At 34.3% G+C, this 118,734-nt stretch overlaps 10 protein-coding genes and 1 long non-coding RNA gene across 12 annotated transcripts; 6 read left to right on the forward strand and 5 right to left on the reverse strand.

Moving 5' to 3' along the window:
• Positions 1-3,618: 3,618 nt before the first annotated feature.
• LOC110694774 (putative disease resistance protein RGA1) lies at positions 3,619-4,684 on the reverse strand. The gene is made up of 2 exons (XM_021871944.1): positions 4,452-4,684; positions 3,619-4,231 (listed from the first exon to the last, which is right to left on the reverse strand). The coding sequence occupies exons 1-2, from the start codon at positions 4,682-4,684 to the stop codon at positions 3,619-3,621; spliced, it is 846 nt and encodes a 281-aa protein (XP_021727636.1).
• A 21-nt stretch (positions 4,685-4,705) lies between these two features.
• On the reverse strand, positions 4,706-6,457 carry LOC110694775 (disease resistance protein RGA2-like). Its single transcript, XM_021871945.1, has 3 exons — positions 5,835-6,457; positions 5,259-5,788; positions 4,706-4,923 (listed from the first exon to the last, which is right to left on the reverse strand). Exons 1-3 carry the CDS (start codon positions 6,455-6,457, stop codon positions 4,706-4,708), a joined length of 1,371 nt encoding a protein of 456 aa, XP_021727637.1.
• Positions 6,458-16,754: 10,297 nt separating this feature from the next.
• LOC110694805 (WEB family protein At2g17940-like) lies at positions 16,755-19,008 on the reverse strand. Its single transcript, XM_021871973.1, has 2 exons — positions 18,758-19,008; positions 16,755-18,061 (listed from the first exon to the last, which is right to left on the reverse strand). The coding sequence occupies exons 1-2, from the start codon at positions 18,899-18,901 to the stop codon at positions 17,525-17,527; spliced, it is 681 nt and encodes a 226-aa protein (XP_021727665.1). The 5' UTR covers positions 18,902-19,008; the 3' UTR covers positions 16,755-17,524.
• A 1,764-nt stretch (positions 19,009-20,772) lies between these two features.
• On the forward strand, positions 20,773-25,187 carry LOC110694692 (AP-2 complex subunit sigma). Its single transcript, XM_021871859.1, has 6 exons — positions 20,773-21,195; positions 21,278-21,376; positions 21,473-21,523; positions 23,596-23,769; positions 24,361-24,420; positions 24,663-25,187. The coding sequence occupies exons 1-6, from the start codon at positions 21,193-21,195 to the stop codon at positions 24,702-24,704; spliced, it is 429 nt and encodes a 142-aa protein (XP_021727551.1). The 5' UTR covers positions 20,773-21,192; the 3' UTR covers positions 24,705-25,187.
• A 14,061-nt stretch (positions 25,188-39,248) lies between these two features.
• On the forward strand, positions 39,249-67,936 carry LOC110694693 (transformation/transcription domain-associated protein-like). 2 transcript variants are annotated; one of them, XM_021871860.1, is made up of 35 exons: positions 39,249-39,692; positions 40,176-40,948; positions 43,047-43,172; positions 43,272-43,357; positions 43,544-43,652; positions 44,797-44,916; positions 45,003-45,065; positions 46,228-46,287; positions 47,653-47,721; positions 48,156-48,237; positions 48,318-48,370; positions 48,459-48,539; positions 48,624-49,853; positions 50,304-51,302; positions 51,370-51,705; positions 53,147-53,405; positions 53,533-53,755; positions 53,842-54,232; positions 54,977-55,126; positions 55,325-55,546; positions 55,692-55,913; positions 56,155-56,808; positions 57,819-58,079; positions 58,181-58,528; positions 58,683-59,092; positions 59,176-59,596; positions 61,004-62,302; positions 62,888-63,148; positions 63,231-63,521; positions 63,627-64,103; positions 64,784-65,215; positions 65,396-65,674; positions 65,887-66,438; positions 66,684-66,890; positions 67,422-67,936. In XM_021871860.1, exons 1-35 carry the CDS (start codon positions 39,635-39,637, stop codon positions 67,539-67,541), a joined length of 11,724 nt encoding a protein of 3,907 aa, XP_021727552.1. In that variant the 5' UTR covers positions 39,249-39,634; the 3' UTR covers positions 67,542-67,936. The 2 variants fall into 2 exon arrangements, with proteins under 2 accessions (XP_021727552.1, XP_021727553.1); XM_021871861.1 differs by having other exon boundaries at positions 44,797-44,892.
• Positions 67,937-74,195: 6,259 nt separating this feature from the next.
• LOC110694776 lies at positions 74,196-75,293 on the reverse strand. The gene has a single exon (XM_021871947.1). The coding sequence runs from the start codon at positions 75,291-75,293 to the stop codon at positions 74,196-74,198; it is 1,098 nt and encodes a 365-aa protein (XP_021727639.1).
• Positions 75,294-76,845: 1,552 nt separating this feature from the next.
• LOC110694694 (pentatricopeptide repeat-containing protein At3g42630-like) lies at positions 76,846-78,613 on the forward strand. Its single transcript, XM_021871862.1, has one exon. The coding sequence runs from the start codon at positions 77,033-77,035 to the stop codon at positions 78,257-78,259; it is 1,227 nt and encodes a 408-aa protein (XP_021727554.1). The 5' UTR covers positions 76,846-77,032; the 3' UTR covers positions 78,260-78,613.
• Positions 78,614-79,036: 423 nt separating this feature from the next.
• Positions 79,037-81,963, reverse strand: LOC110694695. Its single transcript, XM_021871863.1, has 3 exons — positions 80,972-81,963; positions 80,313-80,767; positions 79,037-79,794 (listed from the first exon to the last, which is right to left on the reverse strand). The coding sequence occupies exons 1-3, from the start codon at positions 81,069-81,071 to the stop codon at positions 79,243-79,245; spliced, it is 1,107 nt and encodes a 368-aa protein (XP_021727555.1). The 5' UTR covers positions 81,072-81,963; the 3' UTR covers positions 79,037-79,242.
• Positions 81,964-84,646: 2,683 nt separating this feature from the next.
• On the forward strand, positions 84,647-85,195 carry LOC110694777 (cytosolic sulfotransferase 5-like). The gene has a single exon (XM_021871948.1). It carries the CDS (start codon positions 84,647-84,649, stop codon positions 85,193-85,195), a length of 549 nt encoding a protein of 182 aa, XP_021727640.1.
• A 3,824-nt stretch (positions 85,196-89,019) lies between these two features.
• LOC110694696 lies at positions 89,020-91,789 on the forward strand. The gene is made up of 4 exons (XR_002505925.1): positions 89,020-89,509; positions 90,104-90,154; positions 90,267-90,374; positions 91,662-91,789. It is a non-coding gene; the product is annotated as an uncharacterized LOC110694696 (long non-coding RNA).
• Positions 91,790-94,980: 3,191 nt separating this feature from the next.
• Positions 94,981-99,113, forward strand: LOC110694697 (naringenin,2-oxoglutarate 3-dioxygenase-like). Its single transcript, XM_021871864.1, has 3 exons — positions 94,981-95,691; positions 97,312-97,740; positions 98,603-99,113. The coding sequence occupies exons 1-3, from the start codon at positions 95,317-95,319 to the stop codon at positions 98,909-98,911; spliced, it is 1,113 nt and encodes a 370-aa protein (XP_021727556.1). The 5' UTR covers positions 94,981-95,316; the 3' UTR covers positions 98,912-99,113.
• Positions 99,114-118,734: the final 19,621 nt, after the last annotated feature.

The raw sequence follows: 118,734 nt of genomic DNA on the forward strand, positions 1-118,734 counted from the left end.
AGGTTCATATAAGAATTTGCGCTTCAAGCCTTAAGAAGCACACAAAAGCTTCCACCAACCCAAGAGCTTAGAGAGCGCCACGTGTACGTCACCGAAGTCCCACATTATTTACTACACCAAGGGTATAAATACCCTCATTTCCACCATATCAAGGTATCCACATTTATTGCCTCGAACTAAACTCTTACACAAGCATTTATTACTCTCATTGAAGTAATCTAGTAGTAACTTAGGGCATCGAAGGGGAGATCCTTGGATACCCCCGAGGCCAGATTATGTGCTTTTCTTGTGCAGGAAATCCTTGGTCCAAATCTCGGCCCAAGCTCTATCTTCCACTCGTTACACTAAGGGCCACTCAAGGTCTATACTGTTTTCACCCAAAAAACCATATATTCTTAATTGCACAAAATGAAAGCCAAATATAAAAGTGAAAAACTAGCAAAAACATACAACCATTATATAGTTATACTCTCTATCTCTAAAAGATTGCTTCATGTCCTAAAAATGGATGCCCTTCCATAGTTTTATTGGTAAATTTACTCACTTGTAACTTGACTTGTTCTTTCAACTTCTCTTTTCATCCATACTTGTGCCCCCCCCATATGGAGTACAGTATAAAAAACGTTGTAATTTCTTGCTATGTTTATTTATTTATTTTTATCTTATTATGTGGTAACAACAATTCCTATTAAGAATAAATAAATAAATAAATAAAAATGGAGTAAAGGATTAGGGGTAAAAATGAAAATTAAAAAATAATTGCGAAAGGGGTGTAAAATTAGAAGAGGTATAAAAAACAAAGAGGAGAAAGAATTAAAATAAAAGAAAAAAATAACAAAAAAGTAAAATTGAAATCTCATTGGAAGATAGCTACAACTAGAACAACATTGAGGAAGAAGATAATTATAACTTGTGTTTTGTTTAATATTGTGTGAGTTTTAGGTTGGATCATCTAGAATTTGCGTTTTAGGATGGATTAGGGTTCATATAAGAATTTGCGCTTTAAGCCTTAAGAAGCACACAAAAGCTTCCACTTGCCTAAGAGCTCAGAGAGTGTCATGTGTTACCTGGGCCCACATTATTTACAACACCAAGGGTTTAGATGCCATCATTTCCACCCTAATCAAGGTATCCACATTTAATGCCTCAAGCTAAACTCTTACACAAGCATTTTATTACTCTCTCATTGAAGTAATCTAGTACTAACTTAGGCATGGGATAGGAGATCCTCGGACATCCCCGAGGCCAATTTACGTGCTCTTCTTGTGACCCAAACCCATTCTTCCACTCGTTAGACTAAGGGCCACTTAAGGTCTATATTGTTTTCACAAAAAAAAAAACCATATATTGTTAATTGTACAAATGAAAGCCAAATATAAGAGTGAAAAACTAGTAAAAACATACATCCGTTATATAGTTATACTCTCTATCTCTAAAAGATTGATTCATATCCTAAAAATGGATGCCCTTCCATAGTTTTATTGGTAAATTCCACTTCAACCTCTTTTGTAATACCCGAATATTTTAAGATTTTATCAAATATATTTTATGGATAAAATATGATATTTTAAATTATTTTATGAATTTTTATACTCTATTTTTGTTATCCTATAAAAATTATCTTAAACCCTAATATAGTTATCAAATTGCTTTCATTCACTTTTGCGTAAGATTTCTAAGCCTAATGAGTCTTTATTATGATGTATGATCATCAATTATATTCATGATTTAAACCCATTAATTTCCACCTTCCAATGTGAATTTTGCAAATTACCAAGTTGCTTACGCAAGGAGTTTTGCCCTGCTGGATTTCTTGTGCATACGGTGTTGTAGTTCGATTGAGTAATTTGCTCCGAAAGGTAATCACACGAAATTTATTTTGGAGTTGTTTGTATTATATTACGTATTATTATGTGTGAATTGTTTGATTTATAATTTGTATCTTGTACATATATATGATAAATCATTATGGTATTATATGATTTGGTTGGTTTTGAATAACGTATTATTTTTGTTGTATCGATTGATCGTGTTATTATTATTTCTAGGGTTTTTAATGATGTTGCTATAGGGAGTATTGTTTTATTGAGGTTTTAGGGTTATTAATGCAGAGTATTATTTTTTTGGGTTGTGAGTTAATTATATTTGGGTATTAGTTTTATTGCCCTATAAGAGTTGAGATATATATATGAATTAAATTGTTATGTTATTTTGGGAACCTGTGCCATTGTTGAGATATTATTATTAATCCGTGAATGGTATTTGATCAAGTATGAGATCAAAAGGATTGAGAATTATTATTTTGTTCTTGGTTTGAGGCTCGATGTTAATTACCTTAGTTCTTGGCATGTTGGTAAGGAGATGATAATCATGAGTTAAGAATGAGGTACAATCTTTGTTTATATTTTTCTATGGTACCCTACAGTGGATTTGACCCATATTGGTCATGGTTTAAGGTGTTTTCTGGTTATTGAGAGTATTCAAGTTTTTATACTTGTTGGTTTATTTATTCGAATTACTCATGTCCAAGGCTAAGTATAGAACAAAGAGCATGGCACACTTATGGGATAGATGAGTTTATTGAGTAAAAGATCGTATTATTATTTGAGGCTGAGTTGATAAAGGTTATTTTAAGAGTACAATGTGTAATGTAGTTTTGAACTACATTGTTTAATTGACCTAGTAATGTTGATTATTCTATTATACTATGTATTCTGATATGTGATGATTACTCAGCTTTTTGCTGACGTGTGTGTGTTGTTTTGTTGTGCTACTTGTGTTTGCGGCCATGTCTTTTTCTTATGGTGGCCCTGCGATGATCTATTTTGGAATTTGTTCTTAATGGTGAGCAGTCAAGTTTGTCTAAACAAGTTGATCAAGTGATTGTAGCGAAAGGAGCTCAAGTGTTTCGATTAGTCTGTTATAACAAGTTTGTAAAGTTGTATAAATAGCTCACCTAGTTTATTGGGGTTGTAATTATTGGGATTTTGTAAGCCTTAGCACTTGATAAATTGTTGAGTGTGGCGGTAATACCTTCGATTTAGGTGTATGCTTCCGCAGTTTTTATTCAAAGGTTGTTTATTTTTCTTTTATTTATTATTTATTATTAGCTAGTAAATTGGGGGTGTTACATCTTTTTTCATCCATACTTGTGCCCACCCATGTGGAGTACAGTATAAAAAAATGTTGCAATTGCGTGCTATGTTTATTTATTTATTTTTAATCTTATTAAGTAGTAACAATAACTCCTATTAAGAATAAATAAATAAATGAAAATGGAGTAAAGGAGTAGGGGTAAAAAGAAAATTAAAAAATAATTGAAAGCTTGGGAAAGTAGTACAATTAAACTAGATTATTTCTAGTCTCTCACTGCTAGAATATGAGGAAGTCTCAACATAGATGACTCTAATAGAGCTTGTTGGTATAAAATTGTACTTAGATGATATTGGTTATTATAAACAAAGAGATCTAATGATACCAATAAAAAACGTTTTTGTTTTGTTGGTATTAATGAAAAAGTATCTTAGTATCATGATAATACTATCTAAACACAAGTTAATATCAACAAGGTATTATTAGAGACAGTCATGACTCTAATTATTAGAGGTAGAGAATTCCTCAGTAGAATATTTTTAAACAAGGAATATGTTGAACAAGGTGCCAGTATTCTCCATTTGGACTCTGACACTTCTCCCTAAGTTTGCCGCATGATGAAATACGAAATGTGTTCAAGTTTGGGAGGTTTACTATTTGATGCGGCAGTGATTCCAATCTTGGGCACAGTAGGAAATCAAGTTCTTGTAGGGAGGTGAGACTGTCAATCCATTCTGGTATTTCTTTGATATTTGCAAATCGATGGATTCCCAAGGATTGAAGGGTTGATAGATATCGAATTTCCTCTGGAAAAACCTTTATACTTAGGCGATCAATTACCAGGTGTTGCAGGTTGGGAAAGCAACTACTAAATGGGAGGGTATATGCTTGTTGCTGATGAGACTGCTCACCAATACTTGAACCCCATATATAGAGTTTCTTGAGAGAGGGTATCTGCTGCATGGTAATTGTAATCGCCAACTCCACAATGTCCACACGTAGCTCACCTAATTTGGGGAATGCAGGCTTCCAATTAACGAGATGCTGATGTTGAACCTGGACATGGAGTTGGATATCTTCTTTTGAATCTTGCTCACTACTTGTCATCCCCCACCATCCCTTCAGTTTTGGCATCCCACTGAAATATTAGGCTAGGGAATAAGGGGGCTTGGGACAACTCATTCTCATTATCCGCCACATACTCTACTTCATCTAACCCACTGAGAAATAGATATTCCAGATTAGGGAACCTTCCAAAGGAGCATAGATATTTGCATGATTTACAATTTTTAATAAAAATCATTGTCAAGCAAGGAAAATGATGATTATGTAGATTATCCATCATCCAACCTGGTAACCTCTCCCCTCCATACCCATCTATATTGAGTATCTTTAGATTACAAGGGGGCTGGAGACATTGTAACACCCTCTTATCCTCTTTTGTGCCATTCTTGAATCTTATATCCAGTTCTCGGAGGTTTTCTTTCATCTTCAAGTTTGTTGCACTAATCTCCGATAACGCTATATACTTTGACTCCCTACGCACCTCAATATCCAACTGTCCACTTAGGTTGTTCAGTTGCCTGCCCATAATACTAACCTCTAAATCAAACTAGTTGCCCACTATGAAAGTATCTAATGTTCTTAGATCTGTCAACTTCCCCAATCCCATAGGCATATGCCTCCTCAACTTCTTACTCCCTACCAACTTGAGGTGTCTCAGATTCACCAACTTGCTCATGTCCCTAGGCAACTTCTCAAGGTGATCACAATCATCCAGGTAGAGTGATTGTAAATTCACTAGCCTCGTTATAGAATTTGGGAGTTTCACTATATCAGTATTATGCAAATTTAGTAACCGCAAGCATATTAAATCACCTACGGGTGTTGGCAATTCCTTTATCCCCACCCTATGTAGGTCTAACACCCTTAAACTTTCAAATTTTGATATTAATTTGCCACAAATGGACAAATTCGTTATATTTAGCTTTGTTGTAGACTTCCAAGCTTTGTTTTTTCATATGCGGGCTTAACATATCCCAAAGCAATCCAACGATGGATCATTTCATCCTTTGAAATACAACCTCCCTTTTCGAATAAGGAGAAGTAAGTAACACAAAGCTTTTGTGTTGCATCTAATTGGTCAAAGCTAAATTTGAGCGTACGCATAACGTCACTCCCAAAAGAAGCAAAATTAGCAAGCTGAAATTCATCTCTAAAAGCAAGCCATTCCTGAACCGTACGTTTCCCTGCTAAGAGGCCTCCGATACTTCGTATAACAAGGGGCACTTTTGGACACATTTTAGCGATCTCCAACCCAATTGCTTCCACTCCTGCCTCCTGCCACTGTGTAAAAGCAATCTCCTGAAAGAGAAGACATGAGTCATCTTCTGTTAAATCCCCAAGCATGCAAGAAGCAGTGGAGTCCAATACTCCAGCCACTTTTTGATCACGAGTGGTAATGAGAACCTTACTCCCATTAGCCCCAAACTCTAGCAGCTTTCTCAAGTTTAACCACTTGTCTCTCAAATCATTATTATGATCCCAAATGTTGTCGAGAACAAGCAGAAACTTCTTTCCGCCAATTGCTCGTCTAAAGTGATGATAGAGCTGAGCCACGTTGCTTTGATTGTGAGGCAATTCCCCTTCTCCGCATGCTGCTATCATCAAAATCCTGAGTTGGCGAAACCCAGAACTGAACATCAAAACTGCGCTTCATCCTGTCATCATTATACACATACCAAGCCAACGTTGTTTTTCCCATTCCGCCGATCCAAACAATGGAGGAAACAGAGAGGGTTGTTCCTGAAGCAAGAGAATCCTCAGACAGCATGCTTACAATCTCATCCCTGTCTTTGTCCCTCCCAATAACTAAATTGGTAAGGATGTTAGACGATGATGATTCCGCACTTTGAATGCTCCTTGCCTGCGTTGGCTTGCTGCAAATGCTACTAATCATAGCATGGTTTCTTGCAATGGCGCTCAGTTTCTTCTTAATATCATCAACTTTCCGAGCGTCTTTAAACCGTGCAACAGCTTGATTTGATGCAGAGAAGAAGCACCGAAACTCTTTTTTGAAGTTACCTCCGCTCATAACTTGTTTCTGTAATTCTCTAGAAGCTCTTACATCCGACAAGTCAAGCAACCTATCAAGCAGACAACTCAGCTTCTCCAGCGTGTCTTGTTGAGTGCGGCTGCATTGGTCTGACATGGAATCTCCATCAAGGAGAGCTGCTTCAATCAGAGTCCTTGTATCTTGAAGCTCGGACTGGAGGTCCATTACAGAACTGATTACTCCATAACCTTTGGTAACCAATTTCTTCACAGCTAGATCAGCTAGTGCAGCCTCTATAGGATCTGCCATATTTTTATTTTTTTTTTTGGGTGAGGATTGGATTATTGGAGAAGGTTAAAGGAAACAAAAGTAAATGAATTAAGAAGTTGATTTGTGGTTTATGAATCAAAGCTTGAGGACTGGTTGAAGGATTATAGCAAAAGTTAAGCTGTGAGACTGTTTGGTTCATGTAAAGCTAAGGGAAAGGAAATAAGAAAGGGCAGTGTTTTGAAGTTGATTAGTGGTATGTGAATGGAAGTATGAAGGATTATATAAAGTAGTATGTGTTAGATGCTTCGTCCAAATATACCATGTACCAATCGCAATTGAAATCTGCTACTGTATATTTTCACATCTTTATGAAATAGCTAAGAAACCCTCTACAACTTTTGGCAGATATTTCCACAAGCTATGTTAGAGCGTAGAGTCTATAATTTGCAACCCCACACACCGTGCCTTTGCCGGTTTGCCCCCCACTCCCTCAAATCACTGATTTAATATTTCTTCACTAGGATTTTCAAACTTAGGAAGCTATCTAATCATATCCTAGATTAGTGGCTTAAATCTTGTAACAATATCCTAGATTAGTGCCATAATACTTGTAATAGTATTCTGTATATTGAATGGAAAGCACACACAAAGCTTCTTTCAAAAAACATTAATGAAAAAGTGATAAAAGCATTACTGAAAAAGTGAATAAAGCACTGCATCTGATTGATACACAATTGTACCGAATAACAACTTTTGAGATATTTCCCACATTCCCCTCATGGGCTCATCTGAAAATGTAACGGTTTTTATCAAGTATATAGCCATATAGGCAATGCTAGTGTACTTGTGTACTACATAACTAAATCGCTTAGATGTTAATTGTAGGCATATATTTGTATATTCGTACTATGTATACATTGGACATTACTATTACGTACCGTTAAAATTTTAAAGATAGAAAACTAGAGAGTGATCTTTTTTGTACAATGACATTGTTATTTTGAAATCAGCTGAAAATTCAAATGGAATTGAATGAATGTCTAGTATTGAAAAGCGAAGAAGACATATTGGGATTGCTGAATCACAATTCTTATTGAAAGGCTAAGAAACCCTCTTTAACTATTGGGAAATATTATATGAGATATTTCATTATACTAAGTTATATTTCCACGTTTTATGAAGTAGTATTTTTTTATTTTAGGCAAAAGGGGAACGAGCTTTTATTACAATAGGAAGAAATAAATCTCCCAAAAAACAACCAAGTTCATACAGTTCAGAGTTCAGACTATGAAGCCAACTGTTTCCAAAAAGAGAAATACTATATTACTATGTTATAGTTATTGGCTTATTGCCAGTTAGCTATACTATTATGTGCTTGGGCATGTAAAGCCTACGTCATGTTTTGTTTTCATCGGTTTGATAGACCTTTAAGTGAAAAATTATTATATTTTCAAGAACAAACACACTAGTTTTTCTTTGTTCGGTTTTTTCAAGAGAAGCCGTGGAGAAAAGAAAATGTCAGTAGAAGACTAAGGGTGGAAAAGGAAATAGAAGAACCGGGAAAATGGGCATCCCTTACGAAAATGTTTTATCATGTGAGACTGTTTCTCATTTCATTACAAACCAAATATGGGAAGATGATTGAAAAACTATTTTATCGATAAATAATTCTAACACAAAAAACCTCGAAGTTTTGTACTCCGTAGTCCGTACACACACAAGACATGTTAGAATATAAAAAAAATTATCACAGCAAAACATGTCAAAACATACATACTACCTATTGTCAAGTTTTTATGTATGTATTACTTTTAATGACAATAGTACATACTTCTTAAGTTCTTAGGCTAATTTAAAGTTCATAATAAATAGGTATGGCTTATGATGAGATGAGGGTGTGGTTGGAAGAAATCCCCCCTGCTATAACTGATGTTGTATTGCTTGATTTGTCAAGCTTAAATTAATAATATGTCTAATACTTTTCGTAAAAAAAAAAAAAAAAAAAAAAAAAAAAAAAAAAAAAAAAAAAAAAAAAAAAATCGATTCAGACAAAAGTCTACCATAAGCCAGTTCAGATTCACAACTAATCTACTCAAGTTTTATTTTTTTAATTTAATTTTATATATCAATGTAACTCATTTAAAAATTTTAAATGAGCAAAATTGATCAAATGACTAAAGAAAAAGTAAAAACTACCCTTAGGTGCACCTAAATGTAAGGTAAATGTTCCTAAATTCTTAAACAAATTCAACTTGTTTTTAATCCCTAGTACTATTACATTATAGAATTCACAAATCGCAGTAATACAAGGAAAATTTATCAAAAATAAGTCAATCTTCGCGTGATTAGCTCAAAATAAGTCAAGCTATCGTTAACTCAAAATAAGTCGTTTTTAAGGGAATTTTTTTTTTACCTACTAACCTATTAAACAAGTCATTTTTAAATTAAAATAATTTATTAATTTTTATACAATTAAATAACTATAATAATAATTATATTATTATAAATAATTATATTGATTAAAAAATTAAAAAAAAAATCCCAACCACTGCCAGCCGCCCTCCCCCGCAAACAGTCGGCGACTACCACCCACCTTGGCGCCAGTGACCCTACCCTTTTCCCTTTCCCCACCCTACCCCTCCCCTTTCCCAATTCTCGATTCCCCCACCCCACCCCACCCCACCCCGACACAACCCTCTCCCCTTTTCCTCCTATTGGAAACGGTCCCCCTCCCCTGTCCCCCACCGTAAATCCCCCCTTCCCGCAGATACGCCGCCACCAAACCCTTAAACCCACCCCCCAAAACCCTAAACCCGTTTAGGATGGTGTTAATGGTAGGTTTAAGGGTTTGGGGGCGGCATAGCTGGGTGGAAAAGGGGAAGGGGGGTCGACTCACGGTGGGGAACAAGGGGGGGGCGTTTCTAGTAGGGGGAAAGGGGGAGGGTGGGGGAATCAGGAATGGGGAAAAGGAGGGGTGGGGTGGGGTGGGGTGGGGGAAAGGGAGAGGGTGTGGTCACAATGTTGCCAATTTAAGTACGAATTGGCTTCAAAGTGTTAGGGACAAGAATGAAGAAGGATCTACTATTATTAGATCCATTTTAAATAATTTGTAATGATTCAAAGTAAACTGTGGGTAAAAAATATCTAATCCATTTTAAATAATTTGTAATGATTCAGAGTAAACTGTGGGTAAAAAATATCTTATTATTATAAATAATTTTTTTTTTAAACAGTCACTATAAATAATTTGAAGAGAAGATAGTATTTTGTTTTTGTTTAATGGGAGAGGTTGTAGTTATGTGGAAATTTTGTTAGAAAAAACCTATTATAACCATCGTTTTACGAGAAAAGACTTTTGAAATTTTTTTGGAACCAAAAACTTCCTACTTTAATTTTTTTTTTTTAAAAGAAGAAACCTTACCCATTTCTGATATTTACTAGCGGATCTTAGTGATGAGCTGATGACCTTATGTTTTTTCTTTAGCAACAGTTGATACCTAACCTATCCTTTCCATGTTCAATGCAAACAACTGTTAATCAACGTCGCAAAAGTAAGTGGAGGTCTTTTCTTAAAAAAAATTGGTTTGAGGTTTTTTTATGGGTAACTACAAGTTAATCTCGGTGATAAACATGTGAAGTTTATCACAGGGTATTGTGGTCATTTCGCAGTTAAAATGAGGGGTATTTTTGCCATTTGAAAGAGGAGATCCTCCAAGCAGCTTTAATGGGAGAATGCAAATCTGATGAAATCGAAGAAGCTGACGAGCTCCATCAATGGTGAATACCAATAGAAGGGGGAAATCAAATAAGCAAACGAAAACAGTTTCCCCTTAGGTGTCATTCCCTTAATTTCTACATTTTTACATAGGGTTTTCGTTGGATTTGACGGCGAAGTCGCCGAAAATGGTTTTGAGGTTTCGTATTCACCATTGAAGCATCTTGAAGAAGAAATCGAAGAAGATTAAGGTGTTTGGGGATCAGAGAAGGAGGAAGAAGATGAAGGTGCTAGCAGGGTCGGGAATGTGAAGGAAGGAGGAAAGGAAACCATGGATTTTATTTTATTTTATTAATCATGGAGATGGGTCACGGTGGAGTGAGGAGGAAGATGATGGTGATTTTTTATTTTATTTTATTTTATTCAAAATGTAAAAATATTTACAATTTTACCACCGAGATAAAGATATCCGTTTATCACGGAGATCAACCTGGGCTCCCTCGTTTTTTATTGTCAAAAAACTATAAAAGCTTTTTTCTCCTAAAATTATGCTTTTAAAAGATTTTTATTGACAAATTTGCCTTTTTTAAAAAAAAAAAATGTTCGGCTATTTCACCAAATGCCACTTAGTAATTGCGAAATTCACCAAATGCCATCCAACTTTTCAAAATTCATCAAATGCCACCGAGTTTTAAGAAAATTCACCAAATGCCATTAATGACTAACGGTTGTTAGTTGACCTACCCCCTTGCCACGTGTCACCTTTTGATTGATCCGTTTTGTAAAAAAAAATTAAAAACCAAAAATATTTTTTTTATTTATTTTTTTTTTAATATACTGTTTTTGTTTTTTTTAAAAAAATATTTAATAAAACATGCTGCCACGTTAGCTAGAGGAAGGTCCAGCCAACGCAGCAGCAGGCAGCAACCAAGAACAATCGCAGCAGCAGGTGGCTGAATTTCCAAACAACGCAGCAGCCAACGATCGCAGGAAAAATGCGAGCCAACGCAGCCAGCCGAAACGTCAGTGGGTTCCAACGCAGCAGCCAGGAACAACTTCCAGCCACCAAACGCAACCACGCCACGGTGCCGCGACGAACAAGAACGATGCGACCCAAAATTCGAACAATTTCGAATAAAATCACGATTTTCTTGCGGTTTGATGTTCGATTTTAATCCCAAAACAAGATTTTGGTATCAATTATCAATCTTATTGAATTAATTTGATGATTTTTATTCAAAATCAAATTGGGGAAAAAGTTAGGGTTTTTTTAATTTTGAATCAAACTCTTTGATTATAAAACGAAAATAACAATTATTTACATGATTTTGCAATTGAAATCAAAAGAAAACAAAGCCCTCAATCAATTTCGACACAACTTGTCGAATTGAAGATCAAACTTTCGTTGTTCTTCCCCTTGTATGAACGAAAATATTCCCCTTTCGTTGTTCTGGTCGGATTTTGCTCCGGCAAGTGGTGGCTGGCTAGGGTTTCGTGGGTGGGCTGGTGGCTGCTGGGGTTTGGGGTTTGTGGGTTTTTTTATTTTATTTTTTATTTTTTGTAACTTTTTATAAAAATATTTTTGGTTTTTAATTTTTTATTTTTTTTTTTTTTTTTAAAAAAGGATCAATCAGAAGGTGACACGTGGCAAGGGGGTGGGTCAACTAACGGTCAACTAACAGCCGTTAGTCATTAATGGCATTTGGTAAATTTTCTTAAAATTCGACGGCATTTGGTGAATTTTGAAAAGTTGGATGGCATTTGGTGAATTTCGCAATTACTCAGTGGCATTTGGTGAAATAGCCGAAAAATGTTTGTAAATGGTGTTAGGTGGACAAGTTATTAGCAAACAATAGGTCGAATTAGATTGGATAAAAGAAGACTAGTTCGCAACCGACTCGAGACTGCAAGTAATACAAAGAGAGAGTTTAACTCTCTTAACCATACTAACACAATAACAATACCAGGGAGTGGGGGTACATCACGACCTGCTAAGTAAGACATATATGAGGATTAACAAAATCTATCACAGACACTAGCCATAAGACGCTCATGGGTTGTTCATTTATGCTTCTTGGACCTCAAAAACAATACATGGGATGCATTTTACCTTTCTTCTTCACTCTTTAACATGTACAATCTTCCGTGTCTCCTTGTCGTGACAAAGAACTTGAAGGTGGTAGGTGTTGGAATAAATTGCGTATAATTAGATTCAAGAGTCATGGGGTCGGGTCATCTTCATTAGAACCTACGTATTCCACAAGTGAGATCAGTAGTAGGATAGTCTCTTTTAGGAATTAACCTCCCATCCTCGATGCTATGATTGCATATCAATTGTTTAAGTTGAATTTTTCAACTTACGGATTTTAAGTGCATCTTATGCATAATATTTAGTTTTTCATGGGCAATAATTGGTTTCTAGTTGAGTTTTATCGAGAATGTCATCTCACTAAAAACATTGTATATGAGGGTTTTGAAATTGTAATACGAAGTATTAAAAGATTTAAAACCTACATGACACTTTGGGTAGGAATTCTTGTTGTGGAGTACCATCTTTCCTACTTTTAACGAAGTATAATTTGCCTAATCTTCAAACTCAAACCAGTTTAACGTAGCATAAAGTATTTTTTATTTTTAAAAAAAAAAAATACAGTCTACCACACGTGGAGGAAGTATGAACAAATAAAACTTGCGAATTTTTATACATAAGTAGATGATATAATATGTGGATGTTTCAAATATGGAGTGGAGATATTTTGGAAGGTACTTATTAAGTTAAAGCAAGGTTAGTGAGTAAAGAGAGAAGAAGAAAGAGTGTGTTGTGTATGGAAGAGAGAATCCTTATATGGGGGCTAGAAAGATAGTATGAGATGATAAGAGTTGACATTTTTGACTCATTAAAAATATATATATATATATATATATATATATTTTTTTTTTTATATATATATTTATATATATATATATATATATATATATATATATATTTATATATATATATATATATATATTTATATATATATATATATATTTATATATATATATATATATATATTTATTTATTTCTATGTACTTGTCATTTTCTTAATTGTGGCCTTCTGCTTGAGTAGTAGGTGCACGCATGACATAATTTGTAACCAAAAAATAAATGGTAAGAGTTTTATACTTTTGTGTCATGATTTAGTATGACTTATGGCAGTAAGGAACGCATGACTAAATCTGTATAAAATTTCCTTTTGGAAAATTTAAAAAGTGGTTAGAATATATATCATGATTTAGTATGATTTATTTTTAAAAAAAAATTGATAAAGAGAGTTATAAGGGTTGCGATGTAGAATAGTGAAAGGAATTTGATCTCAGGTCTTGAGTATTACTACCTAAATTTTAATCAATTAAGTTAATTGACATCCACATAAATTATCATGAACCAAATACCATGTAACTATATAAGTTATATAACAGATGAAGTAGTACTTTGTGTATCAAAAAAATGCAACTATAAATTTATTTCAAAAGTGCACAATATATAATGTGATTTTGAAGAGAGGAGGATGATAAATTATGGATAATCTATATAACAACTTAATTTTGTCTTCATAGAAACATCCCTAGATTTTTATTTTAAATTTTTGGTATGCATCGATCTTTAGTTTAGTGAATAGTTTGATTTGGTTTTGTATTGTTAGTGGCCAATAAATCATGCATGCCTATCTATATTTTCTACTTGTAACATAAATATATTAAAGAATTCGTATGTGGAATAATTAGTTTGTCGTGTTAGGTATCTTTCGATTGATTATTTCAATCTCTACATCTCTATATCTTCCAGCCTTTCGCTACGCACTTGATCATAACCCTTACAATGTACCTTTTTAAGAATGAAATAATTCATAGTTAGACTTCCTTTTCAAGAATGATCGATCAACCTTTTCAATTTTAGGATCTCAACATATTGCTTAGAATGATATATATATGAATATTGCTTAGAATGATATATATGAATATATCTCATCTCATCTAATACCAAGTGCGCTTCTAACTTTATGTGAATATTGCAGAAAGTTTGAATGAAACATTTAAAATATAGAGAATATCAATAAAACAATTTTCATTTTTGATATCAGAATATAATTAAGAGAATATTTTATTATCAAATGAAATAAGAGTTGTCCAAAAAATCATATGAAATAAGAATGTGGAAATTGGATTAAATAAAAATAGGTTGATTTCAAGGATTTAAACAAAGCCTGTACGAAAGATTATCATCCCTTGCCTAAGATTGTCAGGGTAGACTTGACCGCTGATTATGCCCTCTTAAGCTTCATGGATGCTGGCTATCATCGTACTTCAATGTTCGAAAAATATCAAGCTCACACCGCATTCAAACAAACCAAGGCGTATATTATTACAACGTGATGCCTTTGGGCTCAAAATTTACTTGAACCAACTAACCAAACCATTACTAAATGTAAATACTGTTAGGAAATACTCCTACTTGTACAAACTCTAGTACAACGAAAATAAGGGAAAATAAGAAAATTACAATATACGTATAAATTCAATTACACATACAATCAAAGCAAAACAAGTCTAGAATGAAAATTACAGATAAAATCAAACTAAACTACAAGTATGAAAGATATACACTTGCCTTACTCCAAGCCAATGAATCCAACAATAACATGAGAATACCAAGGACCACATGAGTCTTCAATACTTGATACTCGTCTAAGGCGTGTAAACACTTTCCTAAAGCGATTATTTCCCCCACAACGGTGCTTGGGTTGAATCGGAAATTCACTTTGAGATACAATAGACGAACACTACGATCTTAGCACTAAGAATGGTAGTAAGATGATCAAATTCTCAAAGAAAACTTAAAATGATAGAGGTTTAGATGAAGAGATTGCAAGTTTCTTCAAATAAAGTGTGGAGAGAGAACTTTTTGGGGAAGAAAGAAAACTGAAAAATATGAGTATCCTATCTCCTTCTTTTGTCCAATTTTCATTAAAAGGAACGAAAGAAATTGCAACTGTCGAAGTGTCGCGGGCGCGGACAGAGGGAGATGTAAAATTTCTTCTTTCTATAGATGGCTGGCCGCGGGCTTGGAGAAGGCTCTCCCTATCCGCCGTGGGCGCGGCTGCCAAGGCCGCGGGCGCGGCTCTCCAACATTCACTCTAAATTTTCTAACAAATACTTCATTTTTGGGTTCAAGATTTTTTTACTTAATCATCAACTAGTGTAAGACCCCTGTGCCATGCACGAATACAATTGAATTATTGTTGTTATTATTATTATTATATTATTATTATTATAATTATTATTATTATTATTATTATTATGGTCGTTATATAAGACCTCTTTGTAATGACTATTGTTAATTTTTTTTTTTACGGAGAATTGGAAATTAAATTAGTAAATGTTTAACCATGCTTATAATTATATACATTAATACATATATTTTATTTATAAGGACAAAATAATTTAGACAATAACGTTTTATAAATGAATAATAATTTGCACGGACCTAAATCTGACCATTTCTTAAATCTTTTACCATTGCTTAAGAATTTTAATTGTTACTTGTCGTATAATACACATATTTAATAGTATTGTGGAGTGCATGCATTATCTTAAAATATTTTTTATTATTATTATTGAGGAGAAAGAGGGGCAGGTCCCTAAAGAGGGATAATAGCACTTAACATAGAAAAAACTAAACAATAGCATCTAATCAATATGGATAAGGAAATGAGTGATGATTCCCAATTAAAAGTAATAACAAACTATAGTATACGAAGAAATACAATTGGTCATTGTATGTTAAATTTTATTTATTTATTTATTTTATAATTAACACAACAATACCTTTTCATCCAATAACACCATCTCAATAGAATAGATATTAGCAGGAATGGAGAACGATTGTGCCCATAAACGGATGACTGTAACTCGCAAGGTTACATTTTCAGTAGTAGAACTTATGTCCTTGATGAATAATAAATTTTTAGCCATAAATGAATGAAAATTATGGTTAAACAGTATAATAATGGTTAAACAATATAATAAAGATTTAAAACCCAAATCAGTCGTGATCAATGATTATATATGGTTTTTATATAGTGTAAATATCTTATATAAATATGGAAAATTAAAATTTTGTTTCCATTGTTAATCATGCATATAAAATTAATATTTAAAGGTAAATGGATATATATAAAAATAAAATACAAATAAAACTATATTTAGATAGTATTATGGAGTATAAAAATTATATTACAATATTTAAGATTTTATTCTGCTTTTTCTCATTATTTCTGTTTTGTGAACGATATGGTTGATATATTTACTATGTATAAATTTTCTTATATTAGTTTATGGGTATATATTTTCTTATGTTAGTTTATGGGTGTATATTTGATTTGATTTGATTGGTATATTAGTTTATGAGTATAATTGGATTAAATACATTGTAAAAATGAAAATAAGTATTATTGTAGGTTATAAAATGGATGTCATTAAAATTTGGCAAAAAAAAAAAAAAAAAAAAAAAAAAAAAAAAAAAAAAAGGAAAGGAAAGAAAACAAAGGCGGGAAAATTTTTAACCAGAAAATAACAAGTGTTATTTCTGGTTTCGCCTTTAGTATAATGTAATTGATTAAGCTTTTACTTCTTTCAAAAAAAAATTAAGATTTTACTTCGTATTTATTACAATTGACTGGTTCTTTAAAATGTAATTTTTCTATTATCCTTTTGAGTTATTTCTTGAAAATTATAGATCGTGTACAATATATATCCGCTTACCTGCTTTTCATATCGTGTCACACCCATATTTGATCAACCCATTTTCGTGCCTTATCTTACAGACCCTCGTGCTAGCCTAGTCATGCCCACCTTTAGTCCCATGGTTACAATTGCAACTTTCTTCTTTTTATTTTCATGCCTATGCTTTTTACAAAAAAAAAATTAAAAAAAAATAATCAACCCATTTAGACCATTTAGCTTTTCTGCTTTGATATACTCCATAATTGATTGAAGGAGAGAGAATATATTTCATCAATATCAAAAAGAAATACTCTTTGGAAATTGTAACATAGAAGTAATGTCCAATCATATTGGCATATGGTGTTGCTCAATTGAAGAAGCACGAAGTAATAAACAAAATTTGGAAAACCTAAATGGATATAACACTCCAAGATATATGGAGTATGCGTTATCGCAATATCCAATACTATTTTTTTTATCCCTCAATCTTGATTGAAATTACAATTATTCACTCCATTGCCAAAATCAACTATTACGTTGATAGTATAATTTTAAATAATAATGCAATTTCTAAATCCAGACCGAGGTAGCTAGCTAGGTAATTTTATTCATTACTAGCTAGCTCTTCAAACTTTAGGAGAACGTTCGAGATTACCTTCATCACTTCTTTTCTTCCTAGAAAAAAGCCATCCCATAATTGCAACACTCGGCTTTTTCTTTCCATCCTTCCTAAAAGAAGAAGATCTTTCCAACTTGCTTGTTCTTTCATCATTTTGCTTGATTTCTCTAGTTAAAGAGGGTGGACTTGCAAATGTTACAAACTTTTTCTTTTGGAATAATTCTTGTTGATGATCATAACTAATACCGCGATTATTATTATCGAATTTATTAGCGTTAGTCTCAACAAATTTGAGCTCTTCAATCTCCGGATTGATTGCTTTCGTGTGATGATGATGATCTTTTACCACATCTTTTGCAGCTTTCAAAGTATGAAGCTCTCTCTTTGTTTCTTCAAGTTGTTGTTTTAGTGATTTTAGACAATTTGCCATGTAATTGCCTTCTTCTCTTGCTTTTTGTAGACTTTGCTTCGTTTCTTCTAATTCACTCGATACGATTTCCACTTTTTTTTCCTCCAAATCTTCCTTCTTGGGCACTTGTTGTATCTACATTTAAGCATATATGTATCAAGTTGGAATTGAAACATGTCAGCATACAATGTTATACTTTTTCTATACATTATAGCTAACTGCACGTCTAAATAGTCGCATATATTATATGTCCTATACTATGATTTAAGATGTTTAATTTGAAAAAAAAAATTGTTACATTTTCTAAAATAGTATAGAGTTTGGGTTTTCTAATAATATCATAATTCAATATAAATGTTGGGTACCAAAAAAAAAAAAGCACACAACTATTATACTCCTAATTTATAGGTTTTTGTATAAATTTGTTACAATATATTCTTAATTATTTTTTGACGGAACAATATATTCTTAATTATACCATACAAGGGCGAAAGAATGTCGTGACCAATAATTCCAATTGGAAGGAATTGATTGCTTATGTAAAATATAAATTATTTTGAAAGATTGTTGAATTACTTTAATTTGTCAATTAATTTATGTATTTTAATTAATTGTGTCATGATAACTTTAACTCATACCAGTGATACCACTATATAAAACGAAACCTGAATATGGACAACATACTTAAACTAACAATACCGTCCTTTCCTTCCTAGCTACATACATAATTTATGCAATATTTTTTTACAAAAATTAATGTACCTAAGCTATCTATTGCATAAATTCGAGCATGCATAATGTATCTCGTAGGAAAGAGTAAGCATGTCTAACCTCTTTGAGTTGCTTGGCATAAATCTCCCCAACTAGCACCCTCTCCCCAAACAACGCGACTGCTTCTTTAACTGACCGGAAAGGTGGCCGTGTATCAATGATCGCCCTTCCCTTGACCACCACGCCCCCATGCTCGCTTTCCATCCTGACCTCGATGTCTCAATTGATGTATAAGTGTACAACTTGTGTTATGTATATATGTATCAATTGGTAGTCAACTAAAACTTTCATTGGAAATTAATGAAGATGAAAACAAATGGAGTCTTTTTATACCAATGATATTGATTGGTAAAAAGACAAAAGAGAAGTTAAGTTGATAATGCCATATTAACTATACTTTGTTAATTGAAATGATTAAAATTGTTATATAGTGGATCATAAAATGGGGATGAGAGTAGTAGTAGTAGTGGCTTCTGCTTCATTTCTTGGCTCCCACTTCACTAGACTTTTGTTATTTGCATTGTGGTTGTAGAGTAGTATCGCAATTAGTTAGAGGAGGTGTCCTTTTTAATTGCTCTTAATCCTTAGCAATTGGGTTCAAAAGTAGACATGGTTTACCTAATTAATCAGATTTAGATTGCTTTTGAGCCCGCTTTTGATTTGGACATTGCTCCTTTCGCAATTGCGTTGTAGTATTTTGTCTCATGTTAGTTTGTGTATAATTTTGACATAATGTGGATGACTGGATGCTACTCCGGTAGATAATTATATTAGTCCCAGCCTTTTCACCAAATTTATAGATGGAAAACATGCAACTATAGATGGCACTGGGCCGACTCAGCTTGAAGCGTGGCACGGTGGAGGCACGACAACCGAATTGTGGGCTACACCTTGAGTCCCATACTGCTTTATTTGAAAGAGTATGGCACAACCCGACAAAGCATGCTAGGATTAGAGAAATTTGGATTAGGCACGCTAGCCAAGCATGACCATTTGAAAATTTCGACATTGCGATGTTGCTCATAGGCCAAGTTTAACTAACCAAAGCACGTAGACTTAACACGAGGCACAACCCATAACCATCTTTACATGCAACCTACAACCCTACCACTATAATGATACAATCATACATAGGTAGATATTGAAGACAACTATTGACTCTTTTACTACCCATCAATTCATTGGCTCTCTGGAGAAGTGATCAATTTGCATCCAATTATAGTTTGGGTGCGACCATGCCAATAATACTTAATATGGTTTGTCGTTAGTGGGATAGTGCAATAAACAAGTTACAAATTTACATGTCGTATCATCAATTCATCATCCTTATAAAAATAAAAATGAAGACCTTAAAATTATTGGAAACTTTAACCGTTATAAACTAAACGATTCTCGACTAATTTTGACCAATGTGGCAAGGCCGATAACATATTTGACTCTACCAATTTAAGTTGTTCGGTAAAAAAGAAAAAAATAAAAAAAAAATAAAAAAAAAGGAAAAATAGAAATTGAAAATCCAACCTTTGCACTTTTTCCCTTAAAAATCCAACCTTTTGATTATCCTATAAAAATGCATCCTTTACCCTCTACTTTCATCTAAATATCCATTTGACCTCGTGTTAAACAGGTTAAAATAATTTTTTTTTTTTTGAGTTGACGGTAAGAGCACTCCCAGCAGTGAGGAGAAAAGCCCTCACGAGTAAAAATAAGGGTGTAAAAAAAAAATCCGAACACTACATCAGTGAGTGAAAAAACACTCACCGATGAGTGAAAATAAAAACCCTCAAGAGTTGAGGGCTTTTGGTGAGGAACAGTAACATGTGGCCCCCACTGCTTTTGTTGTTTTTTTACAACGGTTATATTTTGTATTTGAAATATAACCGTTGTAATTATTTTAAAAAAAAAAAAAAAATTCACCAACGATCATAAAATTTTTTTCTCTATAAATAGACATGCATTTTGATATACTTTCAAAAAAACCCATAAATTAGAGAAATTAACATATTTTCCCAATTTCTTCTTGTTATTATTATTATTATAATTATTTCTTATAAAAAAAATTTCCAGTTAGTATTATTAATATTTTTAAACGTAATTATAAATTTTTATTAAATTATTTTTAAACGTAATTAAAAAATAAATTAAAAAATAGTGGAGGAGAAAGTGATGAGAGGTTTTTTTTCTCCTCATTGCTGTGGTGAAAAAAACATTTGATGAGAGAAATTGTATGGGAGGGGTGAGAAAGTGGGTAGAGAGAGATTGAGAGGTTTTTTTTTTTCCTCACTGCTGAGAATGGTCTAATAATAATTGCACCCCGCACCTCAATTACCCGTTTACCTCTTCACTAATTCTCGTCGCCGGCGCCTTTTTCTTCCTTAATTTCCCGGCATTACACAATTCAAAGTTGAACACATCTAATTTAGAGAGAGAAAATTTCACCTCTTCTCACCTACCATTCACTTCCGATCTCCCAACAACAAACAAGGAAGAAAAAAATGGTAATGAATTTTAACTCTTTAATCAGCTCGATCTCAATTTTCTGAATTTCTGTGCCCTAATTTTTCTGGAAAAAAATGGCAGATCCGATTCATTTTGTTACAGAACAGACAAGGAAAGACGCGTTTGGCAAAGTACTATGTTCCTCTCGAGGATTCCGAGAAGCATAAAGTTGAATACGAGGTTTGCTTCACTTGTCATCTCTACTTGTTTGATTTTTTATTTGATTTGTGGTTGAAATTGATTTTTATTGGATTATTTTTTATGATTTTTGTTCAGGTTCATCGATTGGTTGTAAATAGAGACCCAAAATTCACCAATTTTGTTGAGGTTTGTGTTCTTTGTGTTTCCCCCTTTTCAAGGTTTATTTTTGGAGGATTATTATTTGTGTTTGTAATGCCGTGATTTTAACTTGTATGAGCATTTTCTTGAGATATGATGGGGTTAAACTTTATAAGATTGATAAGAATAGTTATGATTTGTTAGTATTGTTTGTGAAATGCGTAATTGGGTATGATTTTTTGGTTTTTTAGGTTAGTTGTGAGTTTTCTAATGTTTTGAGTGAACCATCAATTATGGATGTAGAATGAGTGAGAATTGTTATGCTTTGAAAAGTATTGTTTGCCTTTGACAGAGTCCAAATTTTGGTGTTTTTTAGGTAAGTTGTGGAAGTTTCATGATCTATTGAGTGAACCATCTATTATAGTTGTGAAAATGTGTCAATGAAAGAAAGAGTAGAAGAGCAAAAAATACTTAAGCTCGTTTGGATACAAATTTAGGAAGAAAGAGGAGGGAAGGGATAGGGAGATGAGGGAAGTGAAGGGAGGAAGAAATTCAACCCCCTTGTTTGGATAAAGGAGAAAAGGAAGGAAGGGGATATAGTCAACACCGCCATAATCGTATGAAATGAAATCGTTCTTCGGTAGCAGAAAACTCAATTAGCTAAATTGAGATGGATCGGAGTAAGATTTGAGAGTTTGATAATCATAAATAGATGAATCAACAACAATGAAGAATCAGATATCAAAAATTCCAGAAATCAAACTTCCGGAAAGCCCACTGTTCCAGAATTCAAAAGTTTGCTATTGTGGGGCGGGGTGGAAGAGAGGGTATGGTTGTGTATTGAGGTCGTATCTTGGACTTGAATACACTAAGACTTTGTAGCCTACTGTTTACTCCCAAGTCATGGATGGCTAGGTGAATTATGGTTTTTTGGTGCTAAATTGTTTAGGAAAGCAAACATGGTCGAATCTCTAGTTCTTGTGAGTTTTGACTACGTCCTTTATTTCTTCTGCAACAGATTTGAGGGTAGTTCTAAAATGAGTTAATCTGTCTTTGTGGGGAGGGAGCAAGATGTTTAGAGTTGATTTTATATCAATATGATGGTTAGAAAAATAGGTAGTGTTTGTTAAACCCATTTTTTCAGTGTATTCACACTACTGGAGTCCTTTTAAAAGGCAATCCCTTAACTTTCTTGCCTGTTGTTTCATAGCAAGAAAAGTGACATACCACTATTAGTCTCTTAAATATTGTTTGATGTTAGATGAGTTGGATCATCATTGCATAGCCTCGGCAATGTGTTATTATGTCTTTGCAAAGTTTAGTGGGGTAAGTGTTTCTAGAGATTATGTATTTTTGACTAATCCAGATAGTATCCACGTGACATGGTCCACCTAGGCTGCGCACAAAGATTGGGACTTGGGCACTACCTTCACAGTTGACAGAACATGAGAAGCGACATTAGTATTGCAATGCAGTATATCAAAACAATGCAAAATTTGTCATTACTGTGTTTGGAAGCCAATTAAAAAACATCAGCCAAGGGGGTGTTACTCAGATGTTCTATCCTTCATTCATGATATAAAGACAACCAACAAGCTTTTTTTTGCTCTCCATCATTTTACGATAAACACAACCCTTCTTTACATCTAGAGAGAAAGAGAGAGATTGGAGTGTAGGGATCACCATCAAAGTGTTATTTTTTGGGGATTTTTAAAAATAGGGGCCAATCACTTCATCAAGAACATCAGTTGTAATTCCTTGGTTTTGTAGATAAGTCATGCATGAGCTTTGTCAACAAGTTTTTTTTTTTTTTTTGTTGTTTAAGGGACTTAAAAGTGTTTTGGTCGTTGGGCATGAAACTTGTCTTACCTTTTTTTTTTTCATTGTAATTGGCACTCCTTTGGTGTCATTATTCTTTGTTGCATAAACAAATTGAAATTGCCTTCCCTTCTACACTCTTGCTAGTTATGCTCTAGAATAATTTGCTTGTGGTATCCCTTCTAACTTTCTAAGTATTACTCACCTTAGTCTACAAATTTTGGTTTCCTCATTCTTCATTTCAATTAAGTTTTCAGGTTAATTCATAAGATTGTTAAATCTTATTGTTACTATTTTCTCAGTTCCGTACCCACAAGGTTATCTACAGGCGTTATGCTGGATTATTTTTCTCCATGTGCGTTGACATCACTGATAATGAGTTAGCATACCTGGAGTGCATTCATCTCTTTGTGGAGATATTGGACCACTTTTTCAGCAATGTTTGTGAGCTGGATTTAGTCTTCAATTTTCACAAGGTCTGTGCTATATTTGACAATTTCTTTTTCTATCATGGTTCAACTCAATTTAAAAAGTTATCTTTTATTCCATCTTTTTCACTTAAGTTTATAAGAAGCCAAATTTCTGCTTTTGCAATTATTCATGCCTTGAATGATTAGGTATCATACCAAACTTGTATGTTTGTGCTCTCCAATATAAGTAATGTTACATGACTTTATATGTTATGATATCCAATTGACTAGAGTAGTTATCTATGTGTAGATTTTGAACCTTATTGCTGCTTACAACTTGTTGAGTTGTTGGCACTAACCAATTTTAGGGGCTTCTGCTTCTTGGCAAGCCTCTGGTCTGTCTCTCTTAGTTCAGAAAAATCGTATTACTAGTATCATCTATCTGAGCAAGTCTTCAGCCTTTTGTGTTTCTTTGAAAAAATGGTCAGTGTACATTAGTAAAGTACCTCCCATAGTCCGATGTAAAGTGAGTATTTCTTAAATTACACAGATCTACAGTCTGATGTAGTTGATGAGCCAGTTCTGTAGGTTTGGTTGTACTTGTGTCTTTTTCAGTGATGTCTGGTTTCTTAATTCCCTCTTTTAATTTATGTATAGGTTTACCTGATACTTGATGAGTTTATCCTTGCTGGAGAGCTTCAGGAAACGAGTAAGAAGGTGAGTGTCCTTACCGTTGCTGCTTCATTTTCTTGTTCATTTTTTTGGCTTCTTAGCTGTGGCCTTTATCTGTTTCCCTTCCATCTAGCACCTTACAATACAGTTTATCACCACAATACAGTTTATCACTTCATGTATTGAGTCTTTTACCTCACGGTTTTACTTTGCCCGAAGCTTGCTGAATGATAATGGTAGCTTGAATCTCTTCTGAAAATTGAAAAATTCAAACTGTTGTATTGCAGGCTATCATTGAAAGGATGGGTGAATTGGAGAAACTCGAGTGATTTGATTTTGCTGTAGATGAATAGCCTGCAAGCTGCTCGTTATGGATTGATGATTGAAATTAAATGAGATTTCACTTGTCCTTGTTAGGGGAACAGATATATACGGCCTGTGTATAATAGATCTTGTGATCACCATCACAATCCATTTTTTTTACAGTTAACTTTATGCTTGGCAATTTTCTGTATTAATAATTGTGTTTTAGTATCTTTGCCTCTATGAATATACAGTATATGGTTTACTCCTCTCTCTTTCTCTCTCCCTCTTTGCGGCAAGTCGATTCTCATCTCTTATCGGAAAGGCGGGGAGTTTAGGATGTGGTAACAGCTACCAAGAGGACTTGTGTGACAGTGTGAGGTTACTAGCTCTCATCTTAAGCAAGACTATGTGTGCATGTAAAATTAGATACAGCAACTGGAGAACATCGGTTGAAGGGAAGTTATTACTCCCTTAGTTTTTTAAGTGTTGCACTTCGTTTTTGCCAACCTACTCTTGTAATTTCAATAATGTTTTGGTTAAAGTGTAACACTTTAAAAAAAAATAGGGTTTTTCTAAGCTATATCCCTAAGGTAGTCGAATTTCTAAGGTGTACCCATGCTTTTTCAAGTTTCTAAGCCGTGCCCTTCAACTGCTTATCAATACTAAAATGTACCCTTATTAGTTGTTTAAAAGTTAATTGACAGTGTGATTTCGTGGCTTCAGTTTTCGTTATTGGGTTGCGGTGGCTAAGATTTCTTTCTCCTATCATTTCCTTACCTTTTTTCATCTTTTTATTAAATTTATAGTTAACTTTAGGTGACGTGGAAATCCAAAAGAGGGTATCATTCATTAATGGTAGTGAGTTGAGGGGCACAACTTAGAAATTTGAAAAAGTATAGGTACACCTTAGAAACTCGACTACCTTAGGGGCATAGCTTAGAAAAACCTAAAAAAATAAAAAATGGAGGGAGTATCCTTTTCTTTTCCTTGTAATTTCAATGATGTTTTGGGAAAAATAAAAGGCAATTCACCACTTTATTTTGAGTTTATTTGAAGAGGTTTTAACTTATTGAGGTCTATTTAAGGTTTGACCATTTGTAAAACTAATTTGGAGGATTGGTAAATAACTTACTAAAAAACATTTTGTGCTCAAAGAAAATATTTTAGAAAAAACTCATCATAGGAGCCTTTTGAAATTAAATTATTGAACACTTAGCTTTTTGGTTATTACACACTCTAATATAGTTAACAATTAACAACTATTTACCAAACATTTTTACACGATCAACTACTAGCTATTCAAATCAATTAATACAACCAATTAATCAAACAAGTATTACAACCCACTATTTCAATCAACTATCAGCTATTACTAAACATGATTGCTAACTTGCTGTGAAAGTATTAAACATTACCATTTACTCACCTATGGTGCCACTAATGGAAGTAAAAATGGAGGGAAAATGCAAAAAAAAAATCTTACGGTTTATTTCCATTGAATCTAATGTTTTTAAAATAAAAATAAATAAAGTTGCTTTTTAATTTAAAGGAAACATTTTCAGGAATAATACCATATTTCACTGGTCTTCCAAAAATAAAATAACCTTTTGATTATTTCGAAATAAAATGACATTTAATATGCATTTGCTCAAATTAGGACGTAACCGGTTGGTAACTTGTTTGGTAGGTAAATTGTGACATGTGTCGCGCTGTAATTCGTCAAGTTTTTTTTTTATACAATTTTCTTTTTAAAAATGATTTTAATTTTGAAAAAAAAAAACACCTTTAACAGCTCCCACCCTGTCAAACCTAGCCATTCTCGTCAACAACCACCACTTCATCCCTCACCAACAACGAATCCCCTAGCCGTCGCCGGAGACCCCAATAGTAGCCCCGACGAAACCTCAGCCCGCCTTCACCCTATCCTCCACAATACAACTCCGACATACCCCCACCCTAGCCCCTAGTAGCCTGACCGAAACCACCACTCCATTCCTTCCACAGAGCCCAAAACCCTCTACCCCTCCACAATATAACCAGCTCACCTTAGCCTCCAATTCCAAGAGCCCTGAAACCCCACCCCATCAATGGACGAGCCCCATAACATTAAACCCACCCTCCACCATGGTTGAACCACTCAAAACAAAGTCAGGGTCGAGGTATGGTCTCATGTTCTGGTGGTTTGGAGATAAGAAAGGGTCGGGTTAGAGTTGGGGTGGGGGAAACGCTGAGGTAGGAGGTCGGGGAGGGAGAGGGGGAACGCTGCTAAACTGGAATGGGGAGGGGATTTTTTTATTTTTTTTTTAATTCATTATTATTATTATTAAAAGAAAATTTTTAAAATAAAAAAAAATTCTTGAACAATGACATCGCGACAAGTGTCCGCTTTAACCCATGAGATAGGTTAACGGTTTTTTATCCTATTTATTTATAGCAGATGTATGTCAAAGTTCGTTTTATTACAGAATAATTAGAAGGTCGTTTTATTTTTAGAAGACTGTTGAAAGGTCGTATTATTCTTGACAATTTTTCCTAATTTAAAAAAGCAACTCTAAAGAGAATTCTAATGAATTAATGATTGTAGTATGAATTGATTAGGGATGAATAAGAAAAGCATTTAGATGCTCTTGCATTGGAATCAATTTTGTGTTTGTTTTACTACAAATAAATATAAATAATCATGTTTAAGGCAATTGAGAAAAAATAAGTAGCTTTACACTTCGTGCAAAAGTACCTTTTATCTAAAGTATTACAAAGTACAATGTTTAATTTAGAGGAAGCAAAAATTGAGATGGGTCTCTCACATTGCAATTTCACAACTACATGTTTTTTGTTTATTTGAAGAAGATACGAATCAGGTTACCATTGAAGTAAAACATTGGGCTAACCTTGAATTTTTTTGGGTAATGGGTGGACCTTGGCTCAAGTATCCGCTCATGATAATAGTAATGTTCGTTCTGAAAATTTACTTTGTACAACAATTTTCAATTAGTTGTTGTAATCATGTATATAAACCATAAACATGTAATTCTATAAAATTAAGTTAAGAAAAAATAAATTTAATTTGGTAAAAATAAATTCAATTTAGTAAAAATAATTTGTTATGAGATGTGAATACTCAATGTGAATGCCCAAGCCATGATTCACAGTAGAACTATAAGACATTTAATGCATAGAAATGTTTTTCATAAGGCTAGTAATCTATAAGTTGAAATATATGACTTGTGTAAGGCTATTATTAGAAGTGTGCTTTCACTATAAATACTCGGTGAAATACAATTGCAAAACACAAATTCTTGAAAAAGGCCGGCTTACACTAACTTAGTGTAAAACCAGCCCACTTCTCTCTTCTGGACTGGACTGGACTCACATGTGCCAGTCCAGCGGTTATATTTTTTTCGTTTTTTTTTTTTTCATTTTAGCGCGTATACTCTTCTACTCTATTCTCCAATTTATTTCTCTGCTACTGCTCTGCAATTTCTCTCTCCTCTGTTCATATTTCTCTGAAATTTCTCTTCATCTTTCCTTTGTTTTGTTGATTTTCTTTAGTTGACGAATTGAATTTTGGATTCTCATCGGTTTTTGAGGTTAGTTTTTAAATTATTTTTGGTTTTAATCGCATAATTTTTGTTCATTAGTTGTTGTAATTGTTGATTTGTTATGGTTTTTCATTTTGCATGTGTATTCTCTACTTTATTTCAATTTTTAAGTAGAATTCTTTGTTTTTGTTGTAATTTGTTGTATTCGTAAGTATATAGTTTGATTTTTGGTTTTTTTGTTTTTGATCGTAATTTTGTTCATATTTTATGGTTTCCTGGTTCATTGTGTTCATATTAGATTGAATGTTTTAGGTGTTACTAGTTTTTTTTCCAGTTTTTTCATGCATTTTCATTCAATTTGTTGTTGATGTTAGTATTTGATTAATTAATCGTTCTTATTTTGAATTTTAGGGTTTAATTTCTTGAATTTGTGATGGTGAAGTTTAGTGGTGGTCTTTTGAATTTTCGAAGGAGACGTGGTTTGCGAAGCTCTGTGGGTGGATCTGATGATGCTCAAGGTTTTACCAATTTCTCTATTAACAGTTACAATTTCTTGATTTTTGTACATTTGTTAAAGTTACAAAATTAGTTGTTATAGTTATATAAATGTTTGCTTAAGTTATGCTTTATGTTTTATTATATGTCATATTGTTTTATAAAAGTTATTTTTATTATAGTTATACTATTTTTAGTTAAAGTTATGTTAATCATAAAGTTCAGCATTGTCAGCTTGTTATAGTTATATAAATGTTTGCTTAAGTTATGCTTTATGTTTTATTATATGTTTGATTGTTTTATAAAAGTTATGTTAATTATAGTTGTAGTTATACCTTTTTTTAGTTAAAGTTATGATTTACAGTTTAATACTATTATTTTCTACAGGTGCTAATGATGTAAGTAATGAAGTTAATGTTAATGTGGAAAGGGGTTGAAAGAAGGGAGGCAGTGTAGAGGAGGCTGCAATAAAAAAGGGTGTTGTGAAGGAAGCTGCAGTGAAGGAGGGTGTAGTAAAGGAGGTTGTAGTAAAGAAGAGTGTAGTGAAGGAGGTTGTAGTAAAGAAGGGTGTAGTGAAGGAGGCTGCAGTAAAGAAGGGTGCCGTGAAGGAGGATAAAAGTGAGGATGAGGGTTCTGATGGAGGGATGAGGATGAGGGTTCCAAGCAGAATGAAGGTGATGAGGATGAGGGTTCTGAAGAGGATGGAGGTGATGAGGAGGAGGGTTTATAAGAGGATGAAGGTGATGATGAGGAGGGTTCAGAAGAGGATAAGGGTGATGATGAGGAGGGAAGTGAGGAGGATTCTGAACAAGAAGTAAGTGAGGAAGAATATGTTGAGAGTAATAAGAAATAAAGAAAATTGAGTGTGAAAGCAAAGAAGCCGGTAAAGGATGATCGCCGTCCAGCTAAGAAAAATCCAGCAAAGGATTATCGTCGTCCTGAGAAAAAGCTAGCTAAGGCATCCAATAATGCTCCTGTTGAAAAAAACACCAAAAAAAAATTATCGTCGTTTGGCCGAGAAGAAGCGGAAAATGGTGAAGGACAATGTATGTCCTGCTGAGAAGGAGCTAATAAGGATGATCGTTGTCCGGCTGAGAAGAAGCGGAGAGTGGTTGACAAGGCTGTCAAAATTGAAAATAGAAACAGACTGGATTCTGATGCTGAAGAAGATGAAGCTGTTGAAAGTATATTAGAGAGAGATGATTTTGATTCTGATGTTGAAACGTAAGTACCCTTTTCTGAAGTTATTGTTATTATTTTTAAAGTTATGGATTATGCTCTTAAAGTTATGGATAATGCCCTTAAAGTTATGGACATTGTGTTAGTAAGATAGATGTGATAATTAACTTATATGCTGATACAATATTTATGATAATTTTATGTAAAGTTATGGATAATGATATTAAAGCTATATTTTAGTACTTATTTATAGTTATAATTTTGTGTTTGCTAACGTTGCATTTATGATTGCTAAAGTTGTATTTCTTCTCTTTAAAGTTATAGTTGTTCATTATATTTTTCCTTTCTTCTTTTTTTGATTCAGATTGGATAGGTTTTTCATCAGTACCCATTGCAGACCGCACACATTAGTAGATCTCATGAAATATTTTTCTGATGAGCAAGTTAAATCTGTTGTTGAAATAGGATTTGGTGGTTTGTTGGATTTAAAGTTGACTAGAATTGTTACAACTTTACTTCCTTGGTTCGTTGATCATTTTGATCCTGTTAGTTGGATGTTTTCTATAAAAAGGGGAAGGATTTTGTTAATTTCTCCCTGTGATGTTTATGATGTATTTGAGTTACCTTTGAATAATGGGATGGATGTTGTAGAGAGTACTAGAAGTACTGATCTTCAATTGAAACAAGAATGGAGAAGTATGTTTGATGTTCCTGGTAGTGCAGGCATACCTTTGCATAAATTAGAGGCTAAGATTGTTCAGTTAAAGGATGGTGGGGAGTTGTTTAAGAGACTATTTGTGATGGTTGCTTTTGCTACCTTTTTAGCACCTGTTGCAAATAGAACTGTTGATTTGAGTTTTGTTAAAGCTCTTGAAAATGTTGATGAAATTAAGAATTTCAATTGGTGTAAATATGTTCATGAAAGGTTGTGTAGGGATATTTTGAAGTATAAGAAAAGTAAGAGTCAAGACAATGTTGGTGGTTGTATTTTGTTGTTGGAGGTTGTGTTTTTTCAACGTCTGAAGTTCAGGAATGAGGCACAAGATTGTAGTTTGCCTCTTATCAAACACTGGACTGATAAGAAAATCAGTGATAGGTGAAAAAAGAAGTTGAGGCTAAGTCCTTTGGTTGTGGTATTTTGGACACTACTAAATACCCTATATCTCAGAATTTTTTGTTCGGAGAGTAGCTGCCTCTTCGAATTGCACCTGAAGAAGCTAAGCAAAATGAAGTTTCTCAAGTTGACAATGCTGATGATGCATCACTAGGAAGAAGGATCATTAAGTTTGATGTTCCTAATAGTATGACATCTGATGAAGAAATTCACTCTGTTGCTACTGATATAAGTTAAAAGATGCACTTATTAATGCTAAAGTTATACTTTTTATGTTAAAAGTTATACTTATTGTAGCTAAAGTTATCTTTCTACTTATTCACTTATTAATGCTAAACTTATACTTTTTATGTTAAAAGTTATACTTATTGTAGCTAAAGTTATCTTTCTAATTATTCACTTATTATTTTTCAGACTATTCATGAGCAATTTTTGTTGATGAAGAGGAATATGAAAGTTGTTACAAACTATCATTTGAAGAAGGTTGAAAGTTTAAAGAAGCATGATGTGGCTCGTGCTTCTAGTAGTTCATCTCCTGTCTTACAAAGTCAGGATTATGATCCAAGAATGTTTGAGATTGTTGATGAAATTGTTGATATTATGTTATTAGTGAAGAAATTGCCAGGAGTTATTTCAAATATTGCTTGTGATGTGAATGTCGGGGGTGGGGAGAATGGTGGAAAAGTGGAAAATGTTCCGGGGGTGATTTTGTTAATAATATTGTTCAGACTGTGATGGAAAAGATTAACCTAGAGTATGGTGAAAGTTCTTTCTCATCTATAATCATGAATGTTTTGGGTAATGGTAAGGCAAAAATATATGTTGGATGTGGGCCATGTGATGAAAAGCAATAAGAAATCTTTGAAAAAACTACCAAAGTTGTATCAGGAAATTGTTGATATTGCTTCTTAGATGATATTCAAGTGGTGAATCAGTAAGTTATTTATATTTTGGTTAAAGTTATATTTTTTTTGCTTAAAGTTATGTTTTTATTTCTTAAAGTTATTGGTTTTTTTTTCCTTTTTTTTTTAACTGGTTTTTGTTTATTTAGGGAGTGTTTGGTGTGGTTTGATCTTACTCATAGTGTTCCAAGAGAAAATATGGTGTCTTTAGCTGCTAATTTGGAGATTTTCCAACCTGTTATTGAGTGTTGGGCAATGATGCTGAATGAGAATGAAAGAATGCGCGACGGAGGTCCTAAAAAATTTTGTTTTGGTGTTGAATGCAGTGTAACTTTTATGTAAAGCTATATATATTTTTCTTTTAATTGATGTTTGTATAGTTAATTCTTATGGATTTCTTTTTGTCTTATTGTTATTTAGGTTAACTTGGTAAAGCTTTGCGATGATGAAAATGATATTGATGTTATGGATCAACTTCAAGTTTGTTGGAAGGAATGGATTCAAGTCACAAACAACAATTTTGATATCAGTGTTGTTGATTTGCTAATAATTATTTCTACAGTTGTGTATTTTAATTCACATCTGTCATCATTTTTTTTTATCTCTAATTTTTTGTATTTTAAATTACAAATGATAGGTTTTTGTTCCTATTTATGCGTATCACCAATTCTGGGTTTTTGCTTTGAATATGAAGAAAAAAACCATGCAATTATTGGACAATTTGGTTTATGAAAAAGCTATTATGGAAACAATTAAGCATTTGTCTGTAATATTGGTAATTGTTTAAATTTTTGTTAAAGTAATACTTGTTTTTGTAAAAGTTACACTTATTTTGGTTAAAGTTACATTTTTTATTATATGCTGTTTAATTATTGTACTTTGTTCTTCCTTTTGTAGTGTGATCATTTGAGCACATTATTCAATAGTCTTGGTCATCCTGAATTTAGTGAAGTTGGAGATTATGCAATGGAGGAGGTGATGTTTAGTTGGAAGAATAATAAAGAATATGATTAAGATTGTGGAATATATTTTCTATGATGTGTATGTTGTTGTTTGAAGGTGTTGCTTTTAGTTGTGATGCGTTGATGCGGGTTAGTTGCAATTTTTTTAGTTAATTTGTTTTTTTTTGTTTTTTTTTACTATGATTACATGATACTAATATATATAGTTCTTAAATACAGGCAAGTTCAAGAGTTGTACTTCGAGCATAGATATGTGCAACACTGGTACTGTCTGATATGAATGATGGCAGACAATTGGTGTTGAATTCTTTATGCAATTTTAATCCGCGTCGATTGGAGCTAGCACCTGAATTTGCTAAAAGGAGAAAGCTGATGATGCAACAAAAAAGGAAAGAGGAAAATGCGGCAAAAAAATTGAGTAAAGAAGTCAAAAAGAAAGATGCCAATAAGAAAGAAAAATCTACCAAGGGGAAGTAAATATTGTATTAGAAACAGTAGGATTTGTTAAGGAGAAGCTAATGTAGTTAGAACTTACAGTAATTTCATGCTTTTGTAGGTATATACTGATGCTTTTTTTATGTCTATTTTCTAATTGAAAGTCTTGGTTTGGTTAATACCATGCTTTTGTAACTACATACTTAATATTTTGTCTATGAAATGGATGGATATTATGGCAATTATGTTAAAGTTAATGTAATTCCATTAAAAGTTATGGCTAATTCCCTTAAAGTTTTAGAAATTATTTTTATAAACAGGAAGGAATCAAAATTATTATAACAGTTATGGTATTTTTATTAAAAGTTATGGATAATGCAAATTAAAGTTAAGGATACTATTATAATAGTTATATACTAAAAGTTATAGTTTTTTATAGCAAAGGTCATCATTACTTATACAGTAAAAAAAAAATCAATATATTGTATTTAAAAGTTCAAGAATAATGCAATAGTCTCAAATAGTCTAAGATCAATGAATATAGTTCAAAATTAAAGAACAATGTATCTAAGATCAATCAAAATAGTCTCAAATTAGGGGTTATAGCTCCAAACTCAAGTGGTGGTACTGCAATCTTCTTTATTTTCTTCTCCAGTGGTCCTCGTGGCCTTTTGTTCCTTCCTTTTGTTGTTGTACGTTCAGGATCTAATTAATATAAAAGGTGCCTCAGTTGTTGTACTTGATGATGTAGCTTGGTTAGTCTCTGGTTTAGTATCTTGGTTGGTCTGTGCTTCAGTAGCTTGGTTAGTCTTTGCTTTAGTAGCTTGGTTAGTCTCTGCTTCAATAGCTTGGTTAGGTCTCTGCTTCAGTATCTTGGTTGGTCTTTGCTTCAGTAGCTTATTTAGTCTCTGCTTTAGTAGCTTGGTTAGTCTCTACTTCAGTATCTTGGTTGGTCTTTACTTCAGTAGCTTGGTTAGTCTCTGCTTCAGTAGTGTCGTTGATGGTTGTTAGTAGTTCTTTAACAAGAGAAAGGCTAGCAGCATAACTGTCCTTGATAAGGGTTCTCGCCTCTTCATTCAATTGACTTTTCAATATTAGATTATAGAATTTTCTAGCCATGGTTTGACGCCAAGGTGTGTATTGATGTTGTTCAGGTTCTTCATTGTCACGTCTTTCCCAAATTGATGATTTTGCAAACTTTGCCCATCTCTTCTTTATATACTGATCTAGTATCTCATCACCGAATGTAAGTGTAATATTCTGATGCAGTGGTAGCATAACCATCCAGAAGCTTCAAAGTTCTTGCAAGTGCATTTAACTTGGTTGCTGTCAGATTCAAAAGTGACTTTTTGTTGCGACCAAGGTTCACTTTCAATTGCCACTAAATAGAACAAGGTACTACCATTTTTCCAAAGCAATTTTGTGGTAGTTGCAATGGAATACCTAAATTCTTCTTCAAAATCTGTGAATAAAGACAAAGTGTAGATTTCTGATGCATGTTTCAGCAGACCAGATAATGGTATTGTTGATGATGCAGTTGATTTACTACACGAGAACTCATCATGTTTTTCCGTGCTTCTCCAACGTTGTATACAAGCTTTGAAAATGCTGTAGAATTCAATCAAGCTTGTTGATCTATTTGCTCTAAACCCAATTGCATGATTGGTACTTTCACTTCGTTGGGAAGAGAGGATACCAGCTGAGAAGATGTCTTTGCTTAGAGCTGGACACCACTTTTCTTTTAGATCATAAATTCTTTGGAACCAAGTATTTCTTGTAAATTATACTTCTCAATCATTGAGTTCCATACAGTTTCAAACTCAACTTCAGTTACACATCGTTTTAAACAGTAGGAGAATGTTCTCTTAAAATCCTTGTCTCGTTTCAATGATCCAAATCTTGTAATAGCATTTTGTTCCAAATGCCATATACATAATCTATGTCTAACCTCTGGAAAGACTTGAATTATAATCGGATATATTTTTAGAAAAAAAAAGGTAACTACACAATAGAAACAAGGTAACTTTAACACCTTTATGTATAACTTTAAATGTTACCTTTTGTATTGCAGAGCACATTACTTGATCTTGGTCTGTGAAGATTGAGATTGGGCATTTCCCTCCCATTGACTTTTTGAATGTCTAAAGAAGCCATACAGTGATTTAATTTTCTCATCTCCAATAAAAGCACACCCAAACATGCAATTTTTCCAATGGTTATTAATTCCAATAATAGGAGCACATATCAAATTGTATCTATTTGTCCTATTTGTAGTGTCAAACACTACAACATCTCCATAAATACTATATATAATCTTCTCTCATCATCGAGTCTCTCCAAAATAGTGCTCTCAACTTGCCTTCTTTATTTAATCTAAATGTAAAGAAAAATTCAGGATCATTAGCAAGTTCCTAGTACATTATTTCATAGACTGCTTGTGCATCACCACCTTTAATATTTTTTATTTTCAGCCTTGTCCAATAATTCAGATGGTCTTTCTTTGTGTGTCCCAAGTTTTCTTCACCTCCAGCTTCATTTCATATAGCTCGATATGAGTCCATAGCTGAAAGTCCTGACTTTTGCAAGTTTTCTATTACTTGTCCCTTTTCTTCTGTCATCTCTCTTTCAAATCGATGAAGATAGTGCCATTGTTTTCTTGTGAGTTCATGATTATGTACCAAAACATGTTGTACTACTTCAAACAATCCATCCTCATTCATCTTGACTCTTATACAAGCTTTACAATCTGTTCTTGTGATAGGAACTTGCCTTGGTTTTCTTTTCTTTTTCTTTTCTGCATCCTCCACAATCGCTTCTTATTTTTCTTTTTTCTTTCCCCAGTGTTTGTTTTACCTTGTGCAAAACAAACATAGTATTTCTCCACAATAAATTTTCCAGTTTTATCCCTATTCTTACTTGTATGTTTCCTTACTGAAAATCCTACAATTGATGCATGTTTTTTGTAAATATCATGCATTTCTTCTAAGGTTTTTGTTCAGATGCCTTATAGTGTTCTCCCAACATCAGTATTGGTTTCAATGACTGCAATTCAAACAGTATAGTAGATTTAATTAGTTTTATGAAAAAAGTGTAACTATAATTCAGTTATATAGTAACTTTTAAACCATATCAGGTAACTTTGACAGTGTTATCACTAACTTCACTATTTTATTAAATTATATAATATAACTTCTAAGCCATATTATGTAACTTTAACAATAATAAGGAAAATTTGACTTTTGCTACCACCAAAACACATGCATTTCGCTTTTGCTACCCCTTAAAAATTTTATTTTATTTTACTACCACCTAAAATCACATTTGTTAAAATTTGCTACCAGTTGACGGAAGCTGTTAATTTTGCTGTTTGTGGGCCCCACTTCAACCCTGCCTCTCTCTCTCTTTTCCTTCCCTAGCCACCAATCCCCTTCCCCTGCCACTCTCCCTCCACCACCAGCCACCTAGCCCGCATCTCCCCTTCCCCTGCCGCTCCCTAAAATCGATGCAAACCTACCCCATAACTCCAACTCTGGCGACGGTGAGAGTTTCGAGGGTGGGGTTGTTGGGGTTTCGAGGGGGCCGCTGGAGATTGAAAAGGTTTAGGGTTAGGGTGGCCGAAAAGGGTAGGGGAAGGGGAGGGGAGTCGATTTCGGTGGGGGAATGGGGAGGGGGGTCGATTCCAGTTGGGCGAATGGGGAGGGGGGTGGTTTCCGGTTCGGGGTGGGGGTTGGGGCAGCAAGAAGGGGAAAAAGGGAGGGGGGTGGCTACGTAGGTGGGGGAAAGGGATTGGGATGGGGTCGCCGGCGTTGGCCTAAGCTTTGGCTGTCGGCCGCCGGCAGGGGGGAGAGGGGAGGGTGGCTGACGGGAAGGGGGCAGTTGAGGGTGGCTGTTTTTTTTTTTTTTTTTTTTTTGAATAAACTTAACGGAATTCGTTTCGGATTCCGTTAAGTGGTAGAAAATTTTAACAAAGGTATTTTTGTGTGGTAGCAAAATAAAAATAAAAAATTGGAGGGGTGGCAAATGTCAGATGCATGTGTTTTGGTGGTAGCAAAAGTCAAATTAGCCTATAATAACTATAACTTTTAAGCCATAAACAAAACAACACTTATATTTCTTAAAGTTACACTTATGTTTCTTAAAGTTACACTTATATTTCTTAAAGTTACACTATAAATTAAACAAGTATGCAATTTCAATTTTACTTGTACTTTTCAATATTAAACAGAAACTTCAATTTAAACAATTCTGCAACTGTTCAAAAGCTTAATGTTACCTTTAGAAGTTGAATCTTCATCTGCTGAGATTTGCTCTTCATCCGCCGAGATTTGCACTTCATCAGCTGAGATTTGTCCTTCATCGAGATGAACTCTACTCTCATATGAATCCACATTGATCGTAATTCATTCAATCACCAGTTTACCTATTTTTGGTAAATTTGTACAAATTCATATACAAAGTTAATTACGTACCTGAATTGAGGTTTTGATATATTGCATTGTCATCGATTTCGCAATTTAGGTCAATATTATTGCTACATTGCCTGCAATTTAGGATTTGTTGCATAGAATCGTTGTTTAAATCAACATCAATTGCAGAATCAATTTCAATTTCTTCTGAAGTTTGCAAATCGTTTAAAATTGGAGCTTGAATTTGTTTTTGAGATTGTAATAATTTGTGAATTAGGGAATCCATCGATGTTTTGCAGAGAATTTGCAGAGAGAATTCGAAGAAGACGATGCTTTGCGTATTGGTCTGATTTAGCGCTATTTATACTCTAATTGGCACATGTGAATCAAGCCTTACATTAAGGTTAGTGTAAGCCGGTTGTACGCAAGAATTTTTGATTGCAAAATTATCATTCTTCATTCATTTGTACTTGCAACTATATTACAAATAGTAAAAACCTTCTTTACTCTCATAGAGCATTAAAAAAAATCAGCTTTAATGTGTAAAAGTAAGATAAATAAATTTAAAATAATTACTCATTCATAATAAAATTCAATAAAAATGAAGGACTATAATAATGTATGGTTGGTGCACCCGGGTGCACCATGCGCATGGTGCACCCGGAAAGAACATTAGGTATATTTAAAAGAATATGGGCGAAAAAAAGAACATTATAGATATTTATAAAGAACGTGAGCATAATTTGTTCTTTAAATTTGATTAATATGTTCTTTGAGTTTGAACTATATGTTCTTTATATTATACAATATGTTCTTTAATGTATGTACATTAAAAAAAAAAAAAAACAATCACCCAAGTAACTAGAAAAAAGAACATGTTCTTTGCTGTATTATCATGTTCTTTTTGTAAAGACTTTATGTTATTTGGTTAGAGGTGATCAAAGTTAGACCGACTCGGCTTGATTTTGGACGGGTTTGGGGCAAAAAAATTTCACCCCCAAATTCGGTCGGATCCGGCCCGTAAATTTAAATTTTTGGGCGGGTTTGGGATTGCGTTATTATGCATTTTAGTTGATTTTTTATACTCAACACGAAAAGCCCGCACGGCCGGACCATTTTGGGCAGGTTTGGGCACAAAAACTTCAGCCCAAAACTTGGCCCAACTCGAGAAGTGAGCTGATTTTTTAACCTTGGCCCGGTCCGCCCAATGATCACCTATATATTTGTCAAACACGAACATGTTCTTTTTTGTCAAATATAATGTTCTTTTTCAAACACGTTTAACCACCCAAATAACCATGAAAAATAACATGTTCTTTTTGTAAAGACTTTATGTTCTTTGTAATGTCATGTTCTTGTCAAACACAAACATGTTCTTTTGTCAAACACAGATATGTTCTTTTTCAAAGACTAGCATGTTATTTTTTTTTTGCCCATGTTCTTTAAAATATGTCTAATGTTCTTTCCGGGTGCACCATGCGGGTGCACTATACTATTTTCAGACTATAAAAGAAATCGAACTCTCAGTCCCTGAAAAGCTCTTCTTCAACTCTCAACTCCCGAGTTTGGGACATCAAAACCTCGTTTCAGAAAAACAAACACAAAATATACGAGGAGAGAGAAACTGAGGGTAAATTTCAACAACCAAAAACTCCTTAATTTTAACAAATTATTTGTTTATCAATCTTCCTGATCTAATTTTTCCCTCAAATTCAGCACAAAAATTCATCTTGAAAGCAGAGAAATTTTTCCCAAAAATCAAAATTCACAAATTCGGCATTTCGAGCGCAGTCTTATTTGTGCTGGGTTAAACCCAGGGTCACTCTGAAGTCAAATTGATTCAGAGTGTTAAACCCTAGAAATATTTCATCAGATTTTTCGGAGAATTTTTTAGGGTTTTTCCCTAAATTATTTTCCCGCCATGAGTCCAATTCAGAATTTTGAGCAGCATTCTAATCTTCTCATCGACCATGACCTTCGTAATCTCTCTAATCTTCTCATTTAGTTTTTGATTGCTTATGATTTTGGTATAATTTGCTTGTTTAGTTGATTTTGTTTTTGTGTTTTGAAGTTCATTTTTATATATATATATTTACCATAATGTCAGTTGAAGCTATTGGAGTATTTGATTGAATTATGTACTCGTTTTTCTTATATACCATTTCTGTTTGGGGTGTTTCGTGTGCCTGGGTAGCGGTATGAGATCGAACTGATTAAACGAGCTGTATATCACTGTACTTCTAGAGCCCATTTTTGCTATGATATTGATTTGGTTATAACTTGTTCTAAGTATTACCTTGTGCATTGTCCCCGCCCCTCAAATATAGGGCTGTGGTATTGAATTGATAGGAGTCTATATATTTATTGTACGTTTACATTTTGTTTGTGCTATGATACATTTTTATGTTATTCAAAAGAGACCAACCTGATTTTTTCTCCTTTTGATTTTGGAATCATGATAGCAATACAAACAAGACTACAGATGGCGATGGAGGTACGGGATAGTCTAGAGATAGCACACACGGCTGAGTACTTGAATTTCTTAAAATATTACTTCCGGGCATTCTCGGTGATTCTTCTTCAGATAACAAAGCCACAGTTCACTGATAACCCCGAACATAAGCTCCGTAACATTGTGGTTGAGATTTTAAACCGTTTGCCACATAGTGAAGTTCTTCGACCCTTTGTTCAGGACTTGTTAAAGGTTGCAATGCAAGTGCTCACTACTGACAATGAAGAAAATGGATTGATCTGTATTCGAATTATTTTTGACTTGCTTAGGAATTTCCGGCCTACACTCGAGGCGGAAGTACAGCCGTTTCTTGACTTTGTGTGTAAAATATACCATAATTTTAGTTTGACAGTGAGCCATTTCTTTGATAACGGGGGTGCAATGGTAGCTGTTCCCCCTATTGGCACACCTGGAGGTGGAGATGATATTAAGCCAATGGATACGTCTGATCAGTTGACTCCTTCCAGCAGCAGCGGGCTTAGTGGTGCTGTTACTGGCTATCATGGATCTGGCCAGCTAAATCCCAGCACAAGGTCATTTAAAATTGTTACTGAGAGTCCGTTGGTGGTCATGTTTTTGTTCCAATTATATAGTCGGCTTGTTCAGACTAATATCCCTAATTTGTTGCCACTTATGGTGGGGGCTATCTCTGTTCCTGGTCCCGAGAAGGTGCCTCCCCATTTAAAGACTCAATTTATCGAATTAAAGGGCGCACAAGTTAAGGTAAGCTATCCATATTTGATGCCCTTGAAAAGCTTGATGGTAGTGTTTTCCTTGCCACTCTCTGCTGTTTTGACATTTGATTGTTGATCCCCTTTTTAACTCGGGGTGAAGTTGATTTTTAAGATGCAGTAAATGGAATATTATTGATGGTGATAGATAGTTTATTTTCACGCAATTGCTTGTTTTTTTTAGAACTAGGGTTATGGTACTTCGGAGCCATGATATTTCTGTGCGAACAATCACATTTTGAAAGCAGTTTAACAGAATTAATAGTTCGTGTAACTTACTCATTAAAGTAGTATTTCGTAACATTAATTATTAGTTAGTGGTAATTACACTAGATGAGGCATTAATAACTGCACGTATTGTCAAATTGGGCTGTATTTCTGCTAAAATTTACTCTATTAAATTTCATATTAATTTTCACTTTTGTTTTGTGTAAAATTTTGTGATGTAAACAATAGAATTAGAAGAGAACAATTTGCTTAGGAAGTTCTTTTCAGGGTTATGAAATGTGTAATTAGAAAAGCATGTAGTGCAAAAGGCTACTAGATAGTGTTGATGACTAATAAGGAATACTCTGAAAAAGATATCCCTTACGGAAAAAGGCAGAGTAAAATGATCAAGCCCACAGGAAGACAGAACACCTTATCAATGAGAGCTATAAATCAAAACAAAAACCTTAAGCTAAATAATCATTTATGATCTTATTATTTACATCATCCAGAAAAAGGAGAACTTAATACTATGAAGTGACAAAGCTGTTTTCTCAAGAAACAGTCAATTCCCTTACAGTCTTACATCCTCATTGACCATTTCTTAAATTCTTAAATTTTTTTAGTCTTACAGTCAAAGCTGACTTGTAAATCTGCGTTTCATTTCTTAAATTCTTTAAAGCCTAGATCATTTTTTAGCGAGAGATGTTTAAAAATTAGAACCTCTCATTTCACCATGAATACAAGATATGCTAGAAGTAATGTCTCTCCTACAACTCAAGAAGTACTTAATTATACAAGTGATCCCTTGAATAGGAATAAAATTTTGAACTTTACATTTCATGCAAATCGATGAAATGAGTTGTCCCTTAATATGACACTTTTGACAAATCCCTAAAACATTATCAAGACAGCAATTGTGATTGCAATCTGTATCCCTAAATGGATATTAGACTGCAACTATTTTCTATCAAGGGCCATCTCTTCAATATTAGCTAGACCAATATGTACTAATCAACATTCTTTCTTGAATATGTCTTCATTTCCGGTAATCTATTGTAGAGATCTTCTCTCATTGTCTTACAAGAGCATGGATGCTGCAATGTACATAGAAATATTTCTGACTACGCGTATCTTCTCATAACAGCCTTTAACTATCACTGGTAGATTTTCAGCTAATTTTTGAAAATAATGTAAAACTATTTTTTGCTATTGAAATAAGTAATTTATGTAACATGGTTCATATCCATATAAAATTATTTTAATAAATATTAAAAAAAATGTATAATACTGTTAGTATTGGGATTGTTTTGAGAAGATACCTCCAATGTTGGAATTTTATTTGCTACTTCAAAGTTGGGATTATGTTTCTAAGACTAGCAAAAGTTAGGTTAATTCCTTTGTACTCCCTCTGTTCTTTTTTGTTCTACTCACTTTCCATTATAGTCCTTTTTTTATTTTTTTATTTTAATGTTCTTCTCACTTTGCTTTATTCTATTTATGTCATTTTTCTTTTACCATCCTACTCCTTCAACCCCACAATAATTACACCTTTCCATATTCTCTCTCTCTCTTACTTAATTCACTTTTTTCTTACACAAACCCACCTTTTTACATTTTCTCTCTTACTTTATCTTACACCCACTCATAGTGAGTAGACATAAAAAAACGGAGGTATTATATCTTTTCAAAAAATGATGGAAAATAAATAAGGATATTTCTAGAAGTAAGCTCTATCTGTTAGCAAGAAATGAATTCATGAAGCATTGTGTGAGTGGATAATTTGTAAATGTTGCCCCTATTTAATTATTGGCAAATATTAAATTGCATTATATGGTATGGGTTATTCAGATAGATGGTAATGTCTTTTTCCATGGCTGCAGACTGTTTCTTTTTTGACATACCTCCTGAAGAGTTTTGCTGACTATATCAGGCAGTATGAGGAGAGCATTTGTAAAAGTATTGTTAACTTGCTCGTTACCTGTTCTGACTCTGTCTCCATTCGGAAGGTGTGTGCTCTAAACTTTATATTGTCATTTGTAATTCGATGCTTTGTTTCCCTTGTTTAATCTTTGCAAGCTGAATGTAATTGTGCATTGCTAACGCAGGAATTACTGGTAGCCCTGAAACATGTTCTTGGAACAGATTTTAAGAGGGGTCTGTTTCCTTTGATTGACACATTGTTGGAGGAGAGGTATTATTTGAACCGAGTATTTTACGGCTTTACTTTCTAATACGGTCGGTTATTTCATTGACATCATTTTATGTAAAATTTGTACTTAAAAAAATAAAGAAGGTGTTGTGCACCCTCATAAGAGCATTGCTTATCTATGTTTTCCTATTTATATAATTAGTCTGTCTTCTGTTTGTGCTTTCTTAGGGTTCTTGTTGGGACTGGACGGGCCTGCTATGAAACATTGAGGCCACTGGCTTATAGCTTACTAGCAGAGATAGTACATCACGTTCGAGGAGATCTCTCCCTGCCACAGGTCTCTGTTTTCGAGTTGAATTGATGCCATATTTGTCTTTTTGTTGAGTTGAGTTGATAAATGTTTATTGTTTATGCGTTTATTTCTGGGTTTGACTATTATTGAAGTTGCTGCTCTTTCCTGCTGGAAGGGAAGTTTCTTACTGCAGTATTTAGTTGGATTCTTTGCATGTTTTGCAGTCCTGCACTTGTAGTTGCTGTCGTTATGTCTGTTGGCGGTTTTTCGGTTGATGCAACTTTAGTTGCTATAAGTGATACTTTTCCATGTCATCCTTACATCAATGTCCTTTTTATAACTGAATTGATAGTAAAGCCAGGGGAATACACACTGTGCCCTAGCTAATAGAGGGGGATTAAAAAGTAACTGGTTAACAGTGTTAAATCTGCTAATTATTCATTTCTTCTCTGCGGGATTTTCTTAAATCGGACATTCTAGATGTTTTAAAACCAGTAATAGATGGGTTTTTTTTTTTAAAAAATCAAATGCAATTTCTCCTAATGGAGCTGACCGCAGAAGGAAAAACTTTGCAACAGCAGGATCTACTTCACAAAGCCATGGACACTACCTTTGCAAGGGTGCTGCCCTTGATTGCTCCCCTTTCCTTTTAACCTTTTAGGCTATTTCCAAGAGGATTGCGAGTGAGGCTTGTAAAAAGTTAGTGTTATTAAGTTACTACAATATATTATAAAATGACTCGATTCCAAGAGTTGCCCTCACCAGTTGACACCAAGAGTAAGAAGTTGCTAGTGATTTGGAGAGAATAGAAGCATGGGACTTTGGGCCCTTCGTTGACGGAGGTTTATTGTAAATTGGTGATACTTGTTTATGCTCATCGCCTCATCCACATAAACATCTCCCAATGCCTCTAAAGAGCCACTCTCCATATCAGGTTAAACTAAGTAATCTATGCTCAGTATGCTGCAATGTCTAAGTTAGAGGTGACTGCAATGTGTTTACTTTTGTTAGCTTCATTTTGTTCATATTTCTGTATGTTTATTAAATTTCATGAAGTCAGCATGTTTACACTTTCCTCCCTCACGCACATGCATGCACACAAAATGAAGAGAAAATTAAGTTGAAGGTAGTATGATATTTATATCTTCCGCAAATTTTGGTTGTTGACGTTAGTGTGGTTTCCATGCAGCTTTCACGTATCATATACTTATTCTCTAGCAACATGCATGATGCCTCGCTAACGTTGAGTATTCACACCACATGTGCTCGCCTGATGCTGAATCTGGTGTGTGTGATGTCTCAATTTAAGGTTAATTGGGCTAGCTGTTGGATGATTTGTGTATTTCTTTTGTAGACATGTAGTTTATCGCGTATTTTCATTCTTGTGGATTATAGGTTGAACCAATTTATGAAAAAGGGGTTGATCAAATGTCAATGGATGAAGCACGGATTTTGCTGGTTTGTATTTGTAATTTTGGATTAATTTATTGGTTTGCTTTACATAATTTAATTTGAACGCTTTATTTGATTCTTTGCCATGTTGTCGGCTCTTCCTCCTTTTGTTCATTAGATTGGTATCTATTAGTGGAGTATCTAGGAATTCAGAAGTGTGGGTTCGAAATCATTATGAAATAAGATATAGGTCCTCCGTTCGTTTTAATTGCAACGTTGGTGATTTCACGGTTGCCAATGCACATTTTATAAGCTAAATATCTTAAGTTATATCAATTTTGTAAGAATTATAAATAGTTGGTATCATAAAAATATTTTTCGAGACGAATCTACCAAGATCTCACTTGACTATATATATTTTTTTTTCCAATGTATGAATCACAAAAAGATCAACGGAGGGTATATATGTGTAATTATTGTAAAATTACAAACGTTGCAATTAAAAAATAGCATAGGAAGTATAAATTGAATTTTAATAGATACTTTTGAATTCCGGATTACAATGGATAACATATAACTTAATACAACGGAATACAATTAGAAAAAGGGATTTGCAAAAGCGTTCGGATTTTCATATGTTTTGGAGAAGAAAGTTAGGGAGAAAAGATAGTTAGGGTAAATGGGTTTGATGTTTTGAGTCTTTGAATGAGTTTTTTGGGATATTGGGAGTTTAGAGAAGTAATTAAACCAAAAGGGAAAAAAAAAACATTCGGAGTTTTATATACTTTGGAGAAGAAAGTTAGAGCGAAAAAATAGTTAGGGTAAAGGGGTCTGATATTTAAAAGGCTATAATAAAAGATAAATGTTCCTGGGAATCAATCCCACAACCTTGAAGCCCAAGTGCAAAAGTATTAACTCCATCCTACCACTGGGCTATGCTATTTTTCCTATTCTACTTATGCAGACAAATTGTTTTTATCCGTTTTTTTTGCATTTTTTTTTTTTTAAAAAAAATTTCAAAAAAATCAGTGGGTTCAATAAACCCATCTATCAGCAACTAGTGAATTCCTTGTGTCTTGGTGGTTCAATTTCGTAGCATTATTACTTATCAGGGTCATCTTGTTGCTGTATATGGTGTGAATTATCTTGGAATTTTATGTTAAATTTGTCTTATACATTTCACAAGTTCACACCAGCTTTCGGGGAATGTGTTATATGGTCTTTTCAGGTCCGGATATTGGATTCTTTTGTTGGGAAGTTTAGTACTTTCAAGCACACAATTCCACAGGTAAATATTGCTGTTAACCATCTTTATTATTATAATTTGTAAATACAGTTGTGGCTTGTTGTTTGTTTTGGTACCTTTATGTGCCTGCCTGCTGTAACACATTGTACTTTAGATGATCTTCGTAAAATAGAATTTGTTAAATATTGTATATAGGTAGTGGACTTTAAAGGCATCCCTTTCGTTCTGTCTTGTTGGCTAATAACAGAGTGCTGAAATGAAATAATACTTCCTGGATTTTGTTTTTGTTTTTTTCTTTTTTTTGAAAGAGGTGGGGTGTTGGACGAGGATGTTTAGGAATTAGTGAATGCTGGTTTACTCTAATTTCTTTTCTCTGGAGTGTGCAGTGGATGAAATTAGTTCTGTTTTTCCTCATTTTATGCTTAGTTGAGTAGCCACCTTTGGGAGTTGGGAAATATGAGTTAAATTGGTTGGTAAAGTGTTTGCTATTATTGAACACCATGTCTTCCCTTCTAGGACACGTTATCTCATGCCACATTGTGCAATGGACTAAATAAATTTGCACTTCTACTCTGGTAGTGGTTGATGTTGCTAAACTTTCGCTTGAGATTTTTGGCTCAAAGCTATATTCTAAATTCCTTTACATTGAGTATTGAGGCAATTGCACTAGGTTTAAGTTTCTTTGTTGGCCTTTGTATCCTATATTATTTTTTCTCTTTTTTGCGGGGAAAGGGTCGTGCGGCAATATATTGTGATGATGTACTTGATTATTTGAGGAATTTTGTTAACCATTAAACCTTGAAGTATCAAGAGATGTTATACATTATCCATGCCTCCAGTTAGTTTGGTACTCCCATCAGATGTTGCTGGGGGTCTGGTGATGTATGCATGCTTACTTGTAATTAGCAAAGGTTACTAGAGAAAGTGTACTGAAGGGTGTTATTATAATTGCTCTGTTGGCTAAGTTCTGGTGGTAAGGTTGGGCCAGAGTTAAAGTATGTAGATTATGTATACGTTGTATTTATAGGTCTATTATGGATAGTTTGATTCATAACAAAAAAATAATGTTTGTCAAACTTTGTGGTGTCAGAAATCCGTTTTCTGAGATTTCAACAGACTTTATGATTATTGAGATGAGCAGAATTTCTAAACTAAATCATTTGGAGTTCCTGCTATAAGTGTGACATCTGTTGTAAGATCTAGCAATCAACTGATTGCCAACTGGGAAGTGGAGACTATATTTGTGATGAATTCGTGATCAACCTCCTCTTAGATTATAAATCTTCTGCCCTTGTTAAATTTTTATTTGTATATTTGGTAAATCTAAATATTTTTAATGCCTTTCTTTATTTATTATTATTATTTTTTTTTTAACTTTATTGGTTCTTTGATATTCATGGGTTATAGCTGCTCGAGGAGGGTGAGGAAGGAAAAGATCGAGCTTCATTGAGGTCAAGGTTGGAGCTTCCAGTTCAGGTTATTTCTGACATAAATAATTTTTAGTTTGATTAAGGTTGATTGACTTATCTATTAAAATGAAATGATTTTTGTACTGTTAACTCTTATATAAATCATTTGGTACTCACTGGAACCTGTGTTATCTATTACACCTAAAAAACTTGGGTACTTCAGGAAATTAAATTGTGTTAGGTTGGTCATTTTTACTCTATTCACAAAATCATCTTTTCAGCTACTAATGAGATAAAAGTCTGAGCTAACCTCCTTTAGGTTGTTGATCACCGCACAATGCTGCTAGTCCTGCTCTTACATCAGCTCATGGGGTCCAAAATTTTGTCTCAACTCAAAACATTTTTAGGATTAGTTTATTAGCTGAGTTGTTATCTTTACCAAGTTGTTGAAAGGGTGTTGGTTCTTCTTCTGACTAGTCCTAGCATTTAATCTGGTTGCAGGCTGTATTAAACTTGCAAGTGCCGACTGAACACGCCAAGGAAGTCAATGATTGTCGACATCTGGTCAAGACCTTAATCATGGGTACTCTGTCATTTCAATGTTGTCTGTTATATTATTGATTCCCCAGTTGCTCTAAGAAGAGCTCATTTCTGTGCGTGCAGGAATGAAGACTATTTTTTGGACAATAACTCATGTTCATACTCCTCATATGCAGGTTTTCTGATTTCTTGAAAACAATGTAAAGTCGTGTAATGTCTCCACCTGCATCTGATGGATTGTTGTTTTCTGATATTAATTTTCAGGCTTCAGCTGTTCATGGGGCGCATCAACAAATGTTGCCAACTAATGGTTTGCCTGCATTCAAAGGCTTGAGGGAAGATGAGGTATTAATATGAAATTTTGAGTTACTGTATTGATTGAGATCAACTTGGTTTGATGTTTTGTTTTTTCTTCCTTTCTTTTGGTAGGTATGGAAAGCCTGTGGTGTTCTAAAAAGTGGTGTGCATTGCCTGGTAATTTTTAAGGATACTGATGATGAAAAGGAAATGCTTGGGCACTTTTCCCAAACTTTAGCTATTTTGGAACCTCGAGATCTGATGGATATGTTCTCACTTTGCTTACCTGAGCTTTTTGAATGCATGACCTCGAACAATCAGCTAGTTCATATATTTTCTACGTTGCTGCAAACACCCAAGGTTTTCCGTCCATTTTCAGATGTTCTGATCAATTTTCTCGTTAGCAGTAAGCTTGATGTTCTGAAACAACCAGATTCCCCCGCTGCAAAATTAGTCTTGCACCTCTTTCATTTATTGTTTGCAGCTGTTGCAAAATATCCTTCAGAATCAGAACGTATACTATTGCCTCATGTTCCTGTTATTATTGAAGTGTGCATGAAAAACACCACTGAAGTTGAGAGGCCTATTGGCTATCTACAGCTGCTTCGAACAATGTTTCGTGCACTTGCTGGTGGAAAATTTGAACTTATATTGCGAGACTTGATTCCTTTACTACAACCTTGTCTGAATATGTTACTTGCCATGCTTGAGGGACCTGCTGGAGAGGACATGAGGGAACTTCTATTGGAATTGTGCTTAACTTTGCCTGCACGTTTAAGTTCTTTGTTGCCATTCCTTCCCCGTCTTATGAAGCCATTGGTTTTATGCTTAAAAGCAAGCGATGAACTTGTTAGTTTGGGGTTGAGGACTCTAGAATTCTGGATAGACAGCTTAAATCCTGACTTTCTTGAGCCCAGTATGGCAAATGTTATGTCGGAAGTAATCTTGGCGTTGTGGTCTCATTTAAGACCTGCGCCATACCCTTGGGGTGGAAAGTGTTTGCAACTTCTTGGGAAGTTAGGTGGACGTAATAGACGTTTTCTGAAAGAGCCATTGGCACTGGAATGCAAGGAAAATCCAGAGCATGGGATTCGTGTGATTCTTACCTTTGAGCCAGGAACCCCATTCTTGGTGCCTTTAGATCGCTGCATAAACCTTGCTATAGCTACTGTCATGCAAAAAAATGGACAAGTAGAATCGTTCTATAGAAAGCAGGCCTTAAAGTTTCTTCACGTGTGCCTTTCTGCTCAGCTGAATTTGCCTGGAAACATTTCTGATGAGGGTCTTACCCTGGACAAGCTGTCAAAAATGTTATCGTCCGGAGATTTATCCTGGCGAAGATGTGAAACTTCAGATGTCAAGGTTAGTTTTCTTTGTTAACGCTCATATTGCTTACAATCATCATTTATTTGCAAAACCAGCTCAGTGTCAGAATTTAGGATTTTATTTTCTAATTCCACTTTTTATTTCACAATAGATGTTTACTTGTCTCTGCATTCCCCTCGGCATTCTGAGATATTTTTGTTTAAAATACCCCCCCTCTCAAAGACCTTATCTTAAATTCTTAATACTCTCATCTGTTTTTTAAAGGCATGCTTTTGCAAGTGTTGAATGTGCAAATTCTGTGTACCTCAATCTCATTGACTGTATGAAGTCCTTTGAACAGTTTTATTTCATTAAGTTGTATAGTTAGGGGGGTGGGGATGGGGGTGAGAGAGTTGGTAGTTGCTACCCTTAGTCTATCTTCTTTGGGTAGGATATCAATTTTTTTTTTTTTAATTATTATTATTATTAAATGAATTTTCATTTCAGGCAGAGTATGGTGTAAAGACAAAGACTCAGCTTATGGCTGAGAAGTCTGTTTTCAAGAGTCTTCTAATGACTGTCATCTCATCTAGTGCTGAACCAGATCTTCTTGACTCAGAGGATGATTTTGTAGTTAATATCTGTCGTCATTTTGCTCTGATGTTTCACGTTGATTATTCCTCTACCAACACTTCTACAACATCTACAGTTGGGGGTCCTACGCTTTCGTCAAATACAAATATAAGTTCTAGGCCTAGAGGAAGTACAGGATCGAACCTTAGAGAGCTGGATCCCTTAATATTTTTAGATGCTTTGGTTGATGTTTTAGCAGATGAAAACAGGCTGCAAGCAAAGGCTGCTCTGAACGCATTAAACATATTTTCTGAATCCCTTCTGTTCCTGGCTCGTTCAAGGCACAATGATGTGCTAATGTCAAGAGGAGGTCCTGCAACACCTATGATTGTCTCTAGCCCATCAATGAATCCTGTATACTCTCCACCACCTAGTGTTCGTGTCCCTATTTTTGAGCAACTTTTGCCCCGTCTATTGCATTTATGTTATGGAGTTACATGGCAAGCTCAAATGGGAGGTGTTGCAGGACTGGGGGCCTTGGTGGGGAAGGTCACTGTTGAGACTCTTTGTCACTTTCAAGTTAAAATCGTTCGAGGTTTGATATATGTCCTGAAAAGGCTTCCTATATATGCAAATAAGGAGCAGGAAGAAACAAGCCAGGTTTTAATGCAGGTGCTGCGTGTGGTGAACAATGTTGATGAAGCAAACAGTGAATCCCGGAGGCAGAGTTTCCATGGTGTTGTTGAATATCTTGCGTCAGAGCTTTTTAATGCAAATGCATCAATAAATGTGAGGAAAACTGTGCAGTCATGTTTAGCCTTGCTTGCTAGTCGGACGGGTAGTGAGGTGTCTGAATTGCTTGAGCCTCTGTATCAACCTTTACTTCAGCCCCTTATCATGCGTCCTCTTCGTTCAAAGACGGTTGATCAACAGGTAAACTTGGCTTGTCTATTTTATCCTTGAAGTGGTTTTATTGATAATCCCTTCTTGTTGCATGCAGGTGGGAACAGTTACTGCATTAAATTTCTGTTTGGCCTTAAGGCCGCCTCTCCTGAAGTTGACCCCAGAATTAGTTAGTTTCCTGCAAGAAGCTTTGCATATTGCTGAGGCTGATGAGACTGTGTGGGTTGTGAAGTTTATGAATCCCAAAGTTGCTACATCTTTGAATAAGCTTCGCACAGCTTGCATTGAGTTACTTTGCACTGCAATGGCCTGGGCAGATTTCAAGACAGCAAATCATGCTGAATTGCGTTCAAAGATCATATCCATGTTCTTCAAGTCCCTGACATGTCGTACACCAGAAATTGTTGCTGTTGCCAAGGAAGGCCTGAGACAGGTACTTATGCTCTTTCCTAGTCCGATCATGATACTGTGATGTCTGGTTTGATACTGTGATGAGTGATCGAGTTACATTGGATTAGGTGGACTTACGTTTCTAACATTGATTTAGATTACTAGAATATAGGTTTTTTCTATATTCTGTGTATGCCAGACATTGTGACTGCCACATGGTGATATTTCTGTCTCTGACTTTTTTTTTTTTTTTTCTCTGTTCTGAGTCACGAAACATGTGTGGATTTGTGTTTTTGTTATACATGACCCATAATTGTTCTATATTAAAATTGTTAATTTGGTTGTGCGCACTTAAAAATTTTGTGAAGCTTTCTCTCTGTAACCGTTGAAAATACTGAAATTTGGTCAATGTGAATATTAATGTTACTCTTCTGCTAATTTCATTTCCAAGAAATTGTGTTTGTTTGCATAACCTGACTGTCAAGAAAACATGCCCCTAATAGAACCAGTCAAAAGTAAAGACACGTTTGCCCGCATATATAGGAGCGCTGGACATGTAATAACAAGTTGTATCTTGATTTATTGTTGGAAACGGTTAATATTCTGTATAATTAATTAATGCTACTGTAGAAAGCATGAAAACATTTTGAGACTTCTTAGAAGAATAATGGAAAACATTACACCTCTATTTTTACGAATTAGAAGGAATGTCACCTCTATTTTTACGAATAAGAAGGAATTTTTTCATTTTTGTTTATTAATAAAGGCTAATACCAAATTTTGTATCGAAGAAAGGCTTTTAATTCAATGATTTAGTTATAAATTAATCTTCATTAATATAACATCATTGTATATAGTCTACTCTATTTTTATTTGCAAGGGTTACTGTAAAGAGAGTTTTTGATTGTTCATCGATTTAAGCTGGTTCTCCAATTTAAATGGTAGCACCCGAGTATTCATAGAATTACATCTGTAGTCTGTACTATTTGCCTTATGAGGGTCATTGTAGGATGACATCATTATTTCTAAAATAGCCAAGACTAAATTTTCATTTCATATAAGAGCTAATGCTTTCACACCATTCATCTTTGGTTAGCTATTTATAGTTAGGTTTCCTCTTTAAGTGAGATAATTTGTGTGAATCAGTGTTAAAATTTAGATTCACCTGAATCAAGTCAGCATTTTCTTTTGGTTATATGACACAATAACTGAGTTGAATTTTGTGTCTTGATTTTTTATTTTTTATTTTTTCAGAGCAATGTTTTCATTTGTGACAGTGTTCATTGTATTTATGATCAAAAGTAGAATAAGATTAAAGTCTCCGTTGAAAGGGGTTAGGCTTTATACGTTCAACAACTTTACCCTACCTTATCGGATGCTGACCATGATGGGGGTCTCTTTAGATGCTTAGGTGTAATATCACATTGTTCGTTAATTTTGCCTCTTCCTCATTTCCTTTTTCTTTTTTGATTTTCATTATTTAGGTTATTCAGCAACAGAGGATGCCCAAAGAACTTCTCCAGACCAGCCTCAGACCCATCTTAGTCAACTTGGCATATACCAAAAATCTCAGTATGCCTTTGTTGCAAGGTCTTGCCCGCCTGCTTGAACTTTTATCTACCTGGTTTAATGTTACCCTTGGTGGTAAACTGTTGGAGCATCTTAAGAAATGGCTAGAGCCTGAAAAACTTGCACAGAGCCAGAAATCATGGAAGGCTGGTGAAGAACCAAAGATTGCTGCAGGTAAATGAAAGATTGTCTAATTCAAAGTATAATTTTCCTTATTATTCACCTTTTTTTTTTTTTTTTTTTTTTTTTTTTTTTTTTTTTTTTTAAAAAAAATATGATCAAATATCTCTGTTTATTTCAGCTATTATCGAGCTGTTTCACCTTCTCCCCAGCGCTGCAGGAAAGTTCCTTGATGAACTTGTTACTCTAACTATTGACTTGGAAGGGGCTCTCCCACCTGGACAATTCTACAGTGAGATTAATAGTCCGTACCGTCTTCCACTTACAAAGTTTTTAAATCGCTATCCAACAGCTGCTGTTGAATACTTCCTCGCTCGATTGAGTCAGCCACAATATTTTAGACGGTAAATTTATTATTCTCACTTTGCTTGCTGATCTGTTGCTGGCTTTTTATCTTGAATGATGAATCATTGCTGGTTTTTGTATTTAGGTTTATGTATATAATAAGGTCTGATGCTGGACAACCCCTAAGAGAGGAACTTGCAAAGTCACCTCAGAAAATAATAGCAAGTGCATTTCCCGAGTTTCTGCCAAAATCAGAGCAACCAACTGTTTCAGGATCTACTGCTACACCTTCCACTCAGCCGGGTGATGAAGCCCATGCTGCTCCTCCTTCTGAAAGCTCTAGTGTACCTTCAGCTAGCACTGGTGGCTCACCAGATGCATTCTTTCAAGGACTTGCTTTGATCAAAACTCTGGTCAAATTGATGCCCACTTGGCTGCAGAACAACCGAAATTTGTTTGATGCTCTTGTATTAGTTTGGAAGTCACCTGCGAGAGTTGCGCGTTTGAATAAAGAGCAGGAGTTGAACCTGGTTCAAGTAAGGGTTTTTTTTTTTTTTTTTTTTTTTTCCCTCTTTTCTCTTTTCCTTTTTTTTTGGGGGTGGGGGGGGGGGGTAATGTGTAGGACTGTAGGTGAGGGGTTTTTTGGTGTATTTGTAGTGTTATTATGTTGAAGTCTTTTTAATTTTCATGCCTCTATCTTTAACGATGTGTGGATGAAAAAAGAATAGGCTTTAAATTTTGGTGGCAGCTGCTTTCTTCATGGAGCTGCTTACACCAATGCTACTTCATTCATCTTATCTATGCAAGTTTTGTGGGGTGTGGTAGCATTTAATACTCTTTATGTTTGGCTGAGCTTCTCTTCTTCTCAATTTGCATGGTTAGGAGTTTAGGCCATGGGAGCATCTGTCTCATTTTGTCATTATTCCGATAACTTGATGTTGCTTGCATAAGTTTTCTAAGTTTACGGGATCATTATTCTCAGGGCTGGATACAGCTAGTGCGCTTAGCAGAGTTACTGGTTTTCTAGTGCAGTTGTTGCTGACGGTGGAATTTGTGGTTTCTACTTTCTAGGATACATTTATGCTGATGATAGTTTTCTCTGAGTGTATGTGTCTGGAGTTTGATGATTGTTTTCTTCAGTATTCTTTGTTTAGTTGTTGTAGTCCTTTAGGTATCCGTACGGAAAGTATTCTGGGACAATAACAGCTGTTTATATTCTTTTGGTCGCTGAATTGCTTTAGAGTTATTTTGTAACAAGGCGTTCTGGAATTCATGTGCAGGTCAAAGAAAGCAAATGGCTTGTGAAATGCTTTTTGAATTATTTGCGGCATGACAAGACTGAAGTGAATGTGCTATTTGATATTCTTTCCATATTTTTATATCACTCACGCATTGATTATACTTTCTTGAAGGAATTTTATATCATTGAGGTAAGTTTGCTCCGATAAAGGGTGTCTTATTTTTATGAAGTATTGCATCCTCTTTTTTTTATCCTGGAAAGTGAACGAAATTTTAGTCTATTAGATGCTCCTACTTCTCTTTTCAGCTGTTTTATACTGTCTAAAGAAATTGATATCTTATTCTCTATTATCTTTTCATCCTATGTTAATTTTTAAGCTCTTGTCCAGGTTGCAGAGGGATATTCACCCGACTTGAAGAAAACACTTCTGTTGCACTTTTTGGACATTTTCCAGTCAAAACAACTGAGTCATGAACACGTGGTGGTGATAATGCAAATGCTTATTTTGCCGATGTTAGCTCATGCCTTCCAGAATGGTCAAAGTTGGGAGGTTGTTGATCCAAGCATTATTAAAACAATCGTTGATAAACTTCTTGATCCTCCTGAAGAGGTGATAGTCTGTTCCTGGCTGGTGCCTAATGATGAATGTTGTATTGATTATACTGTTGCATTGTTATGTATGCGGTATGCGGTATTGTGTAACAATTAAGAAGTTAATTTCTTTAATGAATAGTCTATGTTGGGATCTTGTACAGGTTTCTGCTGAATATGATGAACCATTACGCATAGAGCTTTTGCAGCTTGCCACACTGCTTCTGAAATATCTTCAAGGCGACCTTGTTCAGCATAGAAAAGAGCTTATTAAGTTTGGTTGGAATCATCTTAAACGTGAAGACAGTGCTAGTAAACAGTGGGCATTTGTCAATGTTTGTCACTTCTTAGAAGCTTATCAGGCCCCAGAGAAAATCATACTCCAGGTACACTAAAGTGATAATACTCTTGCTATAGCTTTTAATAGTAGTGCAGTATTATTTTATTCTTTGCCAGAATTCTTTCTTATTACAACTTCATGCATGATTGGGGGATTTTCTTTGGAGGATCTTTTATTTATCTAGTGGATACCCGAGTACAGTAGGTCTTGGCTGAAAATCTAATCCCCAATTTATCTATATTTCCGTAGCTCTTTAAATGCCATTTTTTTCCTGTGCTTTAAATCAGGTGTTTGTTGCGCTTCTGAGAACTTGCCAACCAGAGCATAAGATGTTGGTGAAGCAAGCATTGGATATATTGATGCCAGCATTACCACGAAGATTACCTCCTGGAGATAATCGTATGCCAATTTGGATACGATATACTAAGAAAATCCTTGTTGAAGAAGGCCACTCAATTCCTAATTTGATTCACATTTTCCAGCTCATTGTCCGTCATTCAGATCTTTTTTATGCCTGCAGAGCACAGTTTGTACCTCAAATGGTAAATTCTCTTAGTCGACTAGGTTTGCCTTACACAACGACTGCAGAGAATCGGCGTCTTGCTATTGAATTGGCTGGGTTAGTTGTGAATTGGGAGAGACAGAGACAAAGTGAAATGAAGGCTGTGGCTGGGACCGATACTTCAACCCAAAATTCTGATGTTTTAAGTTCCGGTATGGCTGGTGTCGACTCCAAACGTTCCACAGAGGGATCAACAGTTCCTGAGGATCCGAGTAAGCGTGTAAAGATTGAACCTGGAATCCAATCCTTTTCTGTTACATCTCCGCCAGGGGCTGCTTCCATTCCTAACATTGGAACCCCGGGTTCTGCTACGCAGGCAGATGAGGAGTTCAAGCCAAATGCTGCAATGGAAGAAATGATAATTAATTTTTTGATTAGGGTAAACCTTCTGTGACATGGCCTTTCTGATGATTCCATGCATTATCTGATTCTTGTCACTCTATCTATGATTTGACTTCTTTGGGTGCCTCATCGTGCTTGCTTCTCCTGTCCTATTTTATTTGTCATGATTACTCTTTTATACCATGCTTTGACTTTTTTATTGGTTCTTATAATGCTAATATTAGCGATAATTGCTGATAGGTTACACTTTCAATCGGTTATAATTTATAATGATTTAGTAAAAACTTGTAAGTTATTCTTGTACGAAACTATTTGAACGGAGGCAAAAGTAACTATTAGAAAAAAATGGAAGTGTAAGAATATTTTTGCTCATATTTGGAATGCCATTCAATTTCCCCACTTTGATAAGGAACGACCAATTAGGATGGAAAGTTTTTTTGTTTTCTTGATCGGGTGCTGGGATTAGCAAATCTAATATGGAATGCAGTAGTGTTTTTCAATTTTTTTTTTTTTGGTGATCTAGGAAGCTTGAATGCAGATAATTGAAGTATATGGTAAATTCATGTCATCTTCTCCTATAAATTTATCATTGTTGGTGCCTTTTGGTGGGATGTTCTTCATACAGCTTTCTTTCTTTTTGGAATTTGTATTATATGTAAAGTATGTTGTAGAATCGTTTTTCCTAATGTGAACTTGGTTGGAGCTTTCACATTGATTCTTGACTGTGTTTGCTGACCATGAATCTATGTTTCTGGCCCTAGTGATGTGGCATTAAGGTATCATATTTGAGAAAAGTACCAATTCAATGGATATGTATTTGTGTGTTAGTTAACTTTCTCGAACTACCTTCTCCAGGAAGCACCTTACTCAAAAGGAAAGCTGCGAATTTTCTATTCAGTTTATTACGCTAGTTCTACTGTCTATCGTAATACTACATTCGTCAATCTCATGATTATACAATGTTTTGGATCACAAAAGTTAGGGTTTTATTCTTCTCACATGTTATCCTCAGTTGTCATACCATTGTCTTGCTATTTTATGAACCAGGTGGCCCTGGTGATAGAGCCCAAAGACAGGGAAGCAAGTTTAATGTACAAACAGGCTCTAGATCTACTCTCACAAGCTTTGGAAGTGTGGCCACATGCTAATGTGAAATTTAATTATCTTGAGAAGTTGCTCAGCAGTATTCAGCCATCTCAATCAAAAGATCCTTCCACTGCTCTTGCTCAGGGCTTGGATGTTATGAACAAAGTTTTGGAAAAGCAGGCACAATTATTCATAAAAAATAACATTAGCCAGATATCCCAAGTAATATAGTTGTTACACCCTTTTTCTCTTTATTGGTTCGTTGTAATTATCACTTTGTAACTTTATTCTTTTTGTTGATATATTACTTCAATTTGCTGCAGATTCTTGAACCATGTTTTAAATACAAGATGTTAGATGCCGGGAGGTCATTGTGCTCGTTGCTGAAGATTGTTTTTCTCACATTTCCCATGGATTCAACCAGCACTCCGTCTGAAGTGAAGATATTGTACCAGAAAGTTCAAGAATTGATAGAGAAACAAATTGCAGCTGTCACTGCTCCTCAGACATCTGGAGATGATACAGTGGCCAGTTCTATCAGCTTTGTGCTTTTGGTCATTAAGACTTTGATGGAGGTGCAAAAGAACTTAGTTGATCCTTCCTTGTTGGTCCGAATACTTCAGCGCCTGGCACGTGATTTGGGATCACTTGCAGGTACTCAAGCTAGACAGGTATCTGTTTTTTCCTTTAACCTCCTCCCCTCTGAACCTATCTTTTATCTCTCGCTCATTTGTGCAGTACTTTTGATGTCCTATTGACTATTGATTACTTGGCCATACTCCATATATTAGCATTCATGCTGGTGATATGTTTTTTTCAATATAGGGTCAAAGACTGGATCCAGATTCAGTGACCTCATCTCGTCATGGTGCTGATGTAGGAGCTGTCATCTCTAATATAAAATTGGTCTTGAAACTTATTGGTGAACGAGTCATGCTTGTGCCAGATTTTAAAAGATCTATTACACAAATTCTGAATGCTCTTCTCTCAGAGAAGGTTACTGATGCAAGTGTTCTACTTTGTATATTGGATGTGATAAAAGGGTGGATCGAGGATGACTTCAGTAAACCAACTGCATCTGGCACGATGACTAGTTTTCTTAATCCGAAAGATACGGTTTCTTTTCTTCAAAAGCTTTCCCAAGTTGACAAACAGAATTTTTCCCCAAGTCAACTTGAAGAATGGGACCAGAAGTACCTGGAACTTCTTTATGGAATCTGTGCCGATTCAAACAGGTATGTATTTACCATCAGTTTTCGCTTTTCAGCAGGTAGCCAGGTAATTGCAACATATCTATTAACGATGTCATCCTTTGCAGATATCCTCTTCCCTTGCGGCAAGAAGTATTTCAGAAAGTAGAAAGGCAGTACATGCTTGGTTTGAGGGCAAAGGATCCTGAAACTAGAAAGAAGTATTTTTTGCTTTATCATGAATCTCTTGGAAAAACGTTATTTGCTAGGTTGCATTACATCATTCAAATTCAGGACTGGGATGCTTTAAGTGATGTCTTTTGGCTTAAACAAGGCCTTGATCTTCTTCTTGCCCTGTTGGTGGAGGATCAGTCCATTACACTTGCTCCTAACACTGCGAGATTGCAGCCTCTTGTTACGTCAAATAATAGTCCTGAAGGCTCTGCAATGCAGCACCAGGTTGCTGAAGTTCCAGATCCTGTTCCACTGACATTTGAAGGGCTTGTTAACAAGCATGCTCATTTTCTGAATAAGATGAGCAGACTACAGGTCGGTTGCCCCCTCTCCTACCAACTCTGCAGTATGTTTGCTGGAAGCTTATTTTTCTATAAAACTCGACATCCTTTAGCTTATATAATTACAGGTGGGACCCTGATATTGGAACTTGGGTTATTGTTTCGCTATTTTCTGTTTAGCTCTATGCCTACAAATTAGTTTTGTTTTTACAGTTTATTGTGGCTATTAATCTAGATGGTTATCTGATGGGTTTATGTGACTCTGCCTGTGGCTTTTAATTTTCACTAGGTTACTCATTGGCATATATTCATTCACCTCTTTTGTCCTTTTTTACGTTTAAGCCTTGAACTGGCTATATGGGAAGCCTTAGCCCCTTTTTCTGGCACCACTGAAGTCACTCAAGTCATGCTTTTCTTCTTCATTGCAATATCTTCTCCCATCTTGTTAGCCTTCCACTGAAGGATTGAGGCCTTACCTGTCACCTGGGCTGGAAAGCCCTCCGATCACTAAACAATTTAAGTGCTGGCCTACCAGCTGACATCCCTTTTTTCATTTCTTGTTCTTTCTCGCCAGTTTTCTTAGCTTTTTTTTCTCTCTTTGATTCTGATTCTGCTGCCTCAAGTAGCACTTCATGTGATTTTCCATTATTACTCTTGTTTCCTTTCCTTTGGTACGTCTATTAATATAATGTGAAAATATAAGACAAAAGCTAAGCTTGATTTCCACCAAATTTGGTCTAGTGAGGTCTTGAGAGGCATACTATTATTCCTAATTAGTCAAAGACTGTTTGGAAATAGGTCTCTGACAGATTCTACATTTTTTATTTCCAAAATTTGAAAATTAATCAATAGAAGAAACATCAAAGTGGCAAAAAATATACAGTATCATTGTGTATATAAATTGCCAAGAAAAATTAGCAAATACTACCTCCATTCCCCTAATATCGCAACAATAACCATTTTAGGAAGTTTACAAATATTGTAACATTACCATATTTGCACATGCTCTCTCTCTCTCTCTTCACATGGGTCCCTATCTTTATTTTTTACTATATCTCTCATCTTTTATTCCGTGTCTTCCTATCTTGTTGCAATATTAGGGGAACGTAGGAAGTATAACAATAGCCAAAATTACAGTAATGACAATAATAGTTAGCGGCAGCAGCAATAGTATCAGCAGAATCATAAGGGGGGAAAAAAAAAACTGCTGAGATACAGCCATTTAGGATAATAATGGAAAAGGTAGCAATGTAAGTTACAAGAGCAAAATCCATGTTGATCTGTGCATGCACCCTGCTTGGTCCTTTTCTGTGTACCTTTACTCAAGATTTACAAGAAAATCTGTCTATGAAACTGAGTTTGCTACTGCTTCATAAACCAGAATATGGTAGTTATTTATGCTATTAGAGCAAAGTTAATTCAAATCTATCTTTTCTTGCAGGTGGCTGATCTTCTTGTGCCACTGAAAGAACTTGCTCACACAGATGCAAATGTTGCATATCATTTGTGGGTGTTGGTATTTCCTATAGTCTGGGTGAGCTTAAACAAAGACGAACAGGTTGCTCTAGCTAAGCCTATGATTGCTCTCTTATCAAAGGATTGTCACAAGAAACAACAAACACATAGGCCAAATGTTGTGCAAGCTCTCTTGGAAGGACTTCAGCTTAGCCATCCACAACCTCGGATGCCTAGTGAACTTATTAAATATATTGGAAAGACGTACAATGCTTGGCATATTGCATTGGCCCTGCTAGAAAGTCATGTCATGCTGTTCATGAATGATACCAAGTGTTCTGAATGTCTTGCTGAGCTATATCGTCTGCTTAACGAAGAGGACATGAGGTGTGGGTTATGGAAGAAGCGGTCTGTTACAGCTGAAACTAGAGCTGGGCTCTCACTTGTGCAACATGGATACTGGCAGCGTGCTCAAAGCCTGTTTTATCAGGCTATGGTTAAGGCAACTCAAGGGACCTATAATAACACTGTTCCCAAGGCTGAGATGTGCCTATGGGAGGAGCAATGGCTTTATTGTGCTGGCCAGCTTAGTCAATGGGAGGCCCTGGCAGATTTTGGGAAGTCCATTGAAAATTATGACATCTTACTCGATAGTCTATGGAAAGTTCCTGATTGGGCTTATATGAAAGATCATGTTATCCCTAATGCTCAAGTAGAAGAAACACCGAAGCTCAGAGTGATTCAGGCCTACTTTGCACTCCATGACAAAAATGTTAACGGTGTCGGAGATGCGGAAAATATTGTTGGGAAAGGTGTTGACCTTGCTTTAGAACAGTGGTGGCAATTGCCGGAAATGTCTGTGCATGCTAGGATACCCCTTCTGCAGCAATTTCAGCAGCTAGTTGAGGTTCAGGAATCTGCTAGAATTCTTGTAGATATTGCAAATGGAAACAAACATGCTGGGAACTCTTCTGGTGGTGGACATGGGGGAATTTATGCAGATCTAAAAGATATTCTTGAGACTTGGAGATTGAGGACACCGAATGAATGGGATAACATGACAGTTTGGTATGATTTGTTGCAATGGAGAAATGAAATATACAATGCTGTCATAGATGCTTTTAAAGATTTTGGCTCAACCAATCCTCAACTTCATCACCTTGGCTATCGTGACAAAGCATGGAATGTCAATAAGCTTGCTTATATTTCTCGTAAACAGGGGCTTTATGATGTGTGTGTCACCATACTTGAAAAAATGTATGGCCACTCTACTATGGAGGTGCAGGTATGTGAAGTTATAATCGCTTTTGATGGCTTTGTGACTATTATTGATGGTGACCTTAATCTTTGAAGTCACCCCCCCCCCCCCACCTCTCTTCCCTTCTTGCTTTCTCTTTTCGCCACCTCATTTTGGTCAAATATTCTGACCGTGTCATCATTTTGCCTATTACTGATTTACTGGTAAGGTAACCCTAATGAAGGATCTTTACTGTACAAAATATGTTGGTCACTATATTTATATTGAGTAAAAAACTCACGACTCCACTCATTGAGTATATTGAAGTTCTCATGATTTTGAGTCAGGAAGCATTGCCCAGGGATGATACTTGGCCTAAATATATCAAACTCATTTAATGACCTTCTTAAGTAGTCTTTCATTTGGGTTTTTGGGGATCATGGGAGGAGAGACTGAGAGAGCCCCCATGACTCCTCCACGTATAATCAATGTAGATGATCTTGAAGGCATTGTGACTGTTGTAATTCCTGTGTATTAAAGTTTATCCTCGATATGGATCTGTACATTGCAATATTAGATAGGAGGGATGCTGTCATCTTACTGACTTGCTTTTTTTTTTATGTATTCCTACAGGAGGCCTTTGTTAAAATCAGAGAACAAGCAAAAGCTTATCTTGAAATGAAGGGAGAAGTAACCAGTGGGTTGAATTTGATCAATAGCACCAATCTTGAATATTTTCCTGTCAAGCACAAAGCAGAAATTTTTCGTCTGAAGGGAGACTTCTTATTAAAGCTAAATGACTGTGAAACTGCTAATCGAGAGTATTCTAATGCCATCAGTCTTTTCAAAAACCTGCCAAAAGGATGGATTAGTTGGGGAAATTATTGTGACATGGTATGATATTTATTTTTGGCTTGTAATATGTATATTTTATACATTGTTGCTTATTGTGTACAATTTTCTGCTCTTTATTTAGGCATATAAAGAAACACATGATGAAATTTGGCTGGAGTATGCTGTTAGTTGTTTTCTTCAAGGTATCAAATTTGGTATTCCCAACTCAAGAAGCTATCTAGCTCGTGTTCTTTACCTTCTCAGCTTTGATACCCCTAATGAACCTGCTGGAAGAGCATTTGACAAATATCTGGATCAAATACCTCATTGGGTATGGCTTTCCTGGATTCCTCAATTGCTGCTTTCATTGCAGCGGACAGAAGCCCCCCACTGCAAGCTTGTCCTCCTGAAAATTGCCACAGTATATCCACAGGCAAGTTTCTGCGACCCTTTTAGATATTAAAGAAACATAAATAATAAAGATGAAACGGTCAAAAAGTTCTCCATGGTCGTGTAACTATTTTTCTTTGAATTTCAGGCTTTGTACTATTGGCTGCGCACATATCTACTTGAGCGCCGTGATGCTGCTAATAAATCCGAAATTGGGAGATTAGCTATGGCTCAGAACAGAATGCAGCAGAACCCTTCTGCTGGTGGTCCTAATTCACTTAGTTTGAATGATGGGGCTACAAGAATGCAAAACCACGGTGTTATATCATCAGAGAATCAGGTTCATCAGGTGTCTCAATCTGGTAGTGGTATCAACTCTCATGATGGTGGAATTATAAGCGGGCAAGAGTCAGAGAGATCTGCTGCTGGGGAAGGAGGCACTGCATCCGGTAGTGAATCACATCTGCCACACAATTCGTCAAATATCAATGATGGTGGTCAGAATGCACTAAGGCGTAGTGGTGCTATGAGTTTGATGGCTTCTGCTGCCAGTGCTTTTGATGCTGCAAAGGATATAATGGAGGCTCTCAGGAGCAAGCATACTAATCTTGCCAGCGAGCTTGAGGTGCATAATTTTATGCTTTTATTATGTTTCTGTAGACACTAATCATTTATCTGACATAATATGTGCTGCACTCAAATTACCTCTCTATTTAAGGTTGTTAGCTTGCAACTGTTTTCTGATTACTTTTCATTGTTTTCAGTACTCGTGCTGTAATACTCTCTATTATTACTTTTAAAGAGTTATATTTATTAGTCATCACCTTTATTTTAACTCGTCAACACTCATAGATAAACTTTATGTCATTGTGTGATGTTTTGCCCATAATTCATGTCAATGGACTCTACTTATGATACAAAATTATCTCATGTGATGCTGTACACCATCCGATTGTATATTTCATGCCATTATTCATGTGCTGTGAAAATAGTAGAGAGAGGGATGAGATATTTTCATTTCATGAGTGATGATGCTCATAGGGTGCATATGGGTGAGGACAAAATTTGCTGATCTTGTGTTGGTCTATGAACACAGTTGTTGGTCCTAGATGCACATTTTGTGACAATTGGCTCTACCCCAATTAAGGATTGGGGTGTTACACTGTCCCTGCCTGCATCATGGTTTATGTAATGATGTGTTTCTCTTGCTTCCAAGCTCCTTTTTAATGTGCTCCTGGCGTTTGACATATAAGTTTTTCAAGGTTTCTAATTTTGTTTTTGTTTAATATACAATACATTTGGCAGATTTTGCTCACAGAGATTGGATCTAGGTTTGTCACTTTGCCAGAGGAGAGACTTCTAGCAGTAGTTAATGCTCTGCTTCATCGGTGTTATAAATATCCTACTGCAACTACTGCAGAGGTTCCTCAGTCTCTTAGGAAGGAGCTTTCTGGTGTCTGTAGGGCTTGCTTCTCAGCTGATGCTGTGAACAAGCATGTTGAATTTGTGCGAGAGTACAAGCAAGATTTTGAACGTGATCTTGATCCAGATAACGCTACTACCTTCCCAGGAACACTTTCTGAACTCACTGAGAGATTGAAGCATTGGAAAAATGTTCTGCAAAGCAACGTTGAAGACAGATTTCCTGCTGTGCTGAAGCTTGAAGAGGAAAGCAGGGTTTTACGTGATTTCCATGTTGTTGATGTTGAGGTTCCTGGGCAGTATTTTACTGATCAGGTATGGACAATACTCATAAGAAATACACGGCATGACCTAGCCGAGAATCAACTTTTTTCTATATCAATTTCACTGTGCCAGTAATTTTTTTGTCATAGTTTCCTCCATTGCCTCCCCCTAATTGTGCGTTGCTGTTTTTTTCTCCTTAATTTGTCAACTGATTCCTTTCCATAATCGTAGGAAATTGCACCTGATCATACAGTAAAGTTAGATCGGGTTGGCCCCGATATTCCAATTGTACGAAGGCATGGTAGTAGTTTCCGTCGCTTGACGCTAATTGGATCAGATGGTTCACAGCGTCATTTTATTGTCCAAACATCCCTTACTCCAAATGCTAGGAGTGATGAACGCATGCTTCAACTGTTCCGTGTGATGAATCGCATGTTTGATAAGCACAAGGAGTCTAGAAGGCGGCATATCTGCATCCATACCCCAATCATAATACCTGTTTGGTCTCAGGTGATTTTATCTTCACCAGTTTATTTTTTCTTATCTTATACGGAGTAGAGGTACTAATAAGTTGCTTGTGATTAAATCCTTAAGATACATTCTCTTGAAAGCTGCAAATGGCTGGCCCCTTAATTTATAGCATTGGCTTGTTAGGGATTTGTTCCTGAAATTTGTTGCTTCTATCATCCACCCTAACTTTTGTATTGTTTGCTTTGGATCAGGTTCGCATGGTAGAAGATGATTTGATGTACAGTACATTACTTGAGGTTTATGAGAACCATTGTGCAAGAAATGACCGTGAAGCAGATCTTCCCATTACCATTTTTAAGGAGCAGCTTAACCCGGCTATGGCTGGTCAAATATCACCAGAAGCTATTGTTGATCTCCGCCTCCATGCTTATAATGAAGTAACAAGGAGTCGTGTGCCTGATAACATATTGTCACAATTCATATACAAGACTTTGCTAAATGGAAACCATATGTGGGCTTTTAAAAAACAATTTGCGACCCAGTTGGCTCTCTCGTGTTTCATTTCATACATGCTGCAAATTGGGGGGCGTTCCCCTAACAAAATTCTATTTGCTAAGAACACGGGCAAGATTTTTCAGACAGATTTCCACCCAGCATATGATGCTAATGGGATGGTTGAATTCAATGAGCCTGTGCCATTCCGTCTCACTAGAAATATGCAGGCTTTCTTTTCTCATTTTGGTGTGGAGGGACTCATCATCTCTGCAATGTGTGCTGCATCTCAAGCTGTTATAACCCCAAAGGTAAGAAATCTACTCATCTGTTTATATTATCACCAGGGAACTATGAAAGAATATGCAGTACATTTGTTTCACTTTCTTGTTTGTGTTTATTACTTGTAATAATGAAGTGATGTTGTATATTAAACAAAAAAGTGATTTAAATAATGAAGTTTAGAAATTAGCAGGATGACATGGGAGATATTGTGTGCAATTATTATGCTATGGTAGATTTGATGCCTTTACTCAAAATTATGTGTAATATGCAGCAAAACCAGCATATGTGGCATCACTTGGCTATGTTTTTCCGTGATGAGCTGCTGTCATGGTCTTGGAGAAGACCACTTGGAATGCCTTTGGCTCCTGTTCCTGGTGGTGGTCTAAGTCCAGCAGATTTCAAGCACAAGGTGACAACAAATGTCGAGCATGTTATTGGTCGTATCAATGTAATAGCACCCCAAAGTTTGACTGATGAGGTAATGGGACAGGTTTTCATCCCTTTTTTAGAAGATTTTTCAGCATATACAAGAAGATACTGGACTGATAAAGTTGAATGATAGATTATTTGCATGAGCATTTGATCTTTGTTAATATGTTGGATCGGTAGTGAATATAAAGATGAGTTTGAAGCTAGGTAACATTACTAGGAGAGTAGGTGTGTAACATGTCATACTTTCAGACATATGTTTTGCATATATATGCTCCATCCATCTCATAAGTTTGCTAATGTTTTCCAATGTAGAAAGAAAAAAGAGACGAAAGAGCTCATTGCATATGCAAAAGCTTTCAGATTGAGGATATTAAGATAGAATGTATTCCCTTTTCTTTTATACTAGTATATTCTTGGATGTGAGCTTGTTCTCCTTACAACTTCCCTTACTGTACTTGTGTTCATGGCTGAATCTTTTAACCTGGAGTCTCCATTACGTGTATCTCCTTGTGCTTGTTGGGAAATCCCTCATTCCTTTGGTTAAGTTACTAAATTGTTCTTTTGTGTTGGATTGCAGGATGAGAATGCCATGGACCCCCCGCAGTCGGTTCAAAGGGGTGTGGCAGAGCTCGTAGAAGCTGCATTGAGCCCTCGAAATTTGTGCATGATGGACCCAACTTGGCATCCATGGTTTTAATCTTTGCACAATGTACAGTTTTGCTAAAATCTTCATCATGTTTGATATAGGCTCATGCCAATTGTATATATAATGTACATATGTAGTTCTGTAGTTGAAATAGGTGATGGGGAAGGCGAGTACTTGCAGAATTGCATGTTTAATTTATCCATCCGTCTGTTGTAGTTCCCAACTTAAAATCCCGATCCGGATCTTATGATCCTACGATTCTACGATCCAAAATTGCGTGATCGGTCCGGATCTTTGGTAGGATCTTAAAGTTTGTAGGATCTTACGATCCTACTCCGATATTAATTATGAGTGGTAGGATCTCAACACGATCCTACGATTTTAATACGATCCTACGATCCGATCCAATATTTTACTATAATATGAGACTTTGATTTATTTTGACATATTTTTTATTACTCATTAGGTTATATGCACCTAAATTTAATGTATTCAATAATTATCGCTAATAAATTAGCAAATTCGAGACATTAATATGATATTATCAATTGACAACTTGCAATTGTCATAGTTAAGGTCTTATTCTTGACAAATTTGCACATAATTTATTAATTTAAACTTGTGTTATTAATTTTCTAACTACCATATAGACAAAGCTAAATGAAGATCGACCTTTCTTTAGCAAATCAATGTCTGCATTGAAATCCCTTATAAGAAATATTTTTAAGTTAATTTATAGCATTATATATAATATTATTCATTATTAAGTAGGATCTTACGATCCTACGATCCGTTTCTATCGATTCGATCCCACCCCTCCTCATCAATCCAAGGTAGGATCCCGATCCTAACAACCTTGGATTTATGAACAATGAAATTGATAATTACCTATTTTGAGCTTAATCTATCTACCTTATGGTGCTCGTTCATGTAAAAAGAATCTTAATTAATGGCCAGTACAAATATGGTAAAGCTAGAACTCTCTTCAAATCTCGTATTCATTTTGTTGATTTATTTGCTCACTTCATATGTTGAAATATCAATAGGCCATTATCTGAAGAATGCCAAGCATGTTTATTTTTTTGATAGTAAATTCAATTCATTAAAAACTATGCATACATCTACGAAAGAAATTGAATTTACAAGTTTTTCAAAAAACAAAAAAAAAAAGAAAAAGAAATTGAATTTACAAATACATACAAGTAACCAATTGAATCAAATAAACGGAGGATTGATTTGAAAATACGGCATATCAAATATTGTAGGATATCTTACATATATTATAGGAATATACATCTTTTTGAAAATACGATATAAATTTGTTGTTGCCATAAGGACGATTTTTGTTTAATTCGTCTGAATATTTGATTGAAATTGAACAATTGATAACCTGAGTCCTGAGTAGAGTCTCAATCAAGACTCAAGCGTTAATGTGGTACAAGATTCATGTGAGTCTTGGAGTGAGTTTGTAAAATTAAAACTCTTCTCCAGACTTGCATGTGACCAAAATTGCTACAACATTTTTGAGATTAGCCAACCAATTCTTGCCATCTCATCACCTAACATGCAATTCAATCCAAACTTCACAAGAATAAACGGCTACTTGCATGAGTAATTTGTATATATATTCCGACGGCTACTTGTATGTGCACCAACTGATATATTGCAACTACAAAAAATTTCCTCCCATAAAAAAAAAATCATGGATCCTCCACAAAATTTCGACTTGAATTCTCTTTTATCTCTATTACAAAATAATCCTCAATTATATTCCATTATGAATTCATCTCAACAAAATCATTCTCATAATTCATCGAACTCACATATGGGTTATGGAAAAGTGCAAAATTTGACCAATTTCTCCAATCTCAAAATTATCAGTCTACTCCTACAAATAATATTGAGCAACCTTGTATGACATCCATTAGTAGTGAATCAACATCCGACATTTCATTTCAATCGGATAATGTTGATGTTACGACTACCACTCGTAGACCGGCACGCCGCAAATCAACTCAAAAGGGGGATAAAAAAGGGTTGAGTTTGTCGATCGAAGTTGAAACACTCCTTGCCATTTCTTGGTTAAATACTACCAAAGATAATGTCAATGGTAAAGCACAAAAATCAGAGCAATATTGGGAGAAGATTGCAGTTTTTTACAACGAAAATAAAAAAAAGAAAATCAAGTAATGAGGGAGGCAAATTCTGGCAAACAACATTGGTGGGGAATTAATAGTGCACTTGGTAAATTTGTAGGTTGTTACGCTAAATACAAAAATAAAAGTGGATACAATGAAGCATTGAAGCTATCGGAATCATGTGCATTGTACCATACACTGTACGCTTCAAAATTTCAATATAATAGTGTGTGGAGTGTTGTGTGTAATACACCCAAATTTCAAAATGTGACAGAGTCTGAAGTCTGGGTCTAAGTTTGGGGATAAACTCGCCCTAAACCCAAAATACTTGACTAATCCCATCATCTAATCACAGGGGAAATCACTACACAAATATAATGTTATTAACGAAAAAAAAAGTTGAAAATTTCCGAATTGTTAAAAGATGATTTTCTAATTATAGGATGATATTGTATGTTTATGATGATGGTGATAGAAATGATCAAAAGAACAAAAGGAAGAGTCGGTGTTATTTTCTTCTTCTTACTACATCCATAGTTCACAAGATGGTGAACTTATTTATAGGCAAATATTTCCATTAAAATATTATACATGATTGTACTTTTAGACAAAGTATTGTCCATAATAAATGCATGTGGTGAGCTACAAGTTACCATGCTACAATTATGTGAACTTCATTTTGGCGCTTTCTCAACACGACCCCTTGAAGTTCGCATGAAATGGGGTATGAGTTGCCTTAAAGAAAAACATTATATGCTTTGATATACTGCCTCATTAAAAACCTTGTCAGGAAAAACCCAGTGGGATAAAAACCTGATCGAAGGGAAAAAGAGTGCAGTGTATATAATACTCCCCCTGATTTCAACATAGTTCACGAAGATGACACATTCCAATTTTGTGAACTAATTGCTCAAATTTTTTAGAAGGAAGTGATTTGGTGAACAGGTCGGCAAGGTTGTCACAAGACTGAATTTGCTGGATATCTATTTCCTCATCCTTTTGCAGATCATGTGTGAAGAATAGTTTTGGGGATATATGTTTTGTTCTATCTCCCTTAATATATCCCTCAGTTACTTGAGCAATGCATGTTGTATTGTCTTCAAAGCTGGTGGTTGGGTTTTCTGTTATTGCTTTCATTCCACACTCTTTTTGGATATTACTAATCATCGACCTCAGCCATACACATTCTCGTCCTGCTTCATAAAGGGCTATCAACTCTGCATGATTTGAGGATGTAGCGATCAATGTCTGTTTTGTTGATTTCCATGATATTGTCGTGCCGCCATAAGTGAACAAATATCCATTTTGTGACTTGGCATTTTGAGGATCTGATAAGTATCCAGCGTTTGCATATCCAATGAGAGCAGCATCTTGTTTCGGTTCATAATATAAACCAAGGTCTTGTGTCCCTCGTAGGTATCGGAGTAAGTGTCGGACTCCTTTCCAATGTCTGTATGTCGGTGCATTGCTGTACCTGGCTAGCAAGTTCACAAAGAAAGCTATGTCGGGTCTAGTGTTGTTAGTTAAGTACATTAAGGCTCCAATTGCACTTAAGTATGGTACTTCTGGACCCAGAATTTCTTCATTTTCTTCTCGGGGTCTGAATGGATCGTTTTTCATATTCAAAGAACGAACAACCATTGGGAAGTTGATTAGAGTTGCTTTGTCCATGAAAAATCTTTTCAAAACTCTTTCTGTATAGTTTGATTGATGAACAAAAATACCATGACTCAAATGCTCAATTTGCAATCCAAGGCAAAATTTAATTTTTCCAAGGTCTTTCATCTCAAACTCTTTCATCAAGTATTTTGCAGTTTTCTCAAGTTCATTTGGGGTTCCGATGATATTCAAATCATCAACATAAACTGCAATAATAGCAAATCCTGATTGTGATCGCTTTATGAAAACACAAGGACTAATTTGATTGTTCTTGAACCCTTCTCTCATAAGGTATTCACTAAGACGATTATACCACATCCTTCCAGATTGTTTCAATCCATAAAGTGCCCTTTTTAGTTTTATGGAAAGTAATTGTCTAGGTTTGTGGTTTTCTGGTAGTTTTAGTCCTTCGGGGACTTTCATGTAAATGTCTGTATCGAGTGACCCATACAAATATGCAGTCACTACATCCATTAATCGCATTTGCAGCCCTTTTGTGACTGTCAAACTTACCAGAAATCTCAATGTAGTTCCATCAACTACTGGAGAATATGTTTCTTCATAATCGATCCCTGGAATTTGAGAAAATACTTGGGCTACAAGTCTTGCCTTGTATCTAACTATCTCATTTTTCTCATTACGTTTTCTCACAAATACCCATTTGTATCCAACGGGTTTTACACCCGCTGGTGTAAGAGTTATTTTTCCAAAAACTTCTCGTTTTTCAAGTGACTTCAACTCAGCCAGCATTGCCTCCTCCCACTTTGGCCAATCAATCCTGTGTCGACATTCTTCCACTGTTCTTGGTTCAACATCATTTTCATCAGACACAATGTCGATTGCGATGGAATTAGCAAATATTTCATCCACGATAACATCTTTCCTATTCCAATGAGTCTTGGTAGAGACGTAATTCATTGAAATTTCATTGTTATCGATGTTTTGAACATCTTGTTCATTCCCCGTAGGGTTGTCTTTTTGTTCGTCCCCTTTTGGATTATCATCATTTTCTTTTCTTTTATCCACATTTGGTCTTTCTTGACCTTCTGACGGGGAAATATCATTAGTCTCATTTTCTATTCCATCCAATCTTTTCAATTTCCTTGGTTTAGAATCTTTTGAACCAAGTGGTCTCCCACGCTTTCTGCGTGCGTGGGATTCATTCTCAATGGCCTTATTATCAGTTGGGATTTCAATACGGGCAAGGGCATTTTCTGCTGGTATATGTGATTTTGTCACCTTCTTTGTGTCTACAAATGCATCAGGCAATTGGTTTGCAACACTTTGTAAGTGAACAATTTTCTTGACTTCTTGTTCACACATATTTGTTCGTGGGTCTAACATCAACAGTTGTGTTGCATTCCAAATAAGTTCTATTTCTTTCTTGCGTGGGTCCACTTTCTCTCCCCCTAAGGCTGGGAATACTGCTTCATTAAAGTGACAGTCGGCAAATCTAGCCGTAAATAAGTCACCAGTCAATGGTTCAAGATATTTAATTATAGAGGGGGATTCAAACCCAACATAAATTCCCAGCCTTCTTTGTGGACCCATTTTTGTTCGTTGGGGTGGAGCAATGGGAACATATACAGCACAACCAAAGATTTTTAGATGTGAGATACTTGGTTCTCGACCACAAACAAGTTGTAGTGGTGAGAATTTATGATAAGCTATAGGTCTCAATCTAATTAGTGCTGCTGCATGTATTATAGCATGTCCCCAAGCAGATGATGGCAATTTTGACATCATTAATAATGGTCTTGCAATCAATTGCAATCTCTTAATTAGTGATTCAGCTAGACCATTTTGTGTGTGAACATGAGCTACTGGGTGTTCAACATCAATTCCGATTGACATACAATAATCATTAAATGTTTGGGATGTAAATTCCCCAGCATTGTCGAGTCTTATTTTCTTTATTGTATGATCTGGGAATTGTGCTCTTAATTTGATAATTTGGGCAAGTAATTTTGCAAAGGCAACATTTCTGCTTGAAAGCAAACTTACATGTGACCATCGTGTAGAAGCATCAATTAAAACCATGAAATATCGAAATGGTCCACATGCTGGATTAATTGGCCCGCAAATATCTCCCTGAATTCTTTCCAAGAATTTTGGAGACTCAATAGCAATTTTGTTCATAGATGGTCTTATTATTAACTTGCCAAGTGAACATGCAGAGCATGTCAATTCATCCGATCGAGGAATTTTGACTTTTCTTATTGAATGTCCAATTGAATTCGCTATTATTCTTTGCATCATCCCAGTTGCTGGATGTCCCAACCGATTATGCCATAAAATAATCAAATGTTTGTCATCTAACTTCTGGTTAGATACCATATTGATTTCCACAGGTCGTACGTTTATATGATATAATCCCAAAGAATATGCTGGCAATTTCTCATAAATGTGTTTCTTGCCAGATTTTCCTGCCGTGAAGCATAAATACTCCTTTTGACCTGTTGTCATTGTTTCTAAATGATAGCCATTTTGGCGTACATCTTTAAAGCTTATGAGATTTCTTCGAGATTTACTCGAGTATAAAGCATTATTGATCGTTAATTTTGTTCCATTTGGAAGCATTATACAAGCCTTTCCAGATCCTTCAATTAATTTTGCTGACCCGGAAATAGTATTTACATTTGCTTGAAACAATTTTAGTTGTGAAAAATATTTCCTATCCTTTAAGATAGTGTGTGTTGTTCCACTGTCCAAAAGGCATTGATATTCGGAACCAACTTCAGGCATATCTATATCTTCATAAAATAAATATGAGATTAGTTTAGAATAATATCATACAAACCTTTATTGATGATAGAAATTAAGAGTACATGACTAGACGTTTTAAAATACAGTACATAAACAGAAAATATATTAAAACATAGTGTATATTACATTAGCAGATAGATTTTTAAGCATTGTTATTTTCTCTGAAGATGAAATCATTTCCAATTTCAGCATTGTCCATTAAAAAATCTGACACATCAAGGGTAGGGCAAGGAGCATTTTCTTCATTAACATAATTTGCTTCTGGATTTTTCTCTTTGCCTTTTACAGAAGCTTGGTAAAGGTCTACTAAATGTTTGGCCGTACGACAAGTACGTCCCCAATGCCCTGTCATGCCACATCTGTAACATGTGTCTTTTCCTTTTGAAGGAGTTTGTTTGTGGCTTCCAGATGACTGTCCCTTCTGCTTTTCAAAATTTTTGAAATTACTGTTTCTTTGAAAATTATTTCTACCACGTCCTCGGCCTCGTCCGCGATAATTTCCACGGCCTCTTCCACGGCCATTGTAATTTCCACGTCCACCTCTTCGTGTAGCATTTGCCTCGGGTGGATAAGAACTTGTTGCATTTGCCTCATGATGAGTGGCCAAAGACCCAGTTGGTCTAAGATTATGATTTTTCAACAAAAGATCACTATTTTGTTCCGCAACAAGCAATACACTCATTAATTCATTAAACTTTTTAAAACCTCTTTCGCGATATTGTTCTTGCAACAGTATGTTGCTTGCATGAAAGGTAGTGAGTGTTTTTTCAATCATCTGTTCATCGGTGACTGGATGATCACAGTATCTCAATATAGATACTATCTCATGCATGGTTGAATTGTAATCAATTACGGATTTAAAATCCTGGAATCGTAAATTTGTCCAGTCAAATAATGCCTTAGGAAGGAGCACCCTTTTGTGGTGTCCAAATCTTTCATTAAGACAATCCCATAATTCTTTGGGATCTTCAACCATCATGTACTCAGTTTTAAGGCCTTCATGTAAATGATGCCTTAGTAACACTAAGGCTTTTGCCTTTTCTTGTTCAATAACAGGTTTTTCAACCGTTATGGTAGAAGTGGTAGTATCAGTTGTTTGACCAGAGGGACTTTTATTATCTTTAACAGTGTACTCCAACCCTTGAGCTTTTAAATTCATCATGGCATCCACTTTCCATTCCAAAAATTTCTTTCCAGATAAATCTAGGATGCTGAATTGTCTTTTCATAAGATCTCCCATTTTAACTACAACAACTCATGTGATGATTAGTTTATAATAATAAATCATACGTTCAACACATATGTTTAATTCTTCCATATTTATTGTTTGTTAATGAAACACGTGATAATTAAATTTATTTAACAATAATAAACCATAAATAATATAATTCTTTTCTCCCTCTTGGTTTATTATTGTGAGTAATTATATAATTAGGCAAAAATAAATCATAGTAGTCGCATAAATGGCAAAATGACAACAACAACAACAACAACAAAACAACAACAACAGTAGTAATTATAATTATAATAATAATGGTAATATAATACAATGATGATTAACAACAAAACAACATAATAAAACAAAAAAACATGCTTTTAATCTACTAAACCGACAAAATAAACAAACTTCACTTGTACATCATGACAAAAATTAATATTGCTACTAACATAACTACAAGCGCCATAATTAAAAGAAGATATTATTTTATCTTCCTTAAATCTTCCTCAAAGGTGAAGGTGTGGGTGTTTTGGTTGCCGTCGGGGAACATATTGGAGAGGAAGGGGTGAAAAAAAATTTTGGGTGATTTTTGGATAAAGAAAAAAAATGGGAGAAGATAAGGGGTTTGTGGTGAAAATCGGGGGAAAATCTACCTTTTATAGAGGTAGGTTTATCCGTTACTGTTTTGTACAATTGTAAAAATATCATATAATAGTTTAATGTACTGGCAAAATTATGATCCAAATATAAATATTTATATTTGTAAAAGGTTATCACACTGGGAATGCAAGCCATAGTGGTCCGAGAGCCCTAATATCTACAAAAGATCATGGGTTCAAAAACTGAAAGAAACACAAAAAAGTATGTAAAAGAAAGAAAAATAATAAAAAAAAAGGCTGCATCTTTTTTTTTTTTTTTGTCAATTTAGGTAATAATATGTATGCAAAGTTATTACTAAGCAATTATAATAACTAAAATTAAATTTTACATAAAAGGTGAGTATGTAATAACAACATGTATGAAAAAAAACAAGATATCAACATAAATAAAACAAGTGAGGATAGTAATGAAATTCATAAGCAAGAGTATTTTTTTTCACCGATGTTTTGCCTCCTTATTTTTTTTTTTTTGATATATAATATAGTAAATGTTTGAGTTTCTGGTATAGAGGATCCCAAAATATGGGCAACTATAGAGCATACTCCTCAAAACATTTAGAAATAGATAGTATTTATTTGTTATAATTTTGAGAAGTAGGTATAAATATACCTGACTAGGAATTGGTGCTGATAACGTGTTAAAAGATTATTTTCTAATTATAGGATGATATTGTATGTTTATGATGATGGAGATAGAAGAGATCAAAAGAACAAAAGGAAGAGTCGGTGTTATTTTCTTCTTCTTACTACATCCATAGTTCACAAGATGGTGAACTTATTTATAGGCAAATATTGCCATTAAAATATTATACATGATTGTACTTTTAGACAAAGTATTATCCATAATAAATGCATGTGGTGAGCTACAAGTTACCATGCTACAATTATGTGAACTTCATTTTGGCATTTTCTCAACACGAATATATTTGAGTAATTTGACAATTATCCCTCTTTTCCTTTTAACATGAACCACATATCAGTCACCGGTTCACCACTACTCCCTCCTCAGTCCTCACCACCTTCTTTCTTGCATATCACAATAGTTAATGGTTTAAAAAATCACTCATTTCTTGTATACATTTTTTGGTATCAATCAGAAAAATGGGAGTTTGCCATTTATCCCCTGATTGTATCTTACCATGGAAATTGCTTCAAAATTCTACCAAACAAACTCACTCATATAACAAACTAATACCCACTTCACCGTTAACAAAGATGATTAATCAACACAATCAAACTAAACTCTTGAGCATCAATCATTCTTCATTTTCTTCTTCTTCTTCCCAGATAATTACAACTAATTCTGGGTATTATTCAAATTCTACTGATTTTGATTCTATTTTGTTATTTTGTGCTGAAAATGGTTTTGTTGAAGAAGCTCAGATGTTATGGGATGAAACCCTAAACAGTTCTTTTACTCCTAGTTTTCATTTAGTTTCATCTATTATTACTGCTTATGCAAAAACTGGCCATTTTGATCTTATTTCTGAGATTTTGACTCAAATTAGGAATAGAAGCTTTAGCTGGTTGCCACAGGTTTATGCTCTTGCAATAAAATGTTTCGGGGCCGGGGGGCGGCTTGATTGTATGGAACAGACATTGAATGATATGGTTTCAATGGGTTTTCGAGTCGATTCTGTAACTGGAAATGCATATGTAGTTTATTACAGTATGTTTGGTTCTTTGGCAGAAATGGAATTTGCATATGGTAGGTTTAAGAAGTCTAGAATTCTCCTAGAAGAAGAAGGAATTCGCAGTGTTTCTATGGCGTATATTAAGGGAAATAAGTTTTATTTTTTAGGGGAGTTCTTGAGGGATGTGGGTTTAGGTAGGAGGAATGTGGGAAATCTGTTGTGGAACCTTTTGTTGCTTTCTTATGCTGCTAGATTTAAGATGAAGAGTTTGCAAAGGGAATTTTTGGCAATGTTAGAAGCAGGATTTCGGCCTGATCTTACGACGTTTAACATTAGGGCCTTGGCCTTTTCCAAGATGAATTTGTTTTGGGATCTTCATCTAAGTCTTGATCATATGAGGCATGAAAATGTTATTCCTGATCTTGTGACTTATGGTTGTTTGGTTGATGCTTATATGGATAAACGGATGGGAAGGAACTTGGATTTCGCTTTGAAGAAGATGATCAACTTAGATGAGGTTCCATCTGTTGCAACCGAATCCTTTGTGTTCGAGGCGATGGGAAAGGGTGAATTTCATATGAACTCAGAAGCCTTTATGGAGTTCAATAGGGATAAAAGATGGACTTACAGGAAGCTTATTGGAGTACATCTGAAGAAACAACATCGGAGTAACCAAATCTTCTGGAATTACTGATTGCACATGTAATTTCTGTTACCAAAAATCAACTAGTATTATCATCTTTCGTTTGGGTACTATAACTTGCATAGTTGTATGTGTACTGTTAGTGTATAAAACTTAACTTACCAAATCAACAACTATAATCTCTATTACATTTATACTGATTTACACCAAATCTTTTGGAATTACTGATTGTATATATAACTATTTTTTAACAATTCAACTAGTATTATCATCTTTATCATCTTTCAATCAGTAAGTTCAGCTGGTATATAGTTGTATGTAATGAACCAGTATTATCATATTTCATTTGGTAACTTCAGCTTGGTTGTATGTATTCAACCAGTATTATCATCATCTTTCGTCCGGTAACTTCAGCTTCTATAACTAGTATTATCATCTTTATCATCTTTCAATCAGTAAGTTCAGCTGGTATATAGTTGTATGTAATGAACCAGTATTATCATATTTCATTTGGTAACTTCAGCTTGGTTGTATGTATTCAACCAGTATTATCATCATCTTTCGTCCGGTAACTTCAGCTTCTATAGCTGTATGAATGAGCTTGGTTGTGTATAAACTTTCTCTTACCAAATCAACAAGTACTTATAATGGGTCTTGACATAACATGTATACTGTTTTATAAACCCTATATATACGAGGGAGATTTGGAACAATGTGACGACTAATTCTAGATTACTAGTATCATTGGTGAAAATAAACACAAAGCAGAATAACACAAGACAGAGAAGATAATGCAGAATATCAGTTTCATTAAACAAATCTGCTGTGCAAAATAACATTTCAGAAAGTTTTCCATAGTCAATCATAATATATAATACAGAATGATTAATTCATATCAATCCACATTGTTTGTTTTCCAACTCTAATCACCAAAATCCTAGAAAAAGTTTCATAACCAAACCCAAAATCATCCAGAAAGTTAGTCACTTTCTCAGAAACTTGTAAAAAACTAAACAATCCATTGAAATTCTCAATCATTCTTCATCCAGAAAACGGACATGCTTTCCCTTTGGAGTCGGCAATCCCTTCAAACGCGGCGCTTCAGTAGAATCAAACTCTTCAAATTCCTCAACCAGTTCATCATCACTGTTATACACAAACCTTTTGTGTTTTCCCATGAATTTTGGCCCCCTTTTCTCTCCTTCCATGTTCATATTGCTTATCCCATCACACAATTCATCAAGAAAAGGCACATCATTCTCTGCTTCTCCTTCTTCCTCATTATAATACTCATTATTCTCAGCAACTTCATCAACATCTTGATTCACTTCATCCTCGTCTTCGTCGCCTCGAGTACTTGCATTCACTTGGATAGACCAGACTGAAGCAGCATCATCATCAAATGAATCCAGTTTCTCATGGCTTGCTTCACTCTTTACTTGGTAAGTTACCACTGATGAACAGTCTGACGAGCAGTCTGATTTATCAGAAAATTCCAGAAACAATGCCCTTGATATCATCACATCTTTCTCAGAGTCTGTTACATTCTCTTCCTGCTTCTTCTCATCAATTATCCCGCTCACTACCTAAATAATATACAAATTCACATTAAAGACCCAGAAAAGACCAGATTTTTTATTTTTTGCAAACCCATTAAAACAAACAAACCTAAATGAACTAATCAGCATCGGAAATAAATAAATAAAATAAAATAAAAAAATCTAAGTGATTCCCATCAAAATTTGACAAGAACCCAGATACAAAAAGGAAAATTCAAAATTACAAACCCCAATACAAGAAATAACAATAGAATCTGATATAAATTGAAATTAATAAGAAAAACGTATTCAAATCCACATTAAAACCCCAGAAAAATTCAATAATTTTTTTTTTTTTGCAAACCCAAACAAACCTATCTGAATGAATTGATCAATGTCAGAACCAAATAATCAAGTAAACCCCATCAAAATTTGGCAAGAACCCAATGAAAAATAATCAATGTAACATTTAAACAGATTTTTTTTTCAATATTACAATCTCCAAAACAAGAATTAACAAAATATTTTACAAAAAATTGACAATAAGAACAAGAAAATGATAATACCAGAGGCAATTTGAGTTGATCTTCAATTGGGGGTTCAGAAACAGAACTCAACAAATCAACTTCCTCAAAAGCAGAGAAATTCAGAACTTGTGGAGTATTCACCGGAGTCGGAGCAACAAGTCCGGCCGGAGAATTAAAGATAGCTTTAAACCCAGCATTGCGAACCGGACCGCAGTTTTCAAGATAGAACTTAGAAATCTCAGCTTCTTCTTCAACCTTTTGCAACAGATTCTTGACTTGACCTCTGAGCAGAGCTTCCCCTGAACCAGGTGTTTTCTTGCAAGCATTGCTCCTCCTCTGTTTTGAGAAAGATGAAATTGGGGTCCCATTTAAGCTTCCACTTGCTAATCCAACAATTGGGGAATCATTTGTTATATCAATCAAAACAGATCGATCTTGATTCTTAGTTCTCTGCCTTGATTTTGAGAGCCCTTTTTCAGAGTCTTCTATCTTCTCTGAAATTGTTTGAGATTTCATAAAATCAGTCAAATTGAAATGAATTTATCAAAAATTAGAGAAACCCAGAAGATAAATTCAGTCATTTAAACGAAAATTAATTGAATTTGTAAAAATAATCAAGATTGAAAGGGGGTTAATCGCATTAAAAAAAAAAAAGAACCCAGAATTAATTAAACCCAGAAAAATTAAACAGAAATTACTTGATGTTTTGTTGTTGTTGTTGTTGCTGTTTGAACTATTGGCTAAAGCGATAGCTTGAGACCTTGTGATTCTCCTGTTTGATGATGAAGGGGTCTCCATTGAATTCGAGAATTAGGGTTTTGCAGAAAGTTGAGATTATTGATCGAATTTCAATCGGATTAAAGAGAGAGAAGAGCGTACAAAATTGCGAGAAGATGAAGACAAATGAAGAAGAGCCAAAATGGTTGGGATTTTAAAGTGGGGAATTTGACCGTTGGTGTGATAATCTGTAATTAGGATAGAACTAGCCGTTAGGGTTTATGATGATATCATACCTTAAATGATTTTTATTATTGATTGTAATATTGGAGTTCATTGGTTGTTGTTGGGCTCCTGCTTGAAAAAACTATGTTTAGTGGCCCAGGTGGAAAGTGGGCCTATTATTGGATCTCTTTTTTTTTTCTAATAAATCAAAACTTTAATTTTAAAACAGGAAGTTGAAAGGACACTTGTTCTCTTCTTATTTTTTCTATTTTAAAATAATTTTTTTAATTACAAAAAAAAAAAAAAAAAAAAACATACATCTCTTCCATCCCAATTCCCAAATCATGACTATTCAAGAAAATAGTTTTTTTCATCCAAAAAAATTTATTAAAATAGAAATGCAATCAAACAATTCTTCTACATCACTTCCATACCAGTCCCCTAATCATGCCTATATATATATTCAATAAAACATCTCTTCCATCCAAATTTACAAATTTATTAATCATGTATTTTCGAAAAACATTTGTAGGATTATTATTAGATTTTTATTGTATCTTAAAACAAAAAAAAATAGCAAAATCAATCCTTTACCAACAAAAAAAAAACACGCCTTTATAAATCAACCCATTCTTATCTATACTACTATTTCACAACAAGATAATTTAAAGGAAATATAGAGTGTTTACGTGTCCTTTTTTATTTTTCATGTTTTTTTTTCTTTCTTTTTTTTTAAAAATTTTTGTTAAAAAAATGATAAACACCAAAAAAAAAAAAAAAAAAAAAAAAAAATCTTTGATGCTTATCTTTCTATTTGTTCGGTTTATTCCCTAAACAATGAAACAACGCTTCATTCACTTCTCAATTTTCAATTAATTTATACATCAAGGGGCGGCATTAGTTTTTTATTTAATTTTTTTCATGAAGTGTTGCATTAGTTTTTTATTTTATATTTTTTAATCAAATTCCCATTTTCGTTAACCATTCAAATCAAAGTGCACTTTACTTTCTTCCCTAATTAAATTTCACTTATGAATGTAATCACGTTCCTTCTTTCTACCCCAAATCATTTTTATTCATCCCCAATTTTTAATAACTAAAGCACTAATTCATTACTCTAATATTAATTACTTTCTTTTTTTACAAACAAAATTAGCAAAAAAAGTACAATGCAATTCATTATTTTGTATATATTTTTAACTTATTTTCAATTTGCTTATTCATTCTAGGTTAAGTCAACTTGTGAAATTTTTGGTTTGAATTGATATTTTTGTTGAAATATCTTTGCAGCCATCAAGGTATGTTTCTTTGATTCGTTTTTGGAATAATTTATCAAAATTATAATCATGTGTCAAAAGCAATATTAAATTGTATGTATGATCATTCTACTATTTTTTTTTATATTGTATAGTTTGCATCTTTCCATTCCTCTCAATCTATGTATATATACTCTTAGTCGATTTTTATTGCACTAATTTTTGGGCATTCTACCAGTAGATTTCATTGAACGAAGTAGATCTTTGTTTTTTCCTCATTTTGCATCTCAGTTACATAGTTTAATTAGTCGCTAATTAAACCTTAATATAAGATCTTCTAAAATTTTAATTTTCATGTTTTGCTTTATGTAATTGGCATATAAAATTATTTAATTGACAGATATTTTGAAAAATACAAATGGTAGTTGGCATGCTTTCAATGTTGTTCAAGAGTTGCAATCCAATTTTTTGCTAGGAAAATTCGTATTTAAAGAATTATATTTCATACATATGGTCGTTATTAAATTTTTTTCCCCCTATTTTCACTTTTAAAGGCGCGACATACATAACTTGATCAATCCTCCCATTAAAAATTTACGATTAAATATAATCCGTGCATCACACGGGCTGAATACTAGTTTTGTTTAATTACCCAACTTGCCACCTACACATTTGATACATTGAAAATGTAGCAAAATTAAAGCTTAGTTTGGTGCCTGCTATAAGCCTATAAACTTAGTTCATAATACTTTATTGGTGAACCAAGTAGTGAATGACCACCCGAGATGCTAAGGGGTCTATGGAACATCTCAACTCTTTTATTTCCGATTTGAAAAAGTCTAAAATTGTCCAAAAGGTGAAAGCTAATTCATGCTTTTGAACAAATTTTGAAGGTTTCGAGACTCGGTGTCGAAAAACCTCGGGATCATAGGGAATGCATCCCGGGGATAAACAATGTTGTTGATATCATATATGACCACTTGTCAGACATATAAAGGTTCATGGTAACCTTGAGCTAATCAAGGAAAGCGTGCATGAAAATGACTAAATTGACTGGTTATTGGCAAAGTGGATGATTCTAACCACCTAAATGGCTCACGGGGTGTTGTGGGATCATGAAAGAACCCCAACTACATTTATTTTCAGGTTCGAAAAATTCAAAAATAATCCAAAGCTGAAAGCTATAATACACGATATAGGACCAATTTTAAAGGTTTCGGGACCCGGTGTCGAAAATCTCTGAATTGGAAGATATGCATATCTGGGTCATATATTATTGTTGGGAACTATAACTGACCACTACTCGGTCATATAAGTTCTAAATGGGTAATTTGACTATTTTAAGGCAAAGTGGACAAGTTTCATCCATCCAAATGGACTCTCGGAGTGTTTTAAGGTTTATGAGAAGCACAAGACTTTTCTCATTATGTTTCAAATTTAATGTTTCGGTTCGAATTGACACATTTATCAATGCAAAACTCTATTCGAATAGTAATTATCAAAATATAAATAATAAATAAATAAAATAAAAAGATATTTCAAAAACCATGTTGAAATGAATTCAAGAAATACTCGCATGACTATATTTAATGTTATGATTTCGCATATGAATTATAAGTATTGATTAAAGTGGTTTATGTGAATAGTGCTAAAGTCAATTAAAAACAATTATTTTGAAACGAAAGGACTATAAGTTAAATATTAGCTATTCGGCCTTAAATTTGGCTAAAGTCCATTAAACTATAATATTTCAAGGAGGCATGACCTCGGGAGCATACAACGCCACAAATGGTACTCCATATAATTTTATTTTTTTTGATATAATTATTAGTGAATTGATGTATTTATTGACGATCCTTGGTATCACAACAAATCAGTTATTGTAGTAATTTTAACCGCAAGATCGCATCTCTAAATTAGAAATCTTGTCAATTTGACATCAAGAGGATAGATATGACCGATCCGTCCACAATAAATAATGAAAACACAACTCCTAACCAAACAAATCAAAGTGAAGAAGAAGTTGATCAACTTAAACAAAGTCCTTTGCTTTCCCACAATCCATATGAACTTGTATATGATTTAGTAACCGGTGTCTATGGTAGTATTAGTACAAAGCTACCACGCCCCCATCGACTTAACCAACTCCCCTCACCGTGAATTCTCCATTCTCACATGCCTTACGCGTCCCTTCCTGAATCTTTAAAGGCTTCTACTTGTAAGATCTTGTATATAAGCAGAAACCCCTTAGACACCCTTGTGTCACATTGGCATTTTTATCCGAATATACTAAAGAGAGTAACCAAAGATGAAAATTTCCAACCCCATAATATTGAAGATTATTTTGAGGACTTTTGCCAAGGTAATGTTTTAGATGGGCCGTTTTTTGATCATGTACTTGGATATTGGAAGCAGAGTTTAGAACATCCTAACAAGGTGTTGTTTTTGAAATACGAGGATTTGAAGGAGAATCCTAGTTTTTATTTGAAGAAGTTGGCTGAATTTATTGGTATGCCATTTTCTCACCAAGAAGAAAGCAAAGGTGTAATCAAAGATATAACAGAGTTGTGTAGTATTAACAATCTTAAAGAACTCGAGGTTAACAAGAGTGGTTCACTTGACAACTTTATGGAGAACAAGATGTTGTTTAGGGACGGGGCAGTTGGAGGGTGGACTCGTTATCTCTCCGATTCCGTGGCGGGAAGAAGGAAGAAATTGATATAACAAAAACTTGAAGGTGGACTCATTATCTCTCCGATTCCATGGCGGGAAGAATGAAGAAATTGATAGAACAAAAACTTGAAGGTTTTGGATTGTCCTTTAAATTGCATCCTTGATAAATCAATACTATATATATACGTACTATATGTGTAACACTATGATGTTTAATTTGGTGTGATTTATTTTATTTTGAATTACGTTGGTTTTGAATCTTTTTATCTAGCGTACGTATTTTGTTATTATGTGTAACATTTGCTTTAATTATACCACTTCTAATCTACTACATTGTGTTAACCAAATAAGTTTGGTGGAAATGGTGAGAAATTCAATCGATCATGTTGTAACTTTGAGGTATAAGTTTGAGTCTCACCATCTACATATGCAAAAGGGCAGTGTCATTTCCTTACAAATCATCAACTTTTCATAGTATTAACATAGTTAAAGAATTCAAGAAGATGTTGAGACCACAAAATCTAGTCAAATTTGACTACCCTTGGCGCTTAACCTATCAAATTATTCCTACTAGCTAGCTAAGGCCTAGGTAGTCCTCTAATCATAGCAGTCAAGATTAATCAAGTAAGTTTGGATACATAATCAAGGTACGTTGATCAATTTATGTGAAATTTTAAATTTTAATGGTATATAATATCATATACTGGAGTCTTAATGTTACTATCAGATACCACATTAGTATAACACAAACTATTGGGTGCGGCTATTTGTACGTCGTTCCTAATAACTACCCCAAACTTCTTATCTTCCTCAATGTCCTGCGTTTCATTCATACACCATTTTCTTCTCTTTTTCCACTAACACCTCACATGCCAGAAAAATTGATATACCAATGATCGCTCCCATCGGCGGCGTTGTAATTGTCGGTGGTATCGTCGACAGCGAGAAACTTGTCGGGATCAAAGATGTCATCCATGGCGGAAGAGAGAAAGTTTAAGAGAATTGAAGAGGATGAAGAGGAGAGAGAAAATAAAGATTGTTGATTATATTTGTCCATGATTTATGCTTGAATTGGCTTGATAATTGCTTGAGATTCTCGATTTTTCCGAAATATGCCCAAAAAAGATTGAATTGGGGCTTTCTTGTGATGCATAATTGTTGAAATATGTTGAATCGTACTGTGAGTGTTTTGATAACAAATGTATGTATTTTGGTTGAGAAATGAGCAAGTTATGTTATAACCATGAGCTTAGTACGGGACCTTCAATGGAGGTTCCGCCATTGTTGACCTTTTAATTATTTTTATGTATATCAGCCAACAAAGGGAACAATCAACCAACCAATGAAACATATCAGCCAATAAAAGATAGATATCAGCCAACATATTAAACATATCAGCCAATAAAAGATAGATATCAGCCAACATACTACCTCCGTTAAATGTTATCTGCAACAAAATGAGAGTTTGCGGAAGCAAATGCAAAATTTAAGGGGCAAAGATTAAAGAAAGTTAAGGAACTTGTGTTATGTAATTAAGGTGGAGAGAGAATGTTTGGATAATTAATCAACCACCCACTGCCACCACCAAGACCAGCCAACACCACCTACACCGCCTTCACCAACACCACCGCCGCCTTCACCACCACCACTACCACCCCCACGAAACCACCACCACTACCAACCCCACGAAACCATTACCACCCACACGAAACCACCACCACCCTCACGAAAACCACCACCATCCCCACGAAATCACCACTGTAACACCCACAAAAACCCAGGCCACCACCTCCAAACAAACAACCCCTCATTCGTCTTCCCCTCCCTAACCTAAAAACCCTAGAAAAGAAATCCCAAACCAAGAATTCCAGAAATTGTCACCCAAAACACCTAAAACCCACGCCCTAGAACCCTAAACCAGAAATCGTCACCATCATCACCTTCAATAAAACCCAAAACCCACGCCTTAAAACCCTAACCCAGAAATCCGACCATCATCATCACCTTCAATCGAAATCAAAACCCAGAAAATCAAAACTCAGAAAATCGAAATCAGAACCCAGAAAATCGAAATCAAAACCTTGAAAATCAAAACCCAGAAAATTGAAATCAAAATCCAGAAAATCAAAACTCAGAAAATCGAAATCAAAACCCAAAAAATCGAAATCAAAACTCAGAAAATCGAACAAAACCCAGAATATTCAAACAAGACCCAAAATAATCGCACATCATTTTCAACTGAAACTTGTGAGGGAGGAAAGATGAAGAGGATCGTTCGTTGGTGGTGGGAGCTAAGGGTTGTGGTCATAGGGAGGAGAAAGAAGGTGGTGGGATGGAAGGTGGTCGTGAAGGAGGAGAGAGAATGGTGGTGGGAGGGGCGGTGGTTATGACTCGTGAGGGAGGAGGGATGAAGAGGTTGAAAGAGATGAAGAGGGTGAAAGGTTGAAAGAGAGGTTGAAGAAAGAGATGAATGGGTGGTGGCCTGGTGGGTAGACTAGGAGATGAGTAAATGGGGTTGGTTGAATTAGGTTAATGATTTTAGATTATATTAAAAAGGTTATTGTGATTAAAATAAGATAAGGGTAAAATTAAGAAAATTAAAATTTTTAAGTAAGGGCAAATATGTAAATTCCAGGGTTTTTGTTTACTAAAAATAGAAAGAAAAGAGAGAGTTGCACATAACCTTGATCATCCCGTTTTGGCAAAAGTTGCAGATAACATTTAACGAAGGTAGTATTAAACATATCAGCCAACAAATGAAGCATATCAGCCAACAAAAGGATGAAATCAGCAAACAAAAGCAACAGGTAAGCCAACAAAATAAACATATTAGCCAACTGTACATATCCTCTATCAAATAATACATATCCTCTAATAAACTATAGATATCCTCTATCAAATAACACATATCCTCCACCAAATACTACTCATATCCTCTAACAAACTGTACGTATCCTCTATCAAAGATAAATTGTACATATCCTCTATCAAATACTACATATCCTCTAATAAATTGTACATGTATATATCCTCCACCAAATACTACATCATATCCTCTAACAAACTGTACGTATCCTCTATCAAAGATAAATTGTACATATCCTCTATCAAATATTACATATCCTCTAACAAACTGTACGTATCCTCCAACAAATAATATGTATCCTCTATCAAATAACCCATATCCTCCAACAAGTTGTACATATCCTCTATCAAATAATACATATCCTCCAACTACATATCATATATAATTGCCACACGAATTCTTTGGTGCGGCTTGCCACACCCAATACCTTCTCTTAGTATAATTATTGAAATTCACTAGTCAATAAAACTCTATTTGTACTACTTAAAAAACATTATGACATATTTATACCATTAAAAAGGTTATAAGACCATTACACTATCTAATGATACTATTTTTTCATTTAATGGTATCTTTTTGTATTTTTTTTTACAACATTTAATGGTATCTTTATTGTCTCATAAAAAGTTGATATTATTTGCAAAAATTGTCATAATATTTGTTTTTTTGGTTCAATTCACACAAGTATGTACCAATACTTGGTGAGATAAATTTGTTGTACCAATACTTGGCGAGATAAATTTTCCACTACTCTTATTTCGAGTAATTAAATATCCTTTTCCCAAGGATCTCTTTCAAGACTCCAATTTCAATTAGTAACTAGATTTTTTTCACAATTTTTTATATGTGGCTGGTCACACCGTATGGCCGGGGTTACTCGTTTGGTTAGGGGTTATATGTAGGGGGTTACTCGTTTGGTTAAGGTTTACTTGTAGGGGTTACTTATTCAGGGATTATTCGTTTGGTCAGGGATAAATTATAGGGTTTACACGGTATAGCCAGCCACACAGAAAACACTAGTGGAAAAACATAAGTGAGCACCGACGAATAAGCACCGATTATCCAAAACCGATGCATGCCAAAAACGCAAGTATAGATCCAAAAAAAAAAAAAAAAAAAAAAAAAAGAGGCTTAAAAGGTTACAAAGGGCACCGGTAAACCGATGCCCTTACTATGTTATTACTTCCGTATTTTTTTCTTATTACTCCTTCCTAACATACAGTAGCATCCCCCCCTCTCTCCCCCCTCACAGCTAGCATTCCTCTCGCCTCCTTTTTCTTGACTCCACCGCTGGCCCACACTCTATCTCATTCTTCTATCTCCTTATTCCCTTCTTTCTTTCTTTCACTCTCTCTCCTCACAGCACTGAGGATGGCTGCCTTGACGAGTCACCATAATGAGCATCAACGATTGTGATTCGTTTTTTAATGATGATCGAAGCTCCATTGTTGAAGAAGGGCAACCACGAAAGAATTTAGGGAAGCCGACACTCCTCCTGGGTTCGCCTCTGCCTCTCTCCTCTTAGGGTTTTAAGTTACATATAGATCTTGAATTTGTCTTCTATTAAATTTACTCCTCACCCAACATTTAGATTCCCATGATTTATTTGCTTTTTTTCCCCTGTAATTTAGGATTTGCTTGATTTAATTTATGGCAGCCGAGTTTGATCATTTCACTGATATTGTTTTTTTTTTTTTTTTATATATAATTGCATTTAAGATTTTGGAATTATATGATTTCTGAATTGGATTTTGGGCTAAAAATGATATGTTTGTGTATAAAAATTATTCAATGAGTGAATTAGCTCCCCTAATATTTATTTTGCTGAGTTTTTGCTTTTAATAGTTCAATTTCTTCCCAATTTCAATTAATTTTGGTTGTGTTAGCTTTAATAACATATTTTTAATATTTTCTTCTAGGGATGAAATTGGTTGTTGTATTGTAACTGAATCAGTAATGTGTTATTCGATGATTGTATTAGTTTGTGACCGAAATCTGAGTTTCATTTGATATTTCTAGCTTTAATAACAAGGAAGAGACTATATTGAAAATTTGCTCACTTGATCACCTAGTGAATGTGTCAACTCCTGTAGGGCATCTTTGGAAGGCCAAGATAGGTAGTCTATATTCATCCAGTGTCTCATGTGAGTTTGTTACTTACTTCTTTAATTTCTGTTGGGGCTCACCAATCACTTTCTTTGGTTTTTACATGTTTGTTGTTGCTACTTGCTAAATTGGTCACCATTTGCTTTGAAGGACTTGATTCAGACTTCTAGAACTCTCTCATCACAAGCTCCACATACTAAACCTCAGCTCAGAAGTTTCCCTACTATGAGTCTATATGCCCAATCCTCATATCACAAGGTATGATGCACAGATATGGTCGTTTCTAATTTTTATTTACTTTTTTTTTGTGATTATTTGCTCTTCGATTTGATAAATAATGATTGTCATTCTAGTAGAGGAACATGTCCTTTATAATGATATGAATAAGTTTATGCTCTATGAATAGCTGAATTTGGCTGCATGAAACTCTTCATTTTGTTGGGTGTTGAATGTATGGTGTTGTACTGTGTCTCGTGGTGCCTTAGTGTGTGTTGGGTGCTGCATGTTGCTTATTTTGCTGCGTTTTATTGTGGGTAAAGTGTTCCTGCTACTGCTTATGTTTCTTCTTTGTGTGGTGCGTGGCCTGCTGCTTAGCTTGTGTGTGGGATGTAAAATTGCTATTTGATGCTGCCACTTTGTTGTTGCTGGTGTGAATTTTTGTAGTCCGTGATATTATGCTTTTCTTAACATGAACATATTAAAAAAAAAATATCTTGTTATTAGTGAGTAATTGTAGAATTTACACTTAGCAGCTTATGTAATTATTGATTTTAGTTTAAGTTGTAAATTTGTCATTGCTTTTGCCTTGTCGTAGGTTTTCTGTTTGATTGGAGTTGTGAGAATGTATGATTTGTTCATGTTGTGATGATTTGTTTAATTTTTAGCCAATTATGTGGTAATTGATTCAAGTGTAGCATTAGCATTATCGTTTATTTGACGATATTTATAACATAGGGAAGCATTTGTTGATAAAAACATTCTGTTTGTATTTTATTTGTTGATCTTGTTAACATTCTGTTTTACTAATGTCATTTAAAGTCCCAAGCTTTAATTAAGTGGCTTTGATTGCCGTTGTTTGTAATTTACTTAAAAAGTATAAGGTGTAGATTTGGTGGATTCTGTAAGAGAAGGTTCTTTATAGTGTAAAATCAGTTTTTTTTTTTTTGGACGCAAATTAGCATCAATAGTTCTTTGATTTGATTTCTGATTGGTATGACTGACACATAATATTTTCATTTCATGTGTCAAAGTGTCTGCTTCCATGATACATCTAATTTTTTACGAGCTTATGTGTGTTACCTTAATTCACCACTAATATTACCTAATATTGTAGCTTTCCAATGTCAAAAATCATTCGTAATAAGCTAAGCAAACCATGCAATCTGCTTTATAAGGTGTCAAAATATAATGTCATATCTGCTTTCAACCTCAGATTCTTTCACCTAGATGTTCTTGTACCACTGCTTTTTTGCTGGACTGGTGCAGCATATACTGCTCATAGTGCTCAAGCCTAAGTGCTAACCAGTTTGTGTGAAATTTTTTTAGATGAACCTGCGCATAGACATAAGGGGGAAAATCTGCCTGCTAAGCGTGTGTCTCTTGCTGAATTTCCCAAGCTTAGAAAAAATATTGATGCTGCAGCTTTTTTTTTTTTTTTTTTAAATGTAAAATTACAAGTTATTGATGAATATATATGTATTTTATGATATTATATATATATATATGTGTGCGTGTGTGTGTAAGCTACAATTTAAATGAAAAAAATGCAAAAAAAAATAATATTTTTTTTTTAAAATTTTGGGTATTATTCACACCGGTTAACCAGTGCGAATAACTTTTTTTAAAAACTTTTTTAGGCATTATTCGCACCGGTTAACCGGTGCGAATAAGTGTTATTACCACCGGTTTTGAACCGGTGTGAAAAGTTTCACTTATTCGCACCCCTCAAATCTAAACTATGCGAAAAGCCGGTTTTGAACTGGTGCGCATTTTCTTTTTTCTACTAGTGAAAGTTGCTGGATTTTTTATTTTTATTTTAGATAATCTCAAACATGCAATGAAAAAAGGCAAATGCCATAAAAAATGATATGAAAAGTAGATCGAACTTCCTAAAAATTAAAAGATTTTAGTTCTGTATTGTTTTGTTGACAAAAACATAAGAATTCATTTTAGCTTCTTAGAAAATTTTGCTTTCCGTATAATGAAGTTGCTTATCCACCCTATTAAAAATCACAAACTATTGGGTGCGGATGTTCGCACCCAATGTTTGGTGCGACCATTCTCCATTTGCCGCCTTTTCACTTTTCTTCTCTCTGAAAATCAGAAAACTGAACCTTTCTCTCTCCTCTTTCTTCCACCAATTTGCAATTTACTTGGAAGCAATTTGCGATTTGTGAAATCCCAAATAATACAAAGAAAAAAACGAAATCCCCAAAATCAAAATAAATCACAAATTAAAACAAATAAATAACCCTAAATCGAAAAAAAAAACAAAAAAACTTACAATTGGAGGTCCTAATGGCGTGGCGTCGGCGTCGATGGTTGGTGGGTTCAATTGGTGATGTGGTGGTTGGTGGTGCGGTGGTTGGTGGGTGAGGTGGACGGTGGTGTTGTTTCATTGAAATGAAAAAGAGAGGAACAAAGGAAATGAAAAAGAGGGGAACAGGGGGAAAGAGGAAAAGAAGAAATGAAAAAGAGGAAGGAAATGAGAGCCAAGCATATGTTATGTTAGTATGTTATGTCGTTAATCATATTAGCCAACAAATAATACATATCAGCCAATTGATATTTGATATAAGTCAATATTATGAACATATCAGACATTAATAAAAACGTATCATCCAACAAAGATATATATCAGCCAATAAGAGTAATATATCAGCCAATAAAATGTACTTATCAGCCAAGAGACGGAGCATATCAGCCAATAAAAGATACATATCAACCAACAAGAGGATGAAATCAACCAACAAAAAGTACAAATAAGTCAACAGAAGGAACATATCAGCCAACAAATGAAGCATATATGCCAGCAAAAGGATGAAATCAGCAAACAAAAGCAACAGGTAAGCCAACAAAATAAACATATTAGACAACAATTAAAATACACATATCAGACAACAAAATAAATATATCAGACAACTAAAGAAACATATAAGCCAAATAATGTCTGATATCAGCCAACAAAAGGGGAAAAAAAAAAAAAAAAAAAAAAAAAAAAAAAACTCAGACAACAAAAGAAATATATATATTAGCCAATACAAAAACCATAACAGCCAACATATAAAACATATCAGTCAACAAGTCATCCGCACCCAATACCTTCTCAGTAAAAATTACTAAACATATTCTAATTCTCATGTTCAACCAAACAACATCATTCTATCTTGGAACATGTATACATGCGAAATAACATCTTTTTAAGATTTTTTATTTTTTATGTTCGACCAAACTACTATTGAAATTAGATCATTAATTGTAGTTGCTAGAAAAATATAATTAAATGAAGTTGGAGTGTTATTAGGAAGAGGGGACAATCAATGATATGATGGTAGTAGGTAAGTGTAACGGAAGGAGCAAAAACGGCCAAGTAGGCGCTTTAGTAGGTACACTATTTGACGCTGAGATTATCACTCGATTGAAAGATAGGCAGGCAGCACTGTACAGTAGAATTTATGTACACTTTGACAAAGATAAAATAATTCTTGTTTAAGGTCAAGAAATTTATACATCGACATTAAGTCCAATATAATTGTAAAATTCTTAGATATAGATTAAATATAGTTTGAAGTGGTGTATTTTTAAAACAGATAATTGCATAAATTATTACGGAGTATTTTTAAAATCATGTACCAGTCAAAGTGTTACATTCACATTCAAGATAACGGAAAGAGGAATTTTTCTCAGTTACAATCTCATTGCTCTATCTATCTCTCTAGTCAATAATCGTGTGCACCCATATACTTATTGTTTTAAAAAAAAACTAGAGTATACTCGTGCTTTGCACGCGATATATTATACGCGAAAGAAACAACACAAAGTGAAATGTTGGTAGTTATTGTTATCCCTTAAAAAAATACAAAAATAAATAAATAAATAAATAGTGGAATAGGTAGTTATTGGTGTTAAAAAAAATAATAAAAATAAAATAAAATAGGAAGGTACTAAATGCAGGTATGATTTTACCTAAATACAGGAAAATTTAGTTTTTAATAAATTTTATATTTTCAATCTTAATCTTGTTTTAATCTACCCTCTTTCCGCCTATACCTATTTATACCCTAATGTTTTCCTTGTAAACATATCTCAAAGTCTTCAACCATTCATCTGTTCGAACTTTGTAAGGTTTGATGGACAATAATGATGAACGTTATTTCGACTATTTTCTAAGGTACTTATTTTAATATGACTATTGGACAAATTAACTTATGTAAAATATTTTTAGATACCTTCATTTTCGAGACCCTGATTTAATTTATATAAAATAAAATTTGATACCTTAATTTTACTACTGGTTATGATTTTCGGGACCTTCAGTTTATTACCGGCTATGATTTCTGGGACCTTTAGTTTACTACCGGATTGAATTTCTGGGGCCCTTCACTACCTATCGGTTATAATTTTCGGGGGCCTTTATTTTTTACCAATTGAATTTCAGCTTCATTGTATTGCATGACAATAAAATCAAATTCATGTTCAAAACTTCAATAATGAGGATTGGAATTACATTGGGTTATAATAAGAGTAGTATAGTGTATAAAATATTAAAGTCTCATTTTTAAAATCCTGCATTTAGATTATTTTGTACAACATTTAGTAAATTTTAAAAAATAATAATAATTAATATAATTTGAGTATTGGGGATTTGGGGGATTGTAGTGAATTACAATTATATAAGATGTAAAATTAGATTTGTAACAAATTTTATTTATTTTTTTATTTTTTTAAAGTCAGAGAGTTACAAGTAAATAAACAAGCGAGTAGTTGGCGTAGAAGCACGAGGCCTTGGTGGTACCGTCAACTTGGGATAGGTAGTTACGTTTCTCCCCTAATATATTGTAACACAACTATAATACTTATATACTGGTATATAAACTCACACACCAAAAAACAAAGAGCTCATAATTCAACTTCAATAATTCTAGTACAAAAATTATGTTCAATACAATCATAGTGTATTAATAATTTAATCACTACAAAAATGGCAGAAAGGCCTAAAACTTTGACAGCATTAGAAGGCGAGAAAACTCTAAACCCAAGCTTCGTAAGAGACGAAGATGAGCGTCCTAAGGTGGCGTATAACGTTTTTAGCCACGATATTCCCGTCATATCTCTCGCCGGCATCGATTCTGATGGCGAAGATCAAGTCAAGAGAGCCTCTATTTGTCGCAAGATTGTGGAAGCGTTCGAAGAATGGGGTATTTTTCAAATTGTGGATCATGGTATTGAAGGTGATCTTATTGCGGATATGACTCGTTTGGCTAGGGAATTCTTTGCTCTTCCTCCTGAAGAGAAGCTTCGCTTTGATATGTCTGGTGGTAAAAAGGGTGGTTTTATTGTTTCTAGTCATCTTCAGGTAATTCAGTTCTCTCCATTTTCAAAAAAGTTACGTGTTAAACACTTTTTAGTTTTTACACTATTCACTGGACTTATTTGTATTAATGTTAGTGATTTATACATGAAATGTAGAAGTAATATAGTTTTATAGGTAATTGTTAAAATCGTCTCAATAAATAAATTATTAATTTTCAATTGTTATAATTTAAAATTATGCTAATTAAAAATATCATAGGTGAAATATTTACAATTGTAGAAATGGAGCACTTGTAAAAAATGGAGGGCGCAAAAGTGTGATTTTTTACATTATGTTTATTTGATAGTCAACTAAGTTATGCGCATGTATACTGTTTTATTATCAAGTCATCTAACAACTTCTATTTTTCAATTGATTATATATTTTGTTAGAGTAACAAGACCAATTGACTAAAGACTTTAAATAATCAAATTACACATCTATTGATAACTATAGGTTAACAAGCTTAAATCCAAAGAATGATTTATAATAATTCTCCAATTAGTAAGCATTTGATTAGTTGTGCTTAAAACCAATACTTTCCTGTCACATTACTAAAAAAAGTATGCATTTGTGACGAAATTATGATTGGGTGCCAACTTGAGGTTGTGTACTAAGGGCCTTAGGTGTGATTCTCATAAATCAAGCTAAGAAATCAAATCTTGCCTATATTATTACTTTTTGCGACTAATACGCTAATTATTGTTTGACGCAACAGTTCTTAAGCTCGATGAATCTTAGATTGAAATGGTCAATAAATTTTGTTATTTTCTCACAATTTTGAAGTTTCAACAAGTGCTAGCTAATACCAGGACTTGGACAAATGAATTAAAATTTGTTTGTCAATGTTGGATGTCCTTTTCAAAGAAGTATGATGATCTCTAAGATTTCCACAAGGACCAAAAAACCCCTCTCTATTGAGCCATGTTTTTCTAGGATCTTTATTAATTACTAATTACTAGTAGTGAGCTCTATGAAATTTCATTATCAAAGTTGGGGATCCGTTTAGATTTGAGGTATGTGATTGAAACTTGGTAGTTTTGAGAGGTTTAGGCTTTGGGTGTCAGTTGGTTGGGTTTGGCTTAGATTTTGTGTCAAATTAGATTGAATTTGGGTTTGTTTTGGTTCAATTTTGGTTGGGTTTTACCGGCTTAGCTCTGCAGAACCAATAGGTTTCCGGGTTTCTCTCAGTAACTTCATGTCAGGTTATTGTCAAGTCCGAGATTACTAGCACTAATTTAGGCTGTGGTGTTGGTTAAATAAAAAGGTGGAGAAGTCGAGAAGGTGAGGGTTGGCAATGGAAGGAAAATTAATGGTTGTGGGCGCATTAAGGGGAAGTTGATGTGGACTAGTGGTGCTAATGATAAGAGGTGTGGTGTAGTAGTTTTGTTGTGAGTCCTGTGACCAATGGTAGGCATTGTGCCATTGTGTCGAATTTGGTAAGTTTAGTTTGGAATATATATACTTAACTTACTTGTATAGAGGTCAACACTCAAAAATGATGATAATCAAACTAGTACATAAAAAAATTGATTAATTAATTTGTATATCCATTTTCAATTATCAATGTAGCAAAGCTAGACACTCATACTCAAAACTCGTTCATGATTGTTCAAACTGCAGGGAGAGGCAGTACAAGACTGGAGGGAAATGGTAGCTTACTTCTCATACCCTATCAAGAGTAGAGACTACTCGAGATGGCCTGACAAGCCCGAAGGGTGGAGGAATGTGACAGAACAGTACAGTGAGAAGTTGATGGGTTTAGCCTGCAAGCTCCTTGGGGTGTTATCTGAGGCCATGGGTCTTGAGGCTGAGGCCCTCACTAAGGCCTGTGTCGATATGGACCAGAAAATTGTGGTGAATTACTACCCCAAGTGCCCACAGCCTGACCTTACTCTTGGGCTCAAACGCCACACTGACCCTGGTACCATCACCCTCCTCCTTCAAGATGATGTAGGCGGTCTGCAGGCTACTCGTGATGGTGGTAAGACTTGGATCACTGTTGAGCCGATTCCTGGTGCCTTTGTGGTCAACCTTGGTGACCATGGTCATGTAAGTAATATCAACTCTGCCTATTTTTATGTTAGTGTTTTCCATTCACCTTTCCATTTGTTGCTTTGATGCTTTCTATAATTACCGGTAGTAGGGGGATCATTTTTTCGACTGTTAGATGTGTAGGATTCATGAGGTAAGACAGATACTTCTTATAAATTAACAAGTTGCAATGTTAGAGCCCGGTTAGGTTGGTATGTATTTTCTAGGTTATCAGTAGTCATCATCAATTCCCCGTGTTTCCACCATTTTCCTTCTCGTCTCATGGTAGCTACAACCAATAAACTATTACTCTCTTCATCCTAAATTAATAGTTGCGTATACTAATTAAGGATGTGCGGAAAAAGTTATCACTTCCTCTGGATTTTATAGTGATTTATGATTGAATTACCTATATGCTACCCCTTAAATCAAGTGATAGATTTAAAATGTTGAATCAATCAATCAAAGCCTTAATCCCATAAGTGGGGTCGGCTATATGAACCAAATTTGATTATTCCGTGTGTGTCATCCACAAAAATCTTCCTCCTCCATCCCTTACGATCCAATGCTTCATCACACTGCCAATTCCAAGCCTGGATAAAAGAGGAGGGTTTCGGTAGGCCAGTGACAGCGTGTAAAACTTTGTCACATCTCATAACATGAGCCAAACTGATATTTAAAATGTTGAATCATGGTTATATATTGATAACAGTGAAAATGTTGAATCATGGTTTCATATATTATGCGTAGTTTGATCTTGATTCTTGAGCAGGTAAGTTCTTACAATATTGCTGCAAGCTAAGTACAGGAAACATGAGTATTCTTAGTCTTACTACGATTTCACCTTATATTGTGTTTTTCCTTGTTTTGGATTATGAAGTATTTGAGCAATGGGAGATTCAAGAATGCAGACCACCAGGCTGTGGTGAACTCAGACCGTAGCAGGTTGTCAATAGCAACTTTCCAGAATCCAGCCCCAGAGGCGATAGTATACCCATTGGCTATAAGAGAAGGAGAAAAGCCGATTCTAGAAGAGCCCATCACTTTTGCAGAGATGTACAGGAAGAAGATGGGCAAGGACCTTGAACTTGCACGCCTTAAGAAGCTCGCTAAGGAGCAGCAGTCAAAGGTAGAAGAGCTAGAGAAAACCAAGTTTGAGTCCAAACCAATTGAAGAGATCCTTGCTTAATAAACTCAACCTGAGGCTAAGGTTGTGGTAGTGAAAATGACAGTATATCTGCAAATTTGTGTTTTCTTGATTTAGTATAAATGTCATGTGTATCCTAGTTTTGGTTAATATTCATTAGTCTGCTGATTAATGGTGAGAATAAAATTGTAATGTACTCAACAAGTTTAAATCATATTTATGTATTATCGAGTTCACAAGATCACTTTACTTACGAAAATATCATTAAGCCTGCAAACCCAGACATGTACAAGTGCACAACATTCCGTACCAGAGTTGCCACTATAAATTGTACACTACATAGAAGCAGAAGTTAAGCTAAGAAGAGAAATGCAAGGGAGATCCTTTGATCATTTGACTCAGAGCTCGCCTTCATTCTCGAAAAAAGAATTGAATACATGACGAGGAAAGTAGTAGTTTAAGGAGTGAACGTTGCTGTATAATAGTGAAAGTAATGGAATCTTGGTTATCTTATGCAAATTAAATCTTGAGCAGGCGAGTTCTTAAAAATTTGATACAAGCTAAGTACAAGAAATTTAGTATGAGTTCATTTTTAAGTTGTGTTTTTTCCCTCTTCCTGAATTTAGAAAAGTGTTTGAGCATTGAAAGATTCAAGAGTGCAGGCCATCAAGTTATAGTGAACTCAGACAGCATCAGCCAGTCAATAGAAACATTCCAGAATCCTGCTCCAGAGACGATTATATACATTGGCTATAACGCTAAGAATGTTATCGTTTACCAAAATACATTTAATAAGAGAGTGAGGGATAGCTCAAGTAGTTAGAGTTCCCCTCCCAGTTTTAGGCGATCTTGGGATCGATTCACATCACCTGCTCTTGTGGTTCTCTAAACAAAAAAAAAAATACATTTAATAACAAATATTATAAAATAAAAAATAAAAAAAAAAAAATAAAAAAAAAAAGTGAGATTCATTATAATTTCAGTATATAAGAACAAAAATATTAATTTTTTCATATAATAATCTGGTGCAGTGTACTGGGCCCAAAATCTAGCTTTTAATCAGATCTTGGATTTTTATTCATCTTTGAATGGTAGCCCATTTAACATGTTATCAGCCCAATGATTTCATTCACTATCCAGCTCACAATTTTCTTACAAAAAATTGTTATGCCAAACATATATCAATACAACAATTTTGTTAAAATTTATTCATTTAGGTGATTGTTCAATTCTTAAAAAAAAAAAAAAAAAAAATTTAACAACGAACCAACCTTTGCTCCATTCTCCCAAAATGAACAAACCTTTAAATCTTCCCAAAATAAACACAAATTTGTATTATTTTTTTTCTCCCATATTAAACCAAAATGACTTGTGACTAGGGGTGAGCAAAGATCCAGGGTACCCGGTACCGGACCCGGAACCGGTTAGGACCCGTCGGGTTCGGACTTAGAACTGGTCTCTCCGGTTCCAGGACCGGGTCCAAAATTTCCGACCCAGTTGTAACCGGTTCCGGTTCCAAATCCTAAAATTTTGGACCCGGTACCCACTGGGTACCCGGTTGTATATGATATAGTATGTGGATTGTTTGTGTTTTTAAGAAACTAAAGAGTTATGTACAGCCCATTTTTATTTTTAAGCCCAAATGCTTATAAAACTCTCAACCCACTATCAAACAAAACCCTAAAACTTCTAGATTTTTCTCTCTGCTTTACTAGCTATACCGGTTACCCAACATATATTGTACAAAATATATTTAAAAAACGAAAATATGTTGAACTTAACTAATTAGTAAAATAAAAAAAATTATTAATATTTAATATAATTAAAATAGCTTGATGTATATAAAAATATAAGTATTAAACGCTAAAAGTAAAAATACACCAAAAAAAATATTATGATTTGTATTATATTTCAACACTTATATATATAAGTGGGTACCCGGAAGAACGGAATCGGAACCGGTACCCGGTGGAACCAATTCCAATTCCTAAATTTTAGGACCCGGTTGTACCGGTTCCAATTCCGGTTCCAAATTTTAGGACCCGGTCCCAACCAATTCCGGGTCCGGATCCTAAAATTTTGATCGGGTACCCGATTTGCTCACCCCTACTTGTGACCTGAACAACAATCACTATTTTATTTTCCTTTAATTACCTTTTTTTAAAATCTATGAACTATTACTAAAATAAAACATTGCTGACATCATCTCTCCTCAAAACTGTATACGTGTCGCTTTCTTATGAAATTTTTTCCCGCCTAAAACCATTGATGATGTCATTTTTTTGTGATAGTTTTTTTTTTTTTTTTTCCTGAAAGGATTTTTTTTTCTTTTGTGTGATACTTCTTCGTAAACAAGCTAATTAAGCTTTCAACAACTTTAATCTAGAAAATTGAATAGCAATTGTATTCCTTTCTTTTGATTTAAAGATCTATAATTCCTTCTCCTCAATTCCTTGACACTAATATTCAAACATCCAGAAATTTCCTAAAATATTCAAACTGTATTTCTTTTAAGAAATCTCCTTCCAATGAATTTATGACAAAATTGAAAAGATTCATTGTATATACGAGTTCTATACTATAATTTTTTTTATTAAAACTGTGCATCGCACGAGGATAATCTAGTTAACCAATAAAATAAAATAAAATTAAAAAAGAAAAAAACTCAGACCCCCACCCACGAGGATAATCTTGATTCGTGGCTTAATTCGTTTAAGCTTTTGTGGCATTTTTGGTTGTAGGAAAAGGGGGGAGGGGCGGTGTCGGGGGCAGCGGGAATGGGGATAGAGGATTGCTGGGCTGCCGTGAGTGGGAGAGAGGGAGGGGTGGTGGTTTCCGGCGCCGAAAAATCGGTTGGGCGTCGGCAGGGGAAGAGGCTGGCAGTGGTGGGGAAAGGGTGTTTTTTTTTATTATCAAAATTTTTAAAATCAAATAAATAATTATTTAAATTATCATTTTTTCTTAAAAAAAAAAATAACCAATGAGGAGACTACTCGTGGATTGCAATTTGGTATAACAGGTCAACTTACCTGCTTGGTTTAATATCGAGAAAAAAAATACAAACTTGTGTTTATTTTGGGAAGATTTAAAGGTTGGTCCATTTTGGGAGAATGGAGCAAAGGTTGGTTTGTTGTTGTTAAATTTTCAAAAAAAAAAAAAAAAAAAAAAAAAAAAAAGGTGATTGTTCAATTTTTTCTTTACTATAGAGAAATTGTACTTAGGAAATAAATTAATATGACATGTAAATATCTTACATTTTTACTTTTGAAATATGTTTTTATAAAATTGAGTTTCCTCTCGAGTGTAACTTCAGTACTTTAAACTCAATCTTTCCACTTATCGAAGAGAATGTGAGAGGGTTTAATTGCACGTGGGATTAGATTGAGAGCGAAAACAACAATGAAGGAGAAGAGTTAGTTCAACTTGATAGCTTAAAAAAAAAAAAAAAAAATCTAATTTATTACCTAACCTTTAAAAAAACACGTCGTAAGTTATATACAGTACAAACGAGTGAATGGTAGAAGTCTTACGGAGACGATAATCAAACATCGTCATTTATTACCACAAACGAAACAAACCATCATAAATTCATTACAAGTTGTACACCAACATATACTTTTTCAATCTCATATGTTTGAGCTAAAAGTATTTCTATTGCACAAGTTGCATAAAAATGCGTCATCTGATCTTGTAGTTAGTTACGAGTAGATGATGAACGAGTGAATTACTTCCTAGAATTCTACTCGTTAACAGCAAAAAGACAAGATGTTAATGCTGGAAACACCATACACAAAGAATAATAAATTTGTGGGAGAGGGATATTTCTATATTCCTGACATCATAAAATACACGTAAATAATCCTAATAAATATAAATTCTGGACCACGTATATAATATAAATATAAATGTAGCTTAGCCTCTAAAATAATAAGACAACCTCATAAAATAACAAGAATATATAAACATATAATGTGGCAAAAAGCTAAGTATGGAATATATGATTTGTAAGTACTAGTAGTTCCCGCGCAATCTTGAAGTATAAGAGATAAGAGTAGTTTTACGTTAGTGCTGTTTGGCTGCAACATAAACTATTCCACGCTACCCATAATGCTTATGCACCCCCAATAAGCAATACTTGGCAAGTTGGCATGGATTTAATTTAAGCATGCGATCGAATCGCTATAATCAAAAGTAAAGAAAGAGACAGTGGAGGATGGGGAGGGGGGATTATGTTGCTTATTATCTTTTACCAGTAGGTCGATTACTACTTTAGCCGTAGGCCCGTATACAATCATAATTATCAGTAAGCGTACGCTCTAAAATAATTGTCCTGTTACATCATATTAACGTATGTAAAATAAACGTCATATATATTATTACTCTTCTATAATTAATTTATAACTTGCAATAATTTACAAAAAATTTGTCATGTGTTGATGAAATTGAGATCAATCGAGCTTGACCTAGTATATATATTATTAAAGTCAGATCAAATTTTTATGAGATTGAGACTAAACTTCCTAATTAGACTTGATTAATTAGAAAGTTTTCATCACAAAAATTCATATCAAATACATGATTATTTCTTTCAGAATAGCATGGACAATATGTCCTTCAATTAGAGGTGCTACAATTACAAATTAAAGTATGTATAAAATTATAAATACATAATTAAAGAAGTCGGTCATCTTAAATTAGTGGGAAACTACGTTAACAATAAAAATTAATTTAAGTCTAGTTGATACAAATTATCAATAGAGAATATACATTTAGGATATATTTGCATTGTAAGATAACATCTTTGATTGTTGCTCTTTATCAAAGTGAACCCATGCATGATAATAAATATTATTGAACTAATATGTTAGGAATCTTACAATAATACTTTGTAGTATCATTTTAAAGGTAGAATGAATATATACTCCATGTGTTTTATTCAAAGAATTAGCTTTTGCTTTCCTAATAATAATGCAACAACCAACTAAACTTTTTTCTTGCTTAAAATAACAAAAAACAAAAGCAAAAACTAACTTTCACCTATAATTTTTTAAGTCACTACTAAACGTTTTCCTCATTTGCAGTTCAACTATCATATTTTCCCCTATAATGCATCCTCGATCATTGAGGCTCCCTACGTGCTCTTCGATCACTTTTTGATTTGGGATTGGGTCGGATATTACTACACTACTACAAAAATGACTAAACGGGTATCAAGCACACTTAAAAACATGCAATATATTAATACTTTTTTACATTCGAAATAGGTATAATATAATTTAAACTAGTAATTTAAGTGCGCAATTATAATTGAACGGATGGATTTTAGCACAAGTCATTATCTGTTTGGTTAAATCCAACGCGTGACAATTGTTGCTAGCTTGTGTGAGTGTGAACAAGAGGAAGCCAATGCGGTGAATGAAAGAGAAGTGACATGTTTAGAATATGACTCGGAATAACGGAAAAATATCTTGTTTATTGGAAAAAACAATGACAACAAGTTAACAATCTGTCAATAAAAAAAATAAAATGACAACTTAACAAGGAAAAAATGGGAAATTCACCGACATCAGCGTACAGGTCATGTCCATTTCAGCTTTATTTTTCTTCTTTACTCGTTTCCTTCTTCCACTTTTTTAAGCTAATAAAGTCAAATGTGATTTGCCCACGTAAGTAATAAAGTATTTTAATATGGATCTTGCTAAAGAGCACATGAGTCGTTAGATAATAATTTATTTGAGTAATATATCTACGTTTAGTCATCTGATCCAACGTTCTCACATCGTTTACTAGTTTTGCCTTTTCATGTATTGTGGAAGTGTTGTTATTGGGTATCATGAGACCTGTTTATCCAAAAAGATTAAGACCCTGTTTTTTTAATATTCTGGTAGAAGAGAGCAGATTTCAACAGAGTAGAATAAAACAGATTTCAACATAGCAAAGCAGATTTTGGCAGAGCAGAGAAGCCCTAAAGAACAGAGCCTAAGTTAATTTTTGAGGTTTATGATTAGTTTTATATTCTATCACGCATTCACGCCCTTCATTCATAAGTTCTTTAAACTTAAAATATGAACTATGAGTCTCTTTATATTTAGCACTAAATATTCATCAACGAGGGTTGAATGAAATGTAAACTTGTGACTTTGTCACGATGGTCTAATACTCAAATGTCATGCTAGCTTTTGGTTGAAGTCCTGTAGGGAATATTTCAAACATCAACTTTGAGCCCTAATGTGATTATGCATTTAAGCATGGTGATGTCCAAAGGGAAAGAAGCTAAAGATAAAAGAGTCGCCAATAAGTTTTAGGAACTTGTAAACCGTTCACGGGTGTGAAGGTTACACCCCCATTCACGATCACGGAGATCGCTAACTCCATAGTGGTCCGGACCATGACTGGATATTCGGGGATGATGGTACGAATCCAACCTAAAAGAGATTGAACCCGCCCTAAATCGGCCTCTACTTAATTCTTATGATATTCATGTGCGCTTTCCGATCAACATACATCCAACAAGTTAGCCCTAAACCTGTTTAATCTATGTTGTTTGATTATTAATGCACAAATAAATCTAATATTGGTGATCACTTGAATTAAAATCATATTAGCCTAACATAAAATTATTAATTATCTTATTAGGCGTGATTTCAAGTACAAATTCCCTTTAAACCTGCAAGAAGGGCGTAATCAAGCAATAGCAATAAATCATAAAGAAACATATGATTAATTGACACAACAATCATCATCACAATCAAAACATCATTAGTAAGATCCTAGGCATGATACTAAACGAAATAATAACAAATCCTAGCATGTCACTAAATAAAAATCATAGTTTTAGCCTAAACATGATACTAGAAAATCATAAAAGTATCCTAACATGATACTAGGAATTAAAATATTATTCTAAGCATGATTTCTATTTCAAAAGAATAATTAAAGATAGTACATCTACTCACTTTGATGCCTCGTATCTCTTTCTATCAAAATAATACAAACGTTAGTAACTTCGAGAAAGATCAAATCAAATAAGAATTAAAATATAGATTAGGGACCAAACCCTCAAAACTATCAACCTTTCACATCGAGCTCGAAGGCAACTTCGAGATTGGCTTGGAGTATTCAAGGCTCATGAAGGAAGTATGGTGTGTGATTAGGGAAAAGTATCAAGAAGGTGTTGGGATGTGTTTAGGCTAGGCTAAGAAAATAAGAAAGAGAGAGAGAAGCTTTTAGCTTAGAGAGGATTAGATGATGATTATTGGTGATCAAGCTTGTCGATGATTCAAAACGGGGTAAAACGACCTCTATTTATAAAAAAAAAGAGGGTCGGAGGATCAGAAAAGAGTCAGAATCAGACTCGGAGTCAAACAGGCGCTATCGCGACGCAATATTTCTATCGCTCGGCGATATTCTTAGAAGATAGAATCCGTACAGAATCCGAATTCCAATCAAATTGGGTTAATCGAATATCCGTAAGTATTCTAATTTTATCAAAATTAAAATCATTGAAAAACAAGTGTTTTATCCGATGTAAAATTCTTAAGTCTTTATCTTTTCAAAAACAGGATAAATTAGATCCTTCTAGAAGATTCTAGAAGCTAATAATAAATCCCAAGGGATTTAGGATTGAAAACAACCTTCTAAAAGATTCTAGAAACTTATAATAAATCCTAATTGGTTTAGGAATGATGTTAAGGTTAATGGACCCTCCACTCGGTCATTGGGTCGCAGGTAAAGCTCGATTTGGGCTCGGTTTAGTATTTTGGCCATAACTTTTTCGTTATAACTCGGATTTGGGCTTATAGTATATCGTTGGAAAGCTCTTTTCAAACCCTATACAACTACACAATAATTGGACCAGAATTATGGACCAAAATAATCATGTTTGGACGATTTTATAAAGAGGACACGAAATGAATGATTTTCAAAAACACAAAATGAATGATTTTGGATTAAAATATTTAAGGAAAGGTTAAAAATGGTTAAGGCAAAAGGGAACTTCACGAGACTGTTCAACTCTTCACCTAACTCGATAATCAAAGACGTGAAAGGTACTTATCACTGGGTTTGGTTTTTGGGGAGACACAACCAAGTGTCTACAGAAGCCCCCACTTTGACTGAGTTTGGAGAAACGTAAGTTTCGAAAACAAAAGTCAAAGTAGATCGATAGGGATGGAGAATGATTCAGAACATTCTGCGATCCTAAATCATTCTTTTTAACGCCGATACCTATAGAAAAACGTTAGTTCTACAAATAAAGGAGTTAAAAACGCGTATCTTGCACCGTCGAGTACACGCATCTGGGTGACATCATGTCAGATCAATTTTTTTTGACAACCTCCACAATGCTTAGTGAACGCCGTCAAAGATTGTCGCATCACGTGACATCTTCTCAAATCAAGGTGACAACCTCCTCAATCATAGCGAAAGCCGTCGAAGACCGCTTAATCACGAACCATTTTCTCAAATCAGGGTGACAACCTCCTCAATCATAGCGAAAGTCATCGAAGACCACTACATCACGAGCTATCTTCTCAAATCAGGTGATAACCTCCACAATCATAGCGAAAGCCATCAAAGACCACTACATCACGAGTCATCTCCTCAAATCAGGTGATAACCTCCACAATCATAGCGAAAGCCGTCGAAGACCGCTTCATCATGAACCATCTTCTCAAATCAGGGTGACAACCTCCTCAATCATAGCAAAAGTCGTCGATGTCCACGCATCTCTTAACAAAAGAGCTTTAAAAAGGATGCCCACACATCTCTGAGCAAAATAGATTTGAATAAAATGTCCACGCGTCTCTGAACAAAAGAGCTTTGCAAAGGATGTCCACGCGTCTCTGAACAAAAGAGCTTGAGAAGGATGTCCACGCGTCTCTGAACAAAAGAGCTTTGAATAAAATGTCCACGCGTCTTTGAACAAAAGAGCTTTGAAAAGGATGTCCACGCGCCTCTGAACAAAAGAGCTTGAGAAGGAATGTCCACTCGTCTCTGAACAAAAGAGCTTTAAACAGTAAATGGTGAGAGTGTTCGATTGGTTGCGAACAGAAGCTTTGATGATTTGATGTATCTTGTAAAATCAAATATTGCCAATGGACTTTGCTAGTGGTTTTCTTGGGGTTGACCCAAGGTTTAGTGTTACTTGACTCATTTTGTGACTCAATGTGTTTAAATTAACTCGACTCAATGTGTATACTCAATTCGATGTGGTGATTGTGTTGTGATTGTGCTCGTGCAACTCGAAAATGCAGAAAAATAAAAATTTTCGTCATTTTTGTGGAGGGTACCGACTTTCTCCCCTAAAAGAAAGATGTGAAAAAAGGATGAAGTGTAGGTGTAAGTGTTGGTGAAAAGCGAAGTTTGTTGAACTTCCTTAAAATGAAAAGAATGAATCGAGTAATGTTGCATGTTGAATGAGTTTAATCAAGTGTATGCGTTGATGTTGTATCTAATGGTGCAAGGATTGATTATTGATAATGAAAGTATTTGGGTAACTTAGGCGCAGAGGCTAAGTACTTCATACTTTGTGGTGCAACGATGATTATTATAATGTGTTATTCTAAAATGACAAGGCATGCTTCAAAGTTGTGTCAAAATTCATGACAAAAGGGTTCCTAAGGGAAGGATTATTTGGCTACGTATTTGTGAGTGTGCGAAAGTGACACTCAGGTTAAGCTGCAAAGGCTAGGGGTGTGGAAAAATATTTTGAGAAGAGCTAAATGATGGTGACTCTTAGGCTAGGTAGGCTAATGAAGTGGATCAAGCCCCTAAGTCTAGCTCTAAATGGATAAGGATGAGCATTGGAGATCCTTTGATATGATCATGCATAAATGTGAATATGAATGAATTTTTATTATGGCCGCACCTCAATGTGAAGTTGTCTACGTATCCGTTAGGAATCAGGCCGAACATAGCTCTAGCCGAACCTCGCACAAGTGTGTGTACACCTCAAAGAGGTATTTTAAGGGTTGTAACGGTGTTAGGGTAAAGGTTGAAGAAGAAAGGATAAAGGCTCAAGAACCGAAATAAGCCCCCAAGGCGTGCAACCTTACATTTGAATCTTGGTATTTGTATGCTTGAGGTTTTTCTCACGTTTGAACTCGTTTTTCTTTATTTTTTGCATTTGAAATTTGTTTTTGAATTTTCTTTTGTATAAGTGTGGGCAATCCCAATCATGCAGTCTATCACTCACTTGACATTTATGTTTCTCAGGCATGGTGCAGAGCACTCGATAAGAGACGCAATCCGAGACATGTTCATACCAAAGACATTGAAACACTTGCCCTTTTGCTCACTTTTATTACTTTTTTGAACTTTTGAAATTTTCTTTGGGAACAATCACTCAAGCTTTTGTACTTGGATTTGAAAATTGCATAAGTTACACACCATCCCATCCCAAGGTTAGGTAGATGTGGGTTGAAAAAATAAAGGTCTATCGTTAGACGAGGCTTAAAGTGGTTTATCAAGAAAGGATTGTATATTCAAAAGGGGTAAAAGTGATATGATGTGGCTACAAGGGGTGCCTCAAATCATTGGTATATCTTGTGTTTTAGTTCAGTATGGGTTTTTTTTTTTTTTTTTTTTTTTTTTTTTTTAGTAAAATGCAATGCAATGATCATATGTAAAGAAATAAATGCTCATTTTATTGAAAATGGAAAGGGTAAAAAAATCAAAGTCATGAAAGTAAATCTAAGAAATGATGGAGGGTGCCTATACTAGACTTATTGGGGAAGGGTTTGAAAAAAGAAGAAGAAAGCATGAAATCTTGGTGAGAAGCTTGCATCGTGCTTTGTGTTTTCCTTGACCATAGGTTGTAGAAAACCGTAGGGAATATTTCAAACATCAACTTTGAGCCCCACTATGATCATGCATTTAAGCACGGTGACGTCCAAAGGGAAGGAAGCTAGCGATAAAAGAGTCGCCAACAAGTTTTAAGAACTTGTAAACCGTTCACGGGTGTGAAGGTTACACCCCATTCATGATCACGGAGATCGCTACCTCTATAGTGGTCCGGAACCATGACTCGATATTCAGGGATGATGGTACGAATCCAATCTAAAAGAGATTGAACCCGCCCTAAATCGGTCTCTACTTAATTCTTATGATATTCATGTGCCTGATCAACATACATTCATCAAATTAATCCTAAGCATATTTAATTTACGTTGGTCGATTATTAATGCACAAATAAATCTATTATTGGCGATCACTTGAATTAAAAGTCATATTAGCCTAAAATCAAATTCTTAATTATCTTATTAGGCGTGATTTCAAGTACAAATTCCTTTTAAACCTGCAGAAAAGGGCGTGATCAAGCAATAGCAATAATCATGAATAATCAAGCAACATAAATTTGACACAACAACCATCATTATCATAATATGATCAAAACATGATTATCAAGATCCTAGGTATAATACTAAACAGATCATAACAAACCCTAGTATGTCACTAATATAAAAATCAAAGCTTTACCCTAAACATGATACTAGAAATCAACATTATAACATGATACTAGGAATTAAAAGAATAATTAAGTAGTCGAATTACTTACTTTGATGCCTCGTATCTCTTTCTATCAAAACAATACACACGTTAGTAACTTCAAGAAAGATTAATTCAAATAAATAAATCAAATAATAATTGAAATATAGATTTGGGACCAAATCCTCAGAACTATTAACCTTTCACGTCGTGGTCGAAGGCAACTTCGAGATTGGCTTGGAGTATTCAAGGCTCGTGAAGGAGGTATGGTGTGTATGATGCCAAGAAGGTGTTAGGATGTGTTTAGGCTAGGTTAAAAAGAAAGAGAGAGAGAGAAAAGCTTTAGTTTAGAGAGGGGATTAGATGATGATTGTTGGTGATTAAGCTTGTTGATGATTGAAAACAGGGTGAAACGACCTCTATTTATAAGGAAAAACGAGGGTCGAAGGATAAAAAAAGATTCAGAATTCGACTCGGAGTCAAACAGGCGCTATCGCAACGCGATATTTCTATCGCTCAGCGATATTTTTAGAAGATAGAATCCGTACGGAATCCGACTTCCAATCAAATTAGGTTAATCGAATATCCGTACGTATTCTAATTTGCTCAGAATTAAAATCATTGAAAAACAAGTGTTTTATCCGATGAAAAATTCTTAACTCTTTATCTTTTCAAAAATAGGATAAATTAAAACCTTTTAGAAGATTCTAGAAGCTATTAATAAATCCTAAGGGGTCTATGATTGAAAACAACCTTCTAGAGAATTCTAGAAACTCATAATAAATCCTAATTGGTTTAAGAATGACGTTAAGGTTAATGGACCCTCCACATGGTCATTGGGTCGTAGGTAAGGCTCGGTTTAGGCCCATTTTAGTATTTTGGCCATAATTTCTTCATTATAAGTCGGATTTGGGATTATAATATATCGTTGGAAATCTCTTTTCAAACTCCATCCAACTACATAATTATTGGACCCAGATTATGGACCAAAACAAACTAATTTGAACTTTTTTAAAAAGTGGACACGAAATGAATGATTTTCAAAGACACGAAATGAATGATTTTGGGTTTAGAGGCACGAAACAAATGATTTTGGTCTAAAACATTTAGGGAAAAGTTAGAAATGGTCAAGGCTAAAGGAAATTCACGAGACTCTTCAACTATTCACCTAACTTGATAATCAAAGACATGAAACGTACTCATCACTGTGTTTGGTTTTTTGGGGAGACACAATCAAGTGTCTACATGTTCATAATTTTTATTTTTTTTTTGCATTTTATCATTAGTTGGTCACCAAATAATAATAATTAGCCAATGGGAAAAAAAAAAAATTAAAATTAAATATGAATATTTTCTTGGTGATTAAATAATTTACAAAATATATATACTCAATTAGTGATAAGTGACCCATTATCACGTGTTGACCGCACATTCTATATTCCTATGTTCATAATACTACGTACTTATTATAGTTAGTTGGTCGTCTAAATAATTGCACTAGTGTACGTGATTTATTAATTACAAAAAAAATCCCAGTTTATATAATAATGTCGTTTACCAAATCTTTGGACTTTGGTAGTCTACTAAATTGGTTATATATATTCCTGGACCACTTACAAATGTAACAACAATTTTCATTGTAAATACTCTGATCTACTTGTTATTTATTTACGGTAGTTTTCCATATATACAAAGAAGTCTCACAAAGTTGAAGTAATCATGATTTATAAGTATTTGTGAAATTTTCATATCAACTTCGTGGTATTTTATTGTTAATTTGTTGTTACTATTACGTAGTTTTATTTTTAATTTTGAATGAGGTTTCCTGAAAATTTAGCTAAGCAATTGTGTTATATATTTTCTGATATATCATATCTCTAACAAATTGAGTATGTATATTATTATCATTTTTTAAAAAAATTACGTACTTGATGAGGCGATGAATAATTTAATAATAATTCAGATTAACTACAATTTTCTAATTTGAGCAAACGAAGGGGTTTATGTTGGTTATATATTTTCTAATATATCGTAAGGGTGTCTTTCTTTTAAATGCAAGCTAATTAAGGAAGACTTTTAACCTCTACTCTCACGATTTTATAGTCCAAATTTTATTGGTTGGACACTTAAAAATGGAAGAAAAGTAAGAGTAAGACAACCGGCCTTTTGATAACAAGTTGAGTCCCTAATAACAAGCAAATTACATTAATTTAAGTTTAATTGTTATCAGTATGTAATAATCTATTTATATTATAATTAACCATTTTAATTTTAAAGAATTGAATAGATTGACAAGCAAATTACACTAATTTTAATTGGTAAGGAGAAGGGACCCTACTCATAGTATTAAACCATTATTTCTCACAAGTCAATCAGTCCAGCTATGTAAATTAACGCTTAAGAGCATATGAGGAAGAAGGAAATCCACTACTCACAAATGTAAATAATAGGCCTCGAATGAACTTGTGACCTCAAAATTATTTATCTGCCCCAAGCATATGATCCGTTAGATACCCAATTCAATAATTGTATCGATGTATGTACCCACATCCCTAGACCCTAGGTATGTACTCGGTATAACCTCGTTGAAAAGTCCGTATAACCTTATTGAAAGGAAAGGAAGGTACTCGTATTCAACTATTCCTTAATCTGTAACTGTCGATTAGTATCAACGTAATAGTGATAGAGTACTAATGTTCTTGACCATTTCAGCATTTGTGGATGTTTTGTCTTTTCCGGAGTAGTAACTATTTATAGTAGACCAAGACTTTTTGTCAACCCACTCAAGTAAAGTGAACTTCTTTCCTTTCTCTTTCTTTTTACTTTTTTTTTTTTTTTTTTTTTTTTTTTTTTTTCTTATTCTTGACAACAGACTATCACTGCTAAATGAGCCTTTCCTTTTGCCTTTATAAAAATAAAAAAATAAAAAAAAATAAAATAAAATAAAAAAAAAAAATTATGGTTTATGAAATACCTGCTGTAATTTAGCTGATAAACTGGTCTCCAAAGACCACAATATTCAAAAAACAAATAATTTAATTTGAAAATGACATATGGTGGAGTACCACATAGAGGAAAATTTCAAATTTTTGTTAACTTAATAATGAAATACTTCGCATTAGTCAACATACTTAACCTCTTTTCCTCTAGAAATTATAGATTAAAAAAATTATTCTACTTAATAAATAAATATATAAAAAAAAATATATAGCATGTACGAAGTATGATTTTAAATTTTTAATTCAACACGTACTATTTTTTTTTTTTTTTTTTTTTTTTGTAATTGAGAGTTGTATATATTTATATTGTAGGATTTATAGATTGAATTGATATTTCTTACATATAGCTAATACAATAATGTACTGTGATGCCATATGATTAATACTATGCCAAGACTTGCTTATTAAAATGTTTAGAATACTCCCTTTGTATAGATTTTTCATTGATTAGTTATATTATCAAGTCATAATCTCGTAATTAAAAATAAGACATAAATTCACAAAAGAAGTATGATTGAATATTACTTTTATATAGAGAAATATATATTAGGTCAATCATTAAATCAATCAAGTACCGACTTGAATTAAATATTAATAAATATGAATTATTTCCTTTTCTTTAGCAACAATATCCATATATACCAAACCCTACATAAGAGATAAATGGAAGCAAATAAATTAAAAGAATTTTGTAATTTTGCATGCTTGTGAAGTGTGAACACACAATTAATCATTTAATCTTTAGTCCATTGTTTACTTTAATGACTTGTAATAATAAGTAGCCAAAAGCAATGCGAGATTTGATATTTCATAAAGTAAAGCCAACTCCAAATCAATAAATCAAAGAAGGCTTGTTGGAGACAAATTTCCAATCATTTTGGACTACCAAATAGGCAAAATAATGATAACGTAGAAATCTTACCTTAAATGTAGATTTATCTTCACATTTGCTTCGTGACAAAAGTTCACGCGTATACATTAAGGGTGGATTAACGTATTTAGCAAGGTAAAGCTAAAAATAATGCGTTGGAAGTCACAATAAGCATACTACGTTAGAGCCTAGAGGGATGTATAAGAGATTGAGTTCTCGAATAGTGATAGCGATAAGATTTATCGTCAATTATACTCTTTAGTCTCAACATACATACACCTTATTTCTGTTCAACTTAAATTACTTTTACTAATAAATTTTATATATATTCGCAAAAAAATTTGCTCAACAACCCAACCAAGACTCATTTTTTGTCAAAGAAATAAACTACATACGGAGTATCATGTTTATTTTCCCTAAGCTAAACTTATATATAGGAGACCAAGCAATCGTGTACCTTCCTCTTTAAATACAAGAGCAAGTATTTGAAAAATTTCACGATTATATATTTGTTTAAAGGTAGAAGTAGAACATAGGAAAAGATACAAAGGATAATTTTGTTTCATATTGCTGCAATGATTCATATGTACGGAATACGGAGGAAATTTTGGCATGCATGTATAGCTGTTAGTGGGCAACATTCCTGCTGTCTTCAAACAAAATAATTAGTTGCAGTAACTCGTGACACTCAGTTGATTTCTTAGAAGTTGGGCGAGTATAGGTTAGACATTTTTGTTTAGAAAAATATAAATAGATGTTAATGGTTATCATTATTGCATGCTAATTACTAGATTAGTAGACTAATTACTAGCTAGATAACACTGTTATGGAGTTAGGTTATAACTTTTGAGGACTATATTTGACAGTACGTGTTAGTGGAGTAGTAGGTTAATTGGGTTGGACAGTACGTTGTTTGTTTTTGGAGTCGAGGCTCGAGAAGTAGATCAGATGCATGCATCATTGCATCAATAATCCATTTTATATACTTTATTATCCTCGATCTTTTGTTGCTTCAGGAGATTTCTTATTTTACTATATTTGATTAAAATAAAGTATTTGTGTTAATATGAAGTTAATTTATAAAACTAGGATACAGTATATGTCATCTATTGTCGTATATTTGTATAATTGTTGTTTGTGAGACTTACATATTTTAGAGTTTATAATTATCTGAAATTAAATATAATAAGCTGGAATACGTAGTGTTCACATTTATTTGATTGGAGTATGCATATGAAAAAAGAATGAAAAATCACGGTCGACAATCAAACTAAGATAAAATACAAAAGATTGCAATATAGACAATGCTGGCTAAGTAGTGACGTGGAGATCATGAATTACTTGTTTGGTTACAAGCAAAAAGAGGGGGATGATAGACTTCCTACAAATTTTATTTGTCATATTGATTGACTTACATGAAATAGATGAAATGGGGGAAGTGATGCTTGTAAAGTTAATTAAAATTTACATGAGACATGAGAAGTGTCTTACTTCGTTAATTCCTATTAAGTGTGAATGCATGGCTTATCAACTTAAAGGCCAATCAAACAAGAGTAATATGTCAATTCTTAAGAAGTGCATAAGGCAAAGTTCCCATAACAATAAATAAACTTTTCATAAGATTTAATTATTTCATATATGAACCAAACAAGCCCTTTTTGAATTAAAAAAATGATAAATGTTATCTTAAGGGTTGTACAAAAAAAAAAAAAAAAAAAAAAAAAAAATCTAAGATTTATATTAAGCAAATGGAGCACTAATTGATGTAGAATTTTGTCATACATTCCAAATTTAAATAACTTTTTAATTAATAATACTAATTATTTTATTTATTGTTTTTATGATAAAACTATATAATGTATCACTTGTATATTTAAGTATTATATTAAGGCGACTGTTAATCAAATCTACGATATATTCAGTTTTAAGGTGTGTACTTGTGTTGGAATTCTTGATTTCTTAGGAATCATATGTAAGTTCCGTTTGGGTATATTTTATTAATGAAATCACTTTTCTTCTTGTCAAAAAAAAAAAAGAAAAAAGAAAAGAAAAGAAAAAAAAAAGCAAAAATATTTAACCTAGGATGCAATCTATTCATCTAAATTGATATGAAATTAACTTATTAAGTTTGATTAAACATCATTGCCGGATTTTTACCTTATATATACATGATTGAACCTGATTAATCCTGATAAGACCTAGCTAAATCTATTTTTAAAAGAAAAAATAGAAAACACTTTTAATTGTAAAATTTATTATCTGAAGCTTGTCTCCTCAATTCAATTTCTTTTATCATGATATATTCCTTTCTTAAATTTTTACTTCCTTTAATCTTTTTTTTTTTCTTTTTTTTTAAGGAATCGTATAATCTTATGTAATTCTAATCCATTCTTTAAAAAAAAAAAAAAAAAAACGATGTAAATAAATAACCACTTTTCATCTTGTAATTAGAGCTGTCAATTCGGGTAAACGGGTCGAGTTTGGGTCGGGTCAACTCAGGTCGGGTCATTTCGGGTTAATTTCATAATCTTTTCGGGTCGAGTTCGGGTTGGGTCAAGCTTGAGTCGGGTAACGTCGGGTCATATATCTTTTCGGGTTTGGGTCGGGTTTAGGTTGGGTTAATAACAGGTCGGGTTACATTCGGGTCGGGTGAATAATAGGTCTGGTTTAATTCGGGTTTTCACGGGTTAAAACGGGTTAGGGTCATTCTCGGGTTCAAGTCGGGTTCGGTTCAAGTCAATAATTTGCGGGTTATAATCAGGTTGGGTCATTTTCAAGTCGGGTCATTCTCGGGTTCAAGTCGGGTTTGGTTCAAGTCGATTATTTTCAGGTTACAATCAGGTCGGGTCATGTTCGGGTTCAAGTCGGGTTCGGTTTAAGTCGATTATTTGCGGGTTACAATCAGGTCGGGTCATGTTCGGCTTCAAGTCGGGTTCTATTCAAGTCTATTATTTGCGGGTTATAATCAGGTCGGATCATTTCCAAGTCAGGTCATGTTTGGGTTCGAATCTCAAATATTGGGTTAATCAGGGTATCGAGTTGATTTCAGATTGGGTCATATCAAGTTCGATTACATTTTTTGGGTCGGTTTGTCAACAGTTCATGTAATGACATTCACGTTGACTCATTATCAATTACTTTGCTTATTATAAGAGAAATAATTTCAGATAAGTTAAATTCTAATAAGTTTAGATAAGATAGGTTTAGTTTAGATTTTTAGAAGATAAGTTCAAACCCTATTCTAATCTATTCACATTGATTCAACTCATTTTAGGGATAATAATTTAAGTTCATATTCGAGATGACTTGTTTAGATAAAATATAGTCAATTCATACAAATTCGGATAAAATAGGTTTAGTTTAGATAAGTTAAAATACAACAATTTTTTTTTTCTAAACTTATTTTATTTGAAATTATCTAAACTTGTTTATTTTTTATAAGTTCATATCCGTGTTCACGTTTTTTTTAATGGCATTATTCATAACATTTTAAGATTAATTAGGCAAATGAATAATAAAATTAGAAAAATAAAAGACCAATAAAAACCTTTTAACAGCTCTTGTTCGGGTCACCACTTTCTCGAGTACAAGCAAGTCAAAACATGATTGAGTACAGGTAAATTATGTGGGTCGAATTATCATCGCATTCAATCATTATTCGAAATTATTATTTTTTTTAACTTTTTTTTTTATGTGGGTCTCCCTACATCCAAGACAAAATACTTTGATAAATATTAACATAGAGTAATTTTAGCCTTACGAAGGTTCGACATAACGAGTAGCTTAGAATATATATAACATATATCTTTATTCAGTATCTGATCTACAATAATAAGGATGTATAAAATAACAAGTCGAGTTGATTTCAGGTCAGGTCAATAACAAGTCGGGTTGAATTTGGGACGGGTCCATAACAAGTCGGGTTGATTTCGGGTCGGGTTAGTGACAGATCGGGTCTGGTTAGTGATAGATCGGGTTGAAGTTCGGGTCGGGTTAGTAATAAGTCGGGTTAAATTCGAGTCGGGTTAGGAATAGGTCGGGTTGAATTCAGGTCGGGTTAATTTCGGGTTTTCACGGGTTAAAACGGGTTTGGGTCAATTTCGGTTCTGGTCGGGTTCGGTTCAAGTCAATATTTTACGGGTCATCTTCGGGTCGGGTCATCTCCGGGTCGGGTCATGTTCGGGTTCGGGTCTCAAATACTCGGGTTAACTCGGGTCTCGGGTTGGTTTCAGGTCGGGTCATATCGGGTTCGGGTCATCATTTTTCCGGGTTTAGACGGATCGGTTAATAATCGGATACAGATTGATATTTCGGGTCGGGTCAGCTTTTGACAGCTCTACTTGTAATCATGTATTTATTACATTTTTTTTTAGTGGGTAAAGACCTTTGTATTTTTGTAGACACTCTAGTAGTCAAGTGTAATATTGTACAGTAGGACCTACACTTTGACCATATTTTAGGCAGTAAGTCAAATTATTATGAGTAATAATCGAAGTATGAAGCATCTC

The sequence above is a fragment of the Chenopodium quinoa genome, unplaced genomic scaffold (genome assembly GCF_001683475.1).
Source record: "Chenopodium quinoa cultivar QQ74 unplaced genomic scaffold, ASM168347v1, whole genome shotgun sequence".
In the NCBI taxonomy this organism is placed as follows: Eukaryota; Viridiplantae; Streptophyta; class Magnoliopsida; order Caryophyllales; family Amaranthaceae; genus Chenopodium; species Chenopodium quinoa.

What these genes read in the sequence shown, in the direction of transcription:
- LOC110694776 (XM_021871947.1), bottom strand. Translation starts at nt 75,293, where the DNA reads ATGGGAGATCTTATGAAAAGACAATTCAGCATCCTAGATTTATCTGGA.
- LOC110694777 (XM_021871948.1), top strand. Translation starts at nt 84,647, where the DNA reads ATGCCTTACGCGTCCCTTCCTGAATCTTTAAAGGCTTCTACTTGTAAG.
- LOC110694692 (XM_021871859.1), top strand. An exon ending in AGCATAAAGTTGAATACGAG is followed by an intron (nt 21,377 to 21,472) that starts GTTTGCTTCACT and finishes ATTTTTGTTCAG; the next exon opens with GTTCATCGATTGGTTGTAAA. An exon ending in TAGTCTTCAATTTTCACAAG is followed by an intron (nt 23,770 to 24,360) that starts GTCTGTGCTATA and finishes ATTTATGTATAG; the next exon opens with GTTTACCTGATACTTGATGA.
- LOC110694774 (XM_021871944.1), bottom strand. Translation starts at nt 4,684, where the DNA reads ATGGGCAGGCAACTGAACAACCTAAGTGGACAGTTGGATATTGAGGTG. An exon ending in GATGGGTATGGAGGGGAGAG is followed by an intron (nt 4,232 to 4,451) that starts GTTACCAGGTTG and finishes CTAATATTTCAG; the next exon opens with TGGGATGCCAAAACTGAAGG.
- LOC110694775 (XM_021871945.1), bottom strand. Translation starts at nt 6,457, where the DNA reads ATGGCAGATCCTATAGAGGCTGCACTAGCTGATCTAGCTGTGAAGAAA. An exon ending in GGAAAAACAACGTTGGCTTG is followed by an intron (nt 5,789 to 5,834) that starts GTATGTGTATAA and finishes TTTGATGTTCAG; the next exon opens with TTCTGGGTTTCGCCAACTCA. An exon ending in TTTTGGGAGTGACGTTATGC is followed by an intron (nt 4,924 to 5,258) that starts GTACGCTCAAAT and finishes ATACTGATATAG; the next exon opens with TGAAACTCCCAAATTCTATA.
- LOC110694695 (XM_021871863.1), bottom strand. Translation starts at nt 81,071, where the DNA reads ATGGAGACCCCTTCATCATCAAACAGGAGAATCACAAGGTCTCAAGCT. An exon ending in CAACAACAACAAAACATCAA is followed by an intron (nt 80,768 to 80,971) that starts GTAATTTCTGTT and finishes AAACAATTTCAG; the next exon opens with AGAAGATAGAAGACTCTGAA. An exon ending in ATCAACTCAAATTGCCTCTG is followed by an intron (nt 79,795 to 80,312) that starts GTATTATCATTT and finishes TATATTATTTAG; the next exon opens with GTAGTGAGCGGGATAATTGA.
- LOC110694694 (XM_021871862.1), top strand. Translation starts at nt 77,033, where the DNA reads ATGGGAGTTTGCCATTTATCCCCTGATTGTATCTTACCATGGAAATTG.
- LOC110694805 (XM_021871973.1), bottom strand. Translation starts at nt 18,901, where the DNA reads ATGGAAAGCGAGCATGGGGGCGTGGTGGTCAAGGGAAGGGCGATCATT. An exon ending in ATGCCAAGCAACTCAAAGAG is followed by an intron (nt 18,062 to 18,757) that starts GTTAGACATGCT and finishes GCTTAAATGTAG; the next exon opens with ATACAACAAGTGCCCAAGAA.
- LOC110694697 (XM_021871864.1), top strand. Translation starts at nt 95,317, where the DNA reads ATGGCAGAAAGGCCTAAAACTTTGACAGCATTAGAAGGCGAGAAAACT. An exon ending in TTGTTTCTAGTCATCTTCAG is followed by an intron (nt 95,692 to 97,311) that starts GTAATTCAGTTC and finishes TTCAAACTGCAG; the next exon opens with GGAGAGGCAGTACAAGACTG. An exon ending in ACCTTGGTGACCATGGTCAT is followed by an intron (nt 97,741 to 98,602) that starts GTAAGTAATATC and finishes TGGATTATGAAG; the next exon opens with TATTTGAGCAATGGGAGATT.
- LOC110694693 (XM_021871860.1), top strand. Translation starts at nt 39,635, where the DNA reads ATGAGTCCAATTCAGAATTTTGAGCAGCATTCTAATCTTCTCATCGAC. An exon ending in TCAAGCACACAATTCCACAG is followed by an intron (nt 46,288 to 47,652) that starts GTAAATATTGCT and finishes CATGGGTTATAG; the next exon opens with CTGCTCGAGGAGGGTGAGGA. An exon ending in ATCTTGCCAGCGAGCTTGAG is followed by an intron (nt 64,104 to 64,783) that starts GTGCATAATTTT and finishes TACATTTGGCAG; the next exon opens with ATTTTGCTCACAGAGATTGG.